Source organism: Notothenia rossii (genome assembly GCF_949606895.1).
Source record: "Notothenia rossii genome assembly, chromosome: 4".
NCBI lineage: Eukaryota > Metazoa > Chordata > Actinopteri > Perciformes > Nototheniidae > Notothenia > Notothenia rossii.
Window position 1 is genome coordinate 85,557,287 of NC_136902.1, and position 144,179 is coordinate 85,701,465.

Here is a 144,179-nt window from a genome sequence, read left to right on the forward strand (position 1 = left end):
AAAGGGATATTGACTACATGGTGTAGTCTAAAATTACTCGGACTCTGTTTTGAAAAGTGTGGTTTGCATCAAAAAGGAGGTAGAAAGAATGAAGTCCCACTCTGTCAGAATAAAAGTGCATCACACATCAGCAAAATCAAAGTGAACTCGACAAATAGAACTCACAGTAGATCTACATACAGCTCTGGAGACCACTGCAGCATTTTCAGTTTCTCTGGTTTTAATATGTACTGTACAGGTATGTGTTGGAGTAAAATGATTTTAAAGACAAGCAGAAGTTAAATAGCTTTTTTATTAATTGCTAGAAAAAGGAACCTTGACTAACGTTAAACACACAGTAGCTGCATTCAATATCCATTAAGAAAGTCTGAGACAACAAAATACACAGAAAGAAAAAATTAAACATTCACCCTATTTTTGTATCAATGTTTCTGTAATTGATAAATAGGGGCCAGAGCAACACCTTACTAAATGAAGTTAATTTGTTAACCTGGTTCAGGAGCATGGCCACGCCTCCCTCAATCCTTACATCCTGTCATCCAGACATCCCTTCATCCCTACATCCCTTCATCCCTCCCTTCCCTCATCCCTCATCCCCATATCCCTTCATCCCTAAATCCCTACAATTGTCTGGGGGCCCGTAATCAGCCCGAGCAGATCATGCCGGAGACGGAACCTCCACTCTGAGTCTCCCACAGCACGTCCTCCCAGACCAGAATATCTCATCACCCCCTCCATATCAATTCATTTGTTACTCCTTGCATTAAACCTACAAAGGTCACACTTTTTTGGCGTGGTCCCTTCTAGTGAATTATCCATTACACCTCATCTATCTGTCTCAGCTGTTATACATTATGTATTATATCAAAAGTACAACTGACCTCCCAGAATGTAAAATAGGTGATGAGAAATACATGGATATAATTGCAGATCTGCTTACACAGAAATACTGTTCTCTATCTCCGCAGGGTCCAGGTATGTGTAGGGTAGGTCAAGATGTGAGTTTCTTGTTTTTATTGCTTCACTGAGGCACGACAATGCTGCTTGGAATTCCTTTATCATCTGCTTAGGCTCAGGCTCATCAAATCGTTCCTCTGGGTATGTTCCCAAGGGAATCTGCCAGAAGGATAAAATCAGGAAACAAAGTTTATGGTAAAAAAGAAGAAAACATCAGGACAGGATATCCTTCTGTAAGTATTTATGACGCCAAACTTACATAGTCTGAGAATCTCTCTGAAAGCAACCAAAACAATGCTGCTAATCTGACAGTCTCGCCAACATTCGGGAGGCTCTCCAGGACCGTCTTCATGCTTGACTGCCCCTTGGTGGTTGGAGGAGGTTTGCGCAGAAGGAACGTGCCGTTGGGGGCCCAGGAGTTGTAGTCATACTAAATAATGAAAAAGAACATTATAGAAAAAAAGGAAACCTTTACTCCATTGTAATGCTCAGCTAATGTCCTGCAAAAGGAATGGTTATTGTAAAGGAAATGAAAGCAGTTGGCTTGTCTGCCAAACTTATACTTGATCAATACATTTTTTAATGCCCCAACTATTTACCTGCCCACTGTTTAAAGCAGCATGTTGAACCGTCGTTGTGAAGATCACCATGGTTGTGAACTTGACCACTTCCTCGACAGTATGAAAGGCAGCTGGAAACCCTGTTGGCAGCACAATATGTTCATAACCACATACTGTAATGGGTTTATTATTGTCAATCACTATGTGTATTCAAATATACTATTATAATATGTTTTATATTTCCAAATGACTTCAGAATATGGGACAAATACCTGAGGCTTTGTTTCCTAAGAAGCCAAGTGTGAAGACCTCACTGATCCAGTCCTGCAGCTCAGTGTCTCTATGTACCTCACAGTCTGAGGGATAATAGTGCTCCACTACTGCCTTCACAAAGCTGGTAAACACAAAACAGTTGTATTTTTAATAATATGAGTTCCAGAGAAAGTCTCTAATGGTTTTTGTACAATGAATCACTGTGGACAGTCACAATATTTATGAATAGGTAAAACCTTTGGATGATGTTCCACAGCTTCAGGCCATCATCTCTGTAGTAAAAGTTGGGGATAGACTCCAGTCCTCGTGCAGCGATGTTCTCCGGCAGACAGAGAGAGCTGTAGGTCATTTCAGAGAGATCCCTTCTCATGAGCTCCATTAGTCCATCAAATCCAAGTGAACTCTAACAAATCAAAAATACACTATACCATCAGACACGTTTATTGACATCAAATTAGAAAACATCCAAAACATCCTAATCTAAGCTACAAGGTGTGGTATGAATTTGATTTGATTTATAATTTTAATAAATATATCAATTCAAAAAAGCCTTACATTAGTGAGAGCCCCATCAGGTCCTAATAGAATTAGGCGGGCACTAGTGTTTATGTCAATAGTGTGCCTGAAGTGAGGAAACAGCAGCTGAACAGACAGAGGAAAAAAATATAAAAGTCCAAGTTAGATGCTTGATTCAGCAGACAACAGGCAGAACATCATCAGTGTAACTAAAGGAACCTATAAGCAAACACAACTGAGATCAATTACAATTTTTGTATTAAAAGTTTGACTTCTTCAAAACATACAAAAATAATGGTTCATAAAACCATATCCACAGACGATCTATGAAAAGTAAGTTACCAAAAGAACAGTGTACAAATAACAAAACGATCGAAAGTACAACAAAGATACAAAAACAGTGACACACATTTAATACACACATGAAAGCTGTGTTTCATGCTACAAAATATGTGTTTTAGATGTGTGCAACATCTTCGCGCATACCTCTCACCCCAGCCACAACCTGTTTGCACTTCTGGCCTCTGGCAAGCATTTCAAAAAGGCTTTTCTTAGGCCCCGTCCACACGGAGACGAAAACGAACCGAGGTCCATTTAAAAAAAGTCTTCTGTCCACACGGAATCGGTTCAAGAAACTTGTCTCCACTCGACCCGCTGGAGACGCTGTAGTACATATACTGGGCCTGTAAGTGGCGCTGTACCTCCGCCACAAAATACACCAAAAGCCAAATAAGACCCCCCGAGTATGGTTGCCATGGTTGCCTGGTTGCCCTTCTGTTTACTCTCTGCAGTGGATTTAGCAACATGTAGTTCATGTAGTTCTCCATGTCCACTTGTTGCTGATCGTTGTGGTAGAGGAGCTGTAGATGTTGCACTAACTTCTGTATCATGGTCAGTAGCGTATGGAGCATGAACACAACCCTGTGATCCGCCATTGTTGTTGTTGTTGGTGAAATGCATCAGCAATGACGCGGGTGACACGGGGTGAGCAGGAGAGATGGGGAGAGGCGGGGCTATGATCGTTTAGGGCAGAGGTGCCCAGTACGGTCGACCGCGGGGGCAATGCTGGTAGATCGCGAGTCATTCATAAATTAAAAAAAATCCAGCTCCGTTAAAATAGACAAAACAGGTTTTGATCCCTCCTCCTTTGGCCTCCCTGCCACTTAATTCAGGAGTTGACTTGATTGACAGAAAAAGCGACCTATTGCTTTCCAGTCTGTTAACACAGAATGCAAAGCGATACAAAATCAGTCAAGTGCCGGGAGAGACAAACAACAAAATGAGTGCGGGAATGAGCAAAAAGCTAAAGACATACCACTTCCACACAGAATGGGAGGGAGAATCTTTGTTTGTGATGTCACATTCAAAGGTTATTTGCCTTATTTGTAAAGCAAGCGTCGCTCTGCCAAAGAAAGGTAACGTGGAGAGGCATTATCGGAGTGTTCACAAGGCATATGACAGCGACTTCCCTCCGAGTAGCGAGTTGAGAAAGAGAAAGGTCATGTATTATTGCTACACAAACATTATCTCTTAGTCTTAGTGTCGCCAACTCGTTTCTAACATGCAAAAAGACAAACAAATGCGTCTATGGTCGGTGTATTTTCGACCTTTCCAATCCAGAAGAGATCTCTCTCTCCCCCGTCTGTTTGCAAGGGGGCGGGGCAGTTTACACACACGCAGCTGCTACATGCAGCAACACACGGAGGAGATGGTGGAGAGAAGCGCTCCAAGGTGTGGTTACATGTTACCCGTCTTGAGGTGGACAATGCTCGTCACCAAAAGAGTTTAGCATGTAAGGGCGGTAACACGAGCAATTTGTCTAAACATTTAGCAAAAGTGCACCACATTCAGACGGAGGAATGCACCGGGTTCGACTGTCTTTCGAGTAGCTCTGTAGCCCCATCCACGAGTAACGTTTCCACGTCAGGTGTTATGTATGCTAGCAGCAACACACGGAGTTAACTACATTATACAAACATGGGTTAATGATTAGAGGTAACTGAGTTATTTATTTTGTTAAAGTTTCAGCTATTCTGTTTCCAGTTCTGTCATCAGATTATTTAATAAGATTTGTTAAAACATTGTTGTTTCTTTTGATGTGAAATATTATTTATTTAATTCAAATAAAAAGCAATGTTAATTTTGTTCACAATTTGTTAAGTTAATTTAATAATATATGTATTTTTGAATCAAGTATTCATCTTTATTGTCATCATTGTTAGTTTCCACATGCCTAAAACAACCTCAAACTAAATCTAAAAGTTGATGGCTAAATAAGAGCGTTTGAGAAATTGTGCAAGGCACACAGTAGTAGTCCGAATAGTCGATTAATCGTTTCATTAATCTATAGATTAATCGATAATCAAATTAGTCGTTTGTTGCAGCCCTATTGTAGTTATCCCATGTAAAAATAAAACGTGTTATTCAGCAACCCTTGCAATTTGGGTTTTTATTTTTGGTTGGTAGACCTCGGTTAGCTGGTCATTTCAAAAGTAGCTCACCAGCCAAAAAAGTGTGGGCACCCCTGGTTTAGGGCATATGTGTCAAACTCAAGGCCCTCGGGCCGAATCCAGCCCGTCTACAATTTTGATTGGGCCCGCATATCAATTTAGATCATCGATAAAATGTGTCCTGCTTAAATGTATGATTCTGTTCTGGCAGCACGAAGAACCTACACCGGAAGCTACGCAAATGACGTTGTTGGTTCCTGATTGGCACAGGCAGAATGCTCTCAATTGCTATTGCCAATTGCATGGCTTACAGCGGAGCCTACGTAAACAGCCAACACAGAAGAATTAACGGTTTGCGAATGTCCACTAGCCCGCAACTTTCAGCTAGTAACACAGAGAATGGCAAAGGGATGCTGAAGGGAGGCAATTTCAAGAGAGGTGGGAGATAGAATACTTCTTTACTGAGTATAAAGAAAGGCCTGTGTGTCTTATTTGCTATGAGACAAAAGCCGTGTTCAAAGAATATAATTTGCGTCGTCATTTTGACACTGCCCACCAGCAGCAATCTGCCACCATGGACAGGGAACAGAGGCTTCAGAAAGTTACAGAGCTCAAAAAAGGCATGCAACTACAGCAAAATATGTTTCACAGGGCCACATCTTTAACAGATGGAGCTGTAAAGGCAAGTTTTATCATAGCAGAGGAAATCGCTAAATCAGGGAAGCTATTCACCGAGGGGGACTTTCTAAAAAAGGGTATGCTTAAAGTTTGTGACGTTGTCTGCCCCGCAAATAAACAAAACTTTGCCAATGTCAGTCTGACAAGAAAAACCATAGCCAGCCGTGTTGATGAGCTTTCTGACGATTTGCAATCACAGACATATCAGACACGGCTGAGCTGGCGATTTACATCCGCGGAGTGGATGCACAGTTGTCTGTTACTGAGGAACTTTTGGACTTAAAACCGATGCACGGAACAACCACCGGCCAGGATATATTCAAACAGGTGGATGAGTGCATCAGTGGAACCGGCTTACCATGGAATAAACGTGTGGGGCTGACGACCGATGGGGCTCCTGCTATGTGTGGGCAAAGGAGTGGACTGGTAGCAAAGGTGCGAGAGAAGATGAAGAAGAAGACGGGAGGATAGCTGACTGCTTACCACTGCATTATTCATCAGGAGGCCCTGTGTGGAAAAGTGCTAGGTATGGAACATGTCATGACAGTGGTTACGAAGTGGTAGCCGGTCAATCAGGGCGAGCCTACCTGAATGCTTGCGCATGCCCAGAGTATATAAGGCGGCTACGCCCTCCGCCCGCTATCCTACACACTCTTCAGCGAGCGGCCTAGGAAAGACAGGGCCCCCAGGTAGAGGGATCCGCCTGTGCTTATATAACTAGGGTTACAATACGTAACCCCGCGTTATATTTCACACAGGCCCCGATGTATAAACGCCCTGTCGTCCAACAACATCAACCCACCACACCGTCCCTGACCGGCTTTTGGCTAACATCCACTGCATCACCACTTCCTCCCATCCGGTTGTAACCCTGGAGAAGTCGGGGCCGCTGGATAAGGCACACTCACAGACGCTTACCTCGTGTAGAGTGTGCATGGAAAAAATTGTGCGGAGACTCCGTCTGGAGCCTACCGCGCACCATGTTCCCCAGGTCCCTCAGGAGCATGGGAAAACATAAGTGCACCACGTCCCCCACACTCACACACGCTCTGTGTAGAGTGGGCATGGACAATAGTGAGGAAGTCCTCCAGCCTTATACGGGGCTGATTGCGCACCATGTCTCCCGAGTCCCTCAGGAGCATGGGAAAACACAAGTGCTTTATGTCCAGGGTGTGGGGGGGGTCAGATACCTACTGACCCACAGCCACCCCCGCCCTCTCACCAGTCATGCGTTGCCTCGGCAAGCTCCAAGAAGGAGCCAGACATGTCCAGGAGATACAATTTTATGAAAGAGCCTGGCGTAGACCAAGACGCCGCAGTGCATATATCTTCTACACTCACGCTGCTGAATAAGGCTGTTGACACAGCCACAGCCTGTGTAGAATGTGCACGGACCCCAGTGGGGAGGGCTCTCCCCGCCCGTCCATAGGCATGTATAATGCACCCGCATAGCCATCCTGTTAGGCGCTTCTTGGAGAGAGCTTTTCCAGCCACACCATCCCCAAAGCACACAAACAGCTGTTCAGTGTGTCTAATGGCAGCCGTGCGCTCTACATAACATGCTAGCGCACGCACTGGGCAGAGGAGGTGCAATTTAGCCTCCCTGGCCTCAATATGGGGTGGAAGATTAAAGCCACCTAACTGAATAGCCCTTGACCCGAACAAACTCCTTAGGCTCTTAGGAGCAAAGGAGGGGTTCGGTCTGAGTGTTGCCCCGCTACGGTCACCCCGGATCAAAAGACAGCTTGGGTGCACCGACAGAGCGGTCAGCTCGGACACTCTTTTGGCCGAAGTCAAGGCAAGTAGCAATGCTGTTTTCCATGACAGTGCTTTCAGGGAGGAGAGCTCCAGAGGCTCAACCTGTTCTATGACCAGAGCTTCGAGCACCAACGGCAGGTCCCACTGTTGAGCGGAGTCATGCACTACTGGGCGCCGCCTCCTGACCCCCTGCAAAAACCGCGCCATAAGCGGCTGACTGAAGGCTGACACCTTTCACAATTCCGACAAGCCACCTTGGCAGTTTCACCCAAGGAAATATGAACAGGTTTTCTGTTATAGATAGGACACACAGGTTCGGTACTAATGGAGCAGTACCCTCCGCCATGCCTGTTGATGTACGCCACTGTGGTGCGGTTGTCGCTCCTCACTAGCACATGTTTGCCCTGTATTAAGGGTTTGAAGTGCTGTAGGACCAACATCACTACTTGCAGCTCCAGGAGGTTGCTGTGCCAAGCCCCTGTCAGAGGCCAGCTACCATTGCCCATTCCCTGGACCTGGCCATGACTATGAGGTTGTCCAGATAAAAGAACACCTGTTAGAAATTAAAATCAATGTTGATATGGCGTAATTTGAATTAAATACACTATTTGATTTAAATCAGTTTTATTCTGAAAAACCGGAAGTTCTCACTATTAGCTTAACACTTTTATTCTGAAAATTCGTCCCTTCCGGTTAGCATTTAGCATCTGGCGGAATCATACGATTTCAAACCTTGAACCAAGGTGAAATGACATGTGATGTTGTACACTGAGCACACTGGGATTAGCACTCATTTATTGACGCTGAATAATGTGTAGCAGGGAATGTTTAAATAACCACAGACGCCAGAATGATGCAATTTAGCTACAGAAAAAGGCAGGAATTGCATTGGACCCGCCCCCCGACGACGCCGGCCAATAGGAGAATACCTCAGATGACAACAGGAAGAGCAAGCCAATAATTGATCTCTTCGACCCCCTGACCTGAACTGACCGGTCGGATGTGGAGAGCGCCTCCACTCGCACATTTGATTTTGTACACCACCGCATCTTTTGTGTAATTAAATGCTGTTAACTTTTATAAGCTTCGCTTGACTCTTTTCACTCTCTCCTGCCTTCAGGGTTCTAGAATTGCTTTCACACCCTCATGCCATGGTCCCGCAACGGTTGCAGCGCCATGGCTGACCGTGCGTGGGGATCGGGAGTAGCCGAACGGCTGTCTGTTGTACTCGTAGGCTACCCCCTGGAAGGCAAAACGCAAATACTTTCTGTGTTGTGTCTTCAGGTCGATGGTTGTGAACCAATCGCCTGGCTGCACCAATCCCAGTAACTGTTTCATAGTTAACATATGGAACTTCTGGCATGCAATGTGCTGGTTCAGGCATCGAAGATCCAGAATGGGCCTGAATTATCCTGTCTTCTTGGGAACCAGAAAGTACAGGGAATAGTGCCCCTTTTCCCTGACTTGAGAGTGCACATGCATGCACATGAGGAAACCTATCTCCTGCTGGGATGACAGATTTGCCTCTCTATTGCCCCTGAATGGAGGAGGGACGCTGCAAAGCTGGAGTGAGTAACCCAGTCTCAGTGTCCTGCCCCTCTACTCTGTCAGTACACAGCTGGGCTTCCATTCCCCACAAAATTGTGTTCATGGTACATGCCAGCAGCTGTGGAGCCACAGCTAAGAAGCTGTAGTATTCTCTGGTGGCCTACTTCGCTGCCAAACCTTCCACTGTACATATTATTGTTTGCCCGTGGGGAGATGACGAGGCTCCATTAAAAATAAACCTATTTTTAGTGAATTACTGAGTTTAGGCACGTTAATAAAGTTGTAATGATGTTGACTACGGCAAATTCATGATTGTTAGTGCGTTCATGTCAATTTGGTAAACATATGATACATTAAATGATCGCGAGGATGATGACTAAAAATTGTTTGTTTGAGCGGGCTGGATTTTCCTGATTTTTGTATAGTTGTGGTGCCAACGTGGATTAAACAACGTTATTTTGTTAAATAAAAACATGGTGATGTTTTGTAAATGATTATTTGTCTCTTATTTAGCACAGAATATGATCCTATCCGTGACATATGGATCTTAACAAAGGTCCGCTATATCAGATACCTCTACTGTATATCAGCTGTTTATTTGAGTTCCAGTATGGCAGCTTTTTAATCACTGCTCCCCCTGGTGGATTCATGATCCATTGCAGCTGGTTTCATTATAATTTAATGTATTTATCAAGGGGGCATATCAAGTCACGCGGGGGTTTAACTTTCAGCAGGGGCCCACCCCGTGCAGATCACGGACCCACATGGGTAGGGACGTCCGTAATGAGGTGCGACATCTGTACGTCTGTTTCCGGTTATTTTATTTTTGAAATTCAGTTCCCGATGGACGCCAAAAAAGCCAGAGATTATAAAATTAAACAAATAAATAAAAACAAGGATAATTATATGTTATTGTTGAGTAAATAACAGTGTTATTTAGAAATGAAAATCAAATTAGAAGGAAAAAAAGATTTAAAAAATACAGATTTCAGTATTCTGAGGCTCTGAGCCCCATTTATTTTCCTAACGGACGGCAAAAAAGTCTGACATTATACGATTTAAAATAAAAACAATAATTGTGGCTTTATACAGAGAAAGAAAATGTTTTTATGAACCACACAGCTTCCGGTCTTCCAAGACCTGACCGGACAAAAAGACGTGGTGCAAGCACGAAACATTCTACCAATAGAAATACATTGAAATAAAAAAAAAGGGGGAAATCGTGTTGGTGAACACGAATCAATAGATCAAATGTAGTGACTATAACACGAAATGCCGTGAGACTGGGTTGACTGTGTATGTGCGTGTGGGGAGTGTTGCAAAATTCCACAGTAGCGCCCGGTACCTTAATGGGAAACCCTACATGTTTGAGCACGCTCTATGAAACGTCAAGCTACCCCACAGCACCCCCAAAAGAACATCTCTGGTGCCGCCACTGTGGGCTAAGCCCCTAATGTTTCCAGGTCCAACGCCCCTGGTACCAGTTATGTGCACCCCTGATTATAGAAATAATATACCTGAAAATCAATCAATACAAATTATAAGCATTATTTCAGAACAAGGGAACCTTGCACTACCTCTGTTGTGTGGAGTACTTATACCTTGTAAATTGGGTGAATCACAGGGAAGCTGCGGAGAGCTGCAACAGCGAAAACCTCTGCCAGAAGGTGAGTTCTCAAGAGGTGATGGACTGATTGGTGATCCATGCAATCTGCATTTTTTATGAAAATCTTGGCTAGCAGCCAGTCAGTTTCTGGATCACTGGGCAGGAAGATGGGGTTCTTCTCAGATGGTTGTTGATTCAACTGGGAATGTATAAGAAATTGATTATTAACTCTCCCTTTACGATACCTCAAAGACTGTTTTCCATAGACTGACCATGGTAAAGACCAATAACATTACATACTGGCTTTTAAATGGATTTTACAGTACCTGTATTGCAATTGGCATCAGTTTGTTTTCTGGGTTCACGTTGAGCAAACAGAGACCAGCAGTCACGTGCAGAGGTTCACCATTATAGGCTGCAGGGGGAATTCCATCCATTTTCTTCTGGTCATAAAGGAACATATTGCCTTTCTGGAAAGACATCAGAAAGAAGTGTTTAAGACATCGAGAGGTATCGCAGAGTTGTAATAAGTCAAGGAAGTATGACAGAAGGATGGTAAATGGACAAATCGTGATTCCGAAGCAAAGATTACCATCCATTTAAAGTTAATCTTCACTCATACCTCCATTTCCTTCTGCAGAGAGCTTCCCTCTTCAAGGAACGGCTTCACCATTTCCTCTGTGACCGGGAAGTTTGTGGGAAGCTCTGAGCAGCGCTTTATAACACCGGGGTTGACTCCATTCAGGAACTGATATCCATAAAAGTCATCTTCCATCCAGTGGTCTGCAACATACTCTGGAAGAATAGCAATTGATATATTAAAAATATATCATAATTATATATTCAGTTTAATACGAATAACAATTGGTACATTTAATAAATAATATAATATCATTTATCTAAAATGTTGTTGGGTGTTTCAGGTTCAACATAATCATCATTGTCATTGACTGTAAAGCAAGAATGTTGGTCAGGTATTTAAATAATTTAAACTTTTACTGAAATACTTAACTTTGTAGAAAACAAAACATTTTACAGAACAGGAAAAACATCTTCTGAATATCTATCTGTTGTTATGAAACCATGACATAGATCGGGTGAGTTACAGTGACAACTGGTTAATGGGATGAAAAGAAAATACCTGACATTGTTGTCTTTTTAAACCAGAATATTTTTTTTATGTCTTCAATGCTTTCCCATTGTGCAGTAGATCCAAGCAGCCCCTTAACCTTGAGTTCAATAGCACTGAAGTAAAACAAGGAACAATTAGAACACAGGAATACACAACATACAGAAATGAATGGCAATTTACCCTTTCCCTCAATATATGGAAATCTAAAGAATAGAGCTGTATAATAATAAATATATACACATTTAATGACATATATTGACCCACATTTTTTTTCTTGAGTAATTGAACTCAGCGTTTCTGGAATCGGACAAGCGGATTTCAGCTGGGATCTCAGACACGTCATTGAAACTGTTGATATGGGGTAGTCCTTCAGCCATAATCTTCCATCTAATAAGACAAACAAAGTTACCCAAAAGCACAAAGACATTTCTCCAAATAAACTTTGGTGACAAACGGCAGCTCTATTGCACACATGGAAACTTACTGGAACAAGCTCTTTTTGAGCATCAGCTCTTTCTTTCGGTGGTCAATCAACAGGGGGTGATCATCCTCAAAAGCTTTCATTGCTGAGACATGAAAAGAACATTATAGCAGTCAAATTTAAATGTACAAAGCCAACAAGATGTAAAAAAAACTGACAATAATTATTTATATTAATCAGTTATTTGGGGACATTTATGCAGACCTCTCCCTCCTCTCAGCTCCACCATTTCTCCCCTGCCAATCCATCTGTAACAGGGGTAAAGAATAACATCTCCTTCTGGAGTCGTCACCACCATTTTGGAGAAGTACCACTCATTTTCTGGGAGATATAAATACTGGTCCTTCTCAACCTTAACCAGCAGAAGTTTACCCAGAGAAAAACTGGTTTTCACGGTGTAGCTCCCTGGCTTGGAATAAGAATAAGAATAATTATTATATTATGATACAGATTATTAGAAGCCTCAGCCAAAACCAGATTATCTTTTTAAAGTGGTCAGCATTGTATTACATGTGATGATAACCCATTGCATCAACTGGCTGGGTTGATATTTACAGTATAGCATACCAGAGCCCAGTCTGTTAATATTAGGCCTACGTTTTTTTCTTTTACAATAGTGGCTTATTTCAAATGAGTCCTCTCACTCTGACCACTAACTTGATGTGTACCATAAATGTATCGCAATCAGATTGTGTTCATATCAGTGTTGCACATTGAGAGTAAGAGTTATAGCAGTTAACGTCACATAGATCACACGTTAAAGGATTTGGCCACTCATTACAAAAATGTGGTTTACTGTATTAAAGATCAATATAGGTTTAAAGAGCCTGTGACAGCATCCCAACAACTGTTGTGCCATTAAATATTGGGCTACTAGTCATCTCGAACCGTCAGTTTAAAAAAGAAGGTGCGATACCTTTCCGATAAATGTCAATAATTTCGAACATCGCGGGGAAATTCCTTCGACTCATTTTTTAAGTTTTGGGGGAAGCCGGAAGTGACGTCAATGCGGGAACGCTTCACTGTGAGGCGAGAGAGCCAAACACGGACAAAGTGTGTTGTCATGTGTAGAAATTGTGAATTACTGAGTTTAGGCACGTTAATAACGTTTTAATGAAGTTGACTACAGTATATTCATATTTTTCAGTGCTTTCATGTCAATTCGGCGAACATAAACATAAATGATCGTGGTGAAGATGATGATTAAATTAGGATTACAAATCGGTAGTGAGAGCTGCTGAATTTCCTCCCGTCGGATGTGATATAAAAACAAATCGATTATTTTTGTAGTTGTAAACTCAAGTGGATGAAACTACATTTATTAGTGCTTTCATGTCAATTCGGCGAACATATGATACATTCAATGATCGTGAGGATGATGATTTAAAAATCGTTTGTTTGAGCCGGTCTGCATTTCCTGATGAGAAAACAAACCGATACTTTTTGTAGTAGTAGTACACCAACATGGATTAAACGTGTGTTTTTTTTACCACAATGTTGGGGAAATTAATGGATAAAATGCACGGATTATTATTATTATTATTATTCCCACTCCGATCGGGACACTAGGTCCACCGTTTCCCCGCAGCGAGGCTCCCCCCGTTGACAGTTTACGTGGGCTGGGCTGGGTGCAGTGGCGGACTGGCCATCGGGACAAATCCCGATGGGCCGGTACCGAAGTGGGCCGGTCGGATAAGTCACTAGCACATCCCCCCGTTGACAATTTACTAGCGGTACCGAAGTGGGCCGGTCGAGGGTCCCGGGATGATTTTTAGTCCCAGTCCGCCACTGCCTACATGACCGTATGATCGCCCATATTGACGCACCTAATTCCTAAACTTCTAACAGATACAACATAAACCGATCCTTCAGCCTCATATGAGCTCTCAGACACGTTCAAAATTAAACTGTCATCGCTGTCTGAGCTTGCTGCTGTGTGCCCCATCGTGCGTTTACATGCAGATGCTGGGATCCTGAACGATGCAGCTGGAGCGCTGTGCCCACAATGACGTCACACATAATTTGGCGGGACTTGAAGAATCCCCGAGAAGATCCAGAAAATGGTCAACATGGAAGGGCAGATTAATGGTTATCAAAGTACAAATATCCAAAATCAGTTCAGTAACGGTTTTCAAGGGGACAATATTTACTCAAATTGATGGGTTTGGATGATGGGGGAAACTCGTGTCACAGGCTCTTTAATGTATTTTAAAGGTGTTGAACTAGTGTGGTATACAGTCTTGCACTAAATGATGACTTTAAATCTAAAGTGCTTACTTGATGATGCAATCTGTTATTTACAGACAAGTGCAGATGTTTAACTGGGTTTTACTTACTGCCCCTGTCTGAAAGTCGAAGCCATTGTTGTCCATCAAAGTTCGCTCACTCTGCCCCTCAGTTCCAAATAAGGTGACATAAATGTAGTCCGATGTTCCTGCATATTGCACGTCACCCGTTGTCATCTCTAGCTTGTACTCAGCCATGGTCCCCTGTGGATACTGTTTGGAAAAATAAACACATTTGAGTCTCTTAATTTACAGAATGAAGGATCCAATACGCAGCAAAACAAAACAATGCTGACATTGCCTGTGCATTGTGAACCTTCTTTCATGAAAACATTTTCATTTGGATACAATGCCTTTACCCAAAACATGTTTATGTATATGAACAGGCTTTCTGTTATAGATAGGACACACAGGTTTGAATACTAATGGAGCAGTGCCCTGTACTACGAAGCCAGTTCAACAGACCCTGGATATGTTTGAGTTACCCGGCTTAACTAACCCTAACAAACGACATCTCGCTCAGCGGTCCTACGACGCTGGTTATCTACTCGGTAAATCAACCCAGGTTTCTCTTTCAGGCTGAGAGCATGTTCACGTTGTGATTGGTCAAATGTTGACCAATCACAAACAGGGACAAGCGTACTGACAGCGCAGCGTCATACTTCCTGAATGAAAAGTAAACTATCACGCTAAACAAATACAAAGAAGTTCAACTTTAAACATCCATGATTTAAACACTTTATCCAGGATAAAAGACATGTGCAGGAAGAACAGCTGGTACACAAAAACAGTGTTTGAATTCGTACATTAAAAGGTTTATGATATCACTGCCCCGTCTAAGACACGAGTGGATCTGACTTTAATTACATTTGACTCTAGTGTTTCGTCAACTTAATGTGTTTTTTTTTAATAATACCTCTGCATACAGTATGTGACAATGTAATGGCGCATTTCAACTACAGCGCACAGCTCGCTTTCAGCGTGCCGAGCCGTGCGGGGCCCGTTTTTGGTTGCGTTTCCACTTAGCGTAGTACCGGCAATTTCACAGTTTTTCTGGCCCCATAAAATCGAGGTTCTTTCCGGGCCAACAACCAGGCGGAGTCGGGCTGAGTATGCTAAACTAGAGAGAGAATCGCTGGCAAGGGGGCTACAACTACAACAAGATGAACATATTTGATCGTGATTTAATTTGAATACAGGTTTCAAAATGATACCGAAGTAACAACATACTGATACCGGTTAGTAAAAACCATGAATTAATGCTTTGACAAGTCTGCAGACAGACGGCAGGCGAAAAACCTTTTAAAATGCATGTTGTCTAAATGGAGATCGGCTAAGCTAATGCAGTATATGCCGTCCACACTCACAACAACAGCCTATACAACATAAATAAACCAGCGACTGTATTCATCATGACAAAGACAGTCTGTGGTTTGTACTTGTTTAACTTTTGTCTAGTTTCTGAACAGATATGAGGAACTGTTCGCGCCGTGTTATGCATGCCCACAGCACCTCGCGGGAACGCGCACAGCGTAAAGCAAATACTTTCGTTGATCTGTTTGGCAAAGTTAGGTTTGGAAACAATATCATTTCCTTTTGGCATGCACAACACGGCATAATACCGGAGCCCCGCTGCGGGTAAACGTTGGCGCTGTTCGGAGTTTGTTCTAATTTGATCCGGTTACTTATGTTGTGGCAGATATTTACATAAGCTTTCTTAACTCCAATGTTATAATAGTCAGATTGCTCTGAAGATGGGAGGTGATATTCCATTCATTTTCACGTTCACACAGTCGGTGATTTGGCCGGCCTTCTTTCCTTCAACGGCAGTTTAAACTGTATTTCCTTTATCCTATAATATGACTTAATCGCTTTAAACTCTGCACACTGTTGTTATCAGCTGTTCCACCATGGTTTCTACCTCAACTTGTAATAGATTTATCCTTATTGAAACGGTTACATTCAATGAAAAATAAAATCAATGTGCAGGCTTACGTGAACACTGTTCTACATGAACAATATGGGCAGTTTATACATTAAATAAATCAACAGTAGGTGGCGATATATGCTCCAAGTGGAAGGGATTCGCCATTAAAGCAAAGAAGGAGAAGAAGTTGATCTCTTATCCTGAAACCTATCCTGCTAGCTGTTCAGCATAAGTTATCTAGCCCGCTAAGAAGTGAACCAGCGTCGTAGGACGCAAATCCAGGAAGTTAGCTTGCTAAACAAAAATCGTAGTACAGGCCCCAGGTTTGGTGTTCAGCATAAGTTACCATGGAGATCTACCCCTGTAAGAAGTGAACCGGCGTCGTAGGACCCAAAGTTAACCCTGAAGTTACCTCGCTAACCGAAAATCCGGCTTCGTACTACAGGGCACAGGAGACGTGGTTTAAATTTATCAAAAATATACAATTTTATTAATATTGTTAAAATGCAGTTTTAAACAGTCACACAGGGCTGTAACACAAAGGGAAAAATGAATTAGGGGCTGAGGCTTACCAGTGGGGAGATAGGGTCGACGGGGGAGCACATCTCACACAAAAGAAGGGAGGAAAACCACCACCTTCAGCTCTCAGTACCTAAGTTGGAAAAAAAGAGGGAAACGCTGTTAATGCGGGCAAAATACGTAAATCAATTAATAAACAAACACAATATAAAATATGTTCTCATAAACAAAAGATGATAACAACTAGTAGGCCTATAGACAATTAAAATAAAACAAATCACAAGAGAAAAGGTTCAGTCAAACAAAATAAACAATTAACTAGAACAAAATAAACAAACTATTTTAAATAATCAATAAATCAATTGGAAGCCAATGTCAGAGTGGCTTCCAACTCCCAAGATGGCAGCACGTCTCGTTCTGTGTCCGTATGTCTGTATTATTGAGTGCTTACATCTAAATTGTCTGGCGGACACTTTCAATTTTTCAACTGCTACATCTCAAATCCTTATCGTAAATGTAGTAATGTGATTTACTGGTGGAAATACCAGCTACTTGGACTATTGGAGCCTGTTCAACTCGGCAACCGGACTACACATCGTTGATCTGGGTCCAATTATTTTTCTCATCCTAAACGTGCTCCTCTTGCAGTCCGCTGGGCACGATGTTGAGCCCCCTCTCCCTCTCTCCCGCATCTGTCAAGTGCGGATCTGTGGACTTGGCCCGTCTGATTAGCCTTATGGCTCTACAAGACAACTTTATTATTTCTTCAAGCCATGTTCATGATTTTGTGTCTAGCCATCAACAAGTCCACCTAGGCCTGTCTATAGGTGTCTAATTGTACTCTTATTGTAGATTTCAGGAAATGTGCAACCTAACCCTGAACCAGATTCTTGTGTTAATTTTAACACCCCTGCAGATTTTAAATCAAGGTCTGGTCTTGGTCTCATCCATTTGAATGTGCGCAGTTTGATTGCTAAAATGGATATGATTCGTATTTGGGCACATTCAACCGATGCTGATATAATAGTGATGTCTGAAACTTGGCTAACCAAATCAATTTCAAGCAAGGATATATGCATTGACGGCTATAATGTATATAGGACTGATCGACCTAAAAAGGGTGGACGTGTTGCAGTCTACAGTATGTTAAATCGAAGTTTCATGTAACAATTATTCTCTCTAAATCACCGACAAAACAATTTGAATTTTTGGCTCTTGACTTGGAAGAATCAAGAGCGCTCCATATTACTGTTGTTGGTTGCCACAGACCACCTTCAGCTGTCAGCGACGCTTTACCATCTTTAATGCAGCTTTTGTCCAGTCTTAACTATACTGAAATTGTCATTGTGGGTGACCTTAACTGGAACTGGCTGCTACCAGCATCTGATGATGTTAAAACATACTGTAATTCCTTAAATCTCTTTCAGATTGTTGGCAGTCCCACTAGACCCAATCTGAAATCTCCTGAAAAATCCTCCTTAATTGATCTAATCCTTACAAATGCTTCTCATAAATACACCCCTGCTTCTGTATTTGCAAAAGACATCAGTGACCACTGTGTCTTTGCCACGGTACGGAATACAAAAGTCCCTAAGACAAAAACCCCGTATAATCATAAAGCTTGATATGAAACATTTTGTATAGAGCAGGGTTTTTTCCAGTGAGCCACTTATCGCTCTGACGGTGGTATCTGGGAGGGTGAACCGTTTAATTTTATTCCAGTAACAGTCTCAGAGGTGCATAAAGCCCTGAAAAGTTTGGAACCAAGAAAATCAGCAGGTCCTGACAACCTGGAGCCATACTTTTTAAAGTTAGCAGCTGATTTTATAGCTTTGCCCTTGGCTTATCTTTTTAATCTGTCCTTGGAGACAAACGAAATTCCCCTTATTTGGAAATCTGCTTTTGTTCTCCCACTGTTAAAAGGGGTTGACCCCACTCACCTAAACAACTACAGAACCATCTCCAAATTATGTGTTTTAAATAAAGTACTGGAATCATTGGTCAATCTCCTACTGAAGGAGTTTTTATCAATACATAATAATTTATCTGAGTTTCAATCTGGTTTTAGGAAAAAACACAGCAATACAACAGCTGCCTTAACAGTAGTAAATTGTCTTATTTACTTCTTAGACAATAGAGAGCATTGCGCAGCACTTTTTATTGACTTGTCAAAGGCTTTTGACACAGTGGATCATGCCTTACTGTTACAAAGACTTGTTGATTGGTTCGAGAACTATCTTTCATGCAGATCACAGTGTGTGCGGGCAGAAGGCTTAACTTCAACATCTCTTCTGGTATCCAAGGGTGTGCCACAGGGATCTGTTTTAGGACCATTTTTATTTATTATTTACATTAACAGTCTTAATAACAATGTTTTGAATGCAAATTTGCATTTTTATGCTGATGATAAAGTTATTTATTGTTCTGCGTCCACCCCGAAGCAGGCTCTTTGTCAGCTCCAGAATGCTTTTAACATTGTACAATCCAACATGTGTGATTTGAAACTTGTTTTAAATGCTGCCAAGACAAAGCTAATGATGTTCTCGAAAGTAAAACCCAAGGTCTTGAACCTTCCTCCCATCACCACCTTGCAGGTGACGGAGATTGAATCTGTGTTGCAGTATAAGTATCTTGGGACTATAATTGACAATTCGCTCTCTTTTAAACCACACATTGTGGAACTCTTGAAAAAATTAGGAATTAAATTAGTTTTTTTTTTTAGAAACAAGTCTTGTTTTCCCTATGAGGCCAAAAAGAGACTAGTGTCTGCAACCTTTCTGTCTGTGCTGGATTATGGAGATGTGGTTTGTATGAATGCATCTTCTCAGTGCCTTCACTCGCTGGTCACCGTCTACCACGTTGCTTGAGATTCATCACAAACCTCAGATCCTTGATGCAACACTGCAATCTATACACTCGTGTTGGATGGTCTTCCCTGACCACGCGTAGACTGAAACATTGGCACATCCTTATATATAAGGCTATTCTTGGTGCTCTTCCCCCTTATCTAAGGATGCACATAAATAGAAAATGCACTGGATCCTATCGGCTTCGCTCCGAGAACTTTTTCCTTTTAACTGTACCAAAGGTCCGTACTGAACTTGGGAAAAGGGTGTTCAGTTACGCTGCCCCTCAAGCTTGGAACCTGCTTCAAACTGAGCTGAAACTCAGAGAGCTGGTCTCATTAGAAACACTCATACCAACTTTAACTGACCTTGAAGCAGGCCGCTATGACTGTGTTCTGATTGTGTGTTTTTTAATTGTTTGTAACTGTAAAACTGTCTGAAACTGTGCCGTTACCATTCTTGGGCCAGGACTCTCTTGAAAAAGAGATTTTTAATCTCAATGAGACCTATCCTGGTTAAATAAAGTTAAAATTAAATTAAAAAAATAAATAAATCAAGTTGGCCAAAGTAAGAACAAAGTATTGAGGGAGTTAGCCCCAGAGTTCAGTGACTTCCACACTTCAAGTGTCGGCCCAAGCAAGGCAGCGGGAAGGCGTGCAGTTAAAGCAGCACTTTGCTGGTGAGCGAACCTACGCAGTAGGCGACGCAAAGCTGGCCAGAAGCAACAACCAGAAGCAACAATTATGTAGCCCAAACACTAGGCAGGATCAGCAGCACATGTGACGTTACTGCAGACAAAAACACTTTATCCGGTGAAGCCAAACAGCACATGTCCTTTAAACATTGGATTGGCGCCCAAGGTTTATGAACACTTACAAATACAGCGTTAATATTAAGAAAAGTAATGAGGTGGATTGACTGAATAGATCCCCATACAGCGCACACCGATCAGGCTTTCCTATTGATGACGCCGAGAGGGGAGAGCTTCACGCTCTTTATGGCTGTGTTGACAGACAGCACCCGGAAGACCCTCCACTAAGCAAGGCAAAGCAGGGCTAAGTGTCAATACGCTGGCAAATTGCAGAACTTTTCCTGAAGCGAGCAATGTTGGTATATAGGCTACTGCCTGAATAAGCTTAATGAAAGACAGGTTTTCCTGTAAATTAAATCATTTAAAATTCTTAATGTCATTTTCTAAGGTCACATTGTTTTGTTGTCTTACATAACACACTTCAGTCAAAAACATCTTAGTTTTAAAAAATGTCTCTTGGATTTACTTGCATTGGATTGGATATTGAGTTAATCCAAAACTGACAGAAAGTAATGAGGTTACATGAACTGTATAGTGTATTTTGTTATGAAATAATTGCAATGGGTAACATTGTACAAGTAACTCCCCCGACTCTGATAGTTTACCCTTATAAATGACATCAACAAAAATAAAGAGAACATCCTTATAGCAGTAATTTACATTTCACTCTTCACTTTCATTGCATTTCTCAAATCAATGCAAAACAAAAACATAATAACTCTAAACGAATCATTTGCAAATCCTTTTAGTATTCTTTTTATGGGTCAAACTGGAACAAAGAGCTTCTTACCTGTTGCTGCCTCCACGAGAATGTAGGTCATGCTATCGGAACCTCTGGTTTTATAGGAACTGATTCATTCAGCCCGAAGGCTGTTTTTTTTATGGCATTTAGCCATGGGAAAGTTCCCTTTGAAATAACAACAGCAAGCAATCACATGTACTGATTTAATGATGTTCCAACATAATCAGAAATCCTTTATTTGTCCCACAACTGGGACATTTACGGGTGTTACAGCAGCAAGGCAAGGCAAGGCTAGTTTATTTATATAGCACCTTTCAACACAAGGCAATTCAAGGTGCTTTACAAAAATGAAAGACATTCAGACAAAGTTATTTAAAAACAGTCATTAAAAAGAAAAGATAAAAAAAGAAACATTAAAAGAAAAAATACATGAATAAAAACTACATGAATAAAAAGTTACAGTGCAGTTTAAGATATGAATAGTTCACACAGAAGTTCCATTTTACTGATGCCTTTCTTTAAGGTTTCTCCGAATATGACCTGTGTACAATTGTATGGCACATACGTCCCGAGCAGCATACACAGAGAAAACCAGCCAGGACAAAGTCCCCAGACACTGATTCCCTGGGGTTACTAGCCCCAAATGTTCATAGACCAAAAACTAAACACAACCGCTCAGTTTCAATTAAAAGCAGCGGCAAAAAGAAAAGTCTTCAGCCTGGATTTAAAAGTAGTAAGAGTTGCAGCGGACCTGCAGGTTTCTGGGAGTTTGTTCCAGATATTTGGAGCATAATAACTGAACGCTGCTTTACCATGTTTAGTTCTGACTCTGGGGACAGAAAGCTGACCAGTCCCTGAAGACCTGAGAGATCTGGATGGTTCATAATTTAGCAGGAGGTCAGAAATGTATTTTGGGCCTAAACCATTCAGTGCTTTATAAACCAGCACAACACACTCTCACTCCCTAAGCGTCCAGGAGCGACGCTTGGTCAGGGTCCCGTGGGCGTGCCGTTGGGATTATCATTATTATGATCGCATTTTTCTTTTCTTAATGAAGGATCATTATTGCCGTGTTTGCTCCACTAATTTAATAATATTCCAACAGAATCAGAAATCCTTTCTTTGTCCCACAACTGGGACATTTACAGGTTTTACAGCCGCAAAGGTGCAGTGCAAAAATAAAAAGAGTAGACTTGTAGACTAATAGAAAAGGCATCACATATTAATGTTAATCTTCCCATATGAACAATGCATATTTTTCTTTAAGAAAAAGAGCGGACTTATCACTGTTACTGATGTCAGTCCTCTCAGGTGTTTGGAGTTATGTCTACACCTGTCTGCCAATTAAATGTATTAAAACATATTAAATATTAGGAGGCCCAAATGAAGGTTACAAATGGGGGATTTAGCACCTTCAGATCTACAGGTTCAATGACAACTGTAGAGGCATCCGGAGAGAGGTAAGAAAGCTAATGCTATGCTAACTGAGTGCTAACAAAACGTTGTTGTATCATGCACAAGTAATCTCCCAGTATGTAAATATACTGCAATATTTCCTGTTTTAGTTTGTGTTACTGTAGTTCCGCAGTAAACAGTCAGACGGCTGACATCCAACACATTCAGCATCTATTGGTAATGTTTGCTACGTCTCCCTCGTTTCCCTATTAGTTTAAAATAATTAGATGTAATCCTGTGGTCCTTTTTTTTTTTTTTTTTGTTGGTCATTGGATTGGCTGTTAAAGCCAGCGTTATAGCAGTGCCTTCTGGCCATGATTAAAACATTTAAAGTGAAAAAGTTGCAGCTACTCCGCTAACTGTACAGGTTAAGTTAATAGGTTGTGGTCTCTATCCTCCAAAGATGGTCGACTTTACGTTTATGACGTCACATTCCCGTCTACATTGGCTACTAGATGTATTTCATGTGTTTTGTCCTCACAGAATGAGTATAGAATACTTTTATTTTGTTCAATTTTTTTTCATAATAAGTATTACACTTTATAAATATGAACAACTATGCTATCATAGTGGTTAATACCATGTCTTTATATATTTTCTCTTCTCCACCTTCCTTCACTCCAGGTAATCAACAGTTGATCAGTACCTTCTGGTGCACCTCACACTGACTGCTGATTGGATCCCCTCACCCTCAGCTAGCCTATCAACAGCCAGATCCACTCATAAAGGAAACAATCCAGGAAGTCTTCTCTTTCTCAGACCTGGGCCTGCTGCTTACTCCAGAGCCGCTCTTAACTTTCTTATATTTGTTGATTCTTCTGTGAATCTTGGTTGGTTTGGTAATTCCTTAGTGAATTTTATTACAGTTTGTGATTATTGTTAAATGTGTGTGTGGTAGCAGGTTGAAGATTTAGGTAATCTTTGGGTACCTGCATTTCACCACATCAATTACATTTAGACAGACTAGGTCATTAGATTGTTGCCACCCCTGTATTGGTTTTCTTAACATACAGTAGTAGATCAGATAGTGAGAGCTTTTTATTTGTTTTGTTTCAAAGGAATACATTAAGATAGGCCTTGTTTTGTTGTATTTATGTCTTTAATTTGGCATAATCTTCTTTTGTCTCCTCTTCCCCCTCACTTAAAGAACCTTTGTTGGCATTTTTTATTAATAAAGAATAAAAACACTAGTTTACTTTTATTCTGTCTCTCATTGTTGTTGTGTTAGTGTCTCCATTTCCCCCTAGACCCTTTTTTGAGACGTAACACACTGTTTAATACAGGCAGACAAAAGCCAATCTAAGCAGCCCCAGTGATTTTTGAAGGTGAAGACCTTACACAGAGGTCACAAATGTTTAGTAAACTAGTCTAACAAAAAGGGGTGCTCTTGTTGTGTACAATTTGCAAATAAAAGAAAGTATTCTACGCAGGCTAACGCAGTGTTTTTCCCACTCAACTGTCCTGTTCTGCGTTAGGAAACCAAAGCCTGACAGCCTATAGTGCTGGTCAGTGGTCTATTTCTGTCCATATATGCACTGAGCCCGGAGCTAATAAAACCTCCGTGCCCTGCCCCGACAGACAGCTGCACAGCCCAATCGGTGTGTGCTGCTGCGCCCCTAGGGGCCGCCAATCCCGCACTAATGGAGCCTGCAGACCAAAATAGCCCCCCAGCAGTGTATGTGTTTGTGTGGTGTGTGTGTCTTAGTACTGTGTCCTGGGTGAGCTCTAATAATAGAGGCCCGTCTCCTGCTTTAAGAGCCTACTTGTTGCATATAGCCCGACTCCACAAACTACATTTGAACAAAGATGGTTATCAAAGTTTTCCTCGCCTCTTCGTCGGGATCCACTGCGGTGAGTAGTCCTGCAACACGACACATTTCTCATTTAAATTAACTTTCCTGTGTGTAAACCGATCAGGACTTTCCTTTAAATGCGCGAAACCTTGAAATGAATGCCTTTGACTTTGCATGCGTAATATGGATGTTTACGATGGTGAGTTCCACCCTGGCAGTGTTTTAATTGTGGATTGTAATTAGCGAGTCGATGTGATTCACATGTGGAGCTTTCGAGAACTCCCTTCACGTCCCCCGATATAGAAACGCTTCACGCCACCACCCGGTGTTGCGTGGGAATTTACCCAGTTCAGAAAGAACCTTTTCATACTATTTGGCAACTCATTTACCTTGGAGAAAGTGTTTTAAAAGAGGTATGTGTGATGAACACAGCATGCAGGGAGGGGGTGAATTTAACTTCTTGATCTACTTTTGGCAAAGCTAAATAAGCAGTTTGAAGCAGGGGTGCCATGGTGGCCCAGTTAGCTCGCAGTGTTGTCTTACAGCTGATTGAGCTGGGTGTTATCCTCTGAGTCGATTTTGTTTAGCATGTCCTAATTTTGGCTGTCTTCCATGCAGAGTATCCTGGCACAGATGCAAGGTCCTCATTTGATTAGATTATAAACTTTATTGTCATTGCACATCAGAATCAGGTTTATTGCCAAGTAGGTTCACACATAAGAGGAATTCCTTTGTGTATATGGTGCATACATGAACACAGTTAAAGAAGATACATTGAAATAAAAACAAACTATTGTAAAATATAGATAAACCTTTACATGAAATATAGATAAGTATAATATAACAAAACACTCAAAGAAGTAAAAATAAAATGTGCATTATTGTTACGAGAAAGTTGAAAGCTGTGCAGATATTAAAAGGGGTAGCTTTGTATACACATGTGCAAAAATATTCGGAAGGTTGTGCTGGACTGACAGTATTTATGTGAAATAAATAAAAACAAGTTTCATGAGGTTGCAGTATATTCACATTGATAACAGTTGTTTCAAGTGTGAGGCAAAGAACAGATATTTCTTTTTAAAATATGACATTAATATATTTACTGTTAATGTGCAGGGTTTAGCCTTGTAAACGTTACATAAAGTTGTTATCAGAGGTGGAAGAAGTTCTTAGATGTCTTACTTAAGTAAAAGTAGCAATACGTTATTGTAAAAGTACTTTGTTACAAGTAAACGTTTAATTTAAAATGTCACTTAAGTAATGTACACAAGTATCAGCATCATTCAGCATTTTTCAAAGTATATCAAGTGCATGTTAAAGCAACATCTGAAAAGTCGCTAAAGCTTTTCAATAAATGTAGTGGAGTAAAAGTAAAAAGTAGCATTAAATACTCAAGAAAGTACAGGTACCTGCGTAAATGTACTGCTTACCCTCCACCACTAGTTGTATTTAATATTAAAACAGATGTAATAAATATGTCCAAAAGCAGTGGGAGGTCCCTGAGTGTGAGGCGCTGTGAGGACATGTTTTCATCACAGCAGCATTTAAACAAGAAGTTGCACAAGAAATAAGTGGTTATTATTGAGGAATCTGATGGTTTTCGCATTTTAATTTTAAGACTAATATGTAAAAAAATAGAGAAAAACAGACAATCATTATTTATATATAAGAGTCCAAATGTACGTCTTTATTTTTATTTCCTACAAAATGTCCAATCTGCAGTGATGTACTTGGCAGATATGCTTGATAAACTACTTTCACGACTTATCAATCATATAAGTAATACCTTTTTGGTTAATACACTAATTGTTTGAGGCCTTGTTTATGTTCGGTGGGACAGGGGACCATGGGAAGCGTCATATTTTAACGATGCTCACAAGAAACACAAGAAGATCCCAATTTTCTTATTTTTAAAAGATAACTACTTTAGTCTTTTTCTTTCTGTGCAATCTTTACATTTTTTCTTGAAGTTTAGTTGTGTATGTGTTTGCCTCCCAGATCAAGAAGAAGCAGCAGGATGTGGTGGGATTCCTGGAGGCTCTTAAAGTGGAGTACGCTCAGCTGGACATCGCCTGCAGCGAGGAGAACCGCATGTGGATGAGGCAGAACGTCCCGCAGGAGAAGAAGCCCTCCAACGGCATCCCCCTGCCCCCCCAGATCTTCAATGAGGAGGGATACTGCGGGGTGAGTACACACCCTCATTGCAAACACCGGCCTTTATTAACCAGTGTTTGACCCCTGAGAATAGTAAAGGGCCATTATCGAGGGACTCTTTTCTAGTTAAAATACAGAATTTACATTATATGCCACCATTCCACTGTACAAACCTGCAAGTGCACATGATTAGTTCGTAAGAAAAGATCAAATTAAATCGGCCCGATTATGCTCTTTTGTTTTTTAGGTCCATATTTGTTGTGTGTCTCTACTGTGACATGTTCCCCTGCTTTAATGTTCAGAACGCTCTTTATTTTTCTCATTTTCACCCTCTGTCTGAAACCAGAGCCTGATTGGTTAGCCGGTCAGCTCTGTTGTGATTGGTCGACAGCTTAGAGATGTGTCGCCCCTGTCATGTACAATGTGTTGTAGCCAGAAGCGTGAGCGTTACATAATTATGTCACTTTTTTTCTTGCAGGACTATGAGACGTTCTTCGATGCCAAGGAAGACAACGCTGTGTTTGCCTTCCTGGGGCTTCCCCCTCCCCCCGGCTCAAAGGTTGGAAATGTTTTCTGTTTTCTACTGTGGACAAAACGAAACTGACTTGTAAACAAAATAATTGTATTTCCTTCCCCTTCAAGCCAAGCTGTGAATCTACGATATTGGGACAGCATCAACTGTATATTATGTCGTTAATCAAAGAGCTAATACATTGGCTTCCTGAAAAACGTCTGTGCATGCGAGTCAGTTTGTAAAGATACGTCTTTAGGAGTTTAAATACTTTGGCCAAAATTCAATAAAATCAATAAAACTGTGCCATCAAAATAATTAATTGTTCAAGCAATCATCAGAGTATTAAGCAACTTTAACTCCCTGCAATGGGCTTAAAATATAAAAAAAAGATAACAGACATGCCCATAGACATGACTGGGCTTCTGAAATGGTACAATGAATAGGCTCTCCCCAAATCCGCTTTACTCATATCATCATGCTCTCTTTTGTAACCTTTAAGACGTTGAAATCGATACTAGACGGAGCCTTTTAGTTCAAATAAACAATTTAAATGTGACAATATAGAGTGGTGCAGCGATGACACATTTCTGTAGTCCGACCCGACACTTAGCATCTCCCTGGTTTCCTCAATAGAAAGCCATTGGGATTTTCCCATTGGATTTTGGATCACAATAATCTCTGTGACAAACAATCGTTTATGATACTTATACGTTTTGTTCAGCACGTTAATCTCCACAAATTAACACCACTTTATGATTTTTTTTAAAGTAAAAGCTAACATTAGACTATAAAGGAACTACAGCACGGTCACATGACTTCACTTCACCACCGCTAAGCTAAAAGCGGCTAATGTTGGATGTGATGAGGTTTAGTCGTCTCATTTAGTCACTTGTTAGCAACCTGTGTTTTAAAAAAACCACAAGTGGGGTATTTACTATTTACTGACATATTCCATGTTGTAGGACAAACTATTAAAATCTCTTCTGGTTGTGTTATACCCAAATACCTTATTTTAAGCTAACAACCAAACACACATTTAGAAAACCATTGCTTCCAGACGAGGGAACCAAAAGTGGGAAAATCCCAAGTCATCTCCGGGTATTAGGACTCATTCCTGCACCACTCTAATGGGAGTTGAACAAATATCGGCTCGGGATCTAAACTGTCATTTCAAGCCCTCCCTCTGTATGACGCACACATGTTAAACGTGACTGTTTTATTAACACAGGAAGCAGATCAGGCCGGCATTGTGCAGAACGGGACCCATGCTGAGGAGACTAATGCAGAGAACGGGAACGTTGATGACTCAATAGTAATGCCGTCGTTTCTTTATTCCCCCAGCATTCTGTGTTTCTACTCCCTGTATTATCTTTCCTCTTCATTCAGAGTAACTCGACTTGAACATTGACTCCTCATTCCTCCACTCTGTCGTCACTCTGACTAACCTTTTTGTGTTTTGCATGAGTGACACTTTTCCCAATAACACAACATACAGAGTTGTCATTATAACACTGTTGTTCATTATTTTGGTTTTATTCGATGCATACATTTGTTGTGTGTTTTTATACTTCTTGATTCCAGTGACTTCCTAACAATTTCCCTCCAAAAAGAAAATCCCTGCTGGTTTACCTCACTACAGATGACACGCACTTTAGCCCAACTTTGAAAATATACTTCATTCCCTTTCTGCATGTCCAGGATTCCTCATAAGCATGATTTTCTTTTGTCATTTAAAGTAACTGGTGTTTTTGCACGCAAATAGCATAAAACACAACTGAATATTTCTGCTTAGTTGAACCTGTGATCTGCCTTTTTTGATATCGTACAGGGTCTAACGCAGTGCTGCATGAACAAGCTGAGTTCATTTAAGTTGTCTTTCCTTTCCAGCAAGAGTAAATACTATAGCTAGCATACTAGTCAGTTAGCTTAGCACAAAGACTGGTAACAAAAACCATCCAAAGATAACTAAATATGCCCTTCAGCCCCATTACAGGGTGTCCGCGGGGTCTTAAAAACTATTAAAAGTTGATCAATCAATTTAGCGAAAATTAAGCCTGCTAATGCATTGTCCAAAGAGGTTGTATTCTACAGTCTGCCTGAATGTAATCATTGCGTAGGTGTGTAGTGTGATTCTGTGTAGTTTATTTATGGCATCCCGTTGGGTTTGACATCAGCTGAATATGACATCGCACGCTCACTGCTTGATAGCGCGCGAAGGTCCGTTTACGCCGGTTGCTAAGCAACATCGTTATGGGGAAATGCAAGTTTGCGTCCAAATGGTTGGAAGATAAGGAGGAAGGACAATCGATACTGTATATAGTCAATGTAAGGTAAAGTGTGTCGCCAAGGTAACCGGTTAAAACTCAAAGTGGCGATGAGGTCTTAAAATGTATGGAAAGGGTCTTAAAAAAGGTCTTAAAAAGTATTAAATTTGACATCAGGATTCCTGCATATACCCTGCATTATCTCTTTGACAGAATGAAGGGAGGATGTTGTTAAGCATGCCTGATTCTCACCTGTCACAAAAAAGTGTGTCTTTCATTCACAATGCATCATTCCAACCTTTGATTTTCCTAAAGAAAGTATTCACTCATCTCCACCTTCTTAACTGCTGCTACTTCTTCCCCTCCTTCATTTCCCTCCCTAGGATTGCCTAACACCCATCGTTGATGTTTTTAAACCTTCCCTCTTTGTGCTGTAAAAGCAGTACCTGAACAACCATGCCAATAATATTTCTTTAATTATTACATTATATGTTTTACCTCACAATAAGGAGGTTCCAGTGGAGGAGCGAAATGGGAATTCACACTCAGATGAGGAGCAGGCAGCTGATGAGGAGGAAGGTGAGAAGAAGGAGGAGGAGCTAGCAGAAGAGGATGAAGCCATGGAGGAAGACGAGGACATGGTAGAGGAGGCGGAGCAGGAAGAGGAGGCGGTGCAAGAAACAGACGAGGTCACGGAAGAAACAGTAATTGCCTCTCAGCTTCAATCCAACCCACCATTTCCCCTTGAATGTTTTTTGAGTTGAATGTCTTCTCCTTCCCATCATTCCTGGAATGCTCTCTTTCCTTCCTTAAGCACCTTCAACCTCCCTTTTTAATGTTTCCTTCTCTTCCATTTAAGGGTTTGTCTCCTGTTTTGAGTGTCTGTCGTCTTCGTACTGCATTTTCCCGTCAAGTCATCCCTCTGGATTCAGTTATTTCCTAAATACAAATGTCCTGTTCCCTGTGTATCCCTCACCATTGGACATGTAACCTCTTCATTGCATTTCTTTTATTTCCCTCCACGTGTGATTTTATCTAGCTGATGTTACCTCTTGTCTTCCATCCCGCATTTCACTGCATATCCAATGAATTCTAAATGTCCTGTTTAAAGGGTGTCCCACTCTGTTTGGTTCAATAAGGCTGATCTGTGGATGCTGTTGTGTTTCCGTATGAATATACAGATTGTGTAATGTATTAACGATTCACAGTCTCTAATACTGTTTTCTCTTATGTTAGCAGGCCCCTGCAGAGGAGGAGGAGGAGGAAGAAGAAGAACAGGTAGGTTTATCAAACACTTACATCTGCTTGCCAGTGATCTGAACATATTTGGAATAATGCTAACCAACATAGACTTGTTCTTCTATTAACTGTCAAATGATTCTTTTAAAATGCTTACATGAAAGCTGTGTGGTATTGCAAAGTAGAATTTGTGGTTTTAACTCACAGTACTTTTTTCCTAATAATGTTGTGAGTTAGCCACAATGCTAACCCCTAATACCCAGTGTGTTGGACAGAAGACGATTAGCCATTTTCAGAAGTGACTCGAATAACTTTGCACTGTACTTGCAATGCTTAACTTCTAATGTTATCTGTTCAACGTCAGTGGGGTATTTTTCTTATATCTGCATCCCTTCAAGTACTTGAACTTTGTAGCTTCTAAAAACGAATCTTTTCCTCTCCAGCCACTCTTGAGGTGGGGATGCATGTCATGACCGTCAAACTAATTCAGCAGCCTTACATGAGAAAAGTATTTTTAAAAAATGAAACATTTTGGAAGTGACATTATTCACTCGCAACATGAAGGGACAAGGGGATGAAGGGTGCTTGGGAGCGATCGAGGGGATAGGGAGAGAGGGGATGAAGGGATGCAGGGAAGGTTTAAGGGAGTGAGGGATGTTTCAGACACAGTCTCCACCTTCCACTTCCTGTTGATGCATGTCATTAATGGCACGTTTCTTCAGTTTGTGTTCCAGTCCATTGAAACCACCTGACTCACTTCACATCGGTTTCAGACGTCCCTCTGCTGGTCTTCACAGCAGTCTTGTTCCTCATGCACGCACCTTACCACGTTTTTTAACCCTATTCTTTGCCCTTTTTTTGTTCCATCTCTGGGTTTGCTCCCTCCAGGAGGAAGACGATTTGCAATCAGAGGTAACATTGCGTCGGTGACCGCCTCCGTGTAGTCTTCATCAGTGTGGGTTTGATGGAGATCAGGGAAGGCTGCTCTGCTTGGAGTGGTCTGCTGTTCTCATTCATCTTTAAACTCACTTCATCTCTTCATCCCTCTACTCCTAACATCCTCTTCCTCATTTCTTCCCAGTTTCTGTAGCTGCTTCCTGACAACTATCCCCATATAGTTTCCATTTCCATTTTTAATCAGAAGACCTTTTGTTTTGCATGCCAGTGGTGCTCTTTTGCTCCCAATACTAGCTGACCTGCTATCTGTTCTTCATTTCTAGGAGGAAGAAGAGCTACTACAGCTTGAGGTAGATTTATGCGTTGTTTTCTTTACCTACCCCTCTCTGTTTCCTTTTCTTGCTTCCTTTGCCATCCCCCTCAAACATTCCTTCACATATGTATTTCACACTAGTACACAGTAGACCTAACAAAGAGTCAAATAAAGTACAAAGACAACACTGTTGGCCATATTGAGAGGATGTGCTTGCTGCCTCAAGTGTGTATTGTCTTTATCCACTCACATATGCAGTGATGATTAAAGTATGACCACCAGTGCTTGTCAAGAAGCTATTCTAAAGACGTAATTATGTAATATACTGAATAACGTCACAAAGTCCGATTCTAGTATGTGTGCAATTAAATTACAGTATGTTCCCAAGGGTGGACGCTCTTCTGCATCCCTGTTTGCATTCAAACAAGCACATCACACAAGAATGCAATTTCCACTTCCCTTTCTTTAAACAATCTGTTTGACCCACGCAGTCACTGAAATCTCGCTAAACAGCATCCTGATGAGAGAATATTGATATACAATTCTTTAGTTATCACATTTTCTTCACTGAAATACATTTTATAAGAAGCAGTGTGTGCTTAGTGGACAATATAACATTGTACATGCTACTTCTGAAGCCAACCAATGCAGTTGCCTGCAAACAGGGTTGGGAGGGTTACTTTAAAGATATAAGCGTTACAATTACTAGTAACCTGTACAAAAATGTAGTTTAAGTATCAAAATATAAAAGTGATTCAACCCGATTAATTTTGGATTGTATCAAATGCGAAGTGAATAAATACAAGAGAAATTAAATATAAAAAAATATATTTTGATTCTATTGGCTAGCGCTTCAGCACATTGAACGTGATAGGCTAAGGGGCGGGACATCACTAAGCGGTTGACCAATCACAAGAGAGCCAGGCAGCTAACCAATCATAGCCTGCTGCAGCACAGGCAGTATGAGAACTATAATAAACATGTCACAGTAGTGGAACAAAATACTAATATGTAGGGCCCCTTAAACTCTGGGCTATCTCCCTCGGTTCAGACTTCACTAGATCCTAGGATTTACAAAAAAAGACATCTGCTTTTCTGAGACATTCCAGCCGCTGCCTGATCTTCTGAATGCTTCCCTGCTTTGCTTTGTCTTCTTTCCTCTCTATCTTTCCCATCTATTTTGTCCAACCTCTTTTTCAGGAGCAAGACGAACAAGCCACTGAGGTAGTTTGTGGTGTCTTTCCCACTCTCCTTCTTTTGTCTTCCTCTGTGTGCTGCATGGACCATTATGTATCCATGTGTAGATGCCTGATGTGCAGCATGACACATACGACAACACTTGGTGGATTTAGTGTAGAATCCAAAAACATGTCGGTCGATATACAGACCATTATTTCGTTTATCTTCTCTCCTTATTTGTTGAACTCACTAAGTCCCACGTGCTTTGATCCTCTATAGGAAGAAGAAGAAGCTGAAGTACAAGAGGTATATTTGACCAACCATGATTTGCGTTTTGTAAACCTTTTGAAGATTTGTATGCATGATCTAATTGCATACAAACATTTTGACTGTCTCCTTCCAAGGACAAATTGTGAGTGATGCATTCCAGAGCACATTATGGGATTGTGACTCAGCTCTAAATTTCACTGTTGAGCGTTACTTCAAATATGGCACCATGAGACATTTGTTTGTTACTTCAGTGTTGTTGACATTTTTTCTCGGTCTGCCAGCACATTTTTTTGTTGTGATGTCTTGGAGCAGGTGCACAGATTTGTTGTTGTTGTCTAACTCTGCCTATGAGCACTCAAGCATAATGTTGACATGTTTGGTTATGTTGCACGGAGGGGACACTCTGACCTACGGAAGACGATTAGGGCTTCATATCAACAAAAAAAAGTTGAATTCTGAGAAAATAAGTTGAAATGTGAGGAAAAGTCAGATTTCTGTGAAAAAGTCAAATTCAGAGAAAAAAAAGATGACATCCAAAATATAGTCAGAATTTTGAGAAATAACTCGAAATGGAATTTGTTTTGGATTCTGAGCAAAAATTCGATTTCTTAGGAAAAAATCAAATTCTGAGAAAAAAGTTGAAATCTGAAATAAAGTCAGAATTTTTAGAAAAAGTTGAAATGTAAAAAAAAATCTGATTCTGAGAACTCGATTTCTGAGAAAAAAGTAGAATTCTGTCACAAAACTTGAGTTTTGAGAGGAAAGCTGAATTCTGGTTAGTTATAAATTAATGCACGTCACCCTAATCCTCTTCCGCACTGACCCGACAGGGGCACACGTATTCTTCTGTTTTTTTTAAGTAGTCTTTTGTGTGTTTTTACCAAGAGAACTATGAAATAAGTGCATGTGACACGTTCTATAGAAGATGAAAGAGATTAAGTATTTCTTGATATTAAGAAAGACTTGGAGGAAAAACATACAGTTACATCAGATGGGAGTGTATCGATGTCCCCAGGGTGCTATCCCCCAGTTCAATAACCTGTTAGTATGCCCAGTGATGGAAAAAGTCAAAGTACCTATACCAACTTTTACAATACTTTGGTTAAAGTCCTGCATTCAAAATCTTACTTAAGTAAAAGTACATAAATATTAGCATCTAAATATACTTACCATACAGTAAGTACTTATTTCAGAATAATATGAAAGGACTGGATCGTGATTATTAATGCATTAATGAGTTGATCCCAGTTTGTAAAGGTGGAGCTACTTTTAATTACTTTATATACTGCTGCTGGATATCTGAACCTATAATTAATCTAAATGTATTAGTCGGTTTATATTTTGTATAAGCTAATAATCTGAGTCTGTCCTTAACATTGTACTTAAGTACAGTCCTTGAGTAAATGTTGATAGGTCTAATTGCTAAATAAATTGCTCCGAAATGTTTTTGTCAAGGTAATGGGTTCTAGAAAATCAATGTCATCCATTACTCCCCAAATCTGCTGACAGTGTTCGGCCCTCACTATTTAAAGTAGTAGGATTGGATGTTGTTTACTTCAAGATACTTCAGTCATCACACTGACCTGATGTATAAGGCACTTTAAGCACCACTCCTGTGTCACCTCAGGATAAACAGAACACTTGAGGTCATTACTTTCATTAATTCCCCCGCTGTTGTTGACACCGCACCTCTCTCAGGTTTCTTCTTCTACATTGTTAACCCCCCCGTCGCTATAAACACTAACATGTGAAGTCCTCTCACCCTCCTGTTGACTTCAAACAACCTCCTTCTAGTTCTAGAACTACTTCTACTACTTCTTCTCTCCTTTTTTTATTTTTAAACGTGGCCAAGGAAGAAAACTTGAAACACAGGTAGTACAGAGTGGCGCAGTAATGAGTCCAAAAACAATGAGTCAGCATTTTACCACTTCCTGTCCCCTGGTGTGGAAGTCAATGGTTTTCTGGATGTGTTTTTGGTTGTTTGTGGAAACGCAAGCAGAAGAGATTTTAACATTTTTGTTCTGCGACACAAAATGAACTGTAACTGAAGCAACTGAATTTGCTTCAAATTGACAAACTACAGTAAGAAAATGCTCTTACATGTATAAAAACAGGATATCAAAAGAACCATAATGTAATACTGGGAAAGGTCTATTAAAAAGTATTTGATACTTTAAGTGCATTTAGCTGATAATAAAGTATTTACTTTATATTTTTCTGAAATGTTGGTACTTTAAGTATAAAGTAATGCCACTACTTTTATAATTTTACTCAAGTAAACAATCAAACTTCTTCTTCCACCTCTGGACACAGACGGTTGTTTTTTAATAAACAGAGGAACGCGGCTTTGCTTTTTTATACCATCTGTCTGAGGAATCATGGTTTTATTTGTGCAACAAACTAAGCAGATCTAACAGTAATCTTTTTTTCCTAAATCCACTAAGCTTTAAGTCCGCCCAGTGGATCCAGGGTCATGGAGACAATGAGGCTGATTTTTTTTTTTTGCAACCTAGTGCCAAAATCACATAGCAACTGGAACCAACTCAAAACACACAGATATTCATTGTTTCCATGTAATTTGTTGTTGATTTATCATTATTTATTTTGTACAGGAGGAAGAGGCTGAGTAGTTGACACCAGGGGGCGTCATCGATGTTAAAATGTTAATATCCAGGTACAAATCTACACTCTTCCTTCGATTCTGTGTTTTCTCTACCACTGGAGGGCAGTAACACATCATGTGAATCTGCAGTAAACACCACCACAACATGAGTAGTTCCATTTTTATATTTGGCATTTATGTAACCAGATTAATTAAACTGTTTTTGTGCCTCTGTGACCTTCTGAATAATAATACACAACCTCTCTGCTTTATCTACATTGTATACTGTGCCTTTGAAGCTGCATTCATATCAATGTAATGTTCTTGCCTTTATACAAGATGCATAAATCTCAAACGCTACCCTCGCTTTACCTTTGGTTTGTTTTCATGCACTCTGAGGTTTTTAGTCTGAGGAAATAAAATAATGCAGCAGTGGATTTCAAAGGGACCCTTCACTAATGGATCTGCATCTGCAAACAGAATACTAGAGACCATCTGTGAGGCCAACAAACGTACAAATATCCTCCATTTTCTTTTGGTTCCTCTGAGGCGGTTTTAATAATCCTAATCTTCAAAGGATGTGCTGGGTAGGAGGGTAACTTTGATAACCTATTCTGCTTTAATGACTAGTTACCTGTAAACAAAATGTAATCAGTAACCTAACCTACTTTTAAGAGGCCCTATTCTGCTTTTTGGTGTTTTCCCTCTCCTGTAGTGTGTTATGTAGTGTTTATATATGCCTAAAACACCTCCATTGGACTCCTTTGTTTACTTCCGGAACATAGTGACATCACTATGGAACACTCTTGCTTCTATTGGCTAGCGCTCCAACACTACAGAATAAAAAAAAAAAGAACTAATGAACCAAAGAAAGTGAAAACCATGAAGCAGATTCAGTCAGTAGTCGTATAGATTCACACTTCAAATATAAAATATTAGCCTACAGAACAGAACAGTTTACAAAGAAGACAGCAAACACTAAACGCTCTTTTATTTATTTTATTAACATTGTAAAATTGCTAATAATCCACAATTTTAAGATGTGTAACGGTAATCTGATCACATCTCTTTTTTAAGCAACTGTAAGGGAAATCAGTCTCCTTTATCTTGTATCCAGACTATCCCTTTAGATGTACCGGTAATCCATTACTCCAGAAGCCTGTATATGACACTATGCATTAAGATCCACAGAGTGAGCTTTGAATAAATGCTCGTCTTCTCCCTCACTTGGTAGCTTCCTCCAGACCTTGCGAGCCCCTGTCACGCAGCGTTAGAGGAAGCTGCTAAGTGAGCCTCATGTGCCTCCGGAGCACGTTGGGTGGCACAGGCTCAGCGGTGGTGGCGGCTGCCTCAACTGGGAAATATGTGACCTCTTTTCTTTTTTTCTTTTTTTCAGCCTGAAGGAGCCTCCCGTTACGTCTCTCCCTGACCCTTTGACGCTTGACCCCCCTCCACCCGTCCCCAAGGACCCCACTGGAAACTGATGGCCATGTGTTTGAAGGCGCCAAGTCAAAAGCTAAAGTCCTGACACGCATATCTCGTTTTCTTTTGACTGCAATGTTGACTTAATTTTTATATTTTGCCTTTTAGAGACGTACTGTAATGAAAATGCACAGAGTAGCCAAGTGGTGTCGAGTAGCTTTTGTAAAATGCTATTCAGTTATTTTGGTACAAATCAAACGTATTTCTCATGCTTTTCTTGTAGAAATTCTAGTTTTCTAACCGAGAAGAAGTGGCCTTTACACATTTTTGTTGGCATAGCTTAGATGGTTTTGCCCCAATTCAGATTGAAACTCACGCTCTAGTGTGTTCTGATCTTTTATCAGTAGTTTTACCAATGTCGTGGATCCTTCGATCAAGTGAATGTACAAATTCAAGACTTCCTAAAGGCAACATGAGGAAAAATACGCACATACTGCACCACCACTATAGCTACGTCTGCCAATACTGCTGTCTAATCAATGCACTTTGTTGAATAAGGAGTGAACCATGTGACTAAGACTTGCATGCAATGGAAAATGCAATAAAGTAAACTGGTAAAAACGACCATTTTGTTTTATTTTAAACTCTTTTGTTGGCATATTTATAGATCAGATTGTGCAGTGTCAGAAGTGCTGAGGCAAACAGGAAAACACCAAGAAATGCCTCGTCCCAAGAGATGCTTAGAAAAGGAGAGGGGGATGTAAGATACCATAGAAACATATTTTGCAAGGCATTGTAGGTATTTCACAGTGAATGTGTTGTTACGTGAAAAATATACAATAGACTGTTAACAAGAATGAAAAGGAATGTGTTCTTTGTTTCCAGCCAAGAGTTCAGAAACTGAGACTTTGGTGAAACTGTACTTATTATAGCAGGAAGTTGGACAAAAACCAAAGTATAGGACAAAAGAAAAATTTGATTCAATATTGGATCAACTTTTTTACAGTAATCTATTTGCCAGGGTGCTTCAGTCAAAACTCCAAATATCAGCCGCATATCAGAGATGATGGAAAAGTCCGGAGCACATTTCTAAGACATACGCTTATTTTTCAAAACATTTCATTAAAAAAAAGCCAGAAATACTGTGAGTAAAGTAATTAGGGTTCATCCTCTGCCTCTGGGGAACATGATTGAATTTCATATCTATTTTTCCATCGTGGCAAACTGATTTACCAAGGTGATAATGTGGCTAGTTCAATATTTCCAATTTGGTTCCATTAGCCCCTAAAACAAGAAGAGAACAACAAGAATTATTGCATGAAGTTTTTCAATCACCAAAGTATACAGTTTACAGAAAGTATACAAATGACAACCCCATGGCTAGAGCTAAAGAAAAGAAAGTCAAAGAATAAAAAGAGTTCATAAAAAATCCAAAGATACTGACAATTAGGGTTTATCCTCTGGTGAACATGAATGAATTTCATAGCCATCCAAAAGTTGTTTCTTCTGCACAACAAGCTGCTTGTGTGACTAAAGTTATCAAAGCATGTCATCCTTCTAAAAATATATTCTGTATTTCTGCTGTTATTATCATCACCTCCTGTGTTCAACCCCATTTCTTTGTAGAGGGTGGAGGTCTGCTTGTAAAGCCCCCTGGGAAATGGAGCCGTACGAGGGGCATTGTTTGCACTCTGAGTCACTCTGTATTTCCATGTGTGTGAAGCAAGGGGCAAAGTTCCCTCTGAGTTTCGGGTAATATTTAACAGGGAAGTTTTGGGAAAGCATGAGGAAGGAGCAGCATCGTTGACATGTATCCACGGGTTGTGACACCAGGCTGAGGTGAGTCACACCAACACAGTGGGACTTATGGTTATTATTTCACTGAACTTGAGGAATTTATTCAGGATATGATGCTTTCTGCTGTGTCAAAAGAAACTGCATGCTGCAAGATATTTATACACAAGATGTCAGGGGTTTGACGTAATGATACTCTGACATGAGAAGTTCCACCTGTATTCAAGATTACAATTTGTAGTAAGATGTCCTTACATTACTGTCCTATCAAAGCGATTTTCATTTAGGAATTTATGTAAGCTAAAAAAAAATAAAAAACTCATTTTTCTTACTCCAGTATTTTCCAATTTCACTCCTTGTGTACAAATATCAAGCATTTGACTGTGACAGTGACCTTTAATTTGAAAAACAACATATCACATTTTCTGGTGCAGTGGTGCAGAAACAAGTCCTAAAACCCGGAAATAATTAAGTGCTTTTACATGTTCCTGATTGGTCTTAATGGTTGTTGTTTTTTGAACGTATTTTTGGTTTTGAGTCTGAAATAAGGTCTGAAGCTGAAGAGATGTTATTGTCATTTCATTTCACTTATAGCTTACAGTAGCATTAGCTTTTCATTTCTGGCAGTTGTGGAGCCAATATTATTATCTTGTGATTAGTTTAGCTCAGAATAAATTCAAATCTTACAATATATATTTTTTTCCTTCCACACTGTCCTCAGCTTTCTTTAGGAGACACTTTACCAAGAACACATTTTATTTCCAGGATATGAATATATATTTAACACTTTATATACAGGACTGTCTCAGAAAATTAGAATATTGTGATAAAGTTCTTTATTTTCTGTAATGCAATTAAAAAAAAAAAAAAAAATGTCATACATTCTGGATTCATTACAAATCAACTGAAATATTGCAAGCCTTTTATTATTTTAATATTGCTGATTATGGCATACAGCTTAAGAAAACTCAAAAATCCTATCTCAAAAAATTAGAATAGTTCCTCAGACCAAGTAAAAAAAAAAAGATTTATAACAGCAAAACACAATCAAACATTTGAAAATGTCCATTAATGCACTCAGTACTTGGTTGGGAATCCTTTTGCACGGATTACTGCATCAATGCGGCGTGGCATGGAGGCAATCAGCCTGTGGCATTGCTGAGGTGTTATGGATGCCCAGGATGCTTCAATAGCGGCCTTTAGCTCATTAGCATTGTTGGGTCTGGTGTCTTTCAGCTTCTTCTTCACAATACCCCACATATTCTCTATGGGGTTCAGGTCAGGGGAATTTGCAGGCCAATCAAGGACAGTAATGCCATGGTCAGTACACCAGTTACTGGTGGTTTTGGCACTGTGGGCAGGTGCCAGATCATGCTGGAAAATGAATTCCTCATCTCCATAGAGCTTTTCAGCAGACGGAAGCATGTAGTGCTCTAAAATCTCTTGGTACACAGCTGCATTTACTCTGGGCTTGATGAAACACAGTGGACCAACACCAGCAGCTGACATGGCTCCCCAAACCATCGCTGACTGTGGGAACTTCACACTGGATTTCAAGCAACTTGGATTTTGCTCCTCTCCAGCCTTTCTCCAGACTCTGGCGCCTTGACTTCCAAATGAAATACAAAACTTGCTTTCGTCTGAAAAGAGGACTTTGGACCACTGTGCAACTGTCCAGTGCTTCTTTTCCTTAGCCCAAGTCAGACGCCTCTTCCGTTGTCTTGAGTTCAGAAGTGGCTTGACCATGGGAATACGGCTATTGTAGCCCATTTCCCGGACACGTCTGTGAACAGTGACTTTTGATACCTGGACTCCAGCTTCAGTCCACTGTCTTTGAAGCTCCCCCAAATTCTGGAAGCGACTCTTCTTCACAATGCTGTTAAGGCTGCAGTCATCTCTCTTGGTTGTGCAGCGTTTCCTGCCACATTTCCCCCTTCCAACAGACTTTTTGTGGATGTGCTTTGAAACTGCACTCTGTGAACAGCTTGCTCTTTGAGAAATTTCTTTTTGTGTCTTACCCTCCTGATGGAGGGTGTCAATGACGGTCCTCTGGACAGCAGTCAGATCAGCAGTCTTCCCCATACTTGTGATTTAGTTTACTGAACCAAGCTGAGTGTTTTTCAAGGCTCAGGAAACCCTTGCAGGTGTTTCGAGTTAATTAGACGATTCAAGTGATTCGTTGAACACCCTACTAGTATACTTTTTCATGATATTCTAATATTTAGAGATAGGATATTTGAGTTTTCTTAAGCTGTATGCCATAATCAGCAATATTAAAATAATAAAAGGCTTGCAATATTTCAGTTGATTTGTAATGAATCCAGAATGTATGACATTTTTGTTGAAGAACTTTATCACAATATTCTAATTTTCTGAGACAGTCCTGTATGTTTTTTAAAGGCTACAGCTATGCTCTGTAAACTTAAATGCAATTTGGAGAGACTTCACTTGAGTATTTAATTTTCGGTATTCAGTTTAAAATGTACTTTTTACTACATGTATTTTATTGTTTTGCTTTGAAGATTAGATTGAATGAAACTAAACATAATCCACTTATAATTAAAGGTGTATTATTACAGGTTAGGATAAACTTTATTGCTGTATCTCACGTTATTTGTAAAGGCTCTTCCTTTAGCTTATGCCTCATTGAATTGATGAACACTGTATAATGTTCATTATATATATGAAAAATATAATAATAATAATAATAATAATATTTAGAAATTGGCCACCCTGCTGGAGTATGTCTACTTTTGGCCCTTTAAGTATGTTATGCTAATACTTCATTTATTTAATTTGAGAACAATTCTGACTGCAGGACTTGTACTTGATGGTTTTACACTGCTTTTCTTAATTAAATTACTTTGTATACCTCCGGCTGAGAATAACTCAATTATTTTTGTTTCAGGTCCATGCAGCATTGAACAATGGATTGACTCGACAGACTGATTAAACATGGACTTATTTTGTCTGTTGCTGCTCCTCCTCTCATGCAGCATTCAAGGTGAGAGTTCAGCTCAGAACAAACAGCAGCTTGTTTGAGTGTTGGTGTGTCACACAGCGGACAGTAATGTGCATGTTCGGCTCCATCTAGTGCATGCTGTGCTTTGTGGCAGCACGTTTTAAAATAAACCCACCCTCTGATTAGAGCCATGTGATCTATCTGCACTATATCATTAATTTTCTTCCAAATGGTGGCCTATCTAGTTAACAGTAAGATGTAGCCAGTGGTAAGGGGACTCATGGTCCCAATAGGAGCATGCATTACGCTCATTAGACTGCAATTCTCAGATTGCAAAGAAAATACATCTCCGTATAGGATGTCCGAGATATTTCTCGGGCCTAATTTCCCAAACGGATGCATAATTTATGATTTGCACTGCGGTGTACACATCCACCCGAGTGCAGGGATGTGTCTGTGTGTGCATGTGTGTGTAGTTGAGGAGTAGGCCCTCACAGTAGTGCATAGTGTTTTTTTTCTCATGGAGACTTTTTCTATTTTAGCTCTATTCATGTTGTCCTTGTGGCTTTATCAAACTGCAGGGAAGCGTAACCTGCAGAATAATGCCTCGCATGCTGCCCACAGTTACAGATTCATTTACACACTCCTATTTTGGTTGCTATTTCTTCCCTAAATCCTGTTCGCCCTCATTCATGCACCCGGGCAAATCACCCGTCTCCATCTGGACAGCCTCAGTAAGAAAGAGATTTAGGTAGTTGGGCTGTCAATGTCTTTCTTTGTCTCTTTATCCTCTAAGGCTTTATTTCTTCTTTCTTTTTTTCTTTCTTCTCTTTCCTCTTTCTCTTTTCATTTTACTCAATGTCTCTAATACACTTGGTGCTCTAACATGGAAAAGTTTAAATGTTAAAAACATTTATGACGAGAAAAAAAACAGCTCATATTCACTATGTTCCAAGCCCTTAAAACATGAACTCACAATCTAATAAAACAAAGCACGTATAGCGGCCATTTTGTTCTGGTCTTTGAGCGATACGGTTGAAATCTACTTCCTTGCTCATTCTCAATGATATGTATAGGTTTCCTTAGACAAACATCACGTTAGGACATTTCAACTCGGATTTCAAGAATGTACTCTACATGCTCTTTGCATACAGTTAAAAATGTCTCGTAGTGTAAAAAACTGGCAATTCTGTAAAAAATACAATAAAAATATAAATTAATTTACAGAACAATATGTACAATTTAATTTGTACTCAAAAGTTCTTTATAATGTAATGTTTCCCATTGAGAGTAATAATCAAATGTCACAATATTGCAACTCTAAAATGCATCTATTACAATTTTAATGTCATTTATTTTGAGAAGATATTTGAAGAAGTCAGCTTGCTCTGCTAAATGTGCACACCAATGCTAAAGAACTGCAGCATGTGACTGTTGTTAAACTGCTTACATTCAGAATATAGGTCACTTGGGTTTCCCTTACTACTGCTGGTTTGTATATATCGCCATCTTCTTAATTATGATTGGCCTCATATTATTTTGTTATGTGTATGGTCTTTTCAAAGGGAGAATATTGTGGAATACAATAACAACTATTCAATCTGTTTTTGCCGGCTGCCTCGGTCAGGAAAACATGGGATTCAGCAAGACATTGAGATTTGGCTCCCCTTTGTCTCATGCAGGCTAATTTGGCTGAACAGCACCCCATCTGAGTATCTCTGTATCTCCGACCACAGCTTGCAAACTACTTTTACAAAGGGGCACCATATTTTTTTTGCAATCAAATCAGAGCAGATTGGTTTCAGACAGAGGGTGAAAAGAGGTGCTGCAGCACAGGCAGTATGAGAAAAATAAAGAGCTTTTTGAACATTAAAGCATGGAGACATGTCACAGTAGAGACACTACAGTACATACTAATATGAACCTGAAAACAAGTTTTAGTTTTTTAAAAATATATATTTGTCTCCATTACTCAAACTCTCACCAAGAAAGCAAATCAGCGCATCAGCTGATGACTTGATTTGTTTTGTTCCACATTGAAAATAAATGTGTTTAACATCTGTTTCTGATTTGGACACTGCAGTTGGAGCTGCGATGAAGCTGTCTCCTGAAGCGCTGACCGTCCTGCGGGGGGACGACGCGCGGTTCACCTGCACTCCCTCCAAGACCAAGTGGACCGTCATGGTGTGGTTGCTGGACGGCACGGCGGTGCTCACCATCTCCAAGGAGTTTGGCGTCCTGCCGTCCGTCCACCCTAACGTGACGGCAGAGAAAGGCAGCGTCTCATCAGGAGACAGCTGGGTGTTTGTGCTGAAGACCACTGAGAGGCGCAACCAGGGACAACTGACCTGTGACCTCCAGGGCAGTGACAGGAGAACAGCCAGCCTGTTTGTACAAGGTATGTGTGTGTGTCAGAGTGTGTACATGTGTTTGTAACATTGATTTGTAGCAGTAATACAGAAAGTTAGTGTTTACTTCGGCTGCAGAGAATTTCAAAGTCTTGCCTGCAGATGAGAAGTCTCAATTGCAAACTGAGAGATCAGAAACACACTGATTTAACCTTGACGAGACAAAAAGAAGCGTAAAATAAGAAGGGACAAAGCAAAAATCATGTAGCTGCTTTCATTTTGCATACCCCCACATTGCTGTCTCTGAAACACAAAGAGACAGAGAGCATTTCCCCCCAGTGTTCAAGGCGCTCATCTTAATTAAAGTGCCTTTATTCTAATTTCTTTGAAGTGGGGATTCAAGAGTGAGGGTTTTCTGTAAAAGCAAGTGTCGTCTATCGAGGGTGGAAAATCATCTACTGGGCTGTGTGGATGAGTACAGATGCTCGGACATGTTGATTCCACTCTGTGACATTGTTAATGACCGTGGGGGGATATAAATACCAGGTGGAAAGCTGGGGACTCCTCGACAGTCAGACCGGTCTGCAGAGCAGGATTTACACACTGCAGCTGAAGCCCTTCTTCTCCTCTCTGTTGCTGGAGAGTAAAGAGTCCAGGCTTGATAAGAATCAGTCATTCTCTGCAGTTCTGTTAGTGTTGATATCTCAAGCTTGAGAGCTCTGCAGCATTTTGACAAACCTGGGACTCCCTGGTAGTAGTAACCAATACAATTTATTTTTAATAAAAATAAATATAGTTGCACCAGATTGATTTATATATATATTTTAAGAAAAAAATGTTATGCCCTACATTTCCCCCCCAAAATTGAATTAAATATCAATATTATTTTGTTTTGTGTGAAGATGATGCGCTTATATAGCTATATGAGTGAAGATAATACAGTACATGCTTTGAACTTCTAGATAAAGCTACTGTATGCAATTTTCTAAGCAGACCGGAGGGCATGCAGCATATTGATAGATCGCTCATAACATTCATAAGATAATCGACATCTCTCTAGACTCTAGATAAAGACTTGACTTTTACTTTATAAAAACGACTTGTAAGCATCTTTGGGTTTAAAGGGGCCCTATAATGTTCATATCTGTATTTTGTGTCTCTACTGTGACATGTTTGTAAGCTTCAATGTTCTCCGGTCTTTTTACTAAAGCTACAAATTTCACTCTCTGTCTGAAACCAGAGCCCAGTCTGCTCTGATTGGTTAGCTGGCCGGCTCTGTTGTGATCGGTCAACCCCTTAGAGATGTCCCGCCCCTTAGCCTACCACGTACAATATGTTTGAGTTCTAGCCAATAGAAGCACAAGTGTTACATATTGATGTCACCATGTTACAGAAGTAAACAAAGGAGTCAATAGAATATATAAAACAACCCAAAAAACAGAATAGGGCTTCTTTCTGTGTTCTTCTTTGCTGATGAGAGGGAAGTCCAACTTTTTTAAGGAGAGCAGAGAAAGATATGTACATGTTTGACCTCAGAAAATGAATAATCAAAGATAGGGACCCATCCCCACTCACTCTGATATGTTTTGTTCAGCCTTTTTGTTCAAAGATTGCCATGTTTGGACTCTTTTGACCTTCAGCTTATTTCCACCTGTACAAACCTAACTCAGCAAAAAGAAAATCTGCGTGGAAACATCCTCTCTGCAAAAAAGCAAAGGGAAACAAAAACCAATGACCCATCACCTCCAATATATTACACAGAGAGCCTCCATCGCTGCCAACACCACAAATCCGCACTGACATATGCAGCCATTAACAGTACTGCATGGTGAATCAGGCCCTCGAGTCTGGACGCACAGGATCACTATGGCCTGACACAGCCTTTGAATTAATTGTGCATCCTGGCACGCCCAGTTAACAGTCAGCAACTCTGCCTGTGATTTGTGTACTGCAGCTTCAGATATACTGCTGGAGCGAAGCCACAAATCCACTGCCGCCTGGCTGCCTCTGCATGCTATCGTCAACACTCCCTGCTTTAATTGTCCAGTATGAGGATGATGTAAATATGACAACACACTCCTGCCTGCTTATGCCTCTCACTCGCTTGCACATTCAATTGACTAAATCAATACGGTTGTACGCACTGTTGAGCAGGTTCTGCAGTGAAGGCTGCAGAAAAGGAGAAGTGTTCAATAGAACTCAAAGAGCGAACATGCCTGTGATGTTTGGTCCGTAGAGGCATAGCCCCCTCCTCATTGGAGTGAGTTCACTCCCACACACTCAGGCCATGGGTTATCATGCAAATAAGAGTTCTGCACACAAACATATAAAAGTCTCAATGCAGCAAGTTCCCCTGCAGAAAGAGTTATCTGAGGACTCCCCGCCTCTTAAGGACTGCAACAGCAGCTGAAAGTCTTTTCCCTACAGTGATCAACCAACCTTACGAAACCTTATTTCAGGGATCACTTAAATCGGAGCTTAGGGAGAGAGTGCTGATGGCGTTCCTTTCTCTCTATTCAGACGTATCAATCTGCCATGATCGCCCAGAGCTGCTCCTCAGTCAATGCAAATGAGGCCCGCCAACCTTTACCCAACAGCTCTGAGTTCACTCTTCCTAGAATTGGACCGTACGATGTTTATGACACCAAAATCAGGCATCAAATAAAAGCTCCTGGAGAAAAGGGAAAGCCAATAATGCGTACAAAACATCTGAGGATTTGAACCTAAATCCACACAGACATGTCATCCGCTTAGACAAAGCACCGGAGCTTCTGTAATTATCTTTCTGTCTGTAGCAATTGTCTGTTGCATCTACCGACTTTGGTTCTGCCAGACAATAGACTTCACATATGAGATACTATATCTCCCGAGGCCTTAAGTGGCTTATTTGGCTGGCAGGGAAGGAGATGAAGGGGAGAAGAGAGAAGCATTCGTCAGGCAATTGAGACTTTGAGACATGCGATCAATCACCCGGGACGAATGAAATCCGTCTCTTGTAATCGAGCGGGCCATCTGGAGAGGTGATGCTCATCTTTGGGTACAGAAATATGCATGCAAATAACAGAAACACATCGATTCCTAACAGCTGTAGGTATACTAAACCTATAAGGTACATACATATTCATACATGCAAGCACAAAAATAAGAACAAATAAAGTGTGTAAATGTAGCCTACTTCTCTTCTGATTGCAGAAAAGGGCAGCGTCAAAGTGATCGGGGACTCTAGTCTAGTTTTCAAGGGTCAGTCAGTTCTGTTTGGATGCCACGCTGAGGGATGGTACCCTCTACCCACTCTGCAATGGCATGTGAATAACAAAACAGTGAGTAGACACATCCTCCTCAGTACTGTCTGTCTGAGAACTAACCACCGTTTTTCATATTAGAGAACAGCATCAATGTTGCTAATGCGAAGACACACAACTTATTGTGATATTGTAGAAGTGGTGAGCCAAATCAACTTGCTAATCCCATTAAATACAGCGCTAGCGACGCAGCGGGTGGACGTGTTGAGCTTAAATGCCCAACAGATTGATTAAGAAATAACTAATCAACATACAGTAGGTGTGATGGACCCACACTCTAAAGTAGATCTAGTGTTTTATTAATATTAGACGTGATGAAAGCAAGCCATTACATAAAGCCTGAACATTTCTGTGGCAGCGTTAGCTAGCAGTCTTTCTCCTGTAATTGTACGTAAGCCAGGCTAACAGGAAACCCATGAACAAAACTTAAATGTCTTAAACTTCTGTCAACTTAAATGTAAATGTTATGTATAATATGTTGAAAAAACGTTGTGGTGAAGTAAGTCTAGTTGAATGTTATGTTGAAATGTTGTTTCGTCAATACAAAGTCAGGGGAATTCCATACTCTTGTCGGTCCAAAAAAAAGAAAGACACAAGAACTACCATCTTTGAAAAAACACATACGTTTATTAACACAAGTAAAGGGTGAAACATTCAAGGAAAAGGAACATGAGATAAAAGCTTCTATTCGACCACAGATAATGGATCATAGTGTCCACTACAACATTATATTTTTTCAAACACAAATTTCCCCAAAGACCTGAGTAGAGTACTCTCAGCTGCATTTGGATTACAGCATTACAAGAGACACTTTTGTTTTGCCAATTTCTAAATTAAATAACATCACAGACCTCTTTGTGAACATTGTTACACAAACCACTTTCATTTGATGCCCCTGTAAATAAGTACATGCTGTAATTGTGTGCCTGTGCAGAGCCAGATAAGGTGCATAATCATTTTCAGGCTTTCCGTTTCTTTTCCACACCCTTTAGGAAACTGTCCTCTGCTTTTACAGGGGTCAAAACAACATCAAGTTATTACCATTTATTACCTCTGGAAAAGACACCCTGCTGTAAAATCTTCTCAAGTGTAATTGTTTGCTTCTAATGGTATTAAGCCTCATTACACAGGTGGGAACTACAGCCGCTGAATGCACCGTTCAATTGTCTGGATACAAATCTGAAAACAGATGTGACATCTCCGGGGAGCTCAGCCTTTTTAAATCTCAGCAATTTAACTAAAACATGGTCACAGCCAAAGATGCTGCTCTTGCAGTAATAAGTAGTGCACCTTTCTTACTGTCCTAATGTGCACAATGTAGGGACTGCTTTTTTTTCTTTTGTTTTCTTAGTTATGTTCTCTGTATTTTATATGTTTGTGTTATGTGTAACGTTGCTGCCTTCTTGGCCAGGTCAGCATTGAAAATTAGATTTTATCTCAATGCTTTTATTTGGTTAAATAAAAACAAAATAAGATGGAAGACAGATTATTTACTTCAGTAAAAGTAGCAGTAGTTTTTTTTCAAAATTCTGCGCATGTGTTGTCAAGTTGATGAAGATGTATTTCATTTGCATGTGTGTTTTTATATTTGAGGCTGCAGTACGTTTCACCTAATGGAATTGTTTTGGGCCGTTTGTACCTGTCGAAAACCATAGAAAGCGCTATGTATACAACGTACTTAAAAAACACACAAAAAACCATTTGTTTTATGTTTTCACTTTTGGTCTTATACAGTGTTTTCACAGAATAACAGATACATCCTGTCTAGTTAGATGTCCACCGTCCAAATGAATAAACAGAATACAAATAAACCAATTATCTCTCTCTCTAAGGTGAGTCAGGGTGATTACAACATCAGCAGTGAAGAGTCGGGAGAGAGCCTCTTCACTGTGAGCAGTAACCTCAGTGTTACAGCAGCAAAGAGCTCTTATGTGGATTGTCTGGCCTCCGTGTCTGCACTCCGGACACCGCTGAGGAGCAGCTTCCGCCTGACAGTGGGTGAGAGGACGCATTCATGTGTTTTTCATTAAATAACACAACATATTTTCTCCGTCCTTGCTTCAGGGTTTGAAGGGTTTGTTATAATTGAAATCCGTTACGGGTACCATTTAAAACAATCTAACCAACTCTGAGTTTCACAATATAAAAATTATGTAACCTGATTATATATCAATAAGATGTTTTGTTTTACTTAAAGAGGCCCTATTATGCTTTTGGGGGTTTTCCCTTGCATGTAGTGTGTGTTCTATAGGTTTGTATGCATGTAAATGGTCTGCAAAGGCTAAAATCCCTGTGTTTCTCTCCCACCCCCCCACCGTGACATCACTATGTAACACTCACACGCTCCAACACATTGTACATGGTAGACTAAGGGGCGGGACATCTCTAAGCGGTCGACTAACCACAACACCATCGAATGGAATGCAAATAAATAAAAGAAAATAGAAATATCAATGCATTTGATATTGAGGTAATCCAAAAGTAACAAAAAGCAATCAAGTCACATTACTTTTATATTGTGACTCTCAATATACATTTTTCTGCACGTAACTAGTATTAGTAACAGAATACATTTTTAAAGTAACCCTCCCAACCCTTTAAATAACATAATTATACAGTGAAGACTCTCTCTTTGCTCCGTCCTAGTTTGGTATGTCTCTTCATTTCTTCTCTCTTGTTCAACCCGCCTCTCTTTGTGTGCTTCACTTTGTTCTTTCCCCCTGTGAAGCATTATTATTGAAGAATAGAGTGGAACAGAAAGAAGCTCTCAGATCAAAAACTGCATGAGTTTGCATCAAAGAGCCTCAAATACAAATGCATTATCATCTTATTAATGTTCCATTTGTAATTCTTGTTTGACATTTTTCTTATTTAAATCTACTCTGTAAAAACCCCTCATGCACACCACTTCAAATGGAAAGCAAATTGAACAAGGCTTTCTTTACACTGTGTCTGCATCTCTGTGATTGGATTGCAGAGTAACAACACTGCTTCAGCGTTTCACCCACATGTGACTTCCTCTCTTAGTGGCAGAGGTGGTGCAGCTGGAGGACGGCTGCACGGTGCCTCTGGCAGCGATGGCCTCCCTCTCTGCGATTCTGCTGCTCCTCCTGCTCTGCATCTGCACTGTCCTCTGCTACAGACACAGGAGACAAGCAAGTATGCACTTCTCTTTTACTTCAATTGGTAACAAAAAAAAGAAAAGATGTCACCTCCCCCCACACTTCTTCCAGTTGAGACTCCACACTACCCCTCGATGGCCTTCACCAAGAGCATGCAGTATATTTTCTGACAGAGGAAGAACATTAGTTGTCAGCACAGAGCATTTGTTCTTCTTTTGAAACAGCAGCAGCACAAAGGTTAGAGAAGTGTGTGTACTGCGTGACTTCAGGGCGTGAAATCCAAGGAAAACTGGGACAATTCCAACAGAAGGGCAAAGACTTTTAACCTTAAAACCCACAGGAAACTCAACTCGTGAGAAATAAATGTACAAAGATGATTCAAGGTTCAAGGCTTTTATCATGCATACGTACATAGCTACAGTGTAGTTATGACGATGAACTTCTTAGGTCACAGGCTACTCCAACAGTGCAACACAATAAAAACTGAAAAAATAGTGCAAGTAAATACAAAAAGAAACTTAGTAAAATAGTGAAATAGTGCAATAAGAGTCTATATACAAGTGATTGGAATATGATATATTAGATATATAATTTGTAAATTGCAGCCAGATGAATGTTATGGAGTTTGGGAGTTTGGCGAGTAACAGATTACATGTAGCAGAATTACGTTATCCGGATACATAAAAAGGTAACTGTATTCCCTTATAGTTAAATAAAAGAAGACATGCATTCATCCATGAAGAAACAAACTCGAGAACAAGAATCCTGCAGGTTCACATCCTATCTATAAACCCAACAGGATGAAGTGCTACTGCATAAGTGCTACTTGCAGAACAGATGTACTTTTCTTTTTTATTGGCCAAAGTGCATTGGAAACGGAACGGAATATGTGTAGACTTTCTGCTGTCCGGAAATCAATGTGGAACTCGTTCCACCATTTTGGGGCCAGGATAGCAAACGGGCCTGTTTTAATTAAGGGGTATGAGTCCCTCTTCGCAGCGAGGGAGTGGCTCGCTGATTGGCTGACGTAGATTGAAGTGCATGTGTATGGTTTAACAATGTCCTGTATGTAGGAAGGACCATATCCATTGACAGCACGGTAGGCCAGTACCAGTGTCTTGAAGTGGATTTGGGCAGTGAGAGAAGGGAGCAGAGGAGCGGTGCATTGTGGGAAAACATATGGAGGTTGAAGACCAGTTGGGCTGCTGGTTTCTCGATGAGTGTCTGATGTTGCAGAGAGTGTATCTGCAGAAGTGAGTTGTTGCAGCGATGTTAAAAGTGAAGGACAGTTGGTCAGCTAGCGTCACGCCCAGATTCCTTGAAGTCTGAGTCAGGGAAACAACAGAGGTGCCGATGTTAATAGAAAGGTCATGGATTGGAGAGTCCTTACTTTGAAGGAAAAGCAGTTCAGTCTTTTTACTGAAAATATGCTTTATTAGCAGGATTCGAATGTTCCAATACATTTTAAAATAAAGAGCGGTATATTAGATAACTTGTGCACACATTGTGACACTTCTCAAAACACAGAGAGAAATGTGTCTCGAGTGAAACCAGGGATAATATTATCTTATTTTAAAAAGCATTTGCAAGTAAATGTTTTGTATTCTGTTTTGTAGTCCACTATTTGGAATAGGCAGGTAAAAACGTTCAATTGGACAGTTATTGTGAGTGAAGGGGATGGTCATAGGTTTATATCTAAAGTCGGTTCCGATACCGGGCATTGAGATGTGCAGATGAGGTGACCGTTGTTTGGTGGGACGTGGCGACCTTGATCAAGCAATCAACCTGTTTACTAAAAGGATTACAGGTGCCGGTACACTCGCTGATACTGTACCTCGGGGAACTTGAGGTCCTGACTATCAGTGGGATCCTGCCGGTTCAATATGGCAGAATTGTTATAAGAGGACACTATAGATAGATGGATAGATGGATGGATGGATGGATAGATGGATAGATGGATAGATGGATAGATGGATAGATGGATAGATGGATAGATGGATGGATGGATAGATAGATAGATAGATAGATCGATGGATAGATGGATGGATGGATGGATGGATGGATGGATGGATAGATGGATAGATAGATAGATGGATGGATAGATAGATAGATGGATAGATGGATAGATAGATAGATAGATAGATAAATGGATGGATGGATGGATGGATGGATGGATGGATGGATGGATGGATGGATGGATGGATGGATAGATGGATGGATGGATGGATGGATGGATGGATAGATGGATGGATGGATAGATGGATGGATGGATGGATGGATGGATAGATGGATGGATGGATAGATGGATGGATGGATGGATAGATGGATAGATGGATAGATGGATGGATGGATGGATAGATGGATAGATGGATGGATGGATGGATGGATGGATGGATAGATGGATGGATGGATAGATGGATGGATGGATGGATGGATGGATAGATGGATGGATGGATGGATAGATGGATGGATGGATGGATGGATGGATGGATAGATGGATGGATGGATGGATAGATGGATAGATGGATGGATAGATGGATAGATGGATGGATGGATGGATAGATGGATGGATAGATGGATAGACAGATAGATGCATTCCAGGTCTAACCATAGGGTGTTAAATAACTAATTGAATTACGAGCGATAGCTAGCTAGATAGCTAACATTTGCTGGCTAGCTTTTTAGATGGGTAACCAAGTAGATAGGGGGCGGGGCAACATAAAGTGAATAGACGCTATTCTCTCATTCCCCATACTGCTCACAACCCAGATGATTTGTGATGAATCCACACTTTTTGTCACCTCTCCAAACAGAGAGACCAATGCTTTGCCAAGTCGTAGTGCTAAACTTGTGTGACGTTGTAAAAAAAGTCTGGCCAGGGAAGAAGAATCTCCAAAGGGGATCGTTGTTCTGTAGCACGAGGAGGCGGAGGAGCCCTGTTTGTGCGTGATAACAAAAAAGTGGCCCTAAGTCACACATTTGGAAGTCAATGTAATCCCCATGACTGATGCAGGACCATTGCGAATCATGGCACTAGTTTAGAGCTAAGGGATTATCATAAAGCAGGTGTGACCTTTCTCCCGCGGCGGCTGGTTCTGCACCTGAGACGTCTGATTCTTCGTCTAAATTAACTTCACGAGGGTGTTTCACATGTTAGAGGATGTGACATGCCTCCTAGCCACTAAGCTGTTCTTTGAGTAATCCACCTCAATGGGGAGAAATGTATGCTTTGTAAATATCGGGGAAAAGAGGGATCTTATAAAGTCACCCTCAAAGACTTTGGCCAGCATGACAGCAGGGATTTAAAATATAATGACTAAGGCAATTCCTCTCGGTGTAAAAGGAGCAGTTTATACGTCTCCTGAGGCGTGGGCACCATCTGCACCATTGTTATATTGTTGTGTGTTTTCACCGCGGCCAGGAGGACCTTTGGCAAAGCTGTGCGACAAAACTCATTAACACTCAACTCCAGCTTTCTCCGGGGAATTGAAAACTGACTGGAGGCGATGATATTAGTGAAGAATCCAAAACTAATAAACGCAGTATTTACAGCTTTCATATTGCTGCAGACGCAGTGAGCAAGCACAATGATTTTGTGGTCAATGTACTGAGAATAATAAAGTTAAAGCTGCTCACGGCTCGTAATCATTCTTTAAAGTTAATGCCTCATGTTTTTACCTTTCAGAGCAGAGCCCACAGGAGGCGGCAATAAGGTAAGATTTAAGAGCTCTGCTTCTTCTGCTTTACGAGGCTGTTTTTAAAACAAAGAAAACATTGGATTTTCTCCACCTTTCAAACTAACAAAAATAACTTTAAGATCAATTGTGACCTAAGGAGAAAGCAGCAGCCTATAATCTGTGAAAGAGTCAGAGAGTCCATTTTTACTTAAAATAAGGGAATAAGGGAGTAATCGATTACATGTAATAGGATTATGTAATTAGGATTTAAAAAAAGGAAACTGTACTCCCTTACAGTTACATAAAAAAAGAACTAATTGGATTACTGGTACATTTTTAAAGAATGGTTATTACTGGCAGGTTCCACATTTCAAAATATAGATTAATATATTATAGGTAGACGTACTGTCTGAATATTTTTAAACTTTACATATCATTTAAAAGGAGACATTTTTTATACTAAATATCTTGGTTTGATCACATTGTTCTGTTGTCTTACATAGAGTATTTTGTATTTTGTGTCTCTACATGTTTCCATGTTCAAAAAGCTCTTTTTTTCTCATACTGCCTGTGCTGCAGCACCTCTTTTCACCCTCTGTCTGAAAACCATCGCCCAGTGTGCTCTGATTGGTTAGCTCTGTTGTGATTGGTCAACCGCTTAGAGATGTCCCGCCCCTTAGCCTATCACGTACAATGTGATCCATAGTGATGTCACTATGTTCCGGAAGTAAACAAAGAAGTCCAATGGAGGTTATATTTCTTCTGTATTCTTGATACTTAGAAGAGGTTTCTGATTTTTTTTACAGGCAACTAGTAATTGTAATGGATTACATTTCAATAGTTTAGTAATGAATGGGCTCTTATTGTTCCTCATTATTAAATACAATTAAAGACATGAGTTTGCAATAATCATTAAAAAATTGAACAGCTTAATTAAGATTCAGATTTTCCTCGGCTCATTTAAGAAGCAGATATATTATGCATTATTTGTCTAGGCAGCTGGGACACATTTTATAGCTTCCCCTCTAATAAAATTAACTGAAAAATGATGATGTACATGTTTTGTATCCATCAAATTACTTTATGACGAAAAAAACACAGAGGCGCCTGATATACTGAAGCTTTGTGAGAAAATAAAATGGTCTGCCTCTGCGTATCCCAGCTAAATGTTTAAATCCTTTCTATTGGACCGCTCATCTGGCCATTTGCAGGTTTGACCAATCAGTGAGCGGGAGAAGCTTGGTTGCTGAGGCGACAAGGGGGAAGGTCAACCTGGGATACTCGAGTGAGGGCCCCACAGGTGAGAGAGGGCAACTGTCAATTTCAATTTACCACAATGGTGGTTGAGTCAAACAGTAAAAAATGATCAGCTCGTATGTCTTTTCCTAACCATTATACCTTAGCCTCAGGGTCAGGGGGTTGAGAAAAGAAGTGAACAAGAATATATCAAGGTTGCGGAGAAATTGTAGTTATTTCTCACGTAAATGTCCTATGGTGGCCGACAGGGGCAAAGACTTACACATAAGGGGAAACTCGCTGCACATTTAAAAATGCAAAAATATAAAAAAACAAATGTGCCAAAACATCTCCACCAACTTGACAACACATGCGCAGCTTTTAGGAAACATTCACCAAGTTGTATGATGATGAAAAATGCGTAGCGTTTACTTAAAGTGCTGCATAAACAAAATGCTGCACTTACAAAAAACTGCAAGAAGCTCAAAACACAACGGAAGCTATGGGACACTAAAAAGTGATGCACACAGCTGGGACTGGAGCGCTTGTTTACTTTCGGGATTATAAAGTTGACCTATGTCAAAGAGTTGACCGCATCCCAGGACTAACAGTAACACAATGTTTTAAGGAACTACTTGCAAATGGTCAGTTGAGCAGCCCCATTATATGTAGGATTAAAAATCTATCAAATCATATTTAGATATTTTTGAACTCAGACAGAAACAAAAGATGGAATTAGACCCAGGATGCTGAGTTGACTTGACTTCTGAGCCATTACAATGCTTATTTCCTACTATTTAGCTGCTTAACATCCGAATTGTTAGATCAAATCTGGATAATTTGCTGTTTCTCCCCCTGCAGACCCAGCTTACAGCGAGCTAAACCTGGAAACTCGTAGGCAGCAGCAGGACTTTGTCAGCTTTCTCAAGGTAAGAGAAGGTGGGAGGGCAGAGAGAGTGAGAAAGAAATAAAAAGCCACAGAAAGACATCCTAAAGGTCCACTGCAGCAGAAAAATGTTAATTCTGCGGTTGGATTTTCTGCCACCTCCTCCTGTATGGAGAAGGAAATGCTTTACTGTTGCACCACCGCTGGCCTCCCGTCCTGCTCCCTGACAGGAATGTAGAATATAATGCTTTTTGTCACTTCATGGCCCTATTTTTAGCCTTCGGGACTCTGTCTCCATCCTAAATTGAAGCCTCACTGAGACGCGCGGTTATTACATTTTTGTCTGTCAATGCTCCTCTTGCCCTGTCATTATTCTAGCTTGTCAAAGATGTTGAGTTTAGGGCGGCAGTGATTCAGTCTGTAGGGGATTGGAGTTTGGACCGAAGGGTCGCCGGTTCACGTCCCGATCGGACCAAACAATACAGAGTGTGGACTGGTAATGGAGAGGAGCCAGTTCACCTCCTGGGCCACTGCCGAAGTGCCCTTGAGCAAGGCACCTAACCCCCAACTGGCGCCGGCGCTAGACTGGCTGCTCCGCTCTGACCTTTCAACTGCATGTGCATGTATGCATATAACTGTGTGTGTATTTGTATATGTATATGCATGATGTAAAAAGTTTGTACTGTGTGTATAAACCTGTGACGGTATAAAACGCATGTGTGTGTAGTACGACAGAGTGGAAACTGAATTTCTAAAATGTAATAAAGGTCCTTCTTCTTCTTCTTCTTCTTGAGCATGTAAGGTCTCTGTGTGCTTTTTAAAATGTATTATTTGGTATTTTTCACTTAAAGAGGCCTTATTCTGCTCATGTTCAGTTTCAAAGTTGTATTTTGTGTCTCGACTGTGACATATTTTCATGCTTTAATGTTCAAAAAGCTCTTTATTTTTCTCATACTGCCTGTGCTGCAGCACCTCTTTTCACCCTCTGTCTGAAACCAGAGCCCAGTCTGCTCTGATTGGTTAGCTGGCCGGCTCTGTTGTGATTGGTCAACCGCTTAGAGATGTCCCGACCCTTAGCCTATCACCTACAATGTGTTGGTGCGCTAGCCAATAGATGCATGAGTCTTATATGATGTCACTATGTACCGTAAGTTAACAAAGGAGTCCAATGGAGGTGGTTCAGGCAGTTCATTACCCCCTTGCGTTTTCCTTTGACTGCCTACAGCTGCAAATCCTGAAATCAACAAATACATTGTATTGATTCCGGATACCAAACTGTGTTGCTGTCTTTCGTAATTTACTGGTATCAAATAATAATAAATGGAGGTACTGGTTTAGGTTGCCTGTTTTCCAATTACATCTGCTGTTGCTGTTGAGGTCACAAGTTGAGCTCTGATTCACTGTCTGTGCAGTAATGACTCTGAGTTTGGTAATAGGGCGATTACCTTATCTGCAGGTAATAAATGTGTCGCTTACTCCCTTCTGCGGGGGGACTGTACACGGCACTATTTGGAAACACAAAATCTTCCACAGTGTCACTGCAGCTCTTTTGTAGCAGAAAGGTTTAAGTACAGGAATCTATATGATTGTCGACGATATGCAACGCTGCAGAAAATGGCCTGTCACTAAAGGTGAATGTAATGCTGTGTTCAGGTCCCCGATGTGGTGTCCTCCAGCAGCCGCTCTCTGCACGACGACAGCCAGGCACAGGTGTGTCTCTCAGAGGAAACCGCCAAGAACATCAGGAGAATAACCACAGTTTAATATGTTTCATATTATATTACTTGATATAAAAAGAATGTATACTGTTGTTCGTAAGTGGGCCACTAACAAGCAATTTGTACGGTGTAATGTTCTATGTTTTTTTATAAAGCTAAAGGCTAATGTTATGTGCGTAAGTGTACTGCACAATTATTTTTGAAGTTATATTTGAACAAACTACTAACACAGCTGATGCACAGTTCATCAAAAGAAAAGGTTGCTTGGTCTCCTAACCTAAATATTATAAAGATATATATTTGTGTTTGTCTGCTTTCAAATGTAATGGATTGTCCCTCACTATGCAAATGTACACCTCTGTTATTATATATCCCTGTGTTAATGTATATAGTTTATTGTATAAAATGTTAAAACATGCATATCAACCATAAAAAAGGGGATAATGACAACAGAGAGATTTTCTTTTCACACTGCTCCTTAATTGCAGATCCTTTGTAAATGGTAAAATATAACAATTATCTACTGAATAAAGAATTGCAAAACATTTATTGATATTTGTTTACCTTTAGCATGTAATGCATCTTTAAAACTTTTAAACAGTTTTTTGGAATAAACACTAAACACTTTTAAATGTCCTTAAGGCTATAGAATTGCAGACCAAAGTAATACAGGTTGCATTTCAAGAAAAAATAAATAAAGCTTATTTGAACTTTGGTCTTGGTTTTGCAGCTTTGGGGCTCCATTTCTATTTGTATGGTTACAATTTAAAGCAATTAAGTGAATTGCTGGAATCTGATATTGCTGTAAAATGATCAAACATTTTCTAGATGAATGTAAATATTTAATTTGAAGGTCAAATTATCTGTAGAGTTCCATTATCAAACCGTGGCTGCGCACAGGGCAACTTTTGTGTTTACTTGATTCACTTTGAATGCAAAACCACGCAAAGGTGACCGGTGAAAGCAGATAGATATTGACGATAATGTTGATGTAGACGCTCTCCTCTAAATATGGCGGCGGATAACTGGGAGAGGCTGGCGGAGGACCGGACGAAGTGGCGCCAGCAGCTGCGCGAAGGTGGTGACAGACTTGACAAAGACTGGATTCGTGGACTTGTTCAAAAACGTGGACATACTGTATCTCTCTGATTGCACTGTACAATCTCTTGTAGATTTTTCTTGCCAATGAGTTTCCCTCGATTCTACTAACTGGTAAGGTTTGATGTTCCTTTCTTCCAGACAAAGTGTTTGCTGAAGTAGATTAATATTAAATAAATAACAAGTTCCTGTTACATGTAAATGTGTCCCTGCACTGAAATCATGATGACTAAGAAAAGAGTCTTCCTCCTACAATACTTCATCATTATCAGAGTGAGTCGGCCATCATTTTTAATCTAATCCTGTTTCCAGGGAAGCCATAATCCAAGATATGCCTCTTTTTCCATTTCATATGTGGAGCTCAATTAATTCCCCAGTAATGGAAATGAAATGGTTATAAATTACAGTATAAAAATGTTAAGCCTGGAGAGTGTAAATTATCACGGCGCTGCAATGAGAGCGATGTGATGGTGAGGCATGCAATAACAGATTTATCTCTGCGGGAAGTGGGTGACATAAGATTTGCATTTTATAATAGTAAAGGACAGAGGGGAGTAGGGTGGTGGAGATGAAGGTATATGAATCTGCCAGACACTATAGTTTCACTGTTATAAAATATGACATGCCTATTGCTGTTGTCCACAGAAAAAAAAGGGGATACACATGACTTGTTTCACACATTTCTCTGGTCCCAGTGTCATTCAATTGTTTACCACAGTGGGTTATAATCATTGTTTGATAATGTCACAGCTTCTCCTGGATAAGGCTATAGGACTCTTTTAAGATTTCCACATCATTTGTCACCTCCAATAACTGCACTGGATAAGCTTTGAAAACAGGAATGAGAAATCATGCAATTGTCAGCTTGTGTTTTGTTGCATTGGTTTTCATTCCTCTGAAAGCCACTGCACATTCTGATTGGGCCTTTTAGCTTCAGACGTGATTTATCTCTGCTGGCAACCTGAATAAGAAAAAGCTTAAAATGACTACAAGCCAATAAGAAAAATGGCATGGTGGCTAAGTCTCTGCAAATACAAACACTACTGGAACTAATGCAGTCATTTGCAATGTGAAGTTTTATAATTTAAAATAAAAATGTCTTAATTAACCAGTGCAGCTAAGAAATATGCCATGCTTGCTGTATTGTGAGGCTGTGCTTTGGACTAAATGCTAAGCATGCTAAGACGTTTTAGCAATAAACACAAAGTACAGCTGAGGCTCATGGACATTGTATTGGTTTTGCAGGAATTTGGATATATTTTTACCTATTGGACAAATTAAAATTCATACTTAGGAAGACATACATATGACCATTCACCATGAGCCTGAGTCTTCCTCATGTCTTCATCATGAGCCTGAGTCTTCATCATGTCTTCACCATGAGCCTGAGTCTTCATCGTCTTCACCATGAGCCTGAGTCTTCATCATGTCTTCACCATGAGCCTGAGTCTTCATCATGTCTTCACCATGAGCCTGAGTCTTCATCGTCTTCACCATGAGCCTGAGTCTTCATCATGTCTTCATCATGAGCCTGAGTCTTCATCATGTCTTCACCATGAGCCTGAGTCTTCATCGTCTTCACCATGAGCCTGAGTCTTCATCATGTCTTCATCATGAGCCTGAGTCTTCATCATGTCTTCACCATGAACCTGAGTCTTCATTGTGAGGGAAACTTCTGAAGCAATTGGAGTCAGGACTCAGAGAGACACGAGTAGAGTTGGAACTTTGATGGCAAACACCAATGGTATATTTGGAGCTTCGGCCGAAGAATTCACAAGACATGTCACGAGCCACGAGTTGACCGCACGGTTGAGATGCCAAATCAATTCTGAAGAACTCTTCTGTAGTTCCAGGTTTTAACTAGTTCGGAGTGTAATAATCAACATTCTTCATCAGCGAGACTAAACAAATATGGACCCTGAATCTAACTAGAGCTGTCGTCCATAGAAAAGAATGTGGGCCAGGGAACCTACGTCCCTGAAAAGAAGGGCCTCTAGATGTCCCTGAACACTAAACTACCTCATGTCAGCTTGTGCTCGTTCATAAACTGGCAACAACAATGCGCCCAAGCTGCCCCTCCTTAAGAGAGATAGCAGCAATACCCCAGGCCGTAGACCTATGCCATGGTAAAGGAGACAGTGAAAGGAGAAAATAATTAACTGTGTCATACGTTGAATACACCTAAGCAAATTATTCCCTAACATTCATCATGTCTTTACCATGAGCCTTAGTCCACAGAGGCTCGCTGTGCTGTGGATTTTTAAATAAATATATATTTATTTTTCTAATATGGTGCAACTGTCATAAAAACTAATTTTCCTGGGATCAATAAAGTATTTTGATTATTTATCAAACTGATTTATCATAGTGGGGATGGACAAAAAGGTGTGTACACCATTTAATTGAAAACCAACTAATTCTTTTTGACATATTTTGTTTTTGACCAAAATGGTTTAATAGACGCACCAAAAGACACTATTGTTCCCGACAAGCCTCGACACCGATGACACTGTTCACAGGGCTTTCACACTGAATACTTATCACAGCACCCTTCAAATGTGAGGCTATGTTTTTTCTGACACTGCCTCAATGCCAGCTCTCTCTTGGATGGATTTCCAGCATTTTTCAGAGAGAGACAAGGAACTGAATAGAAGACATATACAAAAAGGTTGGCATTTAACTATAATCTTCCCTTGACTCGTCAGTTATGTAGCAACAGCATGCATGCTTGCATTATTGAAAATGGCATGCTGACATAGTTTCCTGCTATTCTCTTCCACCAGATGGCTGACACAGATCTTCACTTTGCAAATCACAACTCGCCAGTGACTGTGAGGAGGAAAGTGTTTGTCCTCCCTCTCCCCCGCTACGCTTTCATCGCCGCTGCCTTCTGTTTTTCTCGCACGAAACGCCTGGCATTGGAGCGGTTGGCTATTAAATAAATTAGGTTTCCTCCAGTGGGCCTGACAAAGACAGGCCTATTACATGACCTGCTTTAGTGTTTTGTTTTCCAGCTTAACCTTGACCCTCCACAGGGCTTACAGAGGGCCCTCCATGGGGGTCAGTTACACAAAGTGCTGTGCTCATATCCTCTGGAGGCATTTAAAGCTTGGACAGGGTTACTTTAAAATAGTACTCCTTTACAAGTACTAGTAACCTGTACAAATATGTAATCAGTAACCTAATCTGACTATCACAATATAAAAGTAATGATTACTTTCTGTTCACTGAGACTTGTTTCTCTTTGAGACTCGTGAAGTGGTATAATGTGTGCAAATGCTTTGTAATATATCATTCTGTATTTTCAAATGTATTGTAAACCTGCTGGTAATCCGCACATTTTAGAAATGTAACAGTAATCCGATTACATCTTTTCTAATATAACTAACATAATTCAGAAATGCCTCCATTTGACTTCTTTGTTGACTTCCGGAACAACATCACTATGGACCACTCGCTCTTCTATTGGCTAGCGCTCCAACACATTGTACGTGATAGGCTAAGGGTCGAGACATCTCTAAGCGGTTGACCAATCACAACAGAGCCGGCCAGCTAACCAATCAGAGCAGACTGGGCTCTGGTTTCAGACAGAGGGTGAAAAGAGGTGCTACTACACAAGCAGTATGAGAAAAATAAAGACCTTTTTGAACATTAAAGCATGGAGACTTGTCACAGTAGAGGAAAAACATACAAATATTAACCTAAAAATAAACATAATACAGCATGTCTTCTTTACAAATGCTGATTACATGCCGTAACATGTTCTCCAATACTCCCCAAGCCTGCATTGCAAAAAACTCCCTCACTCCTTCACCCCCCTAGCTTTAGCTAGCAGTCGCTTCTCCTCTGTTCCCCCTGTCTGTCTCGAGCTGATCTCCTCGTCACCTCATGGTGTGATTCATTTACTCTGCACATGCTCAGTCTCCAGTGCAGCTCCAGCTCCAAGAGTCTTACGTCGACGTGCAAACTTCTCCCGTCTGCAAGGGACCAGCTGTCAGTACGGCGGGTATCTCCGTACTCATTGCATGCATCACAGAAAAATTACCGAGTGGAACACCACCATCAGGGAGGAGGCAGAGGAGTCTGCTGCTAGGGTGCGCCTCCCCAGATTCCCCAACAACTTTTTCTGATGGCAATTAGCAAGAAGCCACTGGACTCTTTTTTTTGTTGGTGTATGGATAAATAAATGGAATCCTTGGCTAATGGCCCTCTGGAGTGTAGCATGATGTCTCCAGTGGCTTGTTATATTCTGCTTTCCACTTCCTGTTCGTCATGGTCTATTAGCAGTCCATTCACTGAGCTGGTGTAGGAAGGGAAGAGCAGAGAAAGGACATTAAAACCACACGTTTACAAATATCTGAGCATCCACTGTGTGTTGCTTTTTTGTCAGGTTTCCAAAGTATTGCAATATTCTGTATTTTGTTATTAAATGCATTTCTCCATCTCCCAATACTCCCCTCCCTTGTCTGTTGCACATGGTCGTTAGTTCCCATTGAAGAGGTACATGTTTAGACATAGCTCAAAAATAAGTCTTTAACACAGCTAGCAAAACCTACTTTAAAATGCTTATTTTGCTAGTTTGAGACTCATTACTTCAAAACAAACCTTTACATACAAGGGGCCACACAGAAAGTTCCTGCTCTAACATGAATATGATAATAATAATAATAACAATAATAATAATAATAATAATAATAATATGATATAATTATAAATAGGAGAGCACTTAATCATCTGCTTTATAAATATGTATTCAAGCACAACAGACCCCTGTGACACATAAAAGCGTGAATTGACTTGAATTAAACGGGCACTCTCTGCACTGGTCAGGGCAAATTAAAAGGTCCGTGTTTTTATTTGGGCTCTGGAGGGCAAGCGCTGATATAGCACCGCTGATGAATAACTTAACACATCCCCTCATTATTAAATGCTTTCAAGAGCATCGTTCCACGGGGCTCCCGCTAAATTAAAGGCATTGGAAAGTGACTCTGTGCCACTGTATTATGTGTCGAGGGCCATTACCGGCAGCTGAGGCTAAACTCCTTGACTTTGTTAGCATATGAAGGCTAGGGCAATAACGGATGACATGTTACAGGATTACGTTATCAGGATTCCCTTACAGATACAACAACAAATTGGGGATTACTAGCAGGATGTCAAGGAGTGAACTCTGAGGCATGAACTCAATTGCACGACTCAAAACTCAGACTCAGATAGCGTTTCAAAAATAAAAACGTTACTGGAATTTTGCACAGTAATAAAAATAAGGGAAAAAAACACTCTTTCGAGGAAAACTAGAATCGTGATCAATATCATAGATCCGTGAAAGGTCCGTGAGGTAAGCCGATACTAGGTCTTCGAGAGACAATGAACTGACAATGAACAGGAGGGAGCTAACACAATATATACACAGGTAAAGGGGACACAGTTGGAAACAATCAGGGCGGGGAAAATAATCAAGGACGCAGGAGACAGAAGGGGGCGGGGAGAGCGTGGAGGCCTGAAATGAGAGGAAGAAATAATTAAGGGCATAGACATAAAGCACAAGACAAAGGGACATGACAACTCTAACATAAAGAATAAACGTTCACTCTAAGTTTCTTGGACATGACACAGGATAACAATGTTACAATACATTTTACATTTTACATACATTTTACACCACTGTAAATTGTAAATAGAGCTGAGACTTTCTATGACCAATTGCTGAATGTCTTGACTAGTCCATTGTTTGCTATATCAACACATCTAAGAGTGCATTATTGCAATAGGAAAGCTGTGTTCAAATACAGTGGTGCATTGATGACGTATTGATGTAGGCTGACCTGAAAGTTAGCATCACAAGGGCTCCCTCACCAAAATCCAATGGGATTTCTCCATTGGATTTTAGGTTATTGCAGAAAATAAGATGTGTGTAAAACAAACGTTAATGATACTAACACGTTTTGCTCAGCAGGATAATCTCCACATGTTAACACCACTTTATGATTTTGAAGTAAAAATATGTTTATACGTGTCATTCAGACACTTGTTAGCAACCGCCATTTTTTATTTCTCCAGTGGAGTATTTACTGACATATTTTGTGTCATAGACCAAAATGTTAAAATCTCTTCAGCTTGTAACCAAAGACTTTATTTCAGGCAAACAACCAAAACACAGTCAGAAAACCATTGACTTCATGGTACATGTAAGAATTGGAAGTGATCTAATGCAAACTCATTTCTGGGTTTTAAGAGTCATTCCTCCACAACTGTATTGTCATCTATTTTTAAGTTTGTCAGTAGTCGTTTTAACGTTTGGTAGAGTTGATTACAGCAGTAAGAGTTAGCATATCTCTTACAAGAATTTTCGCTGCAGTTTGATTACCTCATTTACATTAATGGTCATACTGTCTTTGTTGTGCCTAATTAATTATGAATTCCGCTTTCTAGGGGAACTGATACCAGTCCTGATCAGGCTCATACTCTTAATGGACAGAGTCCTCAAGTGACTCCCAAAGCGACTCTGCTAAAACTCTTCTTCATGTGTCCCGACCTGCCCATCTGTCACGTCCGGGGCTTAAGATGGCAACGGCTCTGGCATCGAGGGGGCAGCAGTCAGCGCTTCTGCAGACCACATCCCCTGATAGCACTTTCCTGATAAATGATACCCACCTGTCACTGAATGGGCAGACTTACGCACCGTCTCTTGTAATAGAAAGCACTTCTCGTAAAATCCAGTATTGACTCATTGCTCAACCTGACAACCTGTAAAGTGGCCTGCTGAAGCAATACCCGCTGAAACACAGGGGCTTCATCTCTGCCACAACTTATGAAAACGGCTTAATATGATAATACTGTTAATTATACCAAGATAAAAATGGTTGGAAACGTGTTATGAGTGATCCTTGCCTGCAACCCACCTCGGAGCAAGTTATCTCGAAGAGCATCTTAAATATTCAAAGAACTTCTTCCCAAAGAACATCAGATACTTCCTACTTGTACCAGGGCATCTAAAATCTCTGTCTCTATCTACCTAGACCTAGCTATCTTTGCCGCTCAGCTTTCGTCTTATCTTCATGTTTGAGGGAGTTTCGATCGCTCGGGTGGGATCTCTGGGAGATGAAGGGTACTTTAGTACTCTGTTTGAGAGAAACTCACCTCAGGCTCAGGGAGGAGAGCTGCCCACACATCATCTGCTTTACACCTCAAAATAGATGGAGACAAAAATCAATGGTTTCTTATAAACACACACACACACACACACACACACACACACACACACACACACACACACACACACACACACACACACACACACACACACACAGTGAGTGAGTGAGTAAGTAAAGGCAGCTTTTTCCTGAAATACTGCCTGATAATGGATGCCACTGATTGATGGCCATGCATATTATTTACAAATAATTAGTGACATGATATGAATATGACAACAAAAAAGTTTTGGCTGGATCAAGTTTTTTTAGTATACATATCTGTTCCATGTTTGGCCTTCAAACTGCTGTGTCAGGTGAGGATGTGAGTGGAGGATGTAGCTGGTCCTGTAAGAGGCTTTCAGTTCATCACTACATGCTACAGCTTAGTCCACTGCAGCATTTTATCAAACGACACAGCTGTCATTTTTGGATGATCCCCTTGTACACCCTCTGCCTGGACACCACATCCCAAAATGAAATCTTTCCACATCTTACAGAAGAGTTCACACAAACTCTTGGTTCTTGAGAATCCTGTAGGCAGGCTTGGAAGGGCTACTTAAAGGGGCCCTATTACACTAACGTTCATGTTTGTATTTATATGCTGTGCCTCTACTGAGACATGTTTCCATGCTTTAATGTTCACAAAGCTCTTTATTTTTCTTATACTGCCCGCTGCAGCACCTCTTTTCACCCTCTGTCTGAAACCAGAGCCCAGTCTGTTCCGATTGTTTATCTGACCGGCTCTTTCTGTGATTGGTCAACTGCTTAGAGATGTCTCGCCCCTTGTCCTATCACGTACAATGTGCTGGAGCGCTAGCCAATAGAAGCACGAGTGTTACATATTGACACAGGCTGAACACGCTCGTTAGGAAGGCTAGCTCTGTAGTTGGAGTACAACTGGACAATCTGGAGGAGGTGGCAGAGGGGAGGACAAGGAGGAAGCTCGACAGTATCCTAGAGAGAACCCCTCCCACCGACCCCATGCAGAGCTAGTGAAGATGAGAAGTACGTTCAGCCACGACTCATCCCTCCACGACACAACACCAAGCGCCTCGGACAGTCCTTTGTGCCTGTAGCTATCAGGCTGCACAGCAAGGGGTCAATAATGTGAAACTATTACTGGACATAAATACACAGTTTCCACAACCCATCTTAATATATCTAATATGTAATATGTATATATGACTCTATATGTATGTCCATTTTAATTTTAATTTATATCTTACTTCATAGTTTATATGACCAAATATGTATATATGCTCAATTTTATTTTTATTTCATTCATTTCTTATTTCAGAGTTTCTCATTATTATTATTATTTTTATCTTTGATCTTATTTTTGATTTTATTAATCTGTGTGAATCTGTGTTCTCCTGTTTTTCCACGCTTACCCTGTTGCTGTTTGAACTACTGAAAGGTCCATCTTATCTTATCTTATTGATGTCACTATCAGAATCAGAATCAGAAACAGGTTTATTACCAGGTAGGTTTACACGTACGAGGAATTTGACTTGGTGTCATGGTGCATAAAAACAAGAATTAAAAACACAGATAGAGAACTAAAAAAATATTTTAAATAATAAAAAATATAGTAAGATATAACAGTATTTACATAGAAATAGAATGGAATAGAAGGAATAAAATGTGGAATAAAAATCAGCAGTAATACACAATATTGTTGTGCATTGTGTGCATTAATGTAATGCATAGAGTCTGTGTTGTGGCTGAGGTAAAGTGTCAGTGGGGGGGTCGTGTTCTGCCCTATATTCTGAAAGTAAACAAAGGAGTCCAACAGAGATGTTTCAGGCAGGCGGGAAGTGTGTGGGTGAGAAACTATTACTACTACTACTACTTGCACAAAAACCCATACAACACACTACAGGGAAAACCCTCAAAAAGCACAATAGAGCCTCTTTAAAAGTCTCATCATGTAGCTTAAGGAAATGTTCTGCATGTAAAAAATAAATGTTATGGAATAAAACTCACACGTTGACTGCATAAATCTATAACACAATATCCAATATCCAGCTCACCCCTAGGCAAATGGTTCACAGATTTAAGCAAGTGTTTGTCAGAAGCGGTAAGAATGAAAAATGTGCCAACTTTAAACAAATAAGGCTGCCACTGCTATATTCCGACCTGCCATCCGTTGTGCAGGGAACACATTTGTCATTTTGCTGTCATTGATCTGTGCATTACAGAGAAATGCTCAATTGCCTCCTAACAGCCCAGAGCAGACGGCAGTCAATGCACTTAAGAGGAAACAAGAAAAACAAAATAATGCAGAGAAGAGAGAAGGGAAAGAAAAATGTCCCATTGATTTCTATAAGGAAAATATGGGTTTGTTCACCAGAAATATTGAATTTCACGCTTAAGGAAAAATATGTGTCTGAAATACTTAAGTAAAAGGAGCAATAGTTTATTGTGAAGATAAATTATTGAATTGATCAAATAGTCTTAGAATAATCAGAAGCATTTTTTAAATATGCCGACCGAGACATCATAGAGTTAATGTTAAATATGTTTGTATATTCTACTATTTTATCCTGCAATACATTTCCCCATGTTCAATAAAACCATTAAGACACTGCCCCTCTTTAATGCTGCCTTAGTCACCACAGAGGCAGTGATGTGTGTTTGGGTCTCTAATTGCATCTTTGCTGCTTAAACAACTAATGATATCTTCATGGTTTATACTTGGTTTTCTTATCTCACACTTTCGCTTAAATTAAAATATATGATATCACCAGACATGAGTTTATCTCCCACACTCCTAATCACCGATCAAAGGGTTTGTTCTTAGGAACCCCACTATCCCCAAAAATATGTTGAAATAGTAAAGTAATGCCATAGAGGGCAAACAGTCGACATTAATTTAACATAACTCTTAAGTCAAATATGTCCCCTGAGTGTACTTGTGTGAATGAGGAGTTATTAATAGGTTTCCAAGCTAATGGGTATTGATAGGCCTTCAGTAACGTCCCCTCATGCTCTGCCAGAGCCCTTTGTGCTCGAGTTCAGTTGCTCTTCTGCTTCGTTTAGCAATTTCATGTCTCATAAAACACAGCTTCCAGTGATCTTCAGAACCAGTCTCCAATGATGTCGTCGGGAAGTTTGGAGGAAGCCGGGGTCTTCCGGCTGTGTAGTAATTAAACACTGACTCATCGTGGCTGCTGCTTTATTTGCTGCTGAGTATACAAGCTCTCCTTGAGGGCTACAATTCATTGACATAGAGTTGTGCAGGAATGAGTCCTAAAACCAGAAAATGAGTTAGCCCTTGAAGTCAACGTTTTTTTTTGTATGTGTTTTCGGTTTTAGCCTGAAATAAGGTATTTGGTTAACACAAGGTGAAGAGATTTTACAACATAAAATACATCAATTAATACCCCACTGGTGAAGTTAAAAATGGCGGTTGCTAACAAGTATCTAAATAAAACGACTAAACATCATCACGCCCAACATTAGCCGCCTTTAGCTTAGCGGTGTTGACGTGAAGTCATGCGACCGTGCTGTAGTTCCTTTATAGCCTAAGGTTAGCTTCTCACTTCAAAAATCATAAAGTGGTGTGAGCATGTGGAGATTATCCTGCTAAACAAAACGTGTAAGTATCATAAACGTTTGTTCCCACAGATTATTTTCTGCAATAATCGAAAATCCAATGATGGAAACCCATTGGCCTTCAAAAATACGTCATCAATGCCCCACTGTCAGTATAGCTTCTCTGTGTTTCCTGTGAAAGCCGAGGACAGTGGGAAACAACATGATTGCACACCTCATCGCAGTATTTCATTCTTGATTTTACAGTTTTTATGTGAAGGACATTAAAGGCAACAATGAATCTTTTATCCAAGGACCACCAAGCCAGCAGGCTGTTTTTTCTCTGCCCTCTCAAGCAGAATAAAGGGTGCTCTAACCCGACCCGAGTGTTTGTTTATCTCCAAATAAAACCCTCTGATGTGTCACTGTACTTTCTGATTTAACCTGGCATTTCCAGACTCTGAGTCTTTGTTATTTATTTGTTACAGTGTACAGCTTCCTCTGCCTGTTTGTACTGTATTTGTTTTACAGAGTTGCTGTTTTGTGTGCAGAACGACGAGGTGATAAAAACACTTTAGCGTAATGGAACAGCTGCTTTTAACAGCTCCATAAATGCGATCCCTGTAATGTAAAAAGGCGTTTAAAGGCTCCTGGCATCAAAGTGTAAAACAAATGTTGTAGAATTTGACATTGTTACAGCTCTTTATTGTGACACAAATCTCTCTTTGATATTTTTATGTATCTCTTGAACTGGATGATTGCATAAATATGGCAATTACACTCGAGCTGATCTTCTTCAAGCCACCAGCCTCTGCTTCCATCTCACTTTGTGCCAGCCAAACTGTTATTATATTCATATCAACAGCCATGAAGCAGAGAAGTCACTAATAAAATAAAAATGGTTTGTTGTGGTTATTAAAGAAATATTAGGCAATTCATTAATTGTGTAGTCCTAAGAAAAGCTCTAATGTTGGAGTTATCAAATTGTTGATTTACACATTGAGCAAAGTGACGTCATGTCAGGAAAACATTCATAGTTTAACTTTTTTCAATTCTAATTATTACATTCCAGCAATTAATCGTTTAGCCAAATTGCTGATTGGTTTGATTCATCTACAAAATGTTGCAGATCCATCCAATATAATGTGATTTAATGCTTTGATTTTATTTACGTATTCTTCCTGTGCATGTAGCTTCCCTTCTGCTGTCATGATAGAAAGAAAAACTCCCTGCAATACCTCATATCGACTTTGCAAACTAATAACAATACAAATATCCATAATCTGCCATTGACATACATGAAGAGAGGTATTGGTTTCAGATGGATTCAATTACCATTAATGTGTTTCTGACTGATATGAATAAGAAGCAGTTATGCAAATATTCCCAAATGGATGTGCAGGTGCTGACAGTGCACATTGGTTCTGCCCTGCTGCCCTTGTAATACAGTTGGTATTGATCCCATGAGCAGATAAGGAAAGACATATTGAATCCGGAGCTCACCAGGACCCGAAAAAACGCTAAATTCACTTTTAGTCGGGGAGTTTGAATTAATTCACGCTGTCTCAGTGAAGCAACTGGCGCCTGACATGAAGACAGGCTATCATCACTTTCCTCTGACTGGCAGCAGGAGTAGTAATTAGCGCTAATAACCTGAGACATGAAATGGACTGTTTGTGCTCCTCTGGAGATCCCACTGGGCATGGCAGCTGGAGAGATGCACAGAACGGAAAAAAAGTATGTGTCGAGGGTGAGGAAGAGTGTGTGTGTGTGTGTGTGTGTGTGTGTGTGTGTGTGTGTGTGTGTGTGTGTGTGTGTGTGTGTGTGTGTGTGTGTGTGTGTGTGTGTGTGTGTGTGTGTGTGTGTGTGTGTGTGTGTGTGTGTGTGTTTCTGTGTGTGTGTGTGTGTGTGTGTGTGTGTGTGTGTGTGTGTGTGTGTGTGTGTGTGTGTGTGTGTGTGTTTCTGTGTGGATGTACAGTAAGGCAAAAACATGAGTTTGTTCATGCTGTATGCCCATGCACAAGTGTTCATCTTCGTCATATTCGCATGAGCTGAGAATCCACATTAGGGTCACATTAGAAAAGGCTTCACTAGCGTTTTTGTATTTGCCGTATTTCGTTAACGCAGCGCTTTATGTAAAGGCTAAGCCAAGTTGGTGAATATATTTCTTAATTTGTATGTGTTTGAGCACAATAGTGTTTTTATATATATATATAGCCTATATATATATATAGATGATGACCAAATATGTTTATATGCTGACAGTTATTTTACTCTTATTTTTATTCATCTCCTATTTTCATAGTCTTTTATTATTAATATCATTTTTATTTTTTCCTTGATTCTATTTTATTTATTATTTATTTTAGATTTTATTGATCTGTGTGAATCTTTGCTGTACTGTTTTTTTCACGCTTACCCTGTTGCTGCTTTGTATAACTGAATTTCCCCTCGGGGATTAATAAAGGTTCATCTTATCTTATCTTATATTAGCATCATTTTTTGAAAATACTCCCTTTCTCCAAATGTAAGTGTGTTGGGCCGTTCTAATGAATTCTCTTCTTGCTTAGTTAGCTGTTTTCAGTTTTCTATACTAAGCTATAAGCTAACTAGCTACTGGGTGTATGTAGCCTTATTTACGGTGCAGACGTGACATGAGCTCCCAGGCTCTGGAATTCCCTCCCTCAAGATCTCCGTGATTCGGAGTCCCTCACAGTATTCCAGTCTCGCCTCAAAACTCATCATCTTCTCCTCCTCCCCCCCCCCCCCCCTCCCCCATCAATCCATGTTGCCCGTTGATCGTCTATGTTTTACTCCCCCCACACCAAACCTCCCTTATATTGTAAACGTCCCAGATAAGCGCTATACAAACATCATTTATTATCATTATGACGGTGGGAGAACCTTCTCATTCAGCTCTTTTCTTTAATTTAGCATTTTAAAGGATAAACAATTATTTAATAGTAAGACTTTATGATTTTGCATACAAATAATGTTGTGATCCTTCATATTAGTGCACCCTTTGGTCCTGAATGCCTTCCAGCGCTGTTTTAATGTATCCATGTTTTTCTTCTCCTCTCACTAACACACAATATGCATCTCATTAGTGTGTCTTCAGTGAGCTGTGTGCTAATAGAGGCTGATAGTGCCCAGGAGCTAGCTCTTATTATAAAAATGGCTCTGCACACTCTGATGAGAAGCAGCGTTTCACCACGGCCTCTGCGTACGCTAAAGAGAGAGGAAGGACAGTGATGAGGAGTGTGACAGCAGCTTGAAGCCCCGCAGAAGAGGGGATTATAAAACAAGGACATAAAGAGGAAGACAAAGAAAAGCGTGGAAGGGGAGAGGGAGAGAAAGTAGCTGTTGATCTTGAGGAAAAGGATCCCAGGCAGGCGGAGCTGTCAGGCTTTCCATGTGAGAGTTTTCATTATGCGGCTGTCCCTCCGGCTCTCAGGATTAGATTAAGTTGCCAACCAGTCATACAATTGTGAAGAAAGAAAGTCCCCAGGCTTTTTGTCACAGTGTTTGTTCAGAGAGTGTGAGGAGCTGGCGAACACTCATACTCTAGTAATGGCTGGACACATGTGAGCAAAGGTGGAAGACTGATTGTCTACTCAAAGAGGCCCTATTCTGCTTTTTTGGTTTATTCTTTGAACCTGAAAATGAGCAGAATAGGTGAAAAAAAAAGAAGTAAAAGTCTTACTTTAAATATAATTAACGTACCAAAAGTAAAAGTATTTATGGTACAGGATGAACCATTATAAGGAACATAGGGTGTTTCTCAATGTCAAGTAAAGCTGCTCCAGAGCCACTATTTCAAGCATACTACTTCATCGAGTGCCGCCGAAGTACTGTTCCAATGTCCAGCATACTTGGAATTCTACCGAGCCCGGCGTACTTAGTTTGGAGAAATGTTGAGGCTGCACATGTGTAGACTCAGCGGTCTTAAAATCCCCACAATGCTTTGCGCACGGACCAATTTCCTCAAATCTGTGGCCGTTTCTCAATCGCGAGGATACTGGCTTGGTAGTCGCATACTTCCAAGTCACTTCCTTCAGAAACGAAGCAAGTATACTTCCAAGCCACGGCTTCGGAACACAAAGAAGAATGGAACAGGCTAACAAGTGTGCCACTCTCTCTAACGGTTTCAACATAAACTGTACCGAAAATAAATACCTCACGATGTCTATCTAATTATGAACTTGCTTTACTTTCACGGAACACATTTTTGGTGATAACAAATGTAACAACGTAACATATTTACCAACACATGTTCTACGCCACTATATACTCATTTAAATGTGTGCTGCGTCGGTTCAGCCATTCTCCGCAAGGGTTTTTGAAATTGGTCTGTGCGCAAAGCATTGTGGGGATTTGAAGGACGCGAAGTCTACCCATGTGCAGCCTCAAAATTACCCTCAAACCAAGGAACCAAGTATGCTGGAGATTGGAACAGTCCTTCGGAGGGACTCGATGACGTAGTATCCTTGAAATATTGGCTTGGAAGCCAGTTTCCTCGCGATTGAGAAACGGCCTGTGGCGGAAAATGTAAGACGGGACTTCTCATATGACGCACACCTGCACACTTGCTAGCCTGTTCCACTCTTTGTTTTCTGAATCCCAGGAAGTATTCTTGCCTCGCTTCTGAAGCCTGAAGCAAGTGACTCAGAAGACATGTGCTACCAAGCAAGCATACTCGAGATTTAGAAACACCCATATGTTGTTAAATGATTGTTTTAGGATTATTTAATAAATGTGTTCATTATTTCAATGTTGCACTGGTGAAAGTGAGGTTTATTAGAAATACGTTACACTTCTGGTTAGTATGATATAAACAACTGTAATGGCACAGTGACCTTTTGCTGTATATCCTGCATGTAATCCCGTTACATGTAATCCGTTACACACTGGGCCTGTAAAATCGAGCACAAGCTGCACAGTTTCAACAAAGCACATCCCTGACCAGAATCATAACAGCTGCACTTGGTATGGGCCGGCTGTGTGGATGTACTTTAATCAAACGTGTCGAGACAAGAGATGTAGTGCTGAGGGATTCAATGGCCCGAGGCTTTCAAACAGAAAAACTGAAAAAAAACAAGAGCAATGAGGCTGCCTCTCCTCTCCTCTGCAAACTAACACACTGTATGTATGGAAGATAATGTGGAAATAGTTTTAAGATCTGATCTGAAGTTACATTTTTTTTGTTCTGAGATTTTGAAAAAAGTCCCTAATTTGGAAGAAAAGTCCTAATTTTGAAAAAAGTTCAAATGTATGAAAAATTCATAATTCTGAAAAAAGTCAGATTTTAAAACTGAAGAAACTAAAGAAATAAAAAACAGTCAAAACTTTTGAAAAACTAGTCAGAATTCTGTAAGTGAGGATTCTGAAAACACTCTTATTTTTGTATCTTTGTGAAAATCCCAGACATTTGACAGGATAAACAAAAAATCTTCTCATCGATTCCACGTCTCTTTCTTTCTCTGAATCAGCTCACTCTTCTTCTCAGTCTGACCATATCTTTGTATATTGTATGTCCTGGATTCCCTAATTGTCATATCCACTTTTTTATCATAATGTATAAATCAGTATCTTCTTCCTATCTGTCCTCATCTACCTGGAAGTCTCTTCATTCAGTCTCTTTGATCCTCTTCCCCTTCTTCTTCCCCTTCTTCTTCATCTTCTACTTCTTCATCTTCTTCTTCATCTTCTTCTTCTGAGACTTTCCTTGAGGGAGGGGGTTTCCTTTACATCTGACTGCATTCGCTGTGATCTTGCTTGCACCATATGCTCTCTTCCTAATGCTCTCTTTCTTCCTAATGGTTTCGTAAACCTTATGTCATTATAAAGCACTGCGCTAATAGTCTGCAGAATCATTTCTCTTATTTATTTATCATTTAATTAGCTGCAGAAATTAAACCCTGGCTTCACCACGCTGCAAAAACGGACCATTATCTCCTGCTCCCGAGATCATATCTGGCTAATTTAAATCCCGAAGGCAACGTTAACAATACTGGAAAAAAAGTAGAAATCACTTCCGGTACGTATAGAGCTAATGTGGAAGGATATTATTTATAGATGCCAGTCAAAGCAAACAGCATTATCAGTGTGTAATGGAAAGCCAAGGGCATGTTCTCCGTCATGGTGCTGCAGTGATACATATCTGGGGTCAGACAGCAGCGTGCAACTGCAGCTTCCTTCTGTGCAGTCTGAAATAACATAATGATAAAGATAAATCACTTTCCTCTGCAGATACAATCATATTGCATGGTACAGTGCCTGAGAACACACAGTGCTATATAATGCTGCAGGGTTGAAGTGAATGAGTGGACTGTTTGTACTGTGTGCTCCACTGTGCATCACATGCCTCGGAGTGCACAGTGACTGAGAATTATACTGTACACTTAGCTCCTGTTGTTCAGACTGTGAAACTGTGTGAGCTGCCCCTGAGTGTGCCGCAGTGTCACAGAGACACATTTGTCCATGGTGTTCAGTTAAAGAGGCCCTATTCTGCTTTTGTTTTGTTTTTTTCCTATAGTGAGTACGGTGGCCCTGAAGTGCAAGACACCACAGCATTTCACAAAACGCCACAGCATTTCACAAAACGCCACAGCATTTCACAAAACGCCAGAGCATTTCACATTGGAAGGAAAAGGGTATTCCTTAGGGAGAACACTTCTTGTTTGTGATTGGACAGAGCCAGCCAGAGAAGCACTGCTGTGATTGGTTGTTTTTGCTGCCAGTCAAGAAATGACGCTTGGCCCAACACATCAGCTGTTAGCTGTTAGCACACACTCAGAGCTCACAGCTCCTCCTATCTGTTCAGATACTGGACAAAACTTAAACATGTTCAAAACACAGACTGTCTGTGTCTTGGTGAATACAGTCGCTGCTTTATTTATGTCTGTATGACGTTGTTGTGAGTGTGGACGGAGCAGCTACAGGTTAGTTACCCTTTTCGTCCAATGTGAAATGCTGTGGTGTTTCCTGAAAAGCTGTTGTGTTTTCTGAAATGATGCGGCGTTTTCTGAAATGCTGCGGCGTTTTGTGAAATGCTGTTGTGTTTTCTGAAATGCTGTTGTGTTTTCTGAAATGCTGCGGCGTTTTGTGAAATGCTGTTGTGTTTTCTGAAATGCTGTTGTGTTTTCTGAAATGCTGCGGCGTTTTCTGAAATGCTGTGGCGTTTTGTGAAATGCTGTGGTGTTTTCTGAAATGCTGTGGTGTCTTGCACTTCAGGGCCACTGTAAGTGAGTTTGATAGGTGTTTGTGCATGCAAATGGTCTGCAAAGGCCCAAATCGCTGTGTTCCATATTCCGACGACGACGCCGACACCTCCTCATCTCCACCGCTCCCATGTTTTTTTTTGTGTTGCCATAAGTTATTCTCTCTCCGTTGGTGCGCGGGGCTAATGCTAATAATGCTAATGCCAGCAAATACAATGGCGGCTTCAAAAAACTTTTCAGAGTTTTACGGGGCGTGGTTCGCAATTCGCCCAGCCAATCAGAAATTGGTACTTTTTTCTCCCCAGGATAGTACCACCTCTAGCAGGTACTGAAAACGGGGGTAAAAGTTATCTGAACTAAGTTCTCTTTTTGGTGTGAACGCAAAATTCCAGGCACTAACGGAACTAAACGAGAAAAGTACGGGTAAAGTACTCCGGTGTGAAAGCGCCTTCTGTTTACAGTACTTCCAGAACATAGTGACATCACTGTGTAACACTCTGGTTTCAGACAGAGGGTGAAAAGAGGTTCTGCAGCACAGGCAGTATGAGAAGAATAAAGACCTTTTTGAACATTAAAGCATGGAGACATGACACAGTAGAGGCACAAAATACTAATTTGAACCTGAACGTTTGCATAATAAGGCCTCTTAAAAGGGGATCGTACTGGATGTGAAACCTACAGAGATTTCTGCAAAGAAAAGTAAACACATCACTTTTTTTTTTCACGGACAATCTGAGTCTGGCTGTAGGCCCGAGATCATATCTGATCATATCATACTGCTTCAGTTAATTATGTCAGGACTGTATATGTGGTACATCATGTCCTGTGCTTTTTTTGCACCCCTGCACCGGCCCAGGGACTATACGGGTGAAAATAGCAATTTGCTAAAACACAGTACATTAGATATCTTAATTTTTTAAGGTTACAATCTATGTGCACAGTCTTTGTTGAAATAAAAAAAACTATGCCAGTCAATGTTAAGGCTTGTAATACATCTTCAAACTTTAACCCTGTAAAAATGGTTAGCACATTAATAAGTTTGACCCAAAGTTGCTCCCCTAATTCCAGCGTGGACGTTTACCATGAATCACATGGTAGTGAAAGGATAAAGAAAGCAGAGGAATCAGAACAAGAGACAAGTTTTACACTGACTGGAGACCACTGGACATCGGTAGAACCATCACTACCTCCACCATAACTCCCACAATGCAATGGTTCTTTAGCTGAAAATGGAGGAAATGCATTTAGCTGAACCATTCTCCAGTGTCACAGGAGTGTGAGATAGTGGACAGGGTCTGTGGGAACAGATAGTGCTGCATACTGCAGCACTATCTGTTCCTACTGATAGCAGCAGAGATAATATGCCCTGTGTAGCGCACATTATACAGGGCAATAGTCTGGGCTCATTTGCACCCTTTAAGTTTATTTATTTATTTAAATTATATATACTATTTTGTATGTTCTTTCCCACTATGATTATGTATGTCATTAAATATGGTATTCCTGTCATTTTTTTTCTTTATTATTTTATTGTTGGCTGTTCTGTTTGTCGTCTATGTTGGAAAAGAGAAGCATGATTTCCACCCCAAAGAAGTCTGTACTATTACTTATACTCGTGCTTCTTCTCAATACAAATACTTGAAACATTATACAGGGCAATAACAGCCGCCCTCGGAAAAGGATTGGACTTCACGCCAATAATTCAGAAACCTTGTTGTTAAAAAGTAAATACATTCATGTTATTTTGGATATTTCTATTTTTCATACTAGTTCTAACTGGGTCTGTGAAGGTGTTTATTTTCATCCACATTTCCCCGCGGTAGGAAGTGCACTGAGGTCACTGTCTTTGTTCCAATCAACCTGCTGCACCAAGGCTCTTCTGACGGACAGAAAGATTAAAGGAAACCCTGTCTCTGTTGCTCCATGAGGGAGAGTAACGCTGTTGAACACTCCCAGTTTTTTACTTCTATAGTTTTAAGATGACACACTTTCCCAAACCGTCTCACTCTCTTGCTTTGTTGCCATTGGAAAACTGATTTAAAAAAAGCCACACACGTTAAAATAGTCTGTACGACGTAAGGGAGAAAGACTCCGACTCCGACTGTTTTCTTCTTTCATTAATGAACGCCTCGCTGCACATTGTCCCGCCTTTCACACGGCTATATTAAATAAACCGACGAGTTCAATCACAATATTGATAACTGTCCAAGTCTGTTATATAACTGCACATAGTCCCTTGATCATCCTTAGCAACGGTCTGCTCATCCTTGGCAACGATCAGCTAGCTAAAAATAGTAGACCTCAGGAATGTCCAAATTGGCCAATCAGAATCTTGCTTTCAACTTTGTTGAATATTAACATGAACAAAGAGGTTGATTTATTACAAAAAGCATAAACAAACTACGACCAGGATATTAAAGTCTGCTATTATAGTCAGTCTATTTTGGATTTTGGGACGCACTTGAAAACGAGATCGTACAAATACAGTATATATATTTTCCCATTTTAAATAAACCATCAGTTTTGCCTGCAGGCGTTTGTTGAGCTGAAAGAGCAGAAGCAATATCAGCAACTGGCCAACTATGGATATTTTTGACATTTCAAACGACAGACCCCTTGTGTTTATTTGGAGCTCCCAAACTGAGCAGCTTAATCATTTAAAAAATCTTGGAAGAATCTATGCAAAGTCTCCAAAAGGCCTAGTCAACATACATTTACATATATGTGTGCAACACATTGACACACACATACACACAGAGTAAAAATAGATTCTGTGCAACTCTCTGAGGGAGGAGTATCTTCAACACAACAAAGCAGAATAAAGATGTCTCTAAGTCAAAAACGGTGATACAAATATAATAAAACAGCAGAAGTGATATAAAGAATCTAAAATATGTCTGCTTTTTTAAACAGTGTGTGCTCGTGTGTTTCATTGTTGGTGTACAGTATAGGCTACTGCCTGAATATGCTGAATGAAAGGCAGGTTTCCCTATACATAAAATATTTTTTTATCCTACAGTAAATATCTTGGTTTCTTCTTTTCTAAGGACACATTGCTCTTCACACAATCATAAGTATTTTTACTGTATGTACAGCACTTTGGACACTCGACCAAAAATCGTTTTAAAAATGTGCTATATAAATAAAACTTGATTTGATTTGATATTGTTATTTATTTTCTCTTGGATTTATTTGCATTGGAATTTATATTGAGATCCAAAAGTAACAGAAAGTAATCAGGTTACATTACTTTCATACTGATACTTAGACTAGCTTTTTATCAGTACAGACTGCAATGAGGCGGTTCACTGCGCCTTCAGTCAGATTTCTTATGAATTATGTAAACTACAAACCTGACATGATTGACTGCAGGGAGGCGGTTATCAATCCTGGAGGAAGAGTCCTGCTGGTTCACATTACAGGGACTTATATATTCATACAGCTATTGGTAAGACAGACATGCACGCACGCACGCACACACACACGCACACACACATCTCCCGTTATGTGCACCTACACAATATGCATCCTTTGTTCCTTAAATCACATCATGCCTCCAGGTGGCGTTCACTGTCTCCTGTGGGACTACCAGCTGTTTCCCCAAATCTCTGTCTGATGTCTCTCCACTAGTAGCTGTCTGAAAAGAGCCTGATCGTTTTATGCTTCACTGATATCCCTCCCACGGACAAAACTACTGATGTTCTTTTTCATTTGCGCTACTCTAATCATATTCCTTTTAGTTTCTGCTTTACATTTGGTTATGTTACCAAACACATTTTTTCGTCAATTATACTCACTTCTTGAAGCTGCACCTTTATTTTTATTTAATTTTTTATTTAATCGTTTATTTGGCAGGGACAATGCACAGTAATGAACACTTAAAACGTTAACATGTGTCAAGCGTGACAGTGCCAGATTTAGCTTTAAGCCATCCGCAGTCCCTCACATAAAACATTTAAGAAGTTTACATTTGACAAACATTGTAAAAATAAAATACATGATATGCAAAAAGTGCAAGAGAGCAAGAGCAGCACAAGTATTTATGACATGGTAGTACAATATAGCAGCAACGACATGTAAAGTGCAAGAGAACATACAAGAGCTACATAACGTGCAAGAGGAGATACCCCTGTATTAAAGTGCATTTAGCGGTGATTGCACGTCTGTTTGTTTCTCAACCATTCTTTGAGTTGACCTTTGAAAATATTGAGAGTGGGACAATCCCGTATCTCAGTCGGGAGGCTATTCCAGAAAGAGCTGCCTTTAATGGAGAGGACATTTTATCCAAAAGTGGTCATACAGTGGTGGTATGACTTTGCAGCATTGACAGTTAAGAAAGGTCTAATTTGTTTAAAATGTTGCAAGTTGAATTTAATGGTGTTGGATACTTTCTTAATATGTTTCTTAAAAGTCAAGTTCGAGTCCAATATGACTCCAAGATACTTGAACTGGGAGACTAGTTCTATTTCTGCTCCGTTTAAAAACTCATTGGATCCTTCGATTTTGACAGGTCGTTTACTGAACATCATGCATACTGTTTTTTTTTACGTTTAACTGTAAGCAAATGTTGTTCAGCCAGTGTTGAACCTTGTCCAAAGCTTTTGAGAGACAGGATGAGATCATTTCAGTGTTCTTCCCGTGTACAAAGATGACCGCATCATCGGCATACATTTGCACATTCAACTCAGGACATATATTAGGCAAGTCATTAATGTCCAGTGAAAACAGTAATTGTCCAAGAATGGACCCTTGTGGAACCCCAACAGGGTTCACAAGGTAGGGCGATTTGGCTCCGTGGACCAAAACACACTGTTTTCTGTTCGATAAGTAAGACTTAACCCACTGTATAGAAACTGCTACTGAAAAATTGTAATGAGTTAGCTTTGAAAGGAGCACTTGGAGGTCAACATGGTCAAAAGCCTTCCTGAGATCAAGGAAGACAGCACCTACATATGGGGTCGTGTCCAATATTTAACCTTTTCCACAAAGACACAGTTAGCTGTCTCAGTGGAGTGGTGAGCACGAAAACCAAACTGCGTTGGGTGGAGTGGAGCGAAACCTTAAAATGTTTGGTGATTAGTTTTGACACCCATTTCTCAGCTATAGAGACACAGGGGAGGATGCTGATTGGTATGTAATTGGACATCATTGCCTTATCCCCAGTTTTAAAAATCTGTGTCAACGTGGCTACCTTCCAGGATGATGGAACTTCCCTCGTGCTTATAAATTGATTCACTAGCATAGTAATTGGTTTTATTAGACCGTCGATATGTGTTTTTATAAAGTTGGTGTCAAAATCATATGCATCCCTAGCCTTAGAACCTCTTAACCCTGAGATTATATTTTTTACCTCAACCTCTGTAATTTCCTCTAGGTCAAAAACGGGGTGTGTATCCACATTCGGGCTAAGTGAGACCTCAGACGACGGGAAGAGCTTTGTAATGTCCAAAGCATTATTTATGAAATACTCATTGAGAGAGTTGGCCAATACAGTCTTTTATCAGGGATCATTGATTTTTAATTCTAAAACATTATTTTTCTATTTGGTATGTTTACCTAATAGTTTATTTAACATTTGCCAAACGTTTTTACCCTTATCTTTCGAACCTTCAATAATATTGATGACGAAGTTTGCTTTGGCCTGTCTTATTGTTTGTGTTACTTTGTTACGAGCATGAGTGAATTTCGGTCTATCGGTGGATAGTCCGGATTTCAAGCTCTGCTTTAATAGTTGTCTGTAAGGAAGGATATTTTCCGGTTGTGTATTTTCAAATTCTAGCGCACTCAAGCTATTTTATTCATTTTCTTATTTCATAGTTTCTCATTATTATTATTATTATTATTTACTTTGATCTTATTTTTGATTTTATTAAAGGTGGGGTATAGTCATTTTGGAGAAACCACCTCGAGTGCGCTAGAATTTGAAAATACACAGCCGGGAAAGATGTGCCACTTCCTTACAGAGCCCCTCCTCCAACACACACGAACGCGCACATGACCAATGAGGGCACGAGATAAGTTTGTGCACAGATGGAAGGCTGACAGGCAGGTAGGCCATCCAGTTATTTTAGCCGGGCCGGCTAAAGTGATTGGTCGTGCTTTTTACAGTATTACGGCTTCCACAGATTATATTTTTATGGATTTTTTGTCAAAGCACTTAAGATATTCATTGCTATCGGGATGTTAAGAGCATTCCATGGAATATAACAAAAAGTGTATCTCGAGCCGGTTTCTCAAACACCTACCCCACCTTTAATGTTAAAGTCTCATTAAATGATTGGCTCTTTGTTGGAGTCACAGGAATTCAACATGACTTTTACCTGATCATAGAAATCCACCTTAGCGGTGGGTTGTCGATATAGGCAAATCATGGTGAGGGACATTTCCTCAGATAGTGTGATTTCCTCACCAACACAATCAAACTCATATTCGCTGGAAGAGCAATCTCCCTAAAAGTAATGGTATTCCTCACACAAAGCAACACACTTTGAGGTTTCTGAGGTCCAACCGATGACCTTTCCACTAAAGAAGCTTGCTTTGCTGTCCATTTGTCTTGCAATGATGCTTTGGCGTATCGTATATGCATATATGCTTGTTTTTAAATTGTTTTGATTTAAATGAACACCATTATTGTCTGCAGTTTCTTTGTTTGCAACAACCTACATAAATAAGTAAATACATTGTTTTTAAAAGAAGTAAGTGAATAAATAAATAAAGAAACAAACACATAAATAAGTTAATAAATAAATAAATAAGTCAACAAGTAATTAAATAGACAAACAAAAAAATGAACAAACACACAATTAAATGAATAAATGTGCCTTTTGAATGTATGCATCGATAAATGCTGTTCTTATTCATAACACTCCGTTCGATGTCTCACTATGGGATGCGCCTCAACGCGTATGCAAACAGAAGCATCAATCTCATTACGCCAATCCTGATTGGCTGGTGATCTTGACGTCTACGTCAGGGAATCCACCCACAGTAGCTTGCGCTACGTCGCAGCGTCATTCAAACACCTCTTCTCGCTTCAGAGCACATCTCGAATATCAGTAGCCGGGCTAGCTTAACGGTCCACAGACTGAACCCAAGCTAACATTCGGTCGACGGGCGCTTGCCGGTTACTTTTTTGCTTTGCAGAAGAATTGAACAATTTTAACACACCAGTTAATATTGTAATCTGCCCCGCCGTTTTTTCTTTCGAAATAACGGTAAGGTCTGATTTTTTTCTTCAAACAGTAACATACCTGTTGCTAGTTTATCCCTTCGCGCCGACACCACGGCGAGCGAGGATGGACTCTTCTCTCCCTCACACCAGAGGAGACGGAGATAAGAAAGATATTAACACACCAGTTCATATTTTTTAAAGAAAAATCTACCCCGTCGTTTTTTCCTTTCGGAATAACAATAAGGTTGTATTTTTTTTCGGCAAAATACCTGTTACTAGCTTGTCCCTCCTCGCCGACACCCCGGCAAACGAGGATGGACCCTTCTCTCCCTCACACCAGAGGAGTCGGAGGCTCGGAGGCTCGGCTCTGCGGCTGCGGGTTTAAGATCTCGGGCACAGACTCACACCAGGTCTGCTCGTCCTGCCTTGGGCTGGAACACGCCCAGGAGGCTATCGATAACCCGTGCGGGCATTGTGCCCGCTTCAGCATCAAGAGCCTCCGCCGACGGCTAGCGCGCCAAGATAACCTGTCGGGACAGGACCCCTTCATGTCCGTTGATTCGCCGGCCGGCAATCGGGACATAGTGGCGACCACCGCGGAGATTGAGCCCCGCCTGTGTCAGGCTGGGGCTTAACAACGGCGGTAGCCGCGGAATCGGAGCCCCGCGCCGTGTCAGGCTGGGGCCCGGTGGCGGCAAGAGCCGCGAGAGCGGAGCCCCGCGCTATGTCAAGCTGGGGCTCCCAACTGGACCTCACCGTGGTTCCATCCGCGGAGGACGTGCTAGAGCTGGATTATATGGAGGAAGATGAAGAGGATGCCTCTGAGTTCCTCTTATCCGACTCGGATGAGCACGAAGATGACATCTTCGTTTCATCTGCCCAGGCTGCCAAGCCGGAGGCGATGTCGGCTCCCCCGGGCGAAAGCACACCAGCTTCGCCCTGCCTCAGTATGGACTTGCAGCCTGTGTGCCAACGCGCTGCGTCCAGGCTGGACATCACCTGGCCTGAAGTGGCCAAGGAGACCTCCAGATCTCGCTATGAGGGGAAGAACTTGCCCCAAGCAGCGAGGATGAAGAGGCAGCTTCTCCCAGTCTTTTCAGAGATGCGGGACGAGGTGTCGGTCTCGTGGAGAGACCGCCCTTTCAGCAACAAGGCCCCAATCCAGGGTGCCTCCTCTTTGGACTGTGACGGCATGGAGAAGCTCGGCCTGCTCCGCATGCCGCCCATGGAACCGCTGGTGGCAGCCCACCTCCAACCGCGGCTGGCTTCGGCACCGAGCAGGAACCCCACGCTACCGGCAAAGGCAGACCGCTTCCAGTCAGCAATGACCGAACGAGCCTATAAAGCCGCAGCTTTGTCCGCCAGGGCGCTCAATGTCTCCTCGCTGCTGATCGCCTACCAGGCGGAGCTCTGCGAGGACATGACGAACAAACCTGAGCCTGCCGTGTGGGACGAAATCGCAGTGATCACAGACATTGGCCTCCGTGTGCAGCGCTGTGCAGTCCAAGCCACGGGCGAAGCACTGGGGATAATGGTGGTACAGGAGAGAGCCAGGTGGCTTAACCTGACGAAACTTCCAGACCGGGAAAAAGAGGACGTCTTGGACATGCCTATTGTTCCCGAGGGCATATTTGGCTCCGCTCTAGCTTCGATGCAGCAGCGGTGTGAATCCAAAAAGAAGGAGGATGAGGCTCTCCAGCTTTGTCTACCCCGAAGGGTCCAGCCGCCGCCTTCAACGGCCCCGCGGCAGTCCTTCGCTCAGGCTACCTCACGTCCTGCCCGTTTCAAGATCCCGAAACAGCAGAGGCCACGGGTCAAGTTCGCCCCATGAGGGAAATGGACTCTCCTTATCTTCCTAGCCGGAAGTAAAGAAATAACAGAAAAATAGGTGATGATGCCTGCAGCGAGTTATAGCTGAGCGAATGCTGTCCGTCAAAGTACCGGTGGCCAGATAATGCCATTTTAAGGTTAACTATAGGACAGCAAGTTCCGCTGCCTGTTTAAGTCACACAAACACATGTCATCACTATTGTTTCTTAATAAATCATTTTCCACTGTTGTTTCCAGGCTTAAAGCCAAGGGCGCAGTCAATAAAAATGAAAAGAAAAACAATAAACAGTCTGACGTCTACCCCCCTTCTAAGAGTGGCTGCTGCCTCTCTCAGAAGGCGGACGATGGACGGGGCTGTGAACGCATCACCGCCACGCGCATGTGCAGTGTCGACCGGGGTTGTCAACCTGGGGTACCACCGTGTTCAGACACTAGAGGGCCCCATAACACAACAAAAAAAGTCACAGGGCAGACGACAGAGATGTGACATCTCCACTCGCTTTGAGAAGCGAAAAGTCGGGGATGCTCACAGATTCTGCTTGGGTTTTCAAGACAATAGCACGGGGTTACAGACTCCAATTCGCTGTCACCCCCCCTCACTTTTCGGGCATTCTGCATTCGCAAGCCCGGGGAGAGTCGGCCCATATTCTGGAGCAAGAGATTCTCTCGCTACTAGAAAAGAAGGCTATATCTATAATACCTTCCGAACAGAGTCAGAGCGGCTTTTATTCCAAGTATTTCCTCGTTCCCAAACGGGGAGGGAACGGAATTCGGCCTATACTAGATTTGAGGGCTCTGAACAAATATCTCAAAAGATACAAATTCAGAATGCTCACTCACACATCTCTGTTGCGCCTCGTGCGCCAAAACGATTTGTTCACATCAGTCGACCTGAAAGACGCGTATTTCCACATCCCAGTATATTATCCACACAGGAAATATCTGAGGTTCGCCTTTCAGGGTGTCTGTTACGAATACAGAGTACTTCCCTTCGGTCTGTCTCTCAGCCCACGAGTGTTTGTACGGTGTGCGGAAGCCGTGATAGCCCCGTTAAGACAACAGGGTATTCGCCTGGCAACTTATCTGGACTATTGGCTCTTTCTCGCACAGTCGGAGCAAGAGGCTATTACGCAGACGAATGTCCTCGTAAAACACCTGCTCGACCTGGGTTTCGTAATAAACACAGAAAAGAGCATGTTGTCCCCAGCCCAGACTGTACTCTTTCTGGGTCTACACCTGAACTCGGTGCCCTTTACAGCCCGCCTGTCAGCAGAGAGAGTGAAAGCCTTCAGGGCTTGCCTCGCTAATTTCCAGCCACGCAAATATGTTCTCTTCAGATCATGTCTGCGGTTACTGGGGCTCTTGGCGTCAAGGGGGTTTGTGTTCTCTCCAGTTACACATGCTGGCACGCAAACTGATCTTATGGAGCTGCGGACGTCTCCTCTCTCTGAGAGCGACGCACGTACCAGGAGTGATGAACCTCGGGGCAGACCTGCTGTCCAGAGGTGCACCACTATATGCAGACTGGACTCTACATCCAATAATTGTGAGTCAGCTGTGGGTGCGTTACGGCCGGGCCGCGATAGATCTGTTCGCATCAAAAGAAAACGCTCAATGTCGGCTGTTCTTTTCAATGCACGATTTTAACGCACCGTTAGGCGTGGACGCGCTCGCGCACGTTTGGCCACCGGTCCTTCTGTACGCGTTCCCACCCCTGGCTCTGATACCCCCAACTCTGGCCAGAGTGAGAGAACAACGCCACACACTGATCTTAATAGCTCCACACTGGCCTGCAATGTACTGGCTGACGGAGATATATCAGCTGCTGTCTCAGGCGGGGGGGACGATTTTTCACCCACATCCAGAGCGCATGGCCCTATGGGCCTGGCCCGTGAGTGGTATAACCTGAATACAGTGGCACTCCCTCAGAAGGTGATAAACACTATTCAGAGTGCAAGAGCTTCCTCCACCAGGTCCCTCTATGACTGTAAGTGGAGGGTGTTTGAGGACTGGTGCCTTCAAAGGGGACACATCTCTTTTCAATGTCCTGTCGGGGTGATTCTATCATTTCTACAGGACCTGATTGATAAACACAGAGCTTTCTCTACGATCAAAGTGTACCTGGCTGCTATTGCTGCATGCCATGTGGGCTTTGAGGGAAAGACGGCTAGCCACCATCCCTTGGTCTGCCGTTTTATGAAAGGGGCTCGCAGGCTCCTCCCTGTTTCCAGGTCACTGGTGCCCTTATGGGACTTGGCAGTGGTTTGAGATGGGCTCACTCGACCTCCATTTGAACCCCTGGAAGAAGCTGACATGAAACACCTGTCACTGAAGACAGTGTTGTTACTGGCTCTGGCATCCTCCAAGCGAGTCAGTGACATTCATGCGCTCTCTGTACATCCTTCATGCACTCAGTTTGCCCCGGGGCAAACGAGAGTGTTGCTGAAGCCCAACCCTGCCTTTGTACCTAAGGTGGTTGGCTCATGTACCCCCATTGACATTGAGGCATTTCCTCCGCCACTGTGTTCCTCTGAGGAACAGCGGCCGAATTTGCTGTGCCCAGTCCGTGCTTTACGCACCTATATGGACGGGTCAAAAGAGTTTCGATGCAATGACCAACTCTTTATATCCTGGGCCAACCCTCATAAGGGCAAGCCCGTTACCAGGCAACGGCTCTCCCACTGGATTGTGGAAGCGATTGCTCTGGCTTTTTACGAGTCAGGGTCTGCAGGCACCTTCGGGTTTGCGTGCTCATTCTACTCGTGGACTGGCTACATCCTGGGCTTTGTTCAAGGGTGTTTCCATCCAAGACATTTGTGCAGCAGCGAGCTGGTCCTCACCGCTCACTTTTGTCTGCTTTTACAGGCTAGATGTCTCTGCTCCAAGTGTGGCCCACGCAGTGCTGGGCCCCGTGTTGAGACAGGGTTCTACCTGTTAAGTTCTGGTTGTTTTGGTGATTTTCGAGATAAGCATGTCTAGCAATACGGGAGTTTCAATATCCCATAGTGAGACATCGAACGGAGTGTTATGAATGAGAACTATAGGTTACTTACGTAACCCCAGTTCTCAGAGTAACATGAAGTGAGATGTCTCACCAGAAGGCCCTTCTTGCTAAGGCGAAGCGAGAAGAGGTTCGTATTTTGAATGACGCTGCGACGTAGCGCAAGCTACTTAAAGGGTGGGTGGATTCCCTGACGTAGATGTCAAGATCACCAGCCAATCAGGATTGGCGTAATGAGATTGATGCTTCTGTTTGCATACGCGTTGAGGCGCATCCCATAGTGAGACATCTCACTTCATGTTAATCTGAGAACTGGGGTTACGTAAGTAACCTATAGTTAACCTTAAAATGGCATTGTTTGGCCACCGGTACTTTGACGGACAGCATTCGCTCAGCTATAACTCGCTGCAGGCATCATCACCTATTTTTCTGTTATTTCTTTACTTCCTGCTAGGAAGATAAGGAGAGGCCATTTTTGTTTTGCAGAACAGGAAGCCCAGAGCCATTTTTCAGTGAGATCCACTTGTGCTCGTCAGGCAGTTTGACAGCCACCCAGAGACACTCAGGTCAGGTCAGAGCGGCAGAGATGTGAGGATTCATTTGTAATGGCTTTCCTCTCCTCATCCATCAGGACGCCATTGGGACTCCACCGGCGCTCCAGTGACGTTCCATAAGGAAGCTGAGCATCCTTCAGGTTGCATCCGTGAATATCGCCACTGTTTCCCTTTGATTGAAACCATTTCCATGTCTATGTGCAGAGAGAGGTTACTCAGGATTGAAGTGGATACTTGCTATTTGAACGCTCAATTGGACCACTTTCTACAAATGGATGTATGGATTTAGGATAATTAGATAGCTGAATCTGTGAAATTGCTGTTGAAGGACAATGAAAGGAGGAAATTAATAGAGCTGGATGCAGTAACATTTTTGCAGAAGCATTAGACAAGACTGCTGGAAATAGGCACTATTGGCTGACACAGGAAAAACGCTGCACTTTCAAAAACGATGCAAATGTAAACACACAAATTTGCTTCATCTTCACCAACTTGTCAAAACATGCGAAGCGTTTACTATAAACAACATGCTGCAAATAGAAAACGCTGGAAGAAGTTCAAAACACAACAGAGACCAGGGGACACTCAAAAGTGATGCACACATCTGGGACGCTTGTTGTCATTTGGGGATTATAAAGTTGGACAACTGTCACTTTTGTTGGAAACATACTTAATTGTTTAATCGGCTTATTTTAACAATGTGATCACATGATTCCTTCCAATATTATTGCAGATCTGTTGTTAAGTAGCTAGCTAACGTGGCTTACCTAGTCATTTCAAATATACCGGACAAAACACTCAAAATTATGAAACAGTCAAATCTCAAGCATTAACTTACAAATTCAATAGAGTCAAAATGCACCACTTGGCCTCTCTGATGCCATACATTTCAACATTGGAATATCTTTTAGCTAATTAAACCAGGGTGAAACATTTAGTACTAGATATTTGTAATCCACCAATGAAATGTGAGAGCAGTGCCCGGCAGACATCATCACAACACATTTCATGAACAAATTAACCATAAAATGTAATGAAGAGACATTATATTCACATAAAAAATGCACCACAGGCAAAAAAACGAAAAGAAAAAAGGCAGATAAAAAGGCATCTCACTTTAGAGCTTCACACTAGTGCACACACTCTTGGGAGTCACAATTCAGTGAAATAATAATAATGTATTTCGTTGTGCATGAAATGCCTCCCAAAGCTCACATTGTCAGCAGCAGAGAAGAGAAGCTCCTGATGAAAAGGGCTTACACAGCATATGAATATTGGAGGGGGTTTGGATGGGAGGGGACTTGGGAGACACATTTGCCCACGGCGCTCCGATTGGTTTATTGGTGACGTGATGACACGGAGGAGTTGGGTTTAACACTTTATAAAGCTGCTCTGTCCGCGGCGAGCTACTCTTTTAAAACACCACTGTTGCAGAAACTTCTCCTTCTTACTGGAAGCCGCCGAGAAAACCCTCATCACCGTGCATCATGAGCGAGGTAGGACTGTTTTACGTTTTAGAACAAAGAAACCCATTTTACGCACGATGCCAGCGATAAAAAAAAAACGTGGATAAGGAGAGATTTATCAGCCAGCCTGCTGTCCACGGGCTCCTGATGAGATTTCTGATCCAATATTTATCTTTGCAGCGCGGGTATAATTCATGTCAGAGTGTCAGATGCTTCACAGCTGCTCTGTCAAAGTGTAGGGCGCATCCCCCAGGAGCGACACTGTAGTGGATTTACGACACAAAGCGATATTTATCTTTCACTACATGGCTTTAGACCTTCTTTACGTGGAGGCATCATTTGATAACTCGCTTTCTGACAAGAAAACGTGACGAAAATTGCATTTTTAGCCTCTTTTTGCGACAGAAGTGAACAGTTTTTACTTTATTCCTTTGGAAACCAGTCTTATCGTTTGTGGATGGTGGTTACGCATACCATGCACACTGTATAGGGTTTATCTCTCAGTATAAATAATCCAGCAGTCCCGGGGATTGAGAGATGTGAGACCACAGGGGGGGTTATGGAAAAGTGCTCCACAGCACACTCCCCTCTGACCATAGATGTTGGAGCTCCATGCATTCAAAGTGAGGAGGAAGGTATTATTAGCTCTTTCTAATGGATAGAAAGTCAAAAAGCCTGGAGTATCCTAAAAAAAAAGGACTATTGTTTGTGTAGTTGGGCAGTCATTTTATGGAAAATTGTGTAAATATCTCATGATGCTTTTGCAATGCTGTCAGTGTCATGAAGCTTTGATCATTTCTCAAAAGACGTGTCATAAGACTTCTCCGGAAAAGTGCTTTAGGTTTTTCCACAGCTCGCTCCCCATAGATGTTGCAGCCCCATGCATTCAAAAGTGAGGAGGAAGGTATAAATAGCTCTTTCTAATGGAGATTTTATTCTGCAGGAACTCTAAAATTCAATACCCTGGAGCATTCGTCTAACAAAATGATTTTTTTGTTGTGTAGTTGAGCATTAATTTGGGAAATATTGTGCATAAATGTCATGATGTTGTTGCAACATTGACAGGACTACCCAAAGAGCTGATAATATCTTTTGAAGCTTTGATGATTTCTCAAAAGACTGACATTTCTTAATATTGTCAGTTTAGTATCATAAGACTTCTTCGCTGCAGCTTGCAATGGAAAAGTGCTCTTAGGTTTTTTACACAGCTTGCTCCCCTATGACCACAGACGTAGCAGCTTCATGCATTCAGAAGTGAGGAAGAAGGTATTAATAGCTCTTTCTGGATGGAAAATGGGTAGACATTATTCTGCAGGCCCTCTCTTAATAAAGGACTATTATTTGTGTAGTTGGGCATTCACATGGGAAATATAATGCATTTAAAATGTCAGAAAAGGGTATATTTGACAACATGTCATTGCTGCATGACCCAAAAAGCTGAAAGGCTTTGATGATTTCTCAAAAGACTTTTTTATCATTTTGCTTGTCAGTTGAGTGTTATAAGACTTCTCCGCTGCAGCTCGCGATGGAAAAGTGCTCTTAGGTTTTCACACAGCTTGCCTCGCTCCCCTCTGACCATAGATGCTGCAGCTACATGCACTTTAAAGTGAAGAGGATGGTATTAATAGCTCTTTCTGAAAGGAAAATGGATGGATGTTATTCTGCAGAGACTCTAAAATACAATACCCTGGAGTGTTCTTCTAAGAAAAGGACAATTTTTTTGTTTAGTTGGGCAATTATTTGGCAAATTGCACATTATTTAATCGCATTGACAGAATTACCCAATAAGATGATGATGTATCGTGAAGCGTTGATCATTTCTCAAAAGACTGACGTTTGAGTGACACTGTTATAAGAGGTCTCCACTGCCAAGTGACGCCCTGCCGTCAGGGTTTGGAATATTGTAGGACCTGTCAGCAGATTGTGGGACATCAAAGATGTTCACTTCGCAGTTGCATTAAGTCAGTTTGTGCGTTTTGTGATTTACAATTCACTTCAAATCCAATCTCAACAAAATGTAAAGATACCAAAATCTAACGTCAAATGTTTATGTTTTATATAAAAAGATAAAATGACTTCCTTTTAAGTCTTGCAAATTCTGCCTCAAGCACCAAACCAGCCGTTCACGGTGCTGGGAGGAGAGTAGGATGCAGTTTAAATGCAGGTAGAGCTGTGGGAGGATTCCTGTTTGCACATACTGTATATGTGGATACATATTTGCTTGAAGTGTTTGAGTATCCCTGTGCATGTGTTGAAGTAGGGAGGCAATAGGCGTTAATGTATGCACATAGGATAAGTTGTGCACACATTTCTGAGAGTCAGTGCAAACTCAGAGGGTATTACAAAGTCCCAAAGCCTTTACCTTATTTGATTAAAATCCTGCAGTAGGCAGCCCCCACATTAGATTGATTAGAATTGATCGGTGGCAGACATCCCCGTGCTCTCTCAAGGAGCTGTTTGAACAAGTCATTCGTCTGCCGCCTCACTACAACATGCACACACAACAGGAGCTATAACAGCTTGTGAATAATTGAATCCGTCGCCTGTGGCGGGATCACCTGAGCCTTTTGTTTGGAACTAATGTGCAAAGTAAAGAGAGGCTGCCGTCTCCTGTTGATTAAAAGAGATGTAATTTAAAGGCCCCGAGCAAATGTGAGGAGGAGGAGGAGGAGGAGGCAGCGGGGAGAGGAGAGGAGAGGAGAGGAGGAGGGGGGATTATTTTTCTGCTTAGTTTATGTTTTATCAAGAGTTGTGTTCAATCAAAGTCATTCTGGCGCCACACTTTGTGCAGAGTGAAGTGAGCTGCACTTTCTGGATGGATGAGTCTTGAGTGGTCAGCACTGCATCACCCCCCACCTTTCCCCCCTTGTACTCTCCACCTCCCTTTTTCTCCCCTCTTATCTACACACCCCTGCTCAGAACAAGTACAATACCCTGAGGTAATATTGTTAAACAGATGTACATCTACATGTTGGATTACTACCTTTTGCTCCTTCTCTCTGTCTCTGGGCTAATGAACCACAGCTTTAGAGAGGCCCTATTCTGCTGGGTGGGGTTTGGGGTGTTTCCTTGTACTGTGGTGTGTTATATCTTTGTGCATGTAAATGGTCTGCAAAGGCTAACATCCCTGTGTTCCCTTCAGAGGGAGTTTCTCTCCCACACAGTCTCCATTGGACTCCTTTGTTTACTTCCGGAGCATAGTAACTACAATATGTAACGAATGTTTATGATACCAACACGCTTTGTTCAGCAGGATAATCTCTACATATTATCACCTTTATGATTTTTTAAGTAAAAAGCGAACGTTAGGAGGCTATAAAGGAACTACAGCATGGTCACATGACTTCACATCAACAACACTAAGCTAAAGGAGGCTAATGTTGGGCCTGAAGAAGCAACCGCAGTTTTTAAATTATCCAGTGGGGTATTTAGGGACGTATTTTATGTCGTAGAACAAAATGTTAAAATCTCCTCAGCTTGTGTTAACCACAGACTTTGTTTCAGGCTAACAACCAAAAACACATTCAGCTACATTACCAAAGACAAATCTTCTCCACCTGCATGATAAATCAATTTGTTTTAAGACCATTCTACGTCACAGATGATTATGTTGTAGCGCCATAAAGCATTTCATAGATGCTAATTCTTGAGAATATTCAAACATTGGAATAAGAAAAATAACTAAAATATCCAAAATGAATAAAACAAACAAAACCAAACAACCGAAAACAAAAAATAAAGTGTACCCGAGCTCTTCTAAGATAATAATGTTTTGCTCAATCAATGGTCACATGTTATGATGGTCGAGAAAACTCAAAATGTTTATTCTTTGTGTAGGCAACATTTTTGGTGACTTTCTTGTGGTTACGCTCTATTTTAAGTGACATCGAACAGAGGACAGAACACCTGAATGCAACACAGCCATATTTCATGAAATTGATAAGGCCTGCAGTAGAAACTATTTGGTGTTTAAAAAGGCCAATTGCACTTATAACAGTTTTAAAACTCAATTGAAGTCCAATCTAAAGCAACCCTTATAGAAACTTGAATCATTACTTTCAAAACACTAAAGATAAATGCAGATCAAATGTTCAATAAGACGCCCAAAAATCATTGTTATTCGTCACAATCATCTGTAACTTTGCACTGAAAAAGCTATTCAAGGAACATTTTTGCAAGGATGCTTGAACTCATGCTGACTCACACGTGTTTTCAGACCGCACAATTGCACTTGGCTGTTATTTTCCTGCAGTCACTGAATCATGACTAATCCGTCTTTCAAATCTCAAACCCTCATACGACTGCAGCCAATCGGAAGTGTATGCAGCTTAGTGTAGGAATTAAGTTTTTCTGTCACTTGAACATCAGCTAGGCCAGTAAGTGTATGAAAGGTACAAGGTATAATGCGAACAATGACGTATGGTCGTAACACCTACTTTTCCATGAAGAAGAGTCCGCTCTGACGTCATTAAACACTAACTGTTATATTAAGGGCCCTTATTATACTTGTTCGGGTTCTCCTTTTCCTGTAGTGTGTTCTATAGGTTTAGGTGCATGTAAGTGGTCTGCTAATGCTAAAATCCCAAAGTTCGCTCCAGAGGGAGTTTCTAAGCAGTTGATCAATCACAACAGAGCCGGCCGGCCAACCAATCAGAGCAGACCATTTACATGGACAAAAACCTACAGTATGTAACACACTAAAGCAGGGGTTCCCAAACTTTTCAGCCCCCGACCACCAAAATAACAGTGCCAGACTGGCGGGGGGGGGGGGGGGCTGGTGAATTAATGTCAGTTTTCCGCACTCTCGCGGGAATATCTCCGCAATGGAGCGAGTTTAAGTTTCACCTTCGATTGCATTCCCAGCGCAACACCTTCGTCAAACATGTTGCCACTTCTTTGTACCATTTTCAGGCGATTTGTAATCTGTTCTAGAAAAACGATGTGTTTTTTTGGATTTCAAGAACCATATTGAACAAACGAAATTTCGAAATTTCTCCAAACGAAGTACGCCGGACTCGGTAGAATTCCAAGTATGCTGGACATTAGAACAGTACTTCGGCGGCACTTGATGAAGTAGCATGCTTGAAATAGTGGCTCTGGAGCAGCTTTACTCGAGATTGAGAAACACCCACTGTCTTCTATTATACGGCTCTGCATTTCATGCTTTATTTGCTTAATCCTCCCCCAGGGACTTATTCCGGTGCGATCTGTACTTAGTTCATGAGAACTAAAGAGTTCTCATGAACTAAGTTCTGATGAACCTTTGGGGGAAAAGTAGTGCGGTGTGAAAGCGCCTATTACACCTACTTTCTTTAAGTACAACGATTTTACAGCATTCTACATTGTCAATTATTTAGATGGCGTTTAAGTAGTAACATAATATTTCGGAGTAGGGATTGCAGCACAGTGACAGCTAATCGTATGACGACTCAAACCCTACACAGAATGAGAGCAAAGGTAAGCTAAATGTTTTGCATAACTCCAATCCGGTTTTTCCTGAGGTAAAAATCGATGGATGCAATAAGAGTGCCTCTGACCTGTTAAAGGTCACACTAACATTACCATTAACACATTTACATAATGTCAAGGTGCTCTGTACAAAGCTCAGCTAAACCAGTTGAGGTGCATTTATAAATGATGAAACAAAAATGTTACTTAGGTTTTCCTTTTGGCAATCACAAAAGTAAACTTCCTTTTATTTGTAAAGTGCGATAAATGTCTCATTAAAACAGGTTACACTGTAAATAATGATTAGACACTTGATACAAATACTTAACAGTTAATGACTTCATTAGTATCTGTTTATGATTCTTTGTTAGTTTAAAAGTTGAGTCAAAGAAGAATAGAAGAAGTTCCCTTATGAGTCATTTACTTCCCAGGGTTTTTTTTTAACAGTTATTTCCATTTTCACTCATGGGTCTACAGGTTTTATTTTGATGTGGAGGCCATTAAGTGAACGAAGCACCAGTCGAGGAATTATCTGTGGTGTTTGCGTCGAGTCCTCGATCAGATGGTATCTCTGCAGTGTCAGCGCTGTGGACACTTTCAGCTCGTTCATGGCAAAGTTCTGACCAATGCAGTTTCTGAGTGAGGAACACAGCACCAATGAGAGGAATGTGGTGACAATTAAGCTTTAAAGTAACATCATATAGGAAGACAGCACTTAAGGTTATGGAAATCAGATGAACAGTCAATATCAAATGATATATATATTTTTGATTGACATAATATTGGAATAGGTTGGACAAGAAGATATGGCAACAGCCTTTCAGTAAGCCTTTCGTGTTTGCCAAATATGTTTTTACTGCAGGGCTCTTGTAATGTGTTGTGAACTTAGCTGTAGCACTATTTTTAGTGAGCGTTACACGGTATCAGTGGTGGCGCTAGGGAGTGGCTACTTGGGCTCAAGTCCCGGATGTTTTCTGAAAAGCCCCTGATGTTTCACTTAAAAAAAAAGTATTTAGGATCTCCTAAAATCCTAAATCCGCCACTGCACGGTATGATATGAGGACAAACCTTGGCCCAGCAGAGAAGGGCACGAATGCGTGAGGAGGCCTCTTGGAAACGTTCTCCGGGAGAAAACGCAGTGGGTCAAAGACCTGGGTTGACACAAGATAGAAAAACAAACAACAGTGTGGCATTAATCACACTTTTTCTTAATTTCTCCCATGAGCATTTAATGAGTTCATGCTCACGCACACCCCTAATACAGTGAGTGAATAAACCATGCTAGCTCCTAGGAGTCACTCTGTGATACGCTGACATCTCGGACCAGTAGGCGCACTATAGGGTTTGCATTAATTTAATGACTTTGTCACTTGTGTGGTGGCCCTGAAGTTGGTCTATTCTCAAAAGAAGAAGTATTTAAGATTGTCGCAGACTGACAGACAAAGAATCATCGTCCAACGTCATGTTTTCTGAAATGCTATGTTTACTAATGTCATGTTCTTACATGAAGATATGTGAGGGACTACGGATGGAAATTAGCTCAAAGCTAACATCCGGCATATTTCCATTATTTGTCTAAAGTGTTCATTAATGTGCATTGTCCCTATTCAAATAAATGAAAAAAAAGATTTTAAAACATTTTATGTAGAAGTATCATAGGTTTACTTTTATGGGCACATGTGAGCTAACACGTTTAAAAATACTTCCACAGAATGATCTTCTTTACTTACTTCAGGGATTTCCCAGACAGTTGCATTCCTGTGAAGCGGATACACACTTGTTCCAATACGACTCCCTACAAATAAGAGCACAACAAAAATGTATTTGTAATAAGATTGTGCAGGGAAAACAATTCATATATTATGTTTGAGACAATTTTGCAAACCTGCTGCTATAATTCAAACCGTGAAGGTTAACAGGTTCATTTGTGCAAGCTTGACTCAATAAAAATAACTGTTTTCAAAGTTAATCTTTATCTTTTACCGCAGGGTATAAACGTTTGATGCATGCAACTGTATGGTGTTTTATTCACATTCATCTGCAAATAACCATTAAAGACAAACCTGCAGGCAAAGTCCTTCCATCAAAAAAGGTAATGGTCTTGGTGGTGATTCTGGACATTCCTGGTACCGGAGGGTAAAGGCGGAGGGACTCTTTTATGAACATTGTAGTGTATGGAATTTTACTGAGATCCTCCCTAAAAAGTAAACAGACAAGTGTTAGTTCAACAATTGGCAGCACTGACATACATTGGCATTGTTTCCAAATGTAAGCCTACCACTCCATGGTGTGTTTGCCATCCAGGGCTTGAAGGACCTCATCCCGGCACATCTTCTGGTACTCTGGGTGGCAGGCCAGAGAGTAGAGGATGAAGGAGATGGCACTGGCTGTAGTGTCATGGCCTGCAAACATGAAGGTGTCCACCTCTGCTTGTATATCTTCATCTGACAGACCCTGTTTGTTCTCATCCTTAAATAAAAGGCAAACTTAAAACATTACCAATCAACATATTATGTCTTAATGTGACACTGCTAATCCAAAGACCTATGATTAAAAACCATACAAATTGCAGGCCTATTGGAATTGGCACAGAAACAGCTAATGTCAGCTAGGTGTCATTGATTCGCTTATTGTGTCATATTGGTTATATGTGCACAACAGAAATGTATAACTTTTAAGTTGCTGCTCAAGAGTCCCTCATAAGAGTAAAATAACCAGACTGTTGCCTTTGTACCAGTGCCCTCATGCTCAGCATATCAATGCTCATTCGAAAAAGCTTCTACGTTTCCTTTTGCCCTAGTGTTTTGCCCCTTGCAGGTTAAGCACATACAGTATAATATTTGTGTCCGATCATCTCAGGTTATAAACATGATACAACTACGCTTTTTAAATGTGCGGCAACTTTAAGACTGTTGATGCTTTAAATATCTCATTTCTAAAATTCTCATGATTATTAATCATTATCTCTATAGAGAGCTTACTACTTTGACGATTGCAGTTTTTACGTATGTTTTTTTTTTTCATTGATCAGAAGTGTCTCGTTTTGTGAATTCAATACATGGCACATAACGTACTCTCGCTAAGAGAAGGATGTCCAGAAAGTCCACGTTTCTCTTTCCCTGTACGCGATCCAGCTCGTTCTCGTCTTTGAGTGCTTCTTTCCTCTTTCGTATGACTTCCCCTTCAAAATAAGAGAATAATGAATGAGCATATCCCCAGTAACTCTTAAAATGCAGCAACCATAAACCTACAGTTTAGAGCCTATACAATTGTGATGTATGGGCAAGCTAAATTCAGTTTTAGATGGTCCTGAAGGTAATATCTGTGAACGTCTTACCTGTATGACTGTGAGCCACCTTGCATGCTTTTCTTTGTCTGAAGCCATGTGGGCTGAGGTAGAAAATGAGGTCATTGTGGTATGGAAACGTACTGAACCGCAGGTTGATCAAATTACTGATCTCATACACTGCCTTGATGTATTCATTTGTTCCGCTGAAATAAGAAACGTAGACAAACAGTTCAGACAACTGAGAACATAAACCTGTAATTGTGAATGGCGGCGGGAAAACGTTTGTATGGACTCGCCTCTCGGTCTGACAGTTGCTGTTGTAGCTGAACGCACACTTCATGATGCTATCCAGTGTCATAAGGCTCACGTGGTTAAACAATTCAAAGGACTCATTGGTTTGTGCATACCTCTCCCATTTGTCCTGACAACAGTGAAAGAACAGATGTGAGGTCTCTGCAGGACGTGGAAAAAACTTCAACACACTTAACTGGAACAACTTTGACACAAAATAGCTGCAGCATCTGGAAAGATAAGCCTATATTTCCTCCATATCACTTCACCATTGACTACTTATGATAGCTCTTTACACAAAAGCATTTTCCTTGTACAATATGTGAAATGTAACTTGGCAAAAAAACTGTCATTAACGTACCAGCATGGTTTTAACAGAGTCTGACATCAGATTTACGTAGGGTTTCAAAACTTTATAATGGAAACCTGGGGTCAAGAGCCTTCTGTGGCGAAACCACTTCTGACCTTCAGACACCAATAAGCCATCACCTGAAGACAGACAGAGGCAGTATGTGTCAGCGAGGGAAGCAGCTTAACAGGAAATACTGTGCAGTAAGCCAAAATATGCTGTAGGAGAAAGTAAAAGCAATCTTACCCATCCAAGGCTTAGCAAAAGTATATATCATATCATCTTTTGGCTCTGTTACGAAACAAACAAAAACAGATTATGTTACATTGACCTTTGTTTATTGAAATTCAGATAATAAACCAATATGAGTCTATAGGACGTAGTAAAAAGCATTGTCAAAAGATGAATTTGACTTAACTGCTACTTTGTAAAGGTTTATGACTTCAGTAAATATACTGTATAAAACAATGGCTCACACACCTGTAGATGTCAATATAGTTTTCACATAGTCTGGATGGTGAATGTTGAGGAAACAAACAAAGGGACCAAACCATATCGGGAAAGCATAAGGGTACTGCTGTCCCCATTTCAGAATCTTTTTCAAGTCTGACCCATCCTGTTTAAACTGAAAGTAAAAACATAAATACATAGGTTAAGCTTAACCAATATTCTGGAGCCTGAAGAGGACAACGTGATCCCCTGAGTTGTGATGCTCTATAAACTAATACTCAACTGCTAAGTTTAAGCCTTAATTGCATCCAAATTGTTACTTAAATAAATGTAAATAAGTTCAAATCAGGGACAACCCAAATTAAATAACACCAATAAGGTAATACTTTATTTTGATAGTCCATAGTTAATTCATCAACACTGTTTCAATAGACAAGTAACATGCATTTAACTAACTGCCAGTAGAATATAAGGTACATCTCAAGTGTTGATCTATAGATTTTACAAAAAGTGTCTGTTGACTGTCAACATGTTTTTTGCAACAGGTTATTAACCGATATTCAATAGAGTTTAGTTGACTATTACATTAAGCATTAGTTGATGATTAACAGATAGTCAACTAAACTCTAAAGTTGCTTATCTGTTGATCATCAACTAATGCTTAATGTAATCTTTAGTTGACATCTTGACTCTCAACAGATTATCAATAGATAGTCAAAATGATCCTGTTGACTTTCAACTGACAGATTGATTTTGAGTAGTTGATAGTCAATTTTGAAGATGTTGACACAATCTACAGATAGTAAGGTTGAATATTGGTTAATAAGCTGTTGCAAAAAACATGTTACTTGTCGGCTTGAACGGTGCTGTTGAATGTCAAATGATACATGTCAACTGATGCACTGTTGACATGCTACTAAATGTCAACTGATGACTTATAGAGTGTTAACTATGGACTATCAAAATAAAGTGTTACCACCCCGGTAACATGTTACATTTGCCCTGAGAGGTTCAGTGAGGTAAAGGACTGAGTGTTTAGATAGTTCACTTTAATCTAAGTTATCTCAGTGTGTCTCAAACGGTTTTATCACAATTTATGTAAACAAATATTTCCAAGGTACACCTTTATAATTATTAGGATAAATAAAAACAGGTTTGAAATCATTCCAATGTATACTATAGGACAGTAAACCAACAATATCCTTTAAAACTGGAGAGATTAAAAATTATGGATAAATACATAAATGTTAACTGGTAAAATAAGATATAAATGAACCAGCAAAAATCTTGCCTAGAGCAGCAAATTGGTCAGAACCAGCCCTGGTGTCATCTCCGCAGCACCCCCCATTTGAAACATGTTCTAACCCTACTTGACAATGAACCTGTTTCTGATTCTATTATTATTAATACATTATTATTATGACTTGCTTCTTGCACTTGCTTCTGCGTCACTGCACAGTCATTATACACATTACCTCCTTCAGATGTCTAAAGAGCCAGTGCGACGGTGGTCCTGGAAACAATTCCATACTTTGCATCGCAGCTCTTCTTTGGGCGAGCAACATTGTCAACTTATAAACAACGGCAACAAAACAGAGCACAGCGATCAAGTGGTCGATGTGGGGTAAGCCCAGCTGATGCTTCACGTAACCCTCAGTTGACTCCATGCTTGCGACTTCCTTGATGATGAACAATGATTCACAAAACACAGTTTTGTGTGTGAGTGTGTGTGATGTACTGTAACCACCGGAATGTGGGTGGAGAATGTGGCCCGAACACCATTTACTACAGCTCCATCTGTATTCACACTCACAGCCGAATGAGGCTCCCTTCTTTTCGGGTGTAAAATCTTTGACAAAGGTTTTACACTCGAAAAGAAAAAACTTAATGTCAACTTAAACTTTACAAAAAAACTGTGTACAGTATTTGACACAGGTCTCAAAGCAGACAGAAATGTTCTTTGAAGCTGGTTTCCCAATTAAGACAGATATTTTTAGACGTTATTGATCTCATCCCCCCCCCTATCCATATTTTGCCCTGTGCTAATTAACATCAAAGGAGCGTTGTTGCGTCCTGCTGTAACTTAATGTACTCACACAGATGTGCTGGCTGTGTTTCTAAGAAAGTATAGGGAGAAAAATGTGTAAGAGCTGATATGATTTTGTTCCCCACCATTAATGTTGTGACCTGCATCCTTTTAGAGCAAGTTTGCCCAGCTGGGAATGGACAGAAATTCTAATTAGCTTGATTAAAAGAATTCTCATAAAGTTAGCCTTGATTTGCTGCCAGATCCTTACTACAACTTTTAATGTTGACTTTCAAACGATAATCAAAAATCAAAGCCTGAGGTTGTGTTAGAAATCAAACACAGTGTTCAAGCTCCTCCGAATTAGCCCTGCCCTTACTTTGAAATCCAACAGCGCCATGGACAGGAAATTTGACAGAAAAAGTTGTTAATCCATTTTAAGCAGAGATTGAAATGTCTCCAAGTGCTTACATTGGAATAACCCGAGCAGGGACGCAGCGATGAGATCATCACATTTATAGTCAGCACAAATCAGGCAACTCTGAATAACTTCTCAAAACATTTACTTAATTTGCAAAGAAAGCTTTTTGTTCTGAACAACGCTTTGTGGTTAATCGAGGGGCTTGAATATCCCGAAGATGTCTATAGCTATGTCATTTGGGTGTGTGTGGGGGAGAAACTCCCTTTGGAGGGAACACAGGGGTTTTAGCCTTTGCAAGATAGGGTTAGGGTTAGGCTTTTATTGTCATTCGCACGTAGCTACAGTGTAGTTATTGTGGGGGAAACTTCTGTAGCAATGGAGAGTCAGGACTCAAAGAGACACGAGGAGAGCTGGAGCTTTGATGGCAAACACTGACGGTTTATTTGGAGTTATGGCCGGAGAATTGACAAAACAGGTGGTGTGTCACGAGTTGACACAGCGGTTGCCAAACCAATTCTGAAGAACTCTTTCTGTAGTTCCAGGTTTTAACTAGTTCAGAGTGTAATAATCAACATTCTTTATCAGTGAGACTAAACAATTATTGACCCTGAATCTAACTAGAGCTGTCGTCCATAGGAAAGAATGTGCACCAGGGAACCTACGTCCCTGAACAGTAAACTACCTCATGTCAGCTTGTGCTCTGTCACAGACTGGCAACAACAATGTGCCCAAGCTGCCCCTCCTTAAGAGAGATAGCAGCGATACCCAAGGCTGTAGACCTATGCCATGGGAAAGGAGACATTGAGAGGAGAAAATGATGAACTGTGTCAAAGGTTGAATACCTAAGCAAATTATTCCCTAACAGTTATGTGTATGAAAATCTTAGGTCCCAGGCTCCTCCAACAGTGCAACACAATAAAACAGATACAATAGTGCAAGTAAATACAATTAAATAGAATATAAGTAGTGCCATAAAAGTCTATATACAAGGGATACATAATTTGTGAGACCATTAACATGCACACAAACCTATAGAACAATTGAAAACCCCCAAAAGCTGAATTGGGCCCCTTTTTAAGAAGATGCAATTTGAGCAGGAACGTACAAAAGTGTTGATGAAATGTGCAACGGTTACAAAAGTTTTACACGGTATGAAAAAGAGTATTCGATGTTAAGGGACACACTGTATTCCCAAAGATAATGTAGCACATATAGACCGTTGGGAGGATGTGGGAAGGGATGTCAGCGAGGATCAACTTTAGAGACTTTTCTTCCACTCTATTTTTGGTGCTCTCAACACTTTTCATATCAGAGTTCAAGCATTTATTCTCTATCCTGTTTAAAAAACTGACATCAGCAGGTTTCACCGCGAGCAACACGAGGTGCTCAATGCTTCAAATTCACGCTGCGTCTGCTCGGTTCAAATATTAAGCAGCTTTGGAGCATGTTCGGCTGGATTAGGGGACTTGTGTTGATTGTGTAAATCTGCTGTGTCACAGCCCCGAATGTTGTCCGCCAGATTCTTGTTAGCCGTCCAACAGGCAGATGGACCTCACTTGGAGAGATTGTTTTTTATGCTAATGCTCGCAGGGTTAAATGGCCTGGCTTTGTAAATGGACTTGCAGGAATAAATACTAAACCCTGGTGTTATTCTTTTGTTTGTCAGTGTGTCACAGTTGTTGTGCTGGAGTGAAAGCGGAGATTAAAGCAATTTGATGCCATTTATATACGGTGGCCAACAGGTTCAAATGTGCTACAACGGCCCAAAACATTTCCATTAGAATGAACATGCTGCAGCTTCAGCAATGAAATATAAAAACATAAATAATGACGCATGCAAATGAGGAGACATCTTCACCAACTTGACAGCACATGCAACATTTAGAGAACATTCACCAACTTTTGGGTGAAGTGTCACAGGGACACAACAACATGCTGACTGCAGTGGGGTTTGAACCTGTGCTCCCCTGATCCAAACACCAACACACTAGTCCACTGCGCTACAGCCTAATAAGCTAATATTAAAATGCTAACATTAAGACGAACATTATTCCCGCAACTCTTGACTCTTACATTAATGAAAATGAATGTTAAAATCCAATTTAGAGAAAGCAATGTGAAAGTAATCAAGTCATGCTCGCCTCTTTTCACAATGTTGTAATCAAAAGCTCACTGGCATAGCAGTCCCATTGCAACAACAATTCACTTTTATACATTATTTAAAAATGTAAAGGGTTTCAGAAGCATCATTCTGTGGTTAAATTAATTATATTGCTTCCAATATTCCATCTAATACTATAAGCCTTGTCTTTGTGTTGATTCATATCAGGTTTCCCTTGTGAGTCCAATCAAGGAACACTCCATCAACAAATACAATCTTTATCAACACCAAAGAAGATATGAATAGTGATGTACTGAGCCGCAGCCTCGTAAATCACTTGGCGTGTGTGTGAGTGAAGACATTACACACCGGGTGGTTAAGTGACGGGAATGAAAACAATTTTCCTGCTGCATGTGTGTGTCTGATTATCATGCGGCCGTAAATCCACCACGAGGCTGACGGGCTCTTGTTTCTGTAGTTTCACGGATGGCGATGTAAAGCGAATCAATAAAATAAATTGACATCTTTATTAAGCTCATTGCTCCAGTGAAACGCTTTGGAAGGTATTTACTGAGCTCTCTTCGTCCCGCGGCTGATGGATGAGCTGCTGTCACACTAAACAGTCCTGTTTAAAGTTCTGCTTTTCAAACATTGCTAAATTGTTATCAAGAAAAATGTAATCAGACCATAGATCTAAGTAGAATAACCACTCCTTTAAAGGTCCCATGTCATGGCCATTTCTACTGATCATATTTCCTTTGTTGAGGTCTACTAGAATAGATTTAAATTGTGTAATTTTCCAAAATCACATTGGTTTCTCATACAGCACCTCTGTATAGTGTGTATTCACTCTCTGTCCTAAACGGCACCCCCCCCCCCCCCCCCCCCCCTCCCTGTGAGCCCAGTGTGCTCTGATTGGTCGGGACATTGCGAGGCTCGTTGCTGCGAGGAGTCGACAGGTTTCGATACAGCGAGAACAAGTTAAACTCATCCTGAGCACACACAAACACTCACAGCCGAAGTAAAAATAATAAGTGTGGCTTGATATTGAGTAAGAAAAAGGTTTCTAACGCTGTGAGAATGGGTCTGCAGAGAGCACTTCTCCACGATCCCAACTCGTCTATTACCAGCGTTCAGGGAGCTCTATGCAAGTCAATGGGGATTCCCTGTTAGTTAGCCAAGGGATCCTGGTGTGTGAGGTGCTCAGCGGATTGGTCCATTTGGGCCAATCCGGTCATTTGTTGTTGATTTGGGTTTTCACACGTCACAGAACCCAGGAAGCAAACAAATGGAAAAAGAGAAATCTCCAACGAGGCGTTCTGGGGCAGCATAGACAGGTCTGTTCTGTGTTAGAGTTTTACTCGCTACAGGGTGTACTTTGAGGGTTTGTGACTCTGCAGACCGTTTACATGCATAAGAAGCTACATAACACACAAGGGGACGGGTAATAACCGGAAAAGCATGACATGAGACCTTTAATTAGTAAATGAAAATAAAGCTTTATTTTAATGGTCCCCTATTTAGTATTTTTCATCAATATATTATAGGTCTCATATATATACAAAACATGTCTGTGAAGTGTTTGGATTCATTGTTCACTGTTTCAAAAGTTCTGATTCTGTGTCTGTAATTTTAAATGCTAATGAGCTGCTGCTGGCCACGCCCCTCTGCAATATATTTGGTTAAAAAAAACACAATGGTACTCAATAGCCGCATTCACACCAAGTACTTTGCCGTACTTAGTTCCCAGCACTTGGTTCCCAGCACTTAGCACCCCTATGGAACTAAGAGCCGATCGCGTTCACACCGGAATAAGTTACCTGAGAGAAGATTACGCTAATGAGCCGCTAACGTTACTTCTTCTTCTTCTGCTTTGGGTTTACTGGCAGGCCGCAAACAAATTCACGGCGTATACTGCCACCCGAAGTCCCCGACCGGAAGTCCCCGGAGTTGGGGACTGGCTTCAGTAGAAGCTGCTGGGACTCCCAGCAGCTTCTACTGAAGCCTTCCGAGTAAATCGCCAGAACGCCGACACCTCCTCACCTCCACCGCTCCCATGTTTTCTTTTGTGTTGCCATAAGTTAGTCTCTCTGCGTTTGTGCGCTGGACGAATGCTAATGCTAATGCGAGGGAAATAAAATGGCGGCTCTACAAAACATTGCAGAGTTTTACGGGGCGTGGTTTGCAATTCGCCCAGCCAATCAGAACTGGGGCACTTTTTTCTCCCAGGAGAGTACCACCTCTCAGCAGGCACTAAAAATGGGGGTAAAAGTTCCCGGCACTAAGTACTCTTTTTGGTGTGAACGCGACATAAGGGGTACTAACGGAACTAAACGGGAAAAGTACTCCGGTGTGAACGCGGCTAATGAGGAGATTCAGGTGATAAGGTGGGCGGGTGTTACCTTGGTTGGTGATTGGCTAATTGTTGCACAACCCAAAAAAACATTGTGACCTCACAAAGTGGCCAAAATCTAATTTGCACATTTTCTGATTTTTTTTTTATATAAATGGATCAAGACAAAAAGAGAGAATCTTTTTTTCAAGAAACTTTCAGAATCTGAACACATATTTATGTATAAAAGACGCGACAAAGTGGATTAATAGGTGACCTTTAAGATATTCACGTTAGTTCAAGCGCAAACAATGTGTGGCTCAAATGCAGAATATGAATATGACGATAAGATGTCAAGTACACCTATAAGTAAAATAGGAAAAAATGAATACAAATTATTGATTTAAATGTAAAAAAAATTCAAAAAAATAAAACATTGTAAAAAATGAATGACCGATAAAAGGGGGATTTTCAGAGGGCGAGAAACTCTGGAGGGAACACAGGGATTTTCTAAATGTTACATGCACAAAAACCTAAAAGATAAAAAGCATAATGGGGCCTCTTTAACATCCAAATTGTAACACAACAGATTGGCAAGTAAAAGGACAGTTTGAAAACATGTTAATGTATCATAATGGGTGTCATTTCTTTGAAAAAAACAAAAACACATCTTCTCCTCATCGCTGTGTGCCTGAATCGCACTTGTGTAAAAAAAAACACACATTTCAGCAGTGTCAGCAGCGTTGCACCATGAGAGCGTGCCAGTGTATATGTTTCACTCATTCACCTTAAGGGTGGGGAAGGGCAGAATTAGCAGAGCGACATTACTGCTGCACGCTGCAAATTTACCTCACAAAATCATTACAGCACCACACTCCACGGGTTTGAGGCTGGAAACACTGCAGGGGTCTGCAGGCTGATGTAAGAAGTGAGAAGGTTACAGAAACACGGTGACTAAGGTATATATATCTGGGGGAAATATATGTATCCACCTGTTTATTGTCAGTCATCACTTGCTTTTAGGCAATGAATTAATCAATGAATTATTAATGGGGTTAACTGGAAACCTTATGCGTCACATTACTAAGTTTGACCCAAAGTTGCTCCCTTATCCCTTATGCTTGTCTACCATGAATTGCATGGTAGTGAAAATGCAAAGAAAGTGGAGGAATCGGCATAAAAAGAAATGTGTTAGGGGAGGCTGTGGCTCAGTGGATAGTGTGCTGGACTTCAAATCAGGGGATAGCACGTTTGAGTCCCACTGCAGTCAGCATGTCGATGTGTCCCTGGGCAAGACACTTCACCCCAAATTGCTCCTGTGGGGATTGTCCACAGTACTGAATGTATGTTAGTCATTTTGGATAAAGCATCTAACAAAGGACATGTAATGTGTTACACTGACTGGAGACCACTGGACATCAGTAAGAACCATCTCTACCTCGACCATAACTCCCACAATGCACTGGTTGGTGAAATAGAGAAAGGGCGTTTAGCTGACTTTATCAGTACTTGGGATTTTAGCCTTTTCATTTAAATGCACGGAAACCTATATAACACCCTACAGGAAAGAGAACACCACAAAAAGTATAAAAGGCCCCCTTTAATATTGTGGTAGAACCGTTCATCAGGAATAAATATTCTAGTAGCTAAAGTCAACGTTGGGTTGCAATTGTACTTATTAAATCCGGATTAATTATTGGCTTTTTTAACAATTTAATTAAAGCTGGTCAAAATGTTGACTATAATTTCCTTTGCCAGTTCTGAATCGTGAACTCTCTTACCGTTTTTCTTTGGTGTAAAAGTTGTACAACACATATTTTCTTTCTATATTGTGCATATAGGATGTTTGCTCATGTCTTTTACAGCTACTTCAGTTGACTTTGTTCTTCAGCAGTCTTGAATCAGCACATTATTTTACTCCACAGAACATTTTGAACGTTCCTCCTGGCAGGCTTTGTTGCTTAATGTCCTGTGTCTTTATTCAGTCAGTAAAATATTACAAGCTGCGGAGAAGAAGCTGCAAGAGGAAGAAGCTTGTTTCTCCATTTCAACTATACACACTTTCATAATTTCTTATAAAAAAAGTGCACTAATGGAGGGACTCATTGCAAAAACTCTAAATACAGAATTGATATAAATATGTTTTGTGGGATGAATCTTTTTATATGACTCCTTACAGAGAAGCTCGGGACATTAGCATGGGCTTTCTGCAACACTGCAGCGCCGGTTAGGGTATAACACTGTGGTTTTATTAATGGTTTTCTCTGCTCTTCCCATTATGGACTTAATGGAGCTTAACTGCTGTGCTCGTTTCTAAAATAGCTCATGTGGAAAAGAAAACCTGCTGCTCAAAGTTAACATTTTGTCTCTTTGGATCTTAGAGTAATGGACACGCTTTGGCACTGAGGATGATTTGTAGCAGCTGGCACCGAGCTGAAATATAGATTAAATGAAAAGTGGACATGAACTGACAATGGACGTCTGTCGACCCATCGTGACACTCGAATTGATTTATACCCTAGAATATTGGTAACCAAAATCTATTTGGCATGGCTTAGTGGAATACACTAAGTTCTGCTATTTTTCGATAACTCAGACCAAGGGACTATTGTATCCGCAGAAAGAAGTCTGGTCAATTTAACGTCACCTGTGGACAACAACATTTGGATTTCACCCATCAGAAAACACAGTAGAATACTTTTTTAATCTTTATTTTTATATTTGAGGAAAACACAAAACCTTGGATTCAGACAAACAGGAAGTAAACACTAACGGGAACAGCAGAAGAAGACAGGCAGGAAGTAAACACTAACGGGAACAGCAGAAGAAGACAGACAGGAAGTAAACACTAACGGGAACAGCAGAAGAAGACAGACAGGAAGTAAACACTAACGGGAACAGCAGAAGAAGACAGACAGGAAGTAAACACTAACGGGAACAGCAGAAGAAGACAGTACTACGCTTTGCATCTGGATCCTTGCATTAAAACATCCACATATTGAGACTAACGCTTAATCTCTTAATAAACTGTGTGTTTTTGGACAGATGATGATCTAATATTAAAAAAAGTTTCGCCCTGAGTAAGATCAGCAAAACTTTCTTTCTAATTCCTGCAGGACCCTTATGCCCCGCAGGTCTTTTCTTTCCCTAAAAGCTACTCTGTCACAAACTGCTCTCGTCGGAGCAGCACACGCCAGAAGCAAACACATGCCCTCTGCAGATGTCACTAGAAATCCACTGCAGCTTTTGAGGAATTGTTTCACAAGACAGTGCCTCAGAAAACACATTTGCACATGAGGGGAGACGCTCAAAGGCAAATGATGTTGAAGGGTTTGATTAGTTCAGCATAGTCCTTAATGGAAAAGATAGATAGAAGAAGTATACAGTATACTGCTGCTGGATATCTTCGCCTATAATTGTATTTGTATGTATTTATTAGTCTATTTATATTTTGTATTAGCTTATAATAACAAACTAAAGTTGTTGGAGCCAGTTCTTTGTAGTTTGTGTAGTTTATTTATGGCATCCCGTTGGATTTGACGTCATCTGAAAAGGACATCGCGCGCTCACTGCTTGATAGCGTGCAAAGGTCCGTTTACGCCGGTTGTTAAACAACATCGTTATGGGGAAATGCAAGTCTGCGTCCAAATGGTTGGAAGATGAGGAGGAAGGACAATCAATACTGTATATAGTCAATGTGAGGTCAAGTGTGTCGCCAAGGTAACCGGTTAAAACTCAAAGTGGTGATGAGGTCTTAAAATGTATGGAAAGGGTCTTAAAAAAGGTCTTAAAAGGGATTACATCTGACTTCAGGATTCCTGCATATACCCTGGAGGGTGAAAAGAGGTGCTTCAGCACAGGCAGTATGAGAAAATTAAAGACCTTTTTGAACATTAAAACATGAATACTTGTCAGAAGATTAAAGTCATAGTAGAGGCACAAAATACATCTAAGTCGTCGAAGTAAAAAGAACAATATTGGCTTCCATAATTTAGTGGAGTAGAAGTAGCATGAAATGTTACTCAAGTAAAGGACTTGGTTAAATGTACCATGGTCCACCTGTGCCTAAAGGAAGAGATGGAGTTACGGTCTGATGCTTCCTGCAGCTTTTAGTTAGTTTCCTTGTTGAACCAATGGTTTTGACTCCTGAGCTGGAGTTTCACTTTTTCTCCTCTAACTGAAAAGACAAGCCACTCATTTGTCTCTGCCCAATGCTTTAGGAAAAGAACGAAGGGGAAGAAGAAGAGGCCTTATGTTCTTTCTGCTTCAATTGTCTCTGTCCTACTTCTGCCTTTTTAAATTCTTAATGACCATCGAGTGTGGCAGGGAACTCTTGGACTCTGCAAGCTGCCAATTCTTAAAATAACCCCAGAAACGACTGAGCAGTTCTATTAAATCTGTTCCCCAATTCCTCTCCCTTCATTCCCCTTCCACCACTCCAATTTGATTGAAATTACTAAGCCTCAAACTGTGCGGCGTTTAGGAACCCAATGGGCATGGACTCTGAATTTCTCACATTACATCAAATACCTGGCTCTCTCCTCCCTGGGAAGTTGTTCAATGAGATGTTTCGACTCCACGGTCTCCGGTGGGACGGCACAAGCTCGGACAGATTCATCATTCCTCATAATGAGGGGCTTAATTTGAACACCTTGCTCTTTTGGGTTCATTTGCGAAGCTACTCTCCTGCTGCTTGGCCCACAAAAGCAGAGTGGATCTGGGTCGCCTTTTTACGTATCACGAACACATCACGTGGAACCCCCCCCTGTTGCTGCAAGGTGGGGGGGAGGGGGGTCCAGTCCCTCTGGTCTTAGCGCTCCGGTCCAAAAGTGGTGAGAGTTGCTGAGCCAGATGAAGCAACCGAAGCCAGAACTTCAATCATCGCATTATGCCAGCCATGCTTATGAATCAGCCGCTACAGATTAACAAACTAAGAAGCTTTCGGGATCCACAATATTGATTTTCTCGTTCACGTCATCAGGCCTTGGGAATAACAGATGACATGTAAAAGGATTACGTAATAAGGATACCAAAAGGACGTAATCACATTACTTCAGAAAAGTGTTACGCTTAAAAAAAAAGGTTTATTGTGTCCCAACGTCTGGAAGTACGTGGACTTTACCATTAACCAGTCTTTAAACACTGCCAGAGCCCATACTGTGTTCCCGTTAGTGTTTACTTCCTGTCTGTCTTCTTCTGGTGATTTCTTTGACCTCCGGCTCCTCTGGCTTTTAACCTTTTTCCTTCTCTTGCTCTCTTTTTCTTTTCTATACTGGGAACAGTTTAGCCGTCATGAATCCAAAATAACCCGCTCTCTACAAATATAGAATTCCATATTTATAGTCTGATGGAGGATACTAATCAAAAGTCCAAAGCAGACGTTAAATGGACATGACTGCAGATATAGTGTCTAATCGGAGCGTCCTTAGCGGTCTGCTCTCCTTAGCAACGCTCTGTAAAACTATCAGACCTCTACAATGACAAAATTGACCAATCAGGATTGAGTATTAAACCTTTTGCACCTTTTGTGCTAACGACTGATCATTGGCTGCCTCTCAACCAGCGTTTCCGCAAGGGGGACGCCTTGGCGTGATTTGACGCCCTTATTCAGCTCGGAACGCCCTGAACTCGAGCCGAGGGCGTCCAAAAAAATAAATAATTCAAGAGAAGATCGAGAGTTTTCATCGCAAAGCAAAGCGCGTTCCTGAGACGAAAAAAACAAAAACATTGCCCCATCTTCAAAGGACCATGCCAGGAGGGGTGTTACCCTGTCGGCAGGGAGACGTAAAGAGATAATATAAGGGACGGCTCAATTCAAAATTCAAGTCACGTGACACGACGTGACTTGTAAATAAGCCTTTTGCCCAAAATGTTGAACTAATCCTTCAATTCAACTGAAATCTCTATTTTCTGTTCATTGTTGAACAAACAGAGATGCTGTAAAAACAAGTGTTGGTATCTCAACTCATTGGCGGAGACTGCGATTGAATCGAAAAACAGATGCTCGTTCTCACAATGATTAAATGTTCTTTAACCCACTGCACAGCTTCTGTAAATCAGCCCGCAGATTGGACCGCCTGATCACTGGGAACTCCCTCGTCTATTTACGGGCCTTCTGCTTAGCTTGTTGATTTATCATCGCAGTACGCTCTTCGGCAGCGCACTGCACAATCCCAAAGTGAGGAAACCAATCCCCAGAGATTGGCGGCACCCGCACTAATGAAAGCAACGCAGAAAATAGTAATCTCGCCAATTTCAAGGCTCATTAAGTCGGGTAACAGACTGGAGTTTGAAGAAATAATATGAAGAGGAACTGTGATGTATTTCTTCTCCATCCTCTCCCTCCTTGCTTTGAATCAAAGTATTTTTTTTACCAAAGCAGCAGCTGTAAAAAAACAATGATTTTTTACTCCAGACATCAGTTGTAGTTTGCAGCCTTTTCTGGGGCATGAAGGCATTAGTACTTTTTGGCTTGATTTCGCCCGCATTATGTCAGCAGAGAGTTTTTACTGCAGCATTGCCAAAATCCCCCCAAAATAAAATGTTAGATTACTGAGAAAAAAAAAAGAGAAGTTTGTGAGTCAGTGTGAGCGGTTTGATCACAGCTTTTCTGGGGACGGCGCCTTGGTTGCATGACAGCTGGCCTGCTTTTCGCTTAGACTCATAATTTTACCAAAAGCCTTTAACCTCAGAGGAATACAAAGGAAGTAACCCAGTGTGTGTCTCACATACTGACAAGGCTCTGTGTGGATGTGCCTGCAGGAAGACAACAGTGGCTGCAACTGCAAAAATATAGTTGAAACAGAAAGTGTTTGCATTTTCTTAAACGACCTGACAGCGGTCCGCCTCAGCAGAGTGTCACCTCAGGACTCCAGCCTGCCACACAGGAAGTGGAAAGTGTGCAGCTGAGTTTCTCTGGTTCGCCGGGCAATACTGAGCTATTGTCCGAGCGTCGCCAGTCAAACGGCTGACGTCCATGTCAAGCACATTAGCTGTGGTTGCTGTCTCCTTGCTGACTCGCGCTTCTTGCCTCTAAGGCTCCTCTGCGGAGAAACACCCCGTCTGAATCTGACTTCTAGATGTTAAAAGATACCAGTGAACGCATTTTAACGCAGAACAAAAGTAGCCCTTGTGTTAAAACAATGTATTATTCCTTTAAGATAAACGTAGACGTATTTTTGTTAACCGACCTGGAAGTTAGCATCTCATGTTCTCCCTCGACAAAAATCCAATGGGATTTCTCCATTAGATTTTGGATTATTGCAGAAAACAATCTCTGTGCACAATCGTTTATGATAATTAATTATTTGCTCAGCAGGATAATCTCCACAAACGTTTAGACACCACTTTATGATTTCTGAAGTAAAAACGTTTACGCCATAAAGGAAATACAGCACATTCAGAAACCATTGATTTAGAAACAAGGGAACATGAAAGGGTAAAATGCCGACTAATCTCCAGGTCTTAGAACTCATTCCTGCACCTCTCTTTTAGCCGAACAGACAGCGGAAAATGCTTGAAGGCTCTATAGCAGGGGTGTCAAACTCAAGGCCCGTGACTTCATTTCATGTGGCCCCACAAGAGCTTGCAAATAATATAATATGTTTATTATACGGTTACATGCCGCTTTACAGAAGCACGTTGCCCATAAACTACATTTTTTTTCTCAGAATTTGACTTTTTTTCTTGAAAATATTATTTTTTTCTCAGAATCTGCCTTTTTTTCAAAATGTTATTTTTTTCAAAATGTAATATATTTTTTTTTCTTTTGACTTTTTTTCCAGAATTTGGCTTTTCTTTTTAAATTATTTTGTGACATTCTCACTGAAGAGACTTGCAATTATTATTTATATATATTAAAAATGTATATATGAATTTTTATATAGTCTTATATATAAAACTGGCCCTTTGAGTGTAACCATGATGCTAATGTGGCCCGAGATGAAATTGAGTTTGACACCCCTGCTCTATAGCATATCAAGCATTAGTAACAGTAAATAGCATCACTGCAGGGGTGCATTTGTGACCTAGGATCTTGGATGCATTTCAACCTTAATTCCTGCTTTTATTTGCCTTTAAAATCGTTTTCTTTATGTTCTAATTACTGTGGTCAAATAACTGTCTGTCTACTCAGAGGAGATATGTCCCGGGCAGAGGCAGTAATTATGTTTCATGGTAATTACTGGCCTCTGTGCTGCACTGCAACAGTACGATCCGCCCACTTCCTCTTCACTTTACCCAGATGTGAACTGGCTGCCCAACAAAGGGAAGAAAATCCAAAAAAAATCTGCAGCAGCGAGTTATTGACCCAGCACTGATTTGGCAGGGTTTCAGTATGCCCTGTAGCTTTTTGTGACTGTATGGTTTATGTAACTGCCAATGGAACTCATACAGTTGAGTGGTCTGCGCACAACTCTTGTAGTAAAGAGCACACACACACATACACACACACTCACACACACTCCCACTGCCTGCACGGTGAGGATGAGCAGGCTGATATCTGAAGAGCTGAAGGGGCAGGATGAGAGTGAGGTTAGAGGATCAAAAGGGAAACTGTGTTTCACCGTGCAGGAATTCAGCAGAGCAGCTTCCTCCATACTGAAGTTACGCTGCATTCAAGGGTCTAGAACATATTGTCTTCAGTGATTTTAATTAGTGTGTTGTATGCTGCTTGCTTGTATCTATTCTTAGTATTTGTCCTTGTTGATGTTGCAAATGGAGCTGCTGTGAAACATTTCAGACTCGATCTGACAATGAAGTGTTATCGTAACCCATCATTTATAATTGTATAGAATTGTGTTGGGTCATTTCATAATCAAGCGTGTAAAATAGTATCGTATCATATTGAATTGAAACCGTATTGTATCGTATGGCATCATATTTTATTGAATCGCATCGCATCAAATCCTATCCACATCGTGACCTCTCATAGAATTCATGTATCACACAGGACTACAGTGAATACACTTTGTTTTGCCAGCAGCCAGTTAGCTTAGCATGAGTAATGGAAAACACAAACTGCCTATCAGAACACGTCTGTTGAATCTATGCACTAGTGAGGGTGATATCGGTCTTCTCATCGAAGCGAAACACATATTTCCAGTAGGTTAAACTATTCCTTTACCATACATGTATTTGATGAGTACACATGCATGCACACACAATGAGTCCATCTTGGTTATTTTGAGCATGTCAGTACATTAAAGTCAAAAGACATTATAAATACAATAAATTATTTTAAAGAAAATTGGGAGAACATAAATATATCCGTTCTTAATGTAAAAGAGCTTACAGCTCCTCCTGTGGCATTTTATCAAGGTGTAACCACATTGACATTTGAGAGTGCAGACCTGATATTTGAATGCACATTCATCTTGACAGCCATTGAATTAGAAATCTTCTGAACACCTGGAATTTAATGAGCGTCATCTTCGATAATCCCAAACTCGAAACGCTTGTCTCCTTCCGCAATCGAGTTACGATGTGAGCGACGGAAATAAAGACTCGCTCTCAGCAGAATGAAAGGAGGAGGATGTTTTTAAAGAATCTCCCCCAACGGATGTGCCCTATCTGAGATTAAACATATTTACATTCTTCTGTTTGTGTGTGTGTGCCTATATTCATGTCTGCATGCATGTGTGTGTGTTTCTACATGTGTGTGTCTGTGTGTTTATGTTTTCTCTTTGAAGTATCCTAATTGAAAGCCTGGAGGCACAATATGTGATGCAGCCACTCTGGAGTTTGCTGGCAGTATGCAGTAGCTGTTTGTGTGTGTATTTCACCTAAAGGCAACACACACACACACACACACACACACACACACACACACACACACACACACACACACACACACACACACACACACACACATCAAAACACTGCTTGTTGACCTTGTGTCCCTCTGAGTCGGCTAATGATTATTGAGACGCACTATATGAATCTCTGTGTTCTGCATCTCCCTCATCAGTGTCACCTAATTGTTGTTTTTCCCTCTCTTGATTGGGTCCTCATCTTATTTTTTCTTTGTGTATACCCAGATGTAACCAGAGGTGTGTGTGTGTGTGTGTGTGTGTGTGTGTGTGTGTGTGTGTGTGTGTGTGTGTGTGTGTGTGTGTGTGTGTGTGTGTGTGTGTGTGTGTGTGTGTGTGTGTGTGTGTGTGTGTGTGTGTGTGTGTGTGTGTGTGTGTGTGTGTGTGTGTGTGTGTGTGTGTGTGTGTGTGTGTGTGTGTGTGTGTGTGTGTGTGTGTGTGTGTGTGTGTGTGTGATCTGTAGAGTGAGGATAGCCTCTTTCCCCCCCCCCTCGGTAATCTCACTCAGGAGCCGCTGTTATTGCAGTTTAGGAGCTGCTCGGCTGTGATGGTTCCTCCTCCCTCCGCTGCCCTCGGTGATGTTGTGTTTATAGTTTCTCATCACCTCTGCTCTGAGCCGAGCTCTTGCGCCATAAACAAAATGACCCCAAGTCACTTCTTGTATTTAAGCCAAGTTGGGGCCTGTTAAACCCCGCGGAGACACACTTTTTTTTTCTTGAAGTTGGAGAAGATTAGATTTTCCCTGAACCTCTCTTCAAATGCATTTGGGAAAACATGGGGCTCACTTTTCCACTTTGTGAACAGGATAAATGTCTCCGTCATTCCTGATTAAAGTTTAGCTACCAAGACATGAGGCACAATGCTTCAGTTCTAACGGGCATTCAAATATATTGTATGACTAACATACAATGGGCCAACAAACTAGTACTAATACTACTACTACTACTCAGGGGGGCCACCAGGGATTTTAACCTTTTTCCATGAAAAGATATCACATTGGTTGCTTAAACATTTTTTTCTTAATGTTTTTAAATAGTTTGGGCCCCTGTCAGTCACGGGCCCTTAGAATCGTCCTAACTTTTCACCCCGTTACGGCGCCCCTGCTTCTACTACTACTACTACTACTGCTACTACTACTACTACTACTACTACTACTACTACTACTAGTAGTACTTATTCTACTACTACTACTACTACTACTACTACTACTACTACAACTACTACTACCAATACCACTACCACTACTACTACTACTACTACTACTACTACTACTACTACTACTACTACTACTACCACTACTACTACTACTACTACTACTACTACAACTACTACTACCAATACCACTACCACTACTACTACTACTACTACTACTACTACTACTACTACTACTACTACTACTACTACTACTACTACTACTCCTACTACTAGTACTTATTCTACTACTACTACTACTACTACTATTACTACCACTACTACTACTACTACTACTACTACTACTACCAATACCACTACCACTACTACTACTACTACTACTACCACTACTACTACTACTACTACTACTAGTACTACTACTACTACTCCTACTACTAGTACTTATTCTACTACTACTACTACTATTACTACCACTACTACTACTACCACTACTACTACTACTAGTACTTATTCTACTACTAGTACTACTAGTACTTATTCTACTACTACCAATACTACTACTACCACTACCACTACTACTACTACTACTACTACTACTACTACTACTACCACTACTACTACTACTACTACTACTTATTCTACTACTACCACTACTACTACTACTACTACTACTACTACTACTACTACTACTATAAAAAAAAAGAATTGTATGAATTCAGATTGATGCAACTCGTCACATTTTGGCCTTTGAATTGTTGCACAACATCACACACTTGCCTCTGTGCTGCTTCATAACACATCTTAAAAAGGACATATTCTGCTAATTTCCAGGTCCAGTGACATGTCTCCACGCTTTAATGTTCAAAAAGCTCTTTATGTTTCTCATACTGCCTGTGCTGCGGCACCTCTTTTCACCCTCTGTCTGAAACCAGAGACCATTTACGTGCATAAAACCAAAATAACACACATAAATGATGAACGTATGCCGTGGTATTTATTACTAAAAACTAAAATAAGAGAAAGGTTCAAGTGTGAATTTATCAGAGAACCGAACATGAGGTCCATGAAAAGTAAACCACACGTTCTTTTTTAATGCCCCTGAATCTTCTCGTCCGTGGGAATGTTTAAATTATGCAAAGCCCATACAGTATAGCCTTTCAGCTGGTTTCTACGTGTAATACAATATTTATATATTTTTTGCAACAGAGCTGCAATGTTTCTTTAACATTATATCTGAAAAGGCAAACATGATATGAGCTTTAGGAGGAGCTTTGTTTATGAAGAGAGTTGATGTAGTGCAGTGTGGAGAAACTGGTTTCCTCTCTCACACTCGGAGACGTTTTTTAGAGGGACAGGATTAGGAGGTAACAGATTACATTAAGAGGTAATTATTAGGATACAAAAAAGGTTACTTGTATTCCCTTACAGTTACATAAAAAAGACGTAATCAGAGTACTGTTAATTTTTCTAGTAATTGAGGATTACTAGCAGGATTACAATGTTAGTCAAATTAAAAATAGCATATTCTGTTTGTTATAGAAATATCAGATTGTATCTCTTCTCTGTAAACTGTTCTGTTCTGAATCTGCTTCGTGTTCTTCACTTTTTTTTGGTTCATTTATTCTGTTTTTATTCAGTAGGTGAACCTATGTGTTCATAAAATAGTGTCTGTGAGTTTAACCGTGTGTATTAAACTAAAACGGAGCATTTTCTGTCAGCTCAGATTTTATTTCTGCTTTTTTAAACTGTAGTGTTTGCTCATGTGTTTCATGTTGGAGGCCACTGCCTGAATATGTTGAATGAAAGAAAACATCTTGTTAATTATTTTCTCTTGTATGTTTTGCCTTGCATTTGATAATGAGGTAATCCAAAAGTAACAGAAAAGGAAATTGTAACGGGATGCATTCTTGAAGTAACCCTCCCGACCCTGAGCTACCACGTTGTAAACCAGGCAGCAGTTCATTTCATGGCCATTACACAAGTCTGATACAGAGCCTGAGCTCTTCTCTTTGAACTGGGATTAGTTACAGGGAGGAACAAAACTGTGCTCTTATCTGGCTGCCTGATATTTGTTTGGAGCTGCAGGGGGCAGGAAGAGAGCTCAGCTGTGTGACTGTAAAGTGAAACCACAAAGCAGGTTGATAACTTCTTCCTGACAGACGAATAAGGAAAGATAGTACTGGTATCATTCTGACATGCTCGACAGGTAAAGTGTCGTATGAGTTACATTTAACGTGTTTTTCTGGATTTCATCAAAGAATATCCTTAAATTAGACATTTCTCTCCAAAAGGCAGGGTTGTTTTGAGCTTGCAGGAACCCCCCTCCTCTCTCCCCGTGCATCAAAGCGCTGTTTGAAATTCATTGAAAGCATTGGATTAATAATGCAGAAAGAGAGAGGCTCAGAAAAAGAGGACACAGAGCACGATGCCTTCTCGACTCTTCGGCTATTAAAGCACGGAAACCCTTCGGACCGAACGGCGAACCTTTGCACAGGCTTTTTCTGTGAAAGTAGCCGGAGCGAAGTCTCCAGATACACGCTACCTTCATGAAAACAATTCTCATCGCCAATATTTGCTAAAGCGCAAACTTCCCAGTGCGTCACTTTTACATTTCTTCAAGATGGAATAATAAAAAATCAGTCCATATGACATTTTGTTTGAAATACACATTATTTTCTTTTGCAGATTTCACTGCAAAGACAAACAAGTGCATGGACAGTATAGGAAGTATTACCCAAGTTCACCTGCTCCTATAGAGTGGTGCAGGAATGAGTCCAAAAAAACGTAAATGACTCAGCATAGGGCTGCTCGATTATGGCAAAAATCATAATGTCGATTATTTGGGTCAATAATTGATATCATGATTATTAAAAACGATTATCCATTTACGTTGAAAACATCCATTTATTGAAAAAAACAGTTGAAAAACCAATTTAAAAAATAAAAATAATAGTAATAAGCGTTTTATTTCGATTATGTTGTTTTCATAATCGTTGCAAGCCAAAATTGCGATTAAAATACGATTAATTGAGCAGCCCTAACTCAGCATATAAAAATTGAAATATGGTTGGTTAACACGAGCTGAAGATATTTTGACGGTTTGTTCTATAACATAAAATACATCAGTAAATACCCCGCTGGTGAATTTATAAACTGCGTCTTAAGTGTCTACTAAACGTCATCACGCCCAACGTTAGCCGCCTTTAGCCGCCTTTAGCGGTGGTGACGTTAAGTCATGTGACCCTGCTGTAATATCCTTTATAGCCTAACTGTGTTGGACATTTGAATTCCCTTAAGATAAACTGATAAATGATTAATAAACAAGTGTTTATTTTGTTATATTTAATGAAGCAATAAAGAAAGTCCAAATACAATAGTAGAAACAGAGCAACTTCATCCTGAGAGGATAAAGAGGTTCTGCACCCCGCACACAGCTCAGGCCCACCATATGGAATAAAGAAAGCAGCCTGCTAATCCGACCCATAACTTCTATATGACATTATCTAAACATTCTCAACAGTAAACCATGAAACCCTCCAGTCCTTATCCATTAGCTAATCCACATTTTACACTTGTGGAATGTCCATTCTAAACATACAGCTCTGACAAAATGGAGACCGCTAAAAATTATTCTTGAATCTCAATCTCTACATCTATGGCAGCCATAACATTTCAGTGTCTGTTGAAATCCAACACAGAGGAACGTTGTCAACTTTTATAGAATAAAAGTAAAACAAATGTTAATTCTGCTCAAACACATACCCATAAATAGTAAAACCAGAGAAACTGATAATGCTGCAGTGGTCTCCAGAGCTGTATGTCTATTTTTCACACATATGAGATACAAATACAATTGAACTGAGTAAAAGGCAATCAGATTATAAGACTAGGGCTGAACGATTAATCGATTTTAAATCTAAATCACGATTTTAAATGATGCAATTAACAAATCGCAAAGCCTTTGATTTTTTTTGGTTTCTTTTTCTTAATTATTTTTCGCATTTTATAATAAACTTCCTTTGGGTCGCTTAAAAACAAATATCGTAAATCGAATCGTAATATCTGTCAGAAAAATCGCAATTAGATTATTTCCCCATATCGTATCATATAAGACATAATACATATATATGATTATATGATAATTTGACACGACATAACGTTAGCTTTTTACTTAAAAAATCATATAGACGTTAATAAGTGGAGATTATCCTGCTGAACAAAACATGTACGGAGCCCTGGAGGGTTCATAGAGAGAAAAATAAATAAAACGTGGCCACGTTTTACTTTCTCCTTTGCACGAGATACCTTCTCGTGCCCACGCTTTAGTAACTCGTGCGCACGAGTTACTAAAGCGTGCGCACGAGTTAATAAAGCGTGTGCACGAGTTAATAAAGCGTGCGCACGAGTTACTAAAGCGTGGTCTCGTTTTATGCGTGTGTGTGCGTGCGTGTGTGTGGGGGGGCGGGCGGGCATTTGTTTATGATAGTATCGTTCATTCCGGTTCACTCCGGCAGGACTATCACATCGAGATTAAGATTAAACGACTTTCTTTCACTTGGGAATACACATATAACTATGGAGAACCAGATTCGTGGTAATTTGAAAACAAATGCCGATGGTGTCGGACACACACAAACACACCGAACACGCACACAGAGCGGAGCTGAGTACACACACACACACACACACACACACACACACACACACACACACACACACACACACACCCATCATGCGCCCCGGTGACAGGACATCTCCTTCATAAAACGAGGGGGAATACTCTGGTAGTTCGATGTGTGTATAGGTGTGTGTGGTTAAACGTAGCAGACTCGATCTCTATTCAGCTGTTCTAATGAAGGGAAACGCAGTGAAGTAAACAGTATAAAGCAAAGCTCTTTGCAGCTGGTGCTGCTCTTCTCAGATTCTACTGAGTTACACGTTACTGCCTCCCGTGCCCTGTACGACGAAGCCAGTTCAACAGACCCTGGATATGTTCGATTTACCCGGCTTAATAACCCTAACAAACGCGATGTCGATAAGCGGTCCTACGAAGCTGGTTATCAACTCAGTAAATCAACCAGGGTTTCTCTGACCGGCTGAGAGCACGTTCACGTGAAAGGGACGGGGTTAGCAACATTTGACCAATCACAAACATGGAGATGCGTGCTGACAGCGCAGCGTCATACTTCATGAATGAATAGTGTAAATTTAGCAAATCCTGCTTCGTAGTAGGCTACAGGCCACTAGTGCCGCAGAGATTTTATAAAGTGAAGGAGGTTTTCCTTCTATAAAACAGCTGTGGGCAGCAGATACTGTGAGTCACGGACAGGAATCCCTCAATTTAAATAAAACGAGGCCAAGCTTTATTAACTCGTGCGCACGCTTTATTAACTCGTGCGAACGAGAAAGTAAAACGTGGCCACGTTTTATTTATTTTTTCTCTCAATTAACCCTCCAGGGCTCCGTAAACATGTGAGTATCATACATTTTTGTTTGCTACAAAGACTATTTTCTGCAATATAACAAAATCCAATGGAAAAATCCCATTGGCTACACAGGAGCCCTTGTGATGCTGCCTTCAGGGTCGGCCTACAAAAATACGTCATCACTGGACCACTCTATTCTCTCTGTTCTCTCTCCGCCTCTTCTCAACCAACCTCTTCTGTATCTCTTTTCTTCATAAAAATCTCGGTTGCAAGTGTCTTTTCTCACATTGTTGACACTGTATGGGAACCAGAGAGGCTTTTTAGGAGTTAAATGTCTTGTAATACTAGTTTAATGTCCAAACCACGAAAACGTTTCCATTCCCCGACAGCAATGTAATGGGATGAGTACAGAAATCCCAAAATCTTTTTTCCTAGAAGTCTCAAAGTAAATGAGGCGAATATGTATGGAATTTGTTACAAACCAGTGTTCAGCTAAAAACCTGATAGCATCAAATGATCCTGATGCTCCTCCACATCAGCCCATTGCTAATTAATTCTGCGTTCGCTCTCCCAGTTATAATTGATGTCCCCAGGCCGTTGTTTGGACCGCCTCGGTGGCCCATTTATCTTCAGAGCCACAACCACAGAGCAGGTGGGATTCAGTGGAGAGGAGGAGCGCAAAAACTCTGAAGGCCGACACTCTGTCACTGCCACAAACTCATCACAGACATCCAGCATGTGCACAGAATTAAAATGCGACTCTGTGGGAATGAAAACTCCCAGAAAGTGAGTTAAAATTGACATTTTTAATTAAATGTTTTGTCATGTTTGTGATTTCGGTCTAAGGTGGAGGAGTTTGAAGGCTTAAGGCACAATCAATTTTTGTCAAGTCAAACCTGGCCGTGTGTGTGTGCGCGCTCACATGAAATGATTAACGAAATTACAGTGTCACTCTACTCATCATCGCCATGCACAGTTTATTGCTGGCTGCGAAACAATCTGTCAGTTCGTGTTTACGTATGCACAAGCTGGGCGTGGGGTGGGGGGGGCTGTGATGATTATTTTATTCTGTATTGAATAAGGAAGAGGCGATGAAGAGAAGAGATCAGGATCAATACTTCCCTCTGCAGTTAACACGTACTTATACAAGCATTGGCATTGGGAAGATAAATGACCAACTGCATGCTTCGCTCTGGAGGAGAAATAAAGAAACTAGAAGAAAGTAAGAAGCAATATTAGGCTTCCAGTGTATGCAGTCAATTATGTTTAGAGGCTTGAAATGCCTTTAAACTTAAACATAATAATTCTATAGTTTGGAAAATGTGCTGATTAGCTTTACTGCCTACATCAGCCAGGTGCATCCACACAAATATCGAGATATATGATTAAGATGAAGCGATCTTACTTTAGAATAAATACTTGAACAAAGGGAGTAACAGCTTGGCTCAGTTTTAAAGGTTAAAAAGACCAGTTGGTTGTTTAATACATAAAAGGTTGTGAGGTTTTTAAGCAACCATAGATTTCAGTTGATTCTTTTTTAAAGACGACAAGTTATTATGATTTATGATACTTACACGTTTTGTTCAGCAGGATAATCACGCCACATAAACACCATTTTTTTTTGTTGGTAAAAAGTTAACGTTAGCCTATAAAGGAACTACAGCACGGTCACATGACTTCACGTTACCATCGCTTAGCAGCCAATGGCAGCTAATGTTGGACCTGATGACCTGACGTTAACGTATTTACTGACGTTAAAATCTCTTCAGCTTGTGTTAACCACAGACCACATTTCAGACTAGCAACCACAAACACATTCAGACACCCGTTGACTTCCACCCCAGGGGACAGGAAGTGGTAAAACGTGGATTCTTTTCAAAGTCAATTTTAATGTCAATTATTCTGTGTGTTTGTACAGACAGAGAGGTCGAAATAACATTTCCAACAATCCCGAATACAAAATACAATATGTTTCCAACAATGTATACATATGTATACATATGCATATCCTCTACAAATACAATACATTTACACATATGCACACATTAAGATAAAATACAACAATCAATATATTCAAAATAACAGTCACTTCAATATCTTAGACTCATTCCCTTGAGTATAATATTTGTGAAAGTATTAGTGGCGAATCATTGTAAGAAAGCCTTTCCCCGCCACACACTGTTCAGCATTTTACATTCACAGATTTACAGATAGTTTCCTTTCAAACATTTTGCTGAGCCAACATGCAAATGGAACTGGAGACTAATAAAAGGCGGCATAAAAATGCATCTTTCCAGCAGAACTCGTGTCCCCAGTGCCAGCTTAATGCCGTGTGATTAATAAGGCGCTTACGATGTGATTTCTCACCACATCCCTTCCTCCTTAATGCCTCTCCTCGATCCATCTCTGCTCCCCTTTTATTTGCAATCCTCCGGCTCCTTTATCATTCCCTGTGATATCTCTTGCTCTGCTGCATGTTAAAAGCAGGGCTATAATGTGTTTCCACAAATACATTTTCCTAATCTGCTCATTGTGCTGGAGTGTCACTCCGGTACTCCTCTCCAACACAGTATCTGCTCTTCCCTTTTTCACACCTCTAATGCTGTCTGCGCCTGCTGAACCCTGCCGCCGCACAGGGACAGGGGCGGACTGGGGGGGAAAAGTGGCCCGGAGATTAATTGAAAGACAGGCCCACTTAATGCGCGGCATGTTTCGGCCGGCCGGCGACGAAAGTATGTTACTTAACATAAAACCCTTTGCATTTTATGTTATTTTGGACAATTATTCGTATAGTAATCACATTACCTGAGCCCTTGAGTTGCCTTGCAAAATAGTTTGCATCTAACAGCATATATTTAGTGATTTTAATGTTAACAGATCATTGGTGCAATAACATTTTGACCCAATTTGCCTGACTTGACACATGGAATAAAACATGGGGGTAGGAAGCATCCTCAATCTGGGTGAGACAATTTAACAGGGGGTGTGGGCAAGTGGTGGACCTCACCTCCTCTAGGGGGGTCCGGGGGGCAAGCTCCCCCGGGAAGATTTATTTTTAAATGTTGAAGTTACAGTAAATGCATCAATCTGGTGCACTTTTAGAGCAAAATTAGGGACAAAATCTATGGCAGTCAGTAGGGGCTTGGAATGTGAGCCGTAGGGTCGCCGGTTCAAGTCCCCGACCAGACCTACATTTGGAGTGTGGACTTCTACTTGGAGAGGTCCCAGTTCACCTCCTGCCCTGCCGTGGTGCCCTTGAGCAAGGCACCGGACATCCCCCTTCCCCCCTCACTCCCATTGCTCCCTGGGCGCTGTACAATAGCTGCCCACTGCTCCTATTACTAGACTCCTGGTAGTAGGACGGGTTAAAAGCAGAGAACACATTTCACTGTGTGTGCTGTGTGCTCTGCATGTGTGACCATTGAAGAGGGTTTCATCCCTCCCAATTCTTCTTCTTCAACACCCATATAAAACAGAACTGTAAACAGATTTACTTTTTCTTTCAACATGTATTTGAACAGCAAGTGGAGGCTAAAGTGACTGCACCCAAAACAATAAACCTGCTAGCTAACTAGCCCAAACTCAGTAACAGCCGCGCGACTTCTGAGTCAGACGTCACTTCCCCCTTTTCTATCCTACGGGTACAGCCGTACAGCCACTCCCCCTGAACCCCGTTTCCCTGCCAAAAAAAAGCATTAACCAATAACACCCTATTTTCGTTTTTATCATCAATTTGACATTCTTATCAGACAGTTGACATCTCATTTTGAGGTGAAACTCTTGCTTAGGTGTACATTGACAAAGTGGCAGAAACGTACATTAACACTACTGTGCGTCGTTCCTCCGGAGATCAGTTCCTATTTGTACTTTAATGAGAGGAAATCATGTTTGTAAAAAAAGTGTGGAAAATATATGGCTTCAGGAAAATGAAAGTCGACATTTAGATAAATGTTTATTCATAGGAGTATAATGATAACAAAAGAAACACCTTTTGAATAGTAGTCCTTGCTTTATCATCATTATATTTGTATTGTATTCAGTCCTGTGTTTATGACTTCTGTTGGTATACTTTTTGTTACCTTTTGTATATGAAAAGTGCTACATAAAAAAAGTTTGATTTGATTAGTTATATCCGCCTTCTCTGTTGTGATTGGCGGACAGTTTACCTATGTCCCGCCCCTTAGCCTGTCACGTACAAGTTTTGTAGCGCGAGACAATAGGAGCGTGAGTGTTAGATAGTGGGGTCACTATGTAACAGAAGTAAACAAAGGAGTCCAATGGGGGTGTTTCAGAGAGGAACTCCCTCTGGAGGAAACGCAGGGATTTTAGCCTCTCCAGACCATTTACATGCACCAAAACCCATAAAACACACTAAATGGAAGCATTTGACAGCTGACAATTTTAGTTTCCACTTTTTACCCTTCTTTACTCTTTGATATGACCACCACACTAAACCATAAAGTTTGTGGGTCATTTCTGATAGGTCACTATGTTGCATGGTTGTCACAGTACCAAACAACACTTGGGGCATCGTTACTCTCCTGCTCATATACTGTACATTGACTTTCAGTGTTTTTACTGTCACAGGGCCTGCAGGGGGTCTTCTGCCCGCCGCATGGGGTCAGAGCAGGACCCCCACGGGCTGAAGTGTGGCGGCTTCAGAGAGCGTGCTGCAGATTAGGGTGAAGCTTTTCGCTTAGATGTCGGAAAAATCATGAGGACGAGGCGTAATTACTGAAGGACGCAAATCGTGTGGGTGGATTTTAATAACAAAAATTATGTCAAGTGAAAAAAAATTAATTGAGATTTTTTTTGTTTTTGTGTTGCAGAGACAAGGATCTGGAGCAGCTGCTGGCAACAACAAGACGTCTGGAGAACAAGGTAAATACAAATCAGGGTCAAAAATCGACGGCGTTACAGCAGCAAAGGTTATGATAAGAAGGAGAACTAAAAAAACTAGAGTGAATAACTAAGAAAACTTAGTAAAATGGGAATAAGTACACTGTGGTCAAAAATAAGTAGGAGTACTTAAGAAAGAGTGTGAACGTATAAGAGTAGGAGCTGGTTATGTTAACAAATGTATATAAATATAAAAGATTACAGGTTTCTTTGTACATGAGCAGTGGAATTTACAGGAAGTGGTTTTGCACAACAAGGATGTACAGCAGGGATCACCAACTACATTTGTCCAAGGGCCAAAATGTATCCAATAGACACTATCGCGGGCCAGCGATTTTTATATAGCCCAGAATTTTGAAGTTGTTGACTGAATACATGCTCTGAAAGTAATCAGAATACAGTTACAGCTACGTGTCTTAAAAAAGTAACATTCAGATTACTTTTAGAATACTTTATTTTTCCATAACAGATGGGTATGTTTTGGTGAACAGGAGACACTTATTTTACTGTTTTAATGGCTTATCAAGAACTCAAACACAACATCTTGGTGTTATTCTGGCAGCTCTCTCATCTGCACCCCGCATAAAAAACATCACCCGGACTGCATTCTTTGTACTGTCTTAAAAGCTTTCCTTGGAATATGTTATGAATTGTAAGGTGTCCTTGGGCGCTTTGAAAGGCGCCCCTAAATAGAATAAATTATTATTATTATTTATTATCTGAAACGATGTAATAACTTTTAAAACTTTTTCCAGTCACTTGCCCCATGCATTCAGCAGCAGCAGCAGGCCCGGCTCCAGGATGAAATGACTGAGGGGGCTGTTAAAAAATCTGAGGGGGCGATTTTTTTTTCACAACAACGAAAAATACTGGCAATGTAATGAATTGACACACCAAGCTTTTTTCCTTCTCACTGCTCTACAATCTCTTTGCTTCTTTATTTGTTAATCTGGATTTACCTCTGTCGTTCTGTTCTTTTCCTCTGATCTTTAATATTAGATAGTACATTATTAGATGGCCGAACTTTGTTTAACAAACTAACATTGATTTCCTCAATTTATAAATGGACAGGCTCTGTAATTATACCATAACCTTTTCTCCTCTATCCCTTAACTCGTCTTCCTATACAGATTTACTTACCTCTAGTCAAGTGAGGATTAAATAAACATTAATCTGGTTGATTTTTTATTTTCAGGATTGAATATTCAAATCAAGGCCTAAAACCTGGCATTTCATTAGAAAGTGACTAATATATAAACCAAATGTAATATTGGATCAAATACTACACCAAATGGACAGACACAGATTAAAAATAAAAATAAAGTCCCCTGGTTTGTCTCTAGAGTCTAACTGCCATGAGAAAAATCAAATCAATGTTCCAAAATCCGTCACGAGATGTCGCTCATTGTACCAATATGGTTGATATAATACATAACATATTGTTATTCTACTAAAAGGGCTCGCTTTGGCAAAAACCTGATCCATACAGCCCTAAATAAAAACAAGTAACCATCACGTGTGGTGCTATCTGTAGTTGTTTGTCTTATTTTTTGTTGATGTCAAACAACATGGATTTCAAGTCAATATACGAAAGTAAATCAAGAAATTAAGCAAACAAGCTGATCTTCAAGTTCCTCAAAAACACTGGTCTGAGGACAAGGATTTAATATGAACATTTAATAAATCAACAGTAGGTGGCGATATATGCTCCAAGGGGAAGCGATTCGCCAATAAAGACAAAAGAAGAAGAAGAAGAAGTAGTAGAAGAAGAAATACGCTAACGCTACAAACAGGCACAACACTGTTACTCTGTTTTTACTGACATGTAACATTTGATTTCACTTTGCTCTATTTTTTTTAACGCACGTTCAAAAACGGGAACATTTTCGGGAGTTTCAACCGGGTACAAGCCACCGAAAACGGGGACTCTGCCCGGAAACGGGGACGTTTTGGTCACCCATCCGACTGTGTGTACAGCTAAGCACACACGCTAACATTAAGACTAGCTCACTTGGGGTTGAGAGATTTTTACACGTTGCTTGACTGCCTGCCCACATATCTGATCTAAACATAGTAACGTGTATTGTGGAAAAATATTATTTAAAGTTATTTAATAATTGTGACATTTATTGTACTTTTTGATGGATGAATGATGCTCAAAGTGAGGGGGCAAATAATACAACTGAGGGGGCATTGCCCCCTTTTGCCCCCTCGTGGCGCCGGCCCCGAGCAGCAGGCCATTCACTTTGATTTGATCCCGTTATGAAATGTCATCATTTCGAAAATAAAGAAATGCTACATAAACGTTATCTTGCACATTTTATCCATCCATCTCCGTTTCTGACTTTCAATATATTTTAAGAGATCTCTCTCTCTCACCTGCGTGCCGGGGCGGGGCCTCACAGACACGCTGCATCTCTCTCTTGCTCACAGACATGCTGCAGCGCTCTGCAGTGTGCACACAGTTCTGCCGGTAATGAATATTACATTTTGTGAGGAAACTTTTCCACCAATAATTCCAATAAGTATTCAAAAATGTATTCACTTCAGGTTTACGAAAGTAACTGTAATCAGATTACTAGTTTTTCAAATGTAACGCCAGCTGAATACAGTTAGCCTACTTGGTTTTTGTATTCTGATTACGTAACGCCGTTACATGTATTCCGTTACAACCCAACCCTGCTTCTCGGCTACTGTCCCGCAGCTCCTGCCTCTCTGTTGGACTCTGTCGCAGCGGGGCTACTGCTGTGGTGCGGAGCGCATTAACCAGACTTTTCACAACGAAGGATAACTTCTTCTTCAAGGCAGGGAAGGTTTCGCAGTACGCAGTCTACTGTCCCACAGCTGCTGCCTCTCTGTTGGCCTCCGGTACTGCACCTTACTCACGAGACGTTGTATAAAAAAAAATGGGTGGGGGGCGAACGCAGTAACCACTCCGCCAACGCACTGCCACCCCCGTCGTGCGGGCCGGATGAGAATGTCTGGCGGGCCGGATGTGGCCCGCGGGCCGCCAGTTGGTGGTCACTGATGTACAGTATGGTCTGTATACGAAGTATAACACTTGATAGAATATCATTATCATGATATCAAGTTTTTGTGTATTAACAAATTGTTTAAAACTGCAACTTCAGGGATTTTTTGAGTAAGATGAAAGCGGGTTTACTGTAACTGCTATTATCACGGGTGTCATTCTAGCCGGATGTTCTGGAAGATAGCTTGCAGAACTTGAGAACACTTGGAGAAGAATGTATTTGCACAAGAGAACATTTTGTACATTCAGGTGTATTTCTTGAGGCCCAAGTGGTGTAATTTGTGAAACATATTATTCAAGTATCGGGGTCTTCTTCTCGAGTGATGGGACAATGAAGCTTAAGATGGACTGCCAAATCGGAGCAGTGGAAGCTTTACTTCAAAGAGCTGAGCAAAAAGGCAAAGCTCTCAATCTACCGGTCCATCTTCATTCCTTTACCCTCACCTGTGGTCATGACTGAAATAATAAGACCTCTGATACAAGTGTAAAAAACTAATTCTGAGGTATTTGCCAGTCAGTCACAAATTAAGAAAACTTGTCCCTTTTTCATCTGCAAGGAGCCCAAATACGACAAACAGTCAGGCAGACAATTACACAATGTCGTTGGAGATCGATGATCGGCGTCAATATGATGAATTAAAAAGCAATAAGGGATCGACTTCCTTCAATCTATCTGTGGAAAAGGGGCTAACACTTACAGTAAACCGGGATGTATTTGGCTTTTCAGAGTTTTATTCTTTAATGCAGCATCCAGTAGTGTCGTGGTTCAAGACTAATGTTAACAACCTCTAAATAATACTGTAAACTTGGAACATATTAAAACAAACAGCAGGAAAACATACAGTATGATGAGAGGAAAGACGGACAGAGGATGATTGACGAGATGAGAGGCAGCCACAGTTTACGGTACATGTGGGCACAAGATGAGCTTTAAAAGGCACATGATTGACAGTAACATGGTCTGAAGGACAGCTGCCATCAGAGTTCACACACACACACACACACACACACACACACACACACACACACACACACACACTGAACCTCAGGCCTTCCCATCAGCGCCCATCATGATCTGACCATGTCATGTAAGTGATGACATGGAGAATATTTCCTAACATTTGAACTAGTTCATTTGTCGTTTCGTCAGTTTTTCTTCATCTCTGTCTTATGTAAAGCACTCAGGACTGCATGAATATAAAACTGTGTGTTTATTCTGAGCGTTCACAGGATGGGTCATCAGTAATGACTCACGGTGCTAAATAAAAACATGGATCAATGCAATGTAGGAACTCTTCGCATGGCTTACAGAAAATCACGATGGATGGATAATTGGATAGATTATACTGTATTTAGAGAAGCCAAGAAAATTTCCTTATACCTCAGTATGATGACAATAGAGATATTTGGATTTGAAAACGGGACATATATTAGATATTTTATTAATCATTTTGTGTTTTAAAAAGATTATACATCGCACCTCTTTACAGATTCCTCTTGAATCTCTTGACGAGCTGTTAAGTGCTGACTCAGCAGGAGAGGACCAGCAGCTCCGTCCTGGGGGAAATAAAGATCTACACCGGGCGCATTACAAATCATGTTTATTGTTGAGCTGTCTGTCATTAAATCTATCATAGCGAAGCAAATAAAGGCATCAACGTGAAAACTAATATCCCCCCCGCGCTCACCTCCTCTAAATCAAACGGGTGATTTGCTGCGTTCTCCTGACTCAGCAACACTTCACACTTTGAGATGGAAGCATGAGCTGTTTTCACTTTATTATAAAGTGAGGCCTTTGCTTAATGCAGTAAATAAAACCACAGTTTGTTGAAAAGGAAAATCTAGTAAGTGCAAGCCTTAAATTGAGCTTCCTATAAATCTACAGTGTTTGATTGTCTCAAAGTTCAGCGTTTGATTGTCTCAAAGTTTTCAATATGCATTGGCTTGGACTTTTCTTCAATGATCATAAAGCTAATGATTGATCTACAGATTGCACAAATATAATAAAAAATAATAATAATAATATTCCTTTACTGCGATCTCGTCTGGTAAATTGAAATGTCACAGTTCATTTCAACATATCAAACACTAACTAAATATGAACATATATAAAATCATATATACTTATTTATAAATGTATGCATTGACACACACACACATATACATTTATAGATACACATACAATAAATACAATTATAAAAAAAGACAGGAAGCGATTTCTTGCCTTTTTGATCAGTTAATAAATTACGTTATTTCTGTAACTCTCGATGCAATGCCTGGACCTGTTTGCTATTTTTGTGTTCAAGTTGGTCTGATTGTTCAAGTATCATAAAGCTAATACTGCATGCGTCTGACCAGTCCAATACAAAGTTACAAGAAGTGAGCGACCTTGAACAACCAGCTTTACTGACATGACTTATTGATTCCTCTTTTAGCCTCTTCGTCCTCCAGGGACCCGTGTTAGCTCTGCACCTTCAGGAGAAAAGGAAGGTTGACCTTCCTGTGGTTATGCTGGTGTTGCTGCTGTGACAGTGGAAATATAAGAGAACAAAAATGAAACAACAAAGCTGATCAAATGTTTTAGCTTTAAATTAAAGCAATCGCAACTAATACGGTTTCTTTTGTTTTTACCGTTTCAAAGATTAAAAAATACAGAATTGTTTTCATTTACTTTGTTTTATTAAATCTGAAGAAAAATATGTTTTGGATATGCTGCTGGGCTGAGATGTAATCGTCTTGTAAAAAAAGTTTTTTATAACCCTTAAAAAAGACTATTGCAACCACTCAAGCGTTTTATTCTTTAATGCAGCATCCAGTAGTGTTAGGGTTCAAGACTAATGTTAACAACCTCTAAATAACACTGTGAAGTTGGACCATATCTCAAAATGAAACCAACAACCAGCAAACATACAGTATGATGAGAGGAAAGACGGACAGAGGATGATTGACGAGATGAGAGGCAGCCACAGTTTACGGTACATGTGGGCACAAGATGAGCTTTAAAAGGCACATGATTGACAGTAACATGGTCTGAAGGACAGCTACCATCATAGTTCACACACACACACACACACACACACACACACACACACACACACACACACACACACACCAAATTGTGTAGCCCTACGCCCTATGGAACAGCTACACCATCAACATTATTCACCAGCACCAATTTATGGGCTCCAAATTACCTCGAGCGGTTGTCGGAGTTGAAACACTCTGCTGCAGAAGACCAATTTCTCAAAGCCTGTAAGAATCAGGTCTGCCTTTCTATTCACTTATTAAAAAGAGGAGAGGAAAGTAGACACACACACACACACACACACACACACACACACACACACACAAAGCAATCCTTTGTTGTCTGACCTTGACAATTAATTTGATGCCTGCAAAAACTGCTTTCCCAGCGTGTCTGAAGCATGCTGCCTCTCACTGTGGAGAGATTGGGAGAGCTCTTAGAGTGGGTGATGGGGGGGAAGGGGGGGGGTGTAACACTGCTATTGACTCTCACCCACTCTGCATACCCCCAGTACACACTCTTTACAGAAAACCTCTCACAGGCTCAAGGACACACACACACAGATGCATTCACATTCACCAAACTGAACAGGTCGGACTGATAGCAGCTCTGACGGAGAGGCTGCAGTGTTTACTGAAGAGATAACAGCTTCAGATTCAATCAAGAGCACACAATTGAATCAATGTTTTCCCGCCTTGCTGCTGACACAAAATACAAACTGTCCTGCAGACTGTACTCAGAGGGTGTTGTGGTTTAATTTGTAATGAGAAGAGTTGGATGTTATTTAAAATAATTGCATCTGTAGTGTGAAAATGTACAAGTATGTTTATTTAAATGTTACAGGAGGAAAAGTATGAGCAGGAAATGGATGGAGGGATGGATGGATAATTGGATATAAAGATGGATGGATAGTACAGCCATGTTTCCGTAAACCCCATAAAACACACAATCCAAATATTCCGCCGTTAGCTTGTCCATTATTAGCCAGTGATCTTTACGTTACCCATTATAGAGTCGAGGCTTGTATTTCCTTTTCTCCATAAATCTGGACCCAGCTCTCCTCTTTCGTCTCTTCGCTTTATTTACCCTGTGGAGGAAATTCTTAAGAGAAACTGATAAATAATTCATGGACCAAGTTTGTCTGTCTGTTATATTTAACAAAGTAATAAACATACCCAACATCCAATCTGTGTCCTTCTCCAGATGTCAGTGGGGATAGCTGTTGTTCCGACCACTATGCTAGCTGTCTTTAGTGCGATTAGCTTCTCCCTGGTGTCAACAAGGCAGCAACTCAACAGCCACAAACAGAAACAAAATCTTTCTCTACAACAAAGAGAGAGAGGGCACAGCTTTCTAAGTTACTAATAGAAGTTAAACCAGTTAAGCCCCAAAGCCCCCCTTGGCGGGGGCTCTTTTTTTTCACGACACTGTGTCTCGGGGCATCTTTATATTTAAGAACCTATTAATATGTTATACCAGATTAACGGGAAGAATCTCAGCTAACTGACGATAGAAACCATTTTTACCAAAACAAAACACAAGTCTCATAAGAAGCATCTAAATTACCCCTGAGCGAAAAATGCTAACGCACTTTGGCACAGAACTCAAGATAAAAGATACCCTTATTACTTATCGTAGCTGCACATCAAATATATACGATTAAAGCTGAGGTTCCACAGATTATTTAGGTATATATATATCATCACTGAGTGATCCGAACTCACGACAATGGAAGCAAACACAGATATCACAACACGTACCATTGCGTAGCTTTTACGGGAGATCGTCTCACCGTATCAAAAGACTTGTTCAATGCATTAAAACGAGAAAAAACGCGGCTGAATCGGTTAATCCATAGGCTGATAAAGTTTCTGTGGAATCATTTTTTTAAATTTATAATCCATAAATCCATTTTTATGTAAAAATTGGAGAGTAAAAGTTAGCTGCTAATGGTAGCCACCAGAGTTATCGCAGCTTCCGGTTTTGTCCACCCAAATGACCGCGGAAGTGTTTTTTTTTTTGCTAAATCTCTCTAAAAAGGTCAAATGTTCCTTTCTTTTGCATCAATATTGATACAGAGTACTTATTATATGTGTTTAGTTTGGATTCCTAAAGCTTTTAGTCTACCATCCACTATAAGTAATTTGTTTTTTTGGACGGACACAATAATTTTTACTGTGTTCAATCTGAATTTACTTTAAAATAAAAACATCTATATTGATTCTGAAACTTCTACATCCAACTCACAGATGTAACCTTGCTTTGAGAAAAAAGATTCTTAATTTAACCCTTTTAGAAGGGAAGATATGGTCATTTGTTCTGGGAATGTCATTTTCGAGCCTGAGACCTGAAAAACAGGCTCGGGGCTTAACAGAAAAATAAAAAAATAAGAAAGCTGAAAGTAATGCGTAACAACTGCAACAGGCTGCATGCACGTTGTTCATATTTGCACTATTCATCACCCTCACTGGCCCGGGGTTAGGGCTAGAAAGTATTCTTCTGTAACATTTGTTGACGTGTTGTAGCCCAGATGTTTTTGTGTTTCTGGGCCATATGCTCGACATGTTCACTGACCTCACAGCACAGACGGACCTCTCTCTGCAGCAGCTGGAGCAGAGGCTTACTACAGCTTTACATCAAACACGCAAACAGCAGCATTAAAAATAAAAACACTCGCTAATCCTCTGCTAAGATGCTATCATATGTGAAGAGAATCCTCCGCCTGGTGAAACTGTTCCATTTCTTTATGTAAAAGCTTAGAAAAAAACAATGTGGAAACTGCTTGGCAACAGCACCCCACCCCCCTCTCGTTTCCAAAAGGCTCAGGCGTAATTTCAAATTGGCTCACCTTAGAGATCAAAGTCATTCTTTTTATAATTAGCTCTGAGAAGTGAAGATGACCCATTTCAAGACACTTTTTAATTAGCTTTACTGTACTCAATTATAGCCGTGTTGAATGTGTCTTATTCTCCCAGATATTGTCAGTAAATGCATCGCTGCTTAAGAAGCATCCTTGAAAGAGCTGAAACCACACATTTCCTCTGCAGCTCTTTGAACATCCAACTTTTTTAAAAATTTGCAACTGTATTTGAAATGTTTGGTTTGACTTATTTGCTCATTTTCAGGTTCATATTAGTATTATGTGCCTCTACTGTGACATGGTTCCATGCTTTAATGTTCAAAAGGTCTTTATTTTTCTCATACTCTTTTCACCCTCTGTCTGAAACCAGAGACCAGTCTGCTCTGATTGGTTAGCTGTTGTGATTGGTTAACCACTTACAGACGTCCCGCCCCTTAGTCTAACATGTACAATGTGTTGGAGCGCTAGCCAATAAAATAGCCTACTGATTGAGACTAAAAACGACCTATCTACCTATATATCGATCTTTATTTTAAAACGTATTGTAATCCTGTTAGTAATCCCCAATTTTTTAGAAATGTAACACTATTCTGATTATGTATTTTGTATGTAACTCTAAGGTAAGTTATCATCTTTGTATCCTGATGACGTCATCATGTTACATGTAATGTATTACTCCCCAAGCCTGCATGTAACTTTATGTGTTTGTAGACTTTTCTACATGTAATTCCACCACAGCGACCACATGCAAGTAGGTCACACACACACACACACACACACACACACACACACAGACACACACACACATCCTCGCCGAAATAAGAGTTCGACACGTGGTGAAAAAAAACTGAGCCCACAGTGGCGATCAATACGGCAGTCCTTCATGTGCATGTGTTTATTGATCGCGGTGGTCTCTCCCACGCTTCGCTGCCCCTCTCCCTCCGGTGTTAAAGGCCTGAGGGGTCGCTGAAATTATCCTTTCACTTTGACACACTGACTTTCAACTATAGACACATGCATGCTCGAAAGCACTTCAATTAAAAACACAAGTGCAGCACAAAACAAAGTTAACGTAAAAAGTGCGAGGACCTTTTTGAACATCAAAGCATGGAAACATCCAACAGTAGAGGCACAAATGAAAAATGAAAATGAGCATAATATGTCCTCTTTAAGTTGCCAGCTGCAGTGTTAAAGTATAACAAGGGACATGCAGCATCTTCAGCCCTAACAGATGTCTACATAAGGTGTAAGATACACTTTACTTTCCAAAATCTGTCTTTCTTGTCTCAAGGTCTAAAAGTCCTTCTGTAATGCCTCCATGTTCCACAAATCCTCCTCATGGCTCAACTGGTTTTAAGCAGTGAAATCAATAAAACGTCCTGAGCTTCAGAGCGGCTTTTAGAAGACATTTAACAAAGAGTAGTCTTATCATGTCAGATATATTGCTGAACTATAGACAGGGTTATGAGGGTTTCTGTAAAATGTCATCGGTTACAATTACTAGTTACATGTAATAAAAAAAAAGAACAAATGAAAAGTGAAATCCATAAAGCAGATTCAGGCAGTAGGCGTATAGATTCACACAAAGTATTAGCCTACAGTAAAGCTTACAGAGAAGAATTTAAAACTGATCCTACTTCTCTTTGTATAACGATTACGTAGCGCTGTCACGTGAATCCGTTACTCCCCAAGCTTGGCTATATATATAAAGTTGGCATGAGTGACTCAAGAAAGTTAAGTTTAAAGAAAGTCAATCCAGTAAACTAGCAGCATGGAGGCTTCTTTTCCAGCAGTGGCCACACAGCAACACCATAAATAAAAAGAATGTCTCTCCTCTCGCTGAAGAACGGTCAAGATGATCCAGACTGGCACTCTGACAGCTGATGTTACAGTCCCATTAGCTGAAGACAGGGACAGAAGTGTTGCCAGAGATAATAGGTGTGTGTGTGTGTGTGTGTGTGTGTGTGTGTGTGTGTGTGTGTGTGTGTGTGTGTGTGTGTGTGTGTGTGTGTGTGTGTGTGTGTGTGTGTGTGTGTGTGTGTGTGTGTGTGTGTGTGTGTGTGTGTGTGTGTGTGTGTGTGTGTGTGTGTGTGTTCCTTCCTTGTCACATCCAGCCTCCCGTCTTGTAAAAACTGATGGAAACTCGCGGCCTTTTTCTTAAAGAAGGAGACAGAGTTCTTTCTGATAAATGATTCCTCTGATGTATCATGTTGGACTCTTTCTGTGGTTAGACAAAACACCTCCGGATTTAACCGATCCTAGTACCAGGAGTCTAATACTAGGAGCAATGGGCAGCTATTGTACAGCTCCCAGGGAGCAATGGGAGTGAGGAGTGTCCGGTGCCTTGCTCAGGGCAGGAGGTGAACTGGGACCTCTCCAAGTAGCAGTCCACGCTCCATATTTTAGGTCTGGTCGGGGACTTACAACCCTACAGCTCCCAGTCCAAGCCCCTACTGACTGAGCCACTGCCGGACATGGCTTTGTTGAATATTCAATTATGATTGGTCAATTGGGACGTTCCAGACAAGGATGTTCTTATCAAGGGACTATGTGCATTCCTATTAAACTGCAGAAAGAAGTCCAGTCCATTTAACATCAGCTGTGGACAAGAAACATTTGTTTTCCTGCATCGGAAAACGCCGCAAAGAAACCAACAGGAGAAGACAGACAGGAAGTAAGCATTGTTGGTAAACAGTGGAACGGACTTCTTTCTTTTAGCGGAAGCAATACGATCATTTTTAAATAGATATTTGTGAGTCAAGTCGTTGGCAGGGACAGTCTTTTCTGCTGAATCTTAAGGCCGGGATATTCTGTTACAAATTGTACGATGTATCCTTGGACCATGTAAGAAGGATAGCTGTCTCAGACTTGAAGCACACTGTGCCCTCAACTATCACCATCTGCTGTAATGATAAAAGATTCAATGTTCTCTATCGTCATAATTACCTAATTCCTCCCAGCACATGAAGACACCGTGGCTCACATCCTGCGTGTGCCTCCGCTCTGACACCTTTAAAAAAAGCTGTCAGCGGCTTGTATTACAAAGATTATGAACATGTCTGGTGGTGACATGGCGGAGGGTGCAGCTCAATAGCTACTGCTACAGGGACCAGAGCAGCAGGCATTAGAGCCTGGAAACATTCAATATCAATTAATGCAGGACTCAAAGTCGGGCTTGACACAGCAGTTAGTGTTTCCTCCTTGAACAGCAAGAGAGAGGTATTCAAGCTCAGCCCCGAGGGAACTCAAGGATTAGCTGCAGAGTCAATATAGGAGTCGCCTCTGCTTTCTGCCTCCAATACTCCTCTCCACCTCCTCTGTCATGTGTAGGCTGGAGGAGTAACAGATTACATGTGACGGTATTACGTAATCGGCATACAAGAAAGTGTAACTGTATTCTCCTACAGATACATTTTGAAAATAGCAGGATTACAATGTTACAATACATTTTAAAATAAAGAAATATGTTGCAAAGCACATACACACATCACAAACCTTCAAGAGTCTCACAGAGAACCGAGTCCTGGGGAAACCATAGCTAATCTTCCAGTTCATCATCATGGCATCTAGTTCAGAATGATTCACTGGGGGGGAAATCTCTTATACTGCCTGTGCTGCAGCACCTCTTTTCACCCTCTGTCTGAAACCAGAGCTCACTCTGCTCTGATTGGTTAGGCTCTGTTTTGATTGGCCAACCGCTAAGAGATGTCCCACCTATCACGGAAAGTAACAGAAAGTATTCAGGTTACATTACTTTTATATTGTGATACTTGTGAATAACTGTACTGATGATTGTAATGGATTGCATGTTTAAAGGAACCCTCCCAAACCTGATCCTTTGCTGGCATCCTGCAGAGCTGACAAATGGAAAAGCCCCATGCTGATCTTTGTAGAGAAACAATTAGTTCATGTTGACACTAAAAGGTTAAAACTGCTAATTGAAATAATAAGGTTTCATCTCAGTACGAAAGTCATTAAATGTCAGGCAGTGCAGATTGCTAAACGGTGGAACAAAGACTGTTCATTTAAATAATCATACATTAGGCTACAGCATATAAACAACACACTGCAATAATCACCTTGTATATTGCAAAATGTTATTGAGCCATATAACCACTTATTTCCTGATTGTTATTCCAGTGAGGCTTTGCAGACAGAGGTTCAGGGCCAAAGTCAAACCTGCCTGGGTAAATGTTCGCTTGTCGTGGCCTTTAACATCCTGAATAAACCTGCTTTATTATTGCCTGCAGCTCTCTCCGAGCAGCCGCACATTCCTGCAGCAAAGAAACCACAGCAGACTTTAGCCGTTGAAAGACTAATATCAAGAACACCATATAGCTGTTTATACAATGCACCAAGTTCCTAGCACAATTAGTCTGCAGGGATATCTTAGTTTTGACTCGTGAGGCATGAAACTTCTAACCTTTTGTGAAGACCAATGTGCAGCGAGGCAGTCATTATTAAAAAAAAAAGAACCCCGACAGGGTGAGCAGGATCCTGACGCTTATCACACAGCTACATATTAAATAAACGAATGACTTGGCTCACAATATTGCTTTAAAATGATCTTATTTAATTAAAAATGATCGTGTTGCTTCCACTAAGGAAAATGGTTGCTGGAATTGCAGCGACAGCAACGTAACTTAAAATGACGGGATCAAGGTTTTCTGTAACGTTCTGTCACATTTTATTTTCCATTAACCAGACTTTAAACACTGCAGTGCCCGGTCTGTGTTCCTGTTCGTGTTTACTTCCTGGTTAGACAGATGGGAAGTAGAACAAGAGGACCAGCAGAAGAGGACAGGCAGGATCACCTGTCAGAAAAGAGAATTCAACCACAAACTGAACTAAGGGAATAAATGAAGAGCAAGAGAAAGAATTAGGTTAAAATACAGAGCACTGGACTTCAGAGAAATCAACAGCAGAAGAAGAAGAAGACAGACAGGAAGTAAAAACGGGAACTGCAGAAGAAGTGGAAATCTGTTGATTCTCTGATGTCCATGTCTTCTCTGATAGGTTCAATAATCTGTTGTTTTACAGGAGATAAAAGCACTATTTATTTTCTCCTAAATATCACTAAAACCAGTTTGTATCAGTTTTGTTTTCTTCTGGGATTACAGTTGTGTCCTCTTGGTCAGTGTTGGCTGAGCTCCTGCCGGGATTAAGGATCTGAGATCAATTCACGCTCTGGCCTTTGACCACTAAAACTCCCCAGGCTTCCCCCTAAGGACTCTGCTCTATGATTATAATGAGGGACTGGCTTTAGAAACCAGTCACTGTCTATAAAACTGAATAAGCAGAGTTTCCGTGAACGGCCGAATGTTGTAAATGTGGGACAGCATGTTCTCCTTTCCTTTCGTAAAGACTGCTCCAGTGCATCCAAAGCTAAAGGAGATAATAAAGGAAGCTCCTTTCCTATCTAGAGAGTTCAAACGGCACTTTTTACTCCATCGGGAACCTTCCTGAGCAAAAATGACAATTCGATTTTGAGTTCTTTTTTTTATTTTTTTATTTATAGAAGGACCATTCATACAAAAACATTAATCTCAGCAAAGAGAAGAGATGCAATAAGCCAGATGATAGCTAATAGCTAATTTCCATCCCTCTCTTCCTTTTCCTTGCAGATGCCTCCAAGACGGACGTCCCAGAGGACTTTGACATCGACATGGAGAACCCGGAGACCGAGAAGGCGGCCGTCGCCATCCAGTCCCAGTTCAGGAAGTTCCAGAAGAAGAAGCGCGTCGACAAGTCCTAGTGAGCGCCTCTCTGACGCCGCGTGGAGGTCGAGGACGGTGTGATATTTGCATGTTAACAAATTCATACCTGTTGGAACTCCAGGGGTTGTGATTGGGATGGGTGGGGGAGAATGCAATAGCCTGTTTATCATATGACATGTCTGTGAATTTATCATTATCCTATTATTATTAATTTATTATTCAACTGCTGTATCAATAACTAGACATT

At 40.8% G+C, this 144,179-nt stretch overlaps 4 protein-coding genes across 17 annotated transcripts; 2 read left to right on the top strand and 2 right to left on the bottom strand.

Moving 5' to 3' along the window:
* Positions 1-273: 273 nt before the first annotated feature.
* LOC307036766 (hydroperoxide isomerase ALOXE3-like) lies at positions 274-21,149 on the bottom strand. Of its 3 annotated transcripts, none has more exons than XM_079677380.1 (16): positions 21,138-21,149; positions 16,744-16,823; positions 14,296-14,457; positions 12,164-12,368; positions 11,963-12,044; positions 11,743-11,865; positions 11,488-11,591; positions 10,969-11,141; positions 10,673-10,816; positions 10,342-10,545; positions 2,346-2,432; positions 2,027-2,193; positions 1,790-1,911; positions 1,557-1,657; positions 1,217-1,387; positions 274-1,116 (listed from the first exon to the last, which is right to left on the bottom strand). In XM_079677380.1, exons 2-16 carry the CDS (start codon positions 16,774-16,776, stop codon positions 937-939), a joined length of 2,058 nt encoding a protein of 685 aa, XP_079533506.1. In that variant the 5' UTR covers positions 16,777-16,823; positions 21,138-21,149; the 3' UTR covers positions 274-936. The 3 variants fall into 3 exon arrangements, with proteins under 3 accessions (XP_079533506.1, XP_079533505.1, XP_079533507.1); XM_079677379.1 differs by lacking the exon at positions 21,138-21,149 and adding an exon at positions 17,224-17,453; XM_079677381.1 differs by lacking the exons at positions 16,744-16,823; positions 21,138-21,149 and having other exon boundaries at positions 12,164-12,364; positions 14,296-14,434.
* A 2,782-nt stretch (positions 21,150-23,931) lies between these two features.
* On the top strand, positions 23,932-37,815 carry sh3bgr (SH3 domain binding glutamate-rich protein). Of its 12 annotated transcripts, none has more exons than XM_079678448.1 (10): positions 23,932-24,395; positions 26,336-26,521; positions 26,970-27,050; positions 28,234-28,317; positions 29,779-29,973; positions 30,506-30,547; positions 31,729-31,755; positions 33,177-33,203; positions 35,780-35,841; positions 37,166-37,815. In XM_079678448.1, the coding sequence occupies exons 1-9, from the start codon at positions 24,351-24,353 to the stop codon at positions 35,795-35,797; spliced, it is 705 nt and encodes a 234-aa protein (XP_079534574.1). In that variant the 5' UTR covers positions 23,932-24,350; the 3' UTR covers positions 35,798-35,841; positions 37,166-37,815. The 12 variants fall into 12 exon arrangements, with proteins under 12 accessions (XP_079534574.1, XP_079534578.1, XP_079534579.1 ...); XM_079678452.1 differs by having other exon boundaries at positions 30,509-30,547; XM_079678453.1 differs by having other exon boundaries at positions 23,934-24,395; positions 29,779-29,958; positions 30,509-30,547.
* A 1,088-nt stretch (positions 37,816-38,903) lies between these two features.
* igsf5b (immunoglobulin superfamily, member 5b) lies at positions 38,904-58,781 on the top strand. Its single transcript, XM_079673744.1, has 10 exons — positions 38,904-39,030; positions 41,894-41,989; positions 44,031-44,345; positions 47,488-47,615; positions 49,430-49,595; positions 50,625-50,756; positions 54,405-54,432; positions 55,608-55,696; positions 56,494-56,561; positions 58,172-58,781. The coding sequence occupies exons 2-10, from the start codon at positions 41,941-41,943 to the stop codon at positions 58,280-58,282; spliced, it is 1,086 nt and encodes a 361-aa protein (XP_079529870.1). The 5' UTR covers positions 38,904-39,030; positions 41,894-41,940; the 3' UTR covers positions 58,283-58,781.
* A 38,406-nt stretch (positions 58,782-97,187) lies between these two features.
* LOC307034952 (cytochrome P450 4B1-like) lies at positions 97,188-102,800 on the bottom strand (the record flags this gene model as incomplete). The annotated part of the gene is made up of 11 exons (XM_079673874.1): positions 97,188-97,389; positions 97,823-97,905; positions 98,485-98,549; positions 98,818-98,951; positions 99,033-99,223; positions 99,829-99,935; positions 100,092-100,464; positions 100,696-100,823; positions 100,930-100,974; positions 101,164-101,308; positions 102,609-102,800. 11 exons carry the CDS (start codon positions 102,798-102,800, stop codon positions 97,218-97,220), a joined length of 1,635 nt encoding a protein of 544 aa, XP_079530000.1. The 3' UTR covers positions 97,188-97,217.
* Positions 102,801-144,179: the final 41,379 nt, after the last annotated feature.

What these genes read in the sequence shown, in the direction of transcription:
- sh3bgr (XM_079678448.1), top strand. Translation starts at nt 24,351, where the DNA reads ATGGTTATCAAAGTTTTCCTCGCCTCTTCGTCGGGATCCACTGCG. An exon ending in CTTCGTCGGGATCCACTGCG is followed by an intron (nt 24,396 to 26,335) that starts GTGAGTAGTCCT and finishes TTTGCCTCCCAG; the next exon opens with ATCAAGAAGAAGCAGCAGGA. An exon ending in CCCCTCCCCCCGGCTCAAAG is followed by an intron (nt 27,051 to 28,233) that starts GTTGGAAATGTT and finishes TTATTAACACAG; the next exon opens with GAAGCAGATCAGGCCGGCAT.
- igsf5b (XM_079673744.1), top strand. Translation starts at nt 41,941, where the DNA reads ATGGACTTATTTTGTCTGTTGCTGCTCCTCCTCTCATGCAGCATTCAA. An exon ending in GGCATGTGAATAACAAAACA is followed by an intron (nt 47,616 to 49,429) that starts GTGAGTAGACAC and finishes TCTCTCTCTAAG; the next exon opens with GTGAGTCAGGGTGATTACAA. An exon ending in ACTTTGTCAGCTTTCTCAAG is followed by an intron (nt 56,562 to 58,171) that starts GTAAGAGAAGGT and finishes TGCTGTGTTCAG; the next exon opens with GTCCCCGATGTGGTGTCCTC.
- LOC307036766 (XM_079677380.1), bottom strand. Translation starts at nt 16,776, where the DNA reads ATGTGCTCCCCCGTCGACCCTATCTCCCCACTG. An exon ending in CTCTGCAGAAGGAAATGGAG is followed by an intron (nt 10,817 to 10,968) that starts GTATGAGTGAAG and finishes ATGTCTTTCCAG; the next exon opens with AAAGGCAATATGTTCCTTTA. An exon ending in CTGATGGGGCTCTCACTAAT is followed by an intron (nt 2,194 to 2,345) that starts GTAAGGCTTTTT and finishes TTGATTTGTTAG; the next exon opens with AGTTCACTTGGATTTGATGG.